General features: G+C 37.8%; 2 protein-coding genes and 1 pseudogene across 7 annotated transcripts; 1 reads left to right on the top strand and 2 right to left on the bottom strand.

Annotated features, from left to right (window-relative positions):
* The first annotated feature begins 4,874 nt into the window (after positions 1-4,874).
* On the top strand, positions 4,875-40,721 carry Nbn (nibrin). 3 transcript variants are annotated; one of them, XM_090339039.1, is made up of 16 exons: positions 4,903-4,986; positions 6,813-6,909; positions 8,508-8,641; positions 10,047-10,195; positions 10,903-11,062; positions 13,756-13,859; positions 18,325-18,442; positions 18,986-19,179; positions 22,298-22,395; positions 25,903-26,041; positions 28,817-29,080; positions 30,288-30,714; positions 33,828-33,983; positions 35,745-35,858; positions 38,191-38,240; positions 39,953-40,720. In XM_090339039.1, exons 4-16 carry the CDS (start codon positions 10,122-10,124, stop codon positions 39,981-39,983), a joined length of 1,929 nt encoding a protein of 642 aa, XP_090195165.1. In that variant the 5' UTR covers positions 4,903-4,986; positions 6,813-6,909; positions 8,508-8,641; positions 10,047-10,121; the 3' UTR covers positions 39,984-40,720. The 3 variants fall into 3 exon arrangements, with proteins under 3 accessions (XP_090195164.1, XP_090195165.1, XP_090195166.1); XM_090339038.1 differs by lacking the exon at positions 6,813-6,909 and having other exon boundaries at positions 4,875-4,986; positions 39,953-40,721; XM_090339040.1 differs by lacking the exons at positions 6,813-6,909; positions 8,508-8,641 and having other exon boundaries at positions 4,931-4,986.
* A 9,244-nt stretch (positions 40,722-49,965) lies between these two features.
* On the bottom strand, positions 49,966-64,832 carry Osgin2 (oxidative stress induced growth inhibitor family member 2). Of its 4 annotated transcripts, none has more exons than XM_090339033.1 (6): positions 64,593-64,832; positions 63,371-63,510; positions 60,135-60,271; positions 58,819-59,010; positions 54,208-54,299; positions 49,966-52,049 (listed from the first exon to the last, which is right to left on the bottom strand). In XM_090339033.1, the coding sequence occupies exons 1-6, from the start codon at positions 64,634-64,636 to the stop codon at positions 51,020-51,022; spliced, it is 1,635 nt and encodes a 544-aa protein (XP_090195159.1). In that variant the 5' UTR covers positions 64,637-64,832; the 3' UTR covers positions 49,966-51,019. The 4 variants fall into 4 exon arrangements, with proteins under 4 accessions (XP_090195159.1, XP_090195160.1, XP_090195162.1 ...); XM_090339034.1 differs by lacking the exon at positions 64,593-64,832 and adding an exon at positions 64,147-64,381; XM_090339036.1 differs by lacking the exon at positions 64,593-64,832 and adding an exon at positions 64,211-64,381.
* A 5,416-nt stretch (positions 64,833-70,248) lies between these two features.
* LOC150058985 (large ribosomal subunit protein uL10 pseudogene) lies at positions 70,249-71,195 on the bottom strand (annotated as a pseudogene).
* Between the last annotated feature and the right edge of the window lie 38,378 nt (positions 71,196-109,573).

Below are 109,573 nucleotides of genomic sequence, written 5' to 3'. Positions count from 1 at the left end.
GCTAGCTCGGATCTAAAACGCGGCCTCGCTTCGCTAGGGGCAGCCGTCCTCCCCACATCCCGAGATTTGGAAGGACGCAACGCCGCCTATTGCTGAGTTGTGGTTCAGACCTTCCATCCTCCGCTTCCCCCCACCCCCAAAAGAATTCGCACTTAAAAAGACCAAGGCAGGCCTGTATACAATGAACCATAGAAGAACAGGGGTTTGAAATGCCTGAGTCCACGTAAAGGCTTTTTCTTTTGAGATCTGGGCAGGGTGGGGGAGAGAGACGGGGACCTGCCTAACCAGAAGAGAAAGAGGAGGAAAGGAAGGAAGGAAGGAAAGAAAGAAAGGAAGGAAAGAAGGAAGAAGGAAGGAAAAAAGGAAGGAGGGGAGGAGGAAGAGAGGAGGGGGAGGGAAGGAAGGAAGGAGGAAGGAAGAGGTATATCTTGAATGTACAATAAAAATATTTTAAAAAATAATTAAAATAAATAAATTCAAATCATATCCTAAAGCTACAAAAAAGAGCAAGGATGAGATATGGGTTTAAATTTTAAAAGAACTTTGTTTTGAAGAATATGATCAGAAACTGTAAGGACATTTTTGGCATCAATTTCTGCGATGTTATGACATGATATTCTTAGCAGGCAGGCAAAGGATAACAAAATTTAAGGAACTGTACAAAGGTGTAAAATACTCACCAGTGTTATGATTTTTTTCTTAAAAGTAGAAAAAAGAACTGATGAATTTGGGTCTGTAACTGATTTTACAGCTTATACGTTTATATTAGCTTCATATTTTCAAAGACAGATTTCAAATGAGAGCCTCTGCAGAATGGTTGTAGGTTTGCTAGGATCTGTAGATAACTGAGCTATAGCTGAGAGTAAGAACTAAAAGATATTAAAGGCAGTTTTATGAACTACATTTAGTGTGAAAATAAGCAGCAGTACATTTTTAAAATCAGTCCATGGATATTGATGTCTGGCCTGGGTAGAAAGGAAAATAGAGACTAGTAAACACTTTGGCATTTTTCTACACTTTAATTAACATAGAACAGACAGTTGAAAACCATCTCTCCTTGGGGAACAAGGACAGGAGATTTGTAAGATTTCTGTTAAATATTGTTCAGGAAATGTTCCTGAAAAGCCTCTAGTGTACCCCTTATACATCTTTTATTTTTCATTTAAGTAGGCTGAGATTTTGCAGATTGGGATGATTTTACTCCTTCGGCAGCTCCTAGACCATTCCATTGGGCCTTTGCTGCCCTGAGCAAAGCACTATCAACAAGCAGTCAGTTTGAACTTGATACTCTGAACGCCTTAGACATCTTGAGGAAACTACGAAAACCAGTTTATTACTATCTACTGAAGTTGCTGCCTTGACATCAGCTTGAATCAGATTTTCTCCCAGCACAAACCTAGATAACCTTGCAACCAACCATTTCCACAAACAACAGAGGAAGAGTGCTTCTCTTTGTGGTCCAGCAGAAGGTCTGTAGTGCAAACACAGATCTTCATTTGAACAAATGGATTTCCATGACTGGTACAGACACCCTTGGCACCCCTACTCTAAGTCTTCTGGGCATCTTTCTGACCCATGTTTCAACAGCAGGTTCAATAAAAGTCTATGGTAAATAGCCAGTCACCAGTGATCCATGTCTATAATCCTGTCTACTCAGGAGGCTGAAATCTAAGGACCAAAATTCAAAACCAGGCCAGGAGGGAAAGTCTATGAGACCCTTATCTCCAGTGAACCACCAAGAAGCCAGAAGGACAACTGTGGCTCAAATGGCAGAGACTTGAGAAGAAGAAAAAAAACTCAGGCCTTTAGTTCAAGCCTTAGGACTGGAACAGAAATAAAACAACAACAACAACAAAACTTTCATCATCTGAGAAGTCTTCTTTTTGTTACATCATTAGTAGAGTGTCTGGGTTGGAAATAATAAGAAATGCCAATTGTGGAGGCAGGCAGGAGCAGCAGCAAAGCAGCAGACACCAATGCAGCAAGTGCTAGTTGACAAGCTCTCTTCCCTGCTATTAGCAAGAGTTATCAGCAGAAGAAGTACTGAAACAGACCATAGCTAGTCAGGGCTGCTTGCTTTAGCAGGAGTATTGATAGCCAACTGGGCATCCCATGGTATCAGGAACTAATTAAAGCAGCAGGCACAGGGCTTGCCTCTGTAACCAATCCATGCCACAGCAGTGGGTGTGACAAAAGATGGTGAAGCAAAAGCAGGAGCAAGAACAAAATTGGTATTTATGGAATATGAAAGCTGTAACTGTTGCCTTCTGTGGGCCAGCAAAATGCCTGGGTCCCCAATGTTGCTGGTCCCCAAACCAATGCTGCTGTTCCAGATGTCAAAAATCCCCCAAGGCCCTGACTTCAAGAGAGGAGGATGGAAGTGACAACACTAGAATGAGGATAGAATCTGTCATTTCTTGGTGTTGTCTATCTATCCCTATAACTCCTTAGGATTACAAAAACCCACTAAAGGCTAAGAAAAACTGGGAGAGTTCACCTATTCACAATTCTATCTGGCAAGAGCAGAAGGACCCTAGTCAACTGTGCCGGGGCCAGCCGGCAGCAAACCAGGGTTCGCAGATTGGGGTTCCTGAAATAGGGGGCAAGGACTAGGAAAAAATAGAAGAGAGACAGACACACCGGGTGCGGGATGTCTGCAGTCCAGGTAAAGACTGCCCCGTTTATTTTCCACTCCTGCTTCTTCCCTTCTTGAGACCCAGGGAACTTCCAGGTGTTACATTCATATGGTAAATCTCAGGTCATTTAAACAGAATAAGGCCAGAAAACAATAAGACAATAAAGCCATTGTCTGATGCAAATCAAGGTACAGTTTGATTCCACTCTGGCTCCCAACACAACTGGTTTGTGATAACAGGTCTGTTATTGTCAGGGAAAAAGGAGAAGGCACAGGACTTCAATTTTTCTTTATCATTCATCACTGCTCGCTCGCTCTCTCTCTCTCTCTCTCTCTCTCTCTCTCTCTCTCTCTCTCTCTCTCTCTCTCTCTCTCTCTCTGCCTCATAACCAGAGAATAAACAGGGATAAGTTAAAATATAACCCAGTGGGAAAAGCCTGGGCCTGCTTATGTAAGGTAGTGAGTGACCTTTTCCCTCAAAAAAGTACAGGACCTAGCCAACATGAACTGGCAGGAACAAGGACAATACATAAGGGACGAGGCCTGGGGACACAGGGCAAGAGGTGAAAGGAAAATAAATTTGGATGGGGGAAGAATTTAGTGAATTGAAAACATTTTCCAGGGCTTGAGGATTTAACATCCTGGCAAGGGACCCTGAGAAACATTGCTGTCATTCTTCTATGATGATTTTTAGATACTAAAAAAAAAAAGTGTCAAAGCCACACTAAAAGAAGATACGACAATCGCACATGGTAGTTGTAGGAAATGCACACGGAAGTGGGTGTACTAGAGTTTTCTACCATGTACAGCTGCAAACTCTAAAGTTCTCATTTGAATCCTCCTGAATCTTTTTTTTTTTTTGCCAGTCCTGGGCTTGAGCTCAGGGGCTGAGCACTGTCCTTGGACTTTCTCAAGGCTAGAGCTCTACCACCTGAGCCTCAGCACCACTTCCGCCTTTTTCGTATGTATGTGGTACCAAGGACTCGAACCCGGGTCTTCGTGTATGCCAGGGATGCACCTTAACCACTCGGCCAAACTCCGGGCCCCCTTCCTGAATCTTAAAATGACATTAATTTCCACATGAGAAGGGCAACACTATCACTGAAGAGGAAAGAGCTCTTTTCATAGATCATAACTGATGATAAAAGTATTAAGTAGATTAAGTAGTAGCTGCTTAACCACCAGAAAGGCACAATTATCCTAGTGAATGGCAAGATTTGAGTGACAGCCAGAGTTACAAACCAGAGAAGTTTTAAAGGCACTTAAAACAGCCCTAAGTGAAAAAATAAAACATAGTCAATGGGATATATTCCATCTACAGAATGAAAAGGCATCATGGTATCAGGAACATCAGGCAGAAGGCAGTAATCAAAATAAAAATTCGATATGAGAAGTGCGCAGCGATGTCTTTGGGATTGCTGGATTATTGAGGGGACAGGTGAATACGAAAAGAGACTGTTCAGTACTTAGCGTGTAGTTAGAAGAAAATGGAACCTGACAACACAGGCCAGAAGTTGATTCAAACTTGGAAAAAGAGATGGCTTGGGGGGTGAAATGCTTTATCTTCACTGTTAACTACACTGTAAACAATTATGATTGTCTTCACTGTTGCTACCAAGAAATGACTGCCCTTTAAGTCACTGTAAATTCATGCAACTATATAACTGACCAGATTTCAATGTGTTTAATTTGAAACTTACATTGCTTTGGAGTTGTCAACTACCTTCGAGTCACAATTACAGAAAATGGTTGATGTACTGGTGTTTCAGGTGCCTTACTATTTGAACCCAGCATTTTTTTTCTTCTTCTTCTTGGTTTATTTTATGTTTCAGGTAGGGTCGGGTCTGGCCTTTTTTTTTTTTTTTGCTTGGGGCCAAGTGGGGTTCAATCCTACCTATGACCTCCAGTATAGCTGGGATGAACAGCCCCAGATCTCCACACTCCGTTATACGGATTGGGAGAGCGGACGCTCCGTAATTATTTGTCAGGCTGGCCTGAAACTTAAGATCCTTTCCGGGCTCTGCTTACTACGCGCCGGCGGGACGGCAGGCGGTGGCCATGGAGCCTGGCTGGCAGAAGGTGATCGCGCATCCCTGGAATCTCTAACGCATCCTCCCTATCCTTTGGGCGCCGCACACGGAGGGGCGAGCTGCGCGAGCTCCTTCCCTTCCGCCAGGTGGCGCTCCGCTCACGGCCCAGTTGACTAGGGACTCGCCCGCTGTCCGGAGCGCGCATGTCCCGGAGCTGGGCGTTGTGGGACCGCGCCCGGCCGACAGCCGGAATCCCGCGGCTGCGTCCCCAAGGCGCCGGAACCATGTGGAAGCTGCTCCGGGCCGCGGACCCGGCCCCGGGTAAGGGAGGAAAGGAGCGGGGATGGGGAGGAGGGGGTTGAGAGCCGCTAAGTGCGACAAAGCTCGCCCGTCGGGCGACGCTTCCGGTCCGTTCCCGCCGCGTTCCGACGCCGCCTCGGTTCCCGCCGGGAGCGTCTGGAGAGCGGGACGCCGAAGCTGCCGACCTGGGGTCGGAGGGCCCCGTGATGGCGGGTCGGCGTGAAGCCGGGCTGCCCCAGCGGGGCGCGTGAGCACGGGGTCCCCTCAGGGTGGACCCTCTCGGGCTCCGGCGGCGGCGGCGGCGGCGTCCCCTTTGGTGGGAGGTTTCCGCCGCGGTCGGCCTGGTGACGTTCTGAGCCCCGCGGCCGGTCAGGTGACTTCCGGAGCCCGGCACGCGCGGCCCCGGTGACTTCCGGAGCCGCCGGCCGGTGGTTCACCTCGCCGCGCCGCGGGTCGGCGGACGCTCGCCTCGGCCCCTCCACCTGGTTCTCAGAAAAGCGGAAAGAGTTGATTCCCCCCCCCACCCCCCTTTTCGTGCAATTCTAGCAGTGGAAGATGGTTCTCAGTTGAATGCCTCCTGGTGTGATCAGTAGATCAAAGTTAAACCTGGAATTAATGGCAGAGGGGGCAAAAAAAGAAGAAGAAAAAGCCAAGAAAAGTTCACATTGACTGGCAGTCAGCTGAACTGGCCGTAAAGAAATACAAAGATGTTAAAAATCTATATTCAAAAAAAAAAGACCCTTATTTCTCATCTCTTTTGTTGTCCCTTGGTTATTTTCATATTGTTACAGTATCTTACCTTGTTATCTGGTATATTGTATATACGTTTGATTATTTGAAATAGGAAAGGGAAGGGGGGAAGGGAAATGGGGACAAAAACAGGAGAAGGGGTATCAATGTGTGTGAAGTAATGCTCATTCTGTCTGGTGAATATAACTGTCACCCTTCGGTTACAATTTAAAAAGTAATAAAAAATAAATAAAAATACAGACATCGCTGTGGCCTGAGCACTGCAAATTGGGTGGGCAAGCAGAATTGAGTTCAAGGAAGGATGCAGAGGGTGAATCTCTTCCCGAAGGTTTCTCTAGGTACATTAAAACCTCCTTGGCCAGGCTTTTACCAGCTAATCAGATCATCTAATAAAAAGTATACCTAGCTAGTGTTGTGGTGTACACGTGTAATCATAGCCCTTTGGAGTCTAAAGCAGGAAGATTCAGAGTTCTAGTCCAGCTTGGGGTACATAAGGAGACATTGTCTCAAACAAAACCAAACAAAACAAAATTGGGGTGGGAAGGAAGAGAGGAGACAGCCTTCAAAACAAATATAGCAGAGTTTGAAGGAAATGACTCATCGTTTGAGTATCACTAAACTAGTAGAAGTTCAGCAAGCTCCCCTGATTACCCCGGCCTGAGAGTATTGATAGTATTTCTAGAAAGAAAAAGGAGGTGACATTCTGAAATAATTTGATTGGCTTGTAACAAGCTGAGGACCCCCAGGGAACAGACCAGGGACTCAAAATCGAATCTTGATTGTGAGATAATTCATTAGTAGCATAAAGGAATTTATCAATAAACTGTCCAGGAGTACTCCAAGGCATTGGAAACCCAGAAGCAGCCAGAATAACAACACATGGGGGATGCTGGGGAGAGGAGGCCATACATTTAATGGAATCTTTACAACTTTCCTATATTATGCAAGCTAAGCAGAATGTACAAGCATAATACAAAATAAAATATCTGATTGTCAGCAAGGTGCCAGGCTCATTTCTCAAAACTGGCTGCTCACAAACTATATCCAGTACTTGTTTTTCTTAGTTTTTTTTTTTTTTTCTCATGTTTGCCTGGCAGTTTCTTACCATGGCTTCCCAGCACTGTCATGGCTCCTCCCCTGCTGAGTGTTTCATTTCAGTTCCATTTCAGCAGTTGCTCTGTGCATGAATTTAAGGTCAGTTTGGGGAACATAGTAAGACTTTATCTCATAAACAAAACAAAAGTAATCTGACAGATTGTACTTTGAACTGTTTAGAAAGATCTCAGGAGTCCATTCCTTTGCTGCTGGTCAAGTTTATTTGCCCTGTTCATCCTGTTCTAGTAATAGCGCCCCAGGCCTCTAGAACAAGCTCTGCAAGTTGCCATGTACATGATGCTTTTCCAACAATTCATGACTTCCAACTTTAAGAAAAATGGATAGCCAATCCAAGATTTTAAAACTAACTCTTAAGATTACAGTTCCCCCAAATATATTCTGGCATCTGAACTGAATTTATCTGTGTTTAATTTTGGTCCACTATCATCCCTTTTTTCTGTAGGTCTGTGAATGCACCTACCCTCCTTTCATCATTGGCTGAAACTCTAACAACTGAGCCACATCTCCCACCCCTATCTTTCACTGAAGTTTTATTGCATATTTTGCTATTAGGGCAAGTTCTTATAATTGTTGAATACAATCAGTCTTGAGTACCTCTACAGATTTTCTCAATGATGATTTTCCCCCTTGGTGCTTCTTGGGTTTGAAGGCCAGTCTTGAAACTTGCTAGGCAGGTGCTGTTACTACAGAGTCATACCATCATACCTGAGCCCTAATACTCACTGCTTATTTTTGAGATAGAGTCTTGTTTCCTGCCTGGGCACAAGCTGTCTACATTAGACTTCTTTTTTTTTTTCCTTTGGCTAGTCCTGGGGCTTGAACTCAGGCCCTGAGCACTGTTCTTGGGCTTTCTCAAGGCTAACACTTGAGCCACAGCGACACTTCTGGCTTTTCCTATCAAGGAATCAAACGCTGGTCTTCGTGCATGCCAAGCAAGCACTCTACCATTAGGCCAGACTCCCGGCCCCTAGACTTTTTTTGTGGATAGGAAAACAGAAACATCCTCTATGTCCAACTCTTTGTTGAAAGGCCTCTCCAACCCAGAACAGACTGGCCTTGAACTTTAGTGTTCGCAATTTCTACCCCCCCAAGTAGTTGTGATTACAGACATGACTATCTGGCACCCAGCTTCCAACAAACCTTTAATCCACTAATCATGTTCCAAAATAGTATTATAATTTTGTTTAGTAATACATTAAATGTATAAGGTAATTTGGGAGAGAACTGGCTCCCTTTATTTTTTCCCCTTAGAAAAAGGATTTTTTTGGGGGGGCGGGTGATTGGGTCATGGGGCTTGAACTGTCCCTGAGCTCTTCAGCTCAAGACTACTGCCCTACCCATGAGCCACAGCCCCACTTCCTGTTTTCTAGTGATTAATTGGAGATAAAAGTCTCATGTTCTTTGGTACTCAGGCTGGCTTTAAATCTTGATCCTCAGTCTCAGCCTCCTGAGTAGCTAGGATTACAGGAGTGAGCCACCCGGCAAAAAGAATCTTTTTAATCTCTTTAATCTTTTTTATACTTCAATGAGGCATTAGTAAATAATACCTTAGTACACATATAGTTGCTTAATGTTTACACAGCTAAATATTTTTGAAAAAAAGTCATACATATTCTGTACATATACATGCATGTGTTTGTTTTGTACTTATTTTTTTATATTTTGCTTTCTCTTAGGAGAACCATACAGACTTTTGACTGGTGTTGAGTACATTGTTGGAAGGAAAAACTGTTCTATTCTAATTGAAGATGATCAGTCAATCAGTCGAAATCATGCTGTGTTAACAGCTAACTTTGCTGTAACTAACTTGGTATGTACTGACTATTAGCCTGTAGTGAGGGGGATTGAAATCAAATAAGTTCATTTTCATATTTGAGAAAATTCATAGGATCTTTTATTTTATAAAGCTGCTTAGTTTCTTTTTTTAATGTTAACAAAATTAAATCCCCATAATTGGTACTGGGAGTGTGGCCCAGTGGTAGACCACTTGCTTATTGCAAAACAAAAAAGAGTAACAACAAAACTCATACATAATTGGCAGTTGATTAGTGGTTACCTATTTTAAATTTAAGGTTTGTTTCAATATTTTACACTTTTTTTTTTTTTTTAGCAATTTAGATACTCAGGAATGGGCATGTGTGTATTTACTTAAAACAAACATTTTGTGTTCACTCTGTGTACCTACAATGGAATACCTAAGATAAACAGCATAATGGAGGAAAGATTTGTTTTAGTTCATGGTTTCCATCCATGATTACTTTGCTGCATTAAGTTTGGCCTGTGGTAGCACAGTATATCACGCAGGAACACTTTGAAGAGGAGGCTGCTCACGTCAAGGCAGAGAAAGGAAAGGGACCCAGATCTCAGAATCAAGGGCACAACCCCAGTGACCTAACTTCCTTCCCCTAGTCCCTACCACTTAGACTTCATGACTTCCCATAGCACACCTGCTAACCACTCAACCTTTAAAATATGGATGTTTGAGGGAAACCAGATCCATGCTGCAGCACAGTTGTTGTATGTCATTTCATTGTGCGAGGTCTGGAAAAGGTGTAGTGACTGGAATTACATGACTCCTGCTCTAAAGAGTTACTTGACTATTACCCCTACAATAAAATACAAAAAAAATTTTTTTAAATAGTTATGTGCCTGTGTGGTCATAGGCATTTCCCATATAAGTTTTACAATGAGAATTACTATGTTTTATTAAGAAAAAATTACTTATACCATTATCATATGTACTATATAATGTAATAAAAGTGATAGAACATGTATTTGTGCTCTTGCTTTGTGCATTGTTAGCTTTGTTATGCATTGTTTACTGAAATTCCTTCCCAAAAAAGTAAGACTGTTAGTTACTGTAACCTGGAAGCCCTAGCCTTTAATTCTATACTTTCATTGCACCAATTTTTACTATTTGATTTGGGTAATGTAAATTTTTCCAGGGGATGAAACTGATATATTTATGTATGAAGCTGTACCAAACCCCATCATACCTGAAGAAAACCCCCACTAGCTTAGAAAATGTGTGTTCTGAAAAATGTAATCCTCACTAGTAAGGAAATTACCTTTAGGTACTATTAATTGCGAGTTAAATGTTCTTTATCTGAAAGCAACAAAAGCAAGGACAATCCTATAGTTCTCTTTTGCCTGTTCAGAAAGTTGTTCATTTGAAATGTTTTCCTCTGTAAATAATTTGTTAATCTTTTTTTCAGAGTCAAACAGATGAAATTCCTGTATTAACAATAAAAGATAATTCCAAGTATGGTACATTTGTTAATGAGGAAAAAATGCAGAATGGTCTTTCCCAAACGTTAAAGACAGGAGATAGAGTTACCTTTGGAGTGTTTGAAAGTAAATTCAGGTAAGAAGAGTTTTTTTCATCTATACGTTTTTTATTTTTTAATAAATAATATTGCAGAGTACACCCAAGGTTTTGTACTTGCTAGGGTATGAAGTTATTAAATCTGTATTAAAATGAACAGCTTTATTTCACAGCAGTCACATTTTCCAGGGAAATAATATATATGAACAGTGAGCTGAAAGCAATATAATTTATTTCCTTCTTAGCACAGGATGGAATCTAGTGTCCATATGTATCTAATACATTGGTGACTTATAAGGAAAGAGAAAAGTTTGTATGGACCCTGTTTTTTCTTGTTCTTGGTTTTTTATTTTGTTTGTTTGTCCTGGGGCTTGAACTCAAGGCCTGGGCACTCGCCTTGAGCACTTTTACTCAAGGCTAGAGTTCTGCCACTTGAGCCACAACATCACTTCTGGCTTTTTCTGTGTATGTGGTATCGAGGAATCAAATGCAGGGCTTCATGTATGCTGGGCAAAAGTCTACCACTAGGCTATACTCACAGCCTAGACCCTCAGTTTCAAGAGAGTTCAATTGCTTGTTAACATTTGTCAATCCTTGTTCTTCATTGTATCTAAAGACTTGGGAAATGATCATTTCGTGGATTAAAAAGTACATATAATTTAAGATCCACTGTGTGTTATGAACATAATGTTTCAAAGTATAGATACAACAATATAACCATATATATAACTTATTTTCATTTACAGAGTAGAATATGAGCCTTTGGTTGTGTGCTCTTCTTGTTTAGATATCTCTGGGAAGACTGCTTTAAATCGAGCTACATTGCAACTTGGAGGTCTTACTGTAAACAACTGGACAGAAGAATGCACTCACCTTGTCATGGTATCAGTTAAAGTCACCATTAAAGTAAGTGGATCTTTATATGTGAAAAGAAGTTCTGTAAACTTAAGCATGCTTACCCACTATACAACCTGAAAATTTTTGTTGTGAAGCTATGAGAATTACTAGTTATAGATTATATGTATCTCTTGCTTTTATTTTATACTCAAATGACTTCTCTGATAATCTGTTGATTATGTGTGACAAGCAGATTAGATTTCAGGTTTTGATTAGACATTTTCCAAAAAGGCATATTCTTTTTACCATGATGTTTATTACAGTGTATAATTCATGTTTCTTTCCAAAAACAAGGGGACTAGTGATTAACTGCCTGTTAATCTTCAAAGTTAACCTCTCATGTCTTTTCTAGTCTTCCTCTAGTTACTGATACTATCTCATAATTCCACCATGTTCTCTTATTTAGTACTTACTTGGTTTAAGCCCCAATCTTAAAATTCTTACAGTTTAATATTACCTTAGTGAATCTTCACAACTTAGATATGTATAGATTTGCCCCTATACATGATGCTGATTATACATTAAAAACAGTGGTACAGCCAATGTGCCAGTGGCTCACACCTCTAATCCTAGCTATTTAGGGGTCTGAGATCCACAGATGATCAAAGTTTGAAGCCAGCCCGGGCAGAAAAGTTTGCAACACTCCAACTTCAAAATCAATAACAAAAATCTAGTATGGTTCTGTGGCTCAAGTGGCAGAATCCCACATAAAGCAAGGGCTAGGCTAAGAGTTAAAACCCTAGTACTAGCAAAACAACAACAACAAAAATGAGTGCTATATTTTGGTGGTATGTATTTAATCAGCAGTTTATAGGTATATGGGATTGTTTTATGTTAACGGTTGTATAGCAATGATTCAAACATCCTTCAGCATTTAATATAATTAATTAAATTCAAATGTATGTCTTCTCAGGAGGCATATAAAGGCTTACTGCTTGAATAGAAGCTCAAGTTAAATTTGTATCACACTGGAGTAATTTTTGATCAAGATTGTTTCCATCTTTGCAAGTTTATGATACTGGTTTTTATATATTCTGAATAATTTAGCCTCCATACACTAGATGCTGACAGACTCACAGCTAGAAAATTCACACATCTAAATGTGAAAAATATCAGTATTTTTCAGGCTTTTTCAATATTTTTTAATATTTTCTAACTTTTTCAATATTATCAATCACGTGCTCCAAAAGAAATCCTTCTTCTTATATTTTTATTAATTTTCCAGAATTATCAGATAACTTATGATTTTAAAATATTTGAATGTTAGAGCTTATAGGGACAAAATGAGACATGGGAAGGTGAAGTCATTTTCAGTCACATATATTCTGGCTAATGCTATCTACTAAAGTATTACACATTATTGCTTTATGCTTCAAATTAAGCCATTCACACCTGCTCTTTAGGTACACCCTAAATTTGCTTTCCACATTAAGATAGTAGTTATTGGGGACAGGAGTTTGGTCTTGTGGTAGAGTGCTTGCCTAATATGCACGAAGACCCGGGTTGATTCCTCCCTACCACATACATAGAAAAAAGCAGGAAGTGTTGCTGCGGCTCAAGTGGTAGAGCTCTAGCCTTGAGAAAGTCTAAGGATAGCAGTCAGGCCCCGAGCTCAAACTCAGGACTGGCAAAAATAAATAAATAAATAACAATAGTAGTTATTATTAAAAACATACTTATAAACTCTAGGTGGATGTTTCCAAGAATTTTTCCAAGTCTTTGTTCCCATTTTTGTTACATTTTCTAATCTTTTCGATTTTCTCATTTGAAGTTTATAGATTGTTTAAATATTAGTCTTAGCCGGGGCAGTAGCAGTGGCTCACGCCTGTAATCCTAGCTACCCAGGAGGCTGAGATCTGAGGATCAAGGTTCAAAGCCAGCCCAGGCACAAAAGAACCTGAGACTCTTATTTCCAATTAACTTCTAGAAAATGAGAAGTGGGGCTTGGCTCAAGGGTAGGGAAGTAGTCTTGAGTAGTACAGCTCAGGAACAATGCCCAGGCACAGGGGTAGGGCAGTAGCCTTAAGCTAAAGAGCTCAGGAACAGTGCCCAGGCCAAGTTCAAGTCCCATAACCAAAAAATAAAAAAGTAATCTTTTTTCTCCTTTATCTACATTACTCATATTGAGCATTTTTTAAAATCCAACCCTAGTTATTTTATTTAACTGAAGGAGCTTTTTATTCCATAGTCATAATCTTTTTGAAAGAAAATTAGGCTAAAAAGATTTCTTGTGTGTATTACTTAATATAATCTTCTCTAGAGCAGATATATTTCAGATTATGTTCCTCACTGCCATGACAAAATTTAAATATTTTAATGTTGCTACATTTGAAATGTAGTTTTAAATTAATTTATGTTTTTAGAAATTTATATTCTATAAAACGAAGTTTTTACATTGGCAGCATGATGGTGACTTCTTTAATTTGTGTTCATATAGTGATTTGTGTTTTACAATTAAGCAATGACCAAGTGTTCACTAGTATCTTATAGATTATACTTAGAGCTATGAAAAGAAAAATAGTATAGACTAGCATTTTTGTAGTTGGTTCTTTGGAGATCATGAAATTTGAACTTGGCATTTTGTCTGTTACCTAGGTACTATGTCACTTACTCATGTCCTTAGCCTTTTTCTAGTTTATACTTAAAATTTCCTTTAAAACTTTATAATGTATATGTATTAACATATGCTTTCTTCTTTTTAGACTATATGTGCACTTATTTGTGGATGTCCAATTGTGAAGCCAGAATATTTTACTGAATTTATCAAAGCAGTTCAGTCCAAGAAACAGCCTCCACAAATTGAAAGGTATATTAGGTGTTTCAAATATGATGTAACAAGAGAAGATATATAAAATCAGTAGTATTGGTTTTATTTAGATTAGTTACTCATTTATGGCTTTTTAAGGTCCAATTATACTATTCTAGTTCCTTATCATTAATGGCAGATTTTGTTAGCATGTATAAGAAAAGATTTTCTAAATTGTTGTTGAGTATTTTAGTCCATCAAACAATGTTAAATAATTGCTCATATTTAATGATTGCTGATATTTGATGTAAAACCTTGAAGGACAAAAAAGTGACATTGATGTATAGTCCAAATAATGCATATTCCATTGCCAGACCTCATTCAAGAGGATCTCCTAAAAATGTGTGGCAGATCAACACTGTAGAAGCCAAGGCTCACCTATTACAGCATTGTAGCTTAGGGTATAGAGCTTGTTTCTTCTAAGTTTCAATTATCTCATTTCAAAAATGAGACTTAAGTTGTTTGTGGTGGCTACACCTATAATCTCAGCACTTGGGAAGCTAATGTAAAAGCATCTGGAGTTCAAGGCCAGCTTGGGCTAAATGTGAGACTCTGTCTTAAAAAAAAAAAAAAAATGACTATCCAGGCACTAGTGGCTCACACTTGCAATCCTAGCTGCTCAGGAGGCTGAGATCTAAGGATTGTAGTTCAAAGCCAGCCATGGCAAGAAAGTGTGAGATCTTATCTTCAGTTAACCACCAGAAAGCCAGAAGTGGAGCTATGGCTCAAGTGGTAGAGCCCTAGACTAGCCTTGAGCTGGATTGCTCAGGGACAGTGCTCAGGCTGAGTTCAGAAGCCCCACAACTGACAAAAGACAAATGACTAATGAACTCATTACCAGCCTTATGTAACTGACGCCCCTCCATATATCACTTTTATAACAGCAATTTAAAATTGAAAAAAAGAACCTAAGGCTAATAACTGTTATAATATGTAATTCACAGTAGTTGTGCTTCCTTTATATTTAGTAAGACATTTAGATTTAGAAGCACTATATTTATATTCTGTTGGTGATAATTTGCCCTAGTATAAATGGTTGAGGAAGAAGATATCTGACTTTTTTTCCCCCAAATTGGTAAAGATTCTAAGGGGTTAATGGTGATTAGTTTTCATTAATTAGAGAAGAACTTCCTTACTTAAATATATGACAGAAGCCAAGCGCAGTAGCTCACATCCTAGCTACTGAGGGTGCTGAGATCTGAGAATCATGGTTCAAAGCCCGCCTGTGCACTAAAGAACAGGAGACTCTTATCTCCAATTTACTTCTAGAAAATAGGATGTAGGGCTGTGGTTCCAAGGGTAGGGTAGTAGCCTTGAGCTGAATAGCTCAGGGACAGCGCCCAGGCCCAGAGTTCAAGCTCCATGACCCCCCCACACACACACAGAAAAAAATACATGGCTGTGCACAAAGGAATAGGAAGGAATGGAAGGAGGAACAAAAATGGCATTGCCAGGCGCTCATACCTATAATCCCTGTTTGAAGCCAGATTAGGCAAAGAGACCATGAGACTCTTCTGTAAGTAATGACAATAAAATCAGGAGTGAAGCTCAAGTAGTCGAGTACTAGTCTCGACCAAAATAGCTCAAAGACAGAGCCCTGGCTCCAAGTTCAAACCCCAGGAGTAGCACAAAATTAAAACCAAAAAAGAAAAAAGCATGGCAGTGGATTATATTTTATGTTGTGTGACAGCTGACTTGTATTTGTCTACCGGACAATTTTGTGAGGAGGTTTGAAAAATTAAAATGTTTTAATTTTTAATCTCTTGTTAGCAGGCAGAAGCCATTTTGCTCAGTGTATCAATTTTGTTTTAAGAATATTTTATAATAAATGTCTGCTTTTAATATTAGCCAAAGGGTAGATTTTTCTTTTTGTAATTTCCATGTAGAAACTTTCTTGTGTTCACTTACCTAGTCAACAGATAATGGACTCTGATAAAAATACTCATATTTTAAAATGAAGTCGTAGACTCTTACAAGATTAGAAAAAGCATTGGTATCTCCCCAGGAAACCTCACTAAAATACTTCAGAATTTCTTAGTATATCAACAGAATCATTCTTCCTAGAGTCCTATTCATCCTCCTCACTGAGGATATCCATAAATCCAGTACATGACAACACTGGCTACAGATAATAAGGATCTGAAAAGTTTCTAACTACTGGTGATATATTTTTTTTAAGTTAGCTGCTGATTCCTCCTCTTTGTCAGGCCTTTAGGTCTGTTTAACTTGAGTTGACTTCTGATTTCTGACTATTAATATACATGACTGGGCACAGGTAGCTTATGCTTATAATTTTAGTTGCTCAGGAGACCGAGATCTAGATGATCAGAGTTTCCAGCCCATGCAGAAAAGTCTGCGAAACTTAGTCTCATGATGAGCAAAATGACCAGCAAAAATCAAGACGGGAGATATGGCTCAAGTACTAGAGCACCAGTTGAACAAGTAAACTAAGGGAAAACATGAGGTCCTAAATTCACACTCTGCCACTGCCAAAAATTCATGAGTGAAATGAAACATCTCTAGTAATGTTGAACGCTATTAGCCAGAAGTGTGTATTTCCTTGTCTCATATTTGATGGTGGCAATGGATAGTCCATTTTTATTATTGTAAGAGCCAGGTGTGGTGATATTCACCTGTAATACCAGCAGTTGGGAGGCTGAGATAAGAGGCTCACAAGTTGGAGGTTAAACTGACATGTATAATCCTATCTAATTAGGAGACTGTAAACAGGATTGAAGTTTGAAACCAGTCTGAGCAGAGAAGTTTGAGTCTATCTCCAGAAAGGATACTGGGTGATGCTGATCCTGTCATCTCAGAAATATAGAAAGTCTAAAATTAGGCCACACCTCATGTGAGAAACAAGATCCTATCCTAAAAATAACCAGGGGAAACAGGGCTCAACAACATTGTCCTAAAAGGCATATATCCTGAGTTCATGTCTTAGTATTGCCTTTAAAAATCAACTAGTAGTTGGAGTGAGGTACAAAACACAGACTAATTTTTACTGACTTGATTACTTCATTACCTCTTTTTTTAGTTATAAACAAGCATACTCGCTAGTCCTGGATTTAAATTAGGAAACTAGTATACAGTTTTTATCTAGTAAACTGTTAATCCTACTTACTTCATCTTTGCATTGTTATCACAAAATAGGATGAGAATTACAGTTGTGTAGACCTGACATATATGGTAGCTTTTATTAACTATCCTCAAAGTGAAGTCATTTTTTTATACTTCGTTTTAAGCGTGTTTAATCTTCTGTACTCTTAATAATAGAGGAAGTTTATTGTATAAAATATAAGGAAATGTTCTCTTCAAGAAAGGAAGGAGTTGTTTTTAGTGCTTACAAGTTTTGCATATTCTGAGGTGTTCTGTTACTTTTATAATTTTTCATTAGCATACATTTTAATATGAGGGGGTTCCAACATATTTTCTTAATATTATACTTTAACAGGGTCATCACCTTGATTATTTCGAACAACTGTTTTTTAGGAAGATGCGTTAGGAGAGTTCTCCATAGGTCTCATGCATTCACACCTATCTTGAAGATTATAAGAACCTTCAATGCAGTCCATTTCTCTGAGCTATATTTGCAGGGAGAAGTCTTTTTTTTTAAAATAGGGCTTGAACTCTGGGCCTGAGTGCTGTCCCTGAGCTCTTCAGTTCAAGGCTAGGAGTTCTACCACTTAGAGCCACAGCATCATTTCTGGTTTTCTGGTGGTTAATTGAAGATAAGAGTCTCATGGACTTTTGTGTCTGGGCTAACTTGGAACCTCGATCCTCTAATCTTAGCCTCCTCCTGAAAAGCTAGGATGACAGCCATTGGCACAAGGAAAAAGTCTTGAGAGGTGAAGTAGGTTCTCTCTCTAGGGGTCTCCCTTCTGGGACCAAGAGCAGGCTTATAGTATATACAGCTGGATACCATTGACAAGATTAGTGCTTCTTACTCCTGTTACGTGGACCATCATGCTCTTCTCTGTTGTCCCCATGGAACCTGGTAACAGACCAGCCACAAACAACTTTCCAATTTTAGATTTAATTTGTATATTATTTTAAGAAAATAAAGACCTGTTCTGCTATAAGATGCACCACCCATTACCATATTTCTAGAAAAAGTTATTTATATGCTTTGTTATTTTTTTCCCAATAAAGCCCTGACTCAAATGGTTTTATAAAAACAGGGGCCGTTTTATGAAAACAGGGCCTAGTGGTAGAGTGCTTGCGTAGCATGCATAAAGATCCGGGTTTGATTCCTCGGTATCACATACATAGAAAAAAGCCGGAAGTGGTGCTAAGGCTCAGGTGGTAGAACCCTAGCCTTGTGAAAGTCCAAAGACAGTGCTCAGGCCCTGAGATCAAGGACTGGCACACACGCAAAAAATGGTTTTATGAAAACAGTTTTTCTAGTATCAGATTAAAAAACATACAGAATAGAATATAATTAGACTATGCTTATTTTTTGCAGCTTTTATCCACATATTGATGAACCATCTATTGGAAGTAAGAATTTTGATCTGTCAAGACGACAGGAAAGAAAACATATATTCCAAGGGAAAACATTTGTATTTTTAGATGCCAAACAGGTAATGTATAAGCTTAAATTTTCTGGAGGAAAACATAATAACATATACACTATTAGTCTTACTGATACTTTTGCCATTTTATTTAGGGAATTTGTGTATCTAAGTTCAGAAGAAGAAAAATGTATACCAGTACCAGAACCCGACTAATAATTATGTATATGATTGTAGTTTTTCCTAATATAATTGGTCTAATAATTAAATTTATATCAGTAAAGAATGGGGGGAAGGGCTGAGAAAAGCCTGTAAGTCTAAACTTGTTCAGTCAGCAGACCTCTGTCAAATGTCATTGGTGTGCCTAGATTGTGAGGAGTCCATGAGTTTATGTTACCATGGAGAAATTCTGTGGGTTAGCCCATTAGAGGACCTGGAGGTGAGGTGGGATTGAGAACGTAGGGACTTCCTCAAAGTGTTCACTCAAAATGTAAAATCTATATCTATTGTAATTCTTACATTGAATTCCCATGTAGTGCATATGTATACAGAAAATCTATTATCCATTATGGATGTTCCATTTACGTTTCTAAATATTTCTTTTATTTTCAGCATAAGAAATTAAGTTCAGCAGTTGTTTTTGGTGGGGGAGAAACAAGGTTGGTCACAGAAGAAAATGAAGAAAAAGATAGTTTCTTTTCAGCTCCTGGAACTTGTGTTGTTGATATTGGAGTAACGAATACACAGATCTTAATTCCTGATTCGCAGAAAACATGGATTCATTCAATCATGAACATGCTCCAAAGGTACAAAATGATAGTTCAGAAGTAAAATATAACACAAATAGATTTTTATGTGCAACTTCTTAGGTTGTACTTCACTTGGTATACAGGTAGATAAAAGAATTATTAAAGGTTCTATCCTGTGAACTGATTGTAACTTGGTATGGTATATAATGAACTATCTTTAATCTTAACAGTTTCTTCTTTTTTGTTGCTTTAATTGAATTTATAGAATTTACCTGTCTAAATTAGTGAAAAAGCATGAAGTTTTTCTGCAGAGAATATTGTAGTTGAGGTTAAAATTTAATACCTAAAACATTTACTGAAATTGCCCAGAGCTGAAATTATTTGTTTGCCCTTTATTATTATTCACTAAAAATGCATGCATGCATGCATGCATGCAAAAAAGAAAATCTGTCCCTGTTACATGGACTGCTCTAAGAAAGTTGAAAAATAGTGTTTGGGGGTCAGGGGAAGACTATAGGGTTTGTTTGTTTTTAAGTTTCTTTACTGATGTTAATCGTAGTATCGGTAAAGTCAAATTCCAGAAGTAGCTGGGCATGGTAGCTCACACCTGTAATCCTAGCTACTCAGGAGGCTGAGATCTGAGGATCGCAGTTCAAAGCCAGCCTGGGGACTAAAGTCCATAATACTTATTTCCAATTAACTACTAGAAAACTGGAAGTGGTGCTGTGGCTCCAGGGATAGGACAGTAGTCTTGAGCTGAAGAGCTCAGGGACAATACCCAGGTCCAGAGTTCAAGCTCCACGACCAACACACATATACACACACACACAAAAAAAATCTTTAGTTGCAGAAATACTACCTTATAACTATGACAAAAAAAAATCCCCCCCAACTTTAAGGATTCTTAATATTAAACTTAGTTATCATTTCTTTATTATCTCCTCACCTTACCCTTTTCCATGCCAGCTTGCATGGTTTATGATATAGTGTCATCATTGAATGATGCACGCATTTGTTTTGTTTACAGGCGAATTAGGGTTTTCTTGTGGTATTAGAATTTGAACATAAAACTTTGTACTTTAAGCAGGCACTTCTATCACTTGAGCAGTCTCTAGGATTTCTTGCTCTGTTTTTGAGAAAGGATCTTGCTTTTGGGGCAGCCAGCCTAGACTCTAATAGCTGTTTCTCTTTAGCATATTTCTAGGAATAGAACTACAGGATCATAGGTTATATGCAGTATCAGTCTACTTACTATTTTACATTCCAGTCATCATAGGTTATATGCAGTATCAGTCTACTTACTGTTTTACATTCCAGTCAGTATGCATGAACTAAGTAGATGGGCAGTATTTTCTTGGTGTGGTCACACATTTTTTTTTTTTTTTGACATCTGCTGCTTACGCATACTTACTGTATCTCATTGCAGATATCTGTTTTCCTGATCACCAGAGATACTAAACACTTCATCACATGTTGGTTGAATATTCTTTTGTGAAATACCTGCCATATGTCCTGCCTAGGTTTCTATTGAGATGATTGTGTCTAGGAGAAAAAAATTAAAGTTCTTAGTAGTTAATAGGGCTTCATCTTTACTGTCAGATGCTCTACTGCAAAGCTTTACTCAGAGCCCCAATTTTCCCCCCACAGATTTCCTTGGTATTATATCCATTTGTATTTTTACTTCTTCTTTTGTTTTTCTCAGTTCATATGTCAACATGTTTTTCCATTGCTTCAGGATAAATACCCAGGGGTAACATTGCTGGGCAATTACATACTATATATTCATTTCGATTCATAGTGGTTTTCTGTATTTTCTTCATGTTAATCTTGTTTTATTTCACTTACACACATTGCAAAATCTATTACGTTATAACTTACCTTAGCAGTATGTTAAAAAGTGAAAGCCCTTAATTTTAATGTAGTAAACATTAATATCCTTTAAATTAATATTATTATTATTGTCAGTCATAGGGCTTGAACTCTAGGCCTAGGCGCTGTGCTCTACTATTTTGAGCCATTGTGCCACTTCTCATTTTCTGGTGGTTAATTTGAGAGAAGAATTTCATGGACTTTAGTGCCTAGGCCAGCTTTGAACTACGATCCTCATATCTCAGCCTCTTGAGTAGCTAGGATTACAGGCATGAAGTTTACTTTTAATATATCTGAGTCTGACTATATCATGCGAAGGTTCACACATGTATGCCTTGTTTTAGCATTTTTCTATTCCATAAATCAGTCTGTCTCGTGGCTCCAGCATATTTACTACATTCTCTTAATTACCCTCTCATTTTAAGTCCTCAACTGGTAGGATAGGGCTCTTCCTGTGTACCTAAGAAGAATCCTGGGAATTTTTTGAAAATAATCATCTTTTCAGAAATTTGTTGGATTTTGTACTAAGAATTCCATTGAATCTGCAAGTCAGCTTTAAGAAAATTGATTTACATAATTTTAACAGTTTCTATTTATCAGTGTAGAATCTTTCAACTTATATATAGATCTGTTGTCTTGGTTAGTTTTGCTGTCTTACCAAGCTATTAGTGTTTTTTTTTTTTTTTAAACATTTTTTGCCAGTCCTGGGCCTTGAGCTCAAGGCCTGAGCATTGTCCTTGGGCTTTCTCAAGGCTAGAACTCTACCACTTGTGCCATAGCACCACTTCTGGCTTTTTTCTATGTATGTGGTACCAAAGAATTGAACCCAGGCCTTCGTGCATGGTAGGCAAGCACTCTACCAGTAAGCCAAACTCCCGGCCCAGTGTTACCTTTTTAAAATGATAGAATGGGGGCCAGGAGTTTGGCCTCCTGATAAAGGGCTTGCCTAGCATGCATGAAGCCCTGAGTTCAATTCCTCCATACACATACACAGAAAAAGCCACAAGTGGTGCTGTGGCTCAAGTGGTCAAGCACTAGCCTTGAGAAAGCCCAAAGACAGTGCTCAGGTCTTGAGTTCAAGCCCCAGGACTGGCAAAAAAAAAAAAATCTATACCTTTAATTTTAGCTCCTTATGATACAGATAAAGTTAACTGAGTTACTTGTACTGTCTATTTCAAATTCTGCCCATATTATAAAATACATAACTATATAATTTTGGAGGAAAAAAATAGGTTGATTCAATTTGATCATTTTCAGGAAAGTTGTTTTAGTATATTACCATATTTAAACTGTTTTATTCTAATAGGCAGGGTCTAAGACCCATTCCTGAAGCAGAAATTGGATTGGCAGTTATTTTCATGACTACCAAGAGTTACTGTAATCCTCAGGGCCAACCCAGCACAGGTAAGGAAACAGTATTTATTTATTTTGTTTTTGCCATTTATTTTTTTATTTTTTTCCATCTATTTTTTATTGTAATTACTAGAAGGGTTACATTATATTCACCAGATAGAAGGTGCATTACTTCACATGCATTGATACTCTTTCTCATGTCTTAGTCCCCATTCCCTCACCCCACCCCTACCCCTCATCTTGTTTTCCCTCCTTCCCTATCCAATTTCAAATAACTAAATACACATATATACAGTATATCAGATAATACTTCTTGCCTTATTGCTCTGGCTAGGAATTCTAATATCTCATATGAGATAACCAAGGGACAGCAAAAGAGATGAGAGATAACATTCCTCAGTATAATAAAGGCTGTATATGACAAATCCACAGCTAGCATTATACTTAATGGCAAAAAAAAAACTAAAGCCATTCCCTCTAAAATCAGGAACGAGACAAGGATCCCACTCTCTCCACTCCTCTTTAGCATAGTATTAGAATTCCTAGCCAGAGCAATAAGGCAAGAAGCAAGCATAAAGGGGATCCAAATAGGGAAAGAGGAAGTGAAACTTTCCCTCTTTGCAGATGACATGATTCTATATTTAAAGAACCCTATAGATTCCACTCCCAAGCTACTTGAGCTGATTCAAAACTTTGGCAAGGTAGTAGGGTATAAAACTAACCCTCAAAAATCAACTGCCTTCCTATATGCCAACAAGGAGAAGAACGAGGCAACAATCAGGAAAGCAACTCCTTTTGCAATAGCCTCAAAGAAAATAAAGTACCTAGGAATTAACTTAAGATTGTAAAGGAACTTTTTGATGAAAACTTTAAAACCCTGAAAAAGGAAACTAAAGCAGAACTGAGGAAATGGAAAAACCTCCCATGCTCCTGGATTGGAAGAATTAACATCGTGAAGATGGCAATATTGCCAAGGGCTATCTACAAATTCAACGCAATACCCATCAATATCCCAGTGTCATTCTTTAAAGAAATAGAAGAGGCAATCCAAAATTTCATATGGAATAATAAAAGACCCCGTATAGCAAAAGCAATTCTTAGCAGAAAGAACAGCGCAGGAGGAATTTAAATACCAAACTTTAGACTCTATTACAGAGCTATAATTATCAAAACAGCTTGGTACTGGCACAAAAACAGGTCTGAAGACCAATGGAACAGAACTGAGGACCGAGATATTAACCCACAGGAAACAGTATTTATATTGATTCTCTAGCATCTTTATTTATTTGCACTGATGATAGATTGTATGTACTGTACTATTACATTTGCCAGGACTGACCATAACTGTTTTCCTTTAAAACTCAGCTATTTATTCATTCACTCATTTAATAAACATTTTTACCATGTATGGAGCACTGTAGTAGGTATTGAAGATTCAATAATGAATAAACAGGATCCTTATTTTTATACACTTTGTATTCTAAAAGTCAAGATGAAGACAGTGAATGAACAGATTAATATGCATAAGTTCATTTAGGGCCATACAAAAAGGCTAATCAAGATGATGAGCTGACAACTGTAGATAAACTTTCCACTGCAATTCATAGTACAACTTCTTATACATATTTAGGTGAATTATATGGGTCCCAAGTCATGGAACTTAGTTTTATGACAATTAGTTTCATGAAAACAGTGAATATACGTCTCTTTCTCTTCTTCCCTGCCCCTCTTTCATTGCTCTTTTCATGTTCAGGCATTTGTGAATTTTTTTATTCAATAAATATTTGTTGAGCATTTGTTAAATACTTGTAATCATGCTAAACAACTAGGAGTAATGAGATGAGCAGATAATACTGAATTCCTGTACTCACTACTGTCCTGTAGTAAGGAGAACATTATTGTCAGCAAACCATTATTCTGGATCATTGGGTTGATAAATGCTTTTTTTCCCATGATTATATAGTGTTATGTCTGCTAACTTTTGTGCTAGCTAAAATGAATTCTAGAGATATTTAAGGAAATACCAGTGTACCTTTGAGGAAATCATGTAGGACTGTAACAAAGACAATGAAGCAAAAGATAAATATTTGAGTTTGGAGTTAGTAATATTTACTGAGGACCTTTTGTATTATTAGGATATAACAAATTAAGTTATAGATGCTTAGTAAGTATCAACATTTACAATTTTTTTTAGCTGAGAATTAGCCCTGGCTCTCTATTTTTTATTATTATAAAATAATGCTTTTTGCAGTGGCAATATAGAAATAAAGAAGGCTTATTCTCTAGATTCTAATCTACTAAAGAAAGGTAGCAAGGAAATGATGAATGTAAACTGGAAACACTGACACAGTGCTTACTGCACCGCAAGTAGTTTTTCTAAATATTATCCATGTATCAGTTTATTTTGTCTACAAAATGCCTTTATGAGAATGGTGTTACAATAATCCTCACTTTGTATGTGGCAAAATTAAGACATGGCCGAGCAACGCCATGTCTAATAACTTTCTGTTGAGGCTTGTAGTAGGGATAAAACACGTGGACCTCTTTGTCTTGTCCATCTTGTATACTGATAGGCTCCCTCACCCAATATAAGGAGGAAGGATTTAGGGAATAGGGAGAGAGAGATCTTCCTGCCTTGTTGAAGCTGCGTGGTGTCTCTGTGCTCCGGGGTAAGAAGGCTGAGTGCGGGAGGACAGTGGGCCCCTTCCTCTCGAGGCTTGGCCCAGTCGGGGTGTGTTTTTCCCCATCCCTCCTACTAGTAGAGAGGGACCGGGGACGAAGGACCCTGACAATGAAGAAGTTAAATCTCTCATGCCACACACATAGTGACAAATGAGTCATTTGTCATGTGATGTGCAGGATAGTGTGAGAGAAGAAACAAGGAGCACTTAATTCATCAGGGAAGGCTCAAAAACAAGTATTCCCAGTTAGTTGTCTTTGAACAAATTGCTATTTTAGTAAACAAATAGACATGTCTTTACAGAAAACATAAAATAGTATTTTATGGGCCAGGAGCGTGGGCCAGGAGTGCTTGCCTAGCATGCACAAAGACCCGGGTTCAATTCCTTGGTACCACATACATAGTAAAAGCCAGAAGTGGTGCTGTGACTGAAGTGGTAAAGCTCTAGCCTTGAGAAAGCCCAAGGACAGTGCTCAGGTCCTGAGTTCAGTTCCAGGACTGACTAAAAAAAAAAAAAAATAGCATCTTATATCTCCCAGACAATGGGTTAAAAATCTCACATTGGCTTTTTTATTATAGATGTAAGCTAGATATACTTCCCATTTGGAAAATAAGTATTTTTTAGTCTGACAGACAACATCACTTTAGTCATAATTTAAGTTGGACCTATTGTTATTTAAGTTGCTAATTCGTAGAAAGAATTTGGCTTAACTTTAAAATCATATGGTTTAGGTTGAATTCATCATCGATGACAACAGATTGGTGGTATAGATGATTTCCTTAAGTGTGTGCTATGTTGTCTAAATACCTCATTTTGAGTGATAAAGTCTTGTATGTTATGGTTATGATTTTTTTCTTTTCATTTGTATGATTTACAGAATTAAAGATGACTCCAGGGCCAAGCCTTTCTCAAGACTTGTCAGCCTGTGAAAAAATAATTCCAGGTGTTCCTGTGAATGGTACAGTGATGATGTATGGCTCAGAATCAGAGCAAGTTGATGCAAGAAGTCAGAGCAAGTATGTTCAAGAAGTAAAGTTGGTGCTTTGATAAAATTGTCTCTTAGGGAAAATGAACCTTAAGACTGAGATCAGAATTTTTTTTTAATGAAAGATCAGCAAATAAATATATAGAATTATGAGCACCATTACTTTATCATTGTAGCATGAAAGTGCACGTGGATAAATCACATGCAACTCAATGAGTATGATTTGCTTCCAGTAAAACTTTATTTACTAAAACATACAGACCTGATTTAGACAGTGGTCTATAGTTTAGTGTCTTGAGATTTTTCATACCTTGCAAAGATACATGGAAACTTTTTTAAAAGAATTCTAGTATTTCAGTGTGCTTATTGAGATAAAGTTGGAAATACAATTGTACCTATTTATCAATAGCTTTGCTTTATGCAGTTTTTTTTTTTTTTTTTTGGGTGGTGGCAGTCCTGAGCTCAGGGCCTGAGCACTCTCCTTGGACTTTCTCAAGGCTAGAGCTCTATCTCTTGAACCTCAGCACCACTTCCGGCTTTTCTCTATGTATGTGGTACTGAGGAATTGAACCCCAGGTCTTTGTGCATGCTGGGCAAGTACTTCTACTCCTAGACCAAACTCCCGGCCCTGCTTTACGCAGTTTTAATTACCTGTAAACCATACTCCAACTCTACTAATGGGAAAATTCCTGAAAGAAAGCGATTTCTAAGTTCTAAATTGTGCTTAGTGTGATGAAATCTCTTAATATCCAGCCTAAGATGAAAATCATCCCTTTGTTCTGTGTGTCTGCTATAGCATGCTACTTGCAGCATCATTAGTTGCCTTGGGGAATATGAGATGATTGTAAGAGTACTTGTGTCTAAGTGATCTTTACATAGCAACCCATCAGCATATAGATTGTTGCACCTCATTTTATTAAAAAAAAAAAAGGATGACTACAACCATTTTGAAAGACTATATAATTTCACTATAGTCTTTGTTATGAATGCTTTATTACTAGTTATTATTGTTAACTCCCTACTGTACCTAATTTGGAAATTATACTATCATAACTATGTGCAGTAAAAATGTAGTATATATGGTGTTCAGTGTGTCTATTGGGGACATCTTAGAATAGTCCCTGACAGATTATTACAAAGACATGTGTCTTATATAGTGTTGTCTATATAAATATGCATTAGTGTTTTGGAGAAACTTTATAGGGTAAAGGTAGCTACTAGTTCATATTTATTCATAAAGATAGGTTTTTACTGGTTCTCTATTTGAAGAATGATTCTGGGTTGTTTTGTTTCTTGTTTCTTGATTCTTCTGTATTGTTGGTTTCTTTTTTCATTTAAAACACTTAAGTATTTAAGAATTCAGATAATTATATCACTATATTATGCTATTTTAATTATTATCTACATATTTTATATTATAATCACATTTGGCTTCTCTCTGGGATTCTCTGTCTCCTTTTCTTTCATAGTTCTGTGTAGTCCAGGTTAGTCTCAACCTGGATACCCTCCTGCTGCCTCTGTGTCCTCAGTGCTCAGATTATAGTCACGTGCCATAGTTAATGTTTAGATCTATTTTTTTGCTAATGCTGAGGTTTGGGCTCAAGGCAAGTATACCACCTCTTGAGCCACACCCCAGATTTGTTTTTTCTTCTTTAGCTATTTTTTTCCCCATAGGTGTTTGTGTCTGTGCTGGTCTAGATCATGATTCTCCTTCCATCTCCTGAATAGGTGGGATTAATTCCTGTTCCACCATACCTAGTTTGTTTTGTTACAATAAAAATCTGATTAACCTTTGTACAGGCTAGCCTTGAATTGCAGTCTTCTCAATCTCTGCCTCTTAAAAGTTGAGACTGGTCTAAATTGAACTTTTTATGTTATATGAATGTTTTGGCAGTCAGTAAGACTACAGCTTTTTGTTTTTGTTGTTTTGTAAAAGAATAGCAAAGGAAATGCTTATTTACCTACACATTAGAAAATAGTTGTGTGTGTTTAAAATACTTTCTGGTAGTTATGTTGCTGGGAGTTTGGCATACTGAAGAGTGTTTGCTTAGCATGCACAAAAACCTGGCTTTGATTCCATAGTACCACATACTATGGAATTGGTACTGTGGCTCAAGCGGTAGAGCCTTAGCCTTGAGAAAGCTCAAGGACAGTACTGAGGCCGAGTTCAAGCCCAAGACTAGTAGAGTGTGTGTGTGTGTGTGTGTGTGTGTGTGTGTTTAATTTTCTGATAGAGTTGTATATTGGCTGAGTGTTATTGTGTCAATCAAAAATCAATCAAAGTAATGTCCCATTGTATGTAATTCCAAAATAAAGGAGGGTGCTCGTTCTGATTTTCCTTTTTGGGGCCCAGATTAGCCCCAAACTTGCTGTGTAACCCAAGCTAGCTTTAAACTTGGCAATCCTAAGTGCTGAGATTCCAATATGCATCACTATTCCTGGCCCTGATATTTCATTTTCTACTATAATTCATATTGAAATGATGTGAAATTTTTAAGAAAACAAAAATGACATAGAATTATCACCTGGTTTAATCTGTATACAATACTAGGTTGCTATTTCATGTATGCTTACCCATTCTTCATATATATATATTCTTCATATATACCAGAGAGTATATATTGTAAGGTCTTTAAATGACAGGGAACTACTTGCTTGAAATACCAAAATGTGTCCACTGAATCATTATTAGAAGAAAATCCAGTGTTATCTTCATTGTAACTATTTAATAGTCTCAGTCTCAAGAAAAAGATCTATATAAATGTCTCTACCTTGTTCTTGTTGTTGACGTTTTCTTTTGCCACAGTAAATATTTGAGTGAAATTTCAAAAGAAATAACATCTTCTGGAATGGAACAGAAACTCAGAATGCTTTCGCAGGAAACATGTACTACAAAGGAGCCCTCCCCAAATAATCATAATACATTACCAAATACCTCAGTTAAGATGAAATTTCCAAACTGCCAGCTTTCACCAACTAAAGTCCCACCTGTAAATAAAAGTAGAGATCGGGCTTCTCAACAGCAACTGAACTCAATCAAAAACTACTTTAAACCATCTTCCAAAAAAAGGTATATTTTTTTACAACTTCTTTCCTGGGTCATTGAAAAAATACTTTTAATAATATTGGAGAGTATTATTTTCCTTTGTTGTTCGCTATTATAAGCTCTGTAGAAAGCTTCAGCCCTTTGAGCTGTTCTGCCTCAGAAACATCATGATGTTCTTTCACCAAAGTATTGCATAGAACTTCATCTCCACCTGTGTTGTAGTAGAGCTATTATTTTGTTTGCTGTCTTCTAAACCCCCTTTTCCCTATTGCCCCTATAACTTCTCTGACAAGTAAAAGGAATTGGCCTTATTGTCTGTGTCTGTGTGTCTTTGTGTCTGTGTGTCTGTGTTTGTGTTCATCTGTGAGTCTTAAATCCCAGGGTTTTGTCACTATCCCTGAGTTTTTATGCTCAAAGCTAATGCTCTACAACTTGAGCCATAGCTTCACTTCTAGCTTTTGATGTTTAGTTGGAAATGAATCTCTCAGGGACTTTCCTACCTAGACTGGGTTCAAATTCAGCCTCTTGAATAGCTAGGCTTACAGGCATGAGCCACTGTCAACTATTTTCATTATCTTTTTGTCCTTCCCCTTGTTGTCTGTTTCTGTTTCCTACTCCTCATTTCAAACTACAACCCCACTGTTGGGCTTTCCTTCTAGTACTCTGACAGTAAAATAGTGTTAGTAGCCTTTACTATTCTAGTTCATTATAAATCCAGCAAACATGTAGAGAGCAAAGCTCTAAGTCAGTGTGTCCTCTGTGGACCTTAATATAGTTTGCTAGAAGAAGGTACTTATAGTTAGTGATACAGTATTGTATTGAATGCCTGACTTTCACATAGTATTTGCAGCATGTATTTGGTGCCATGTTCTTCATTTGCAACTGTTTATTACTTTAGATCCAGTTCTCAATCCATCATATTTCCCTACTTTATAATATAGGCTGTTTTCTTCTGACAAGAATTCCTTTGTATTTAGATATTTTTTTCCTTTTTCTTCCACATTTATTAACTCATCTTCACCAGAGGAGATGGAGCTCTCTGTTGCATTTGTCTTAATAGTAGAATCTACATAAATTGTGGACTGTTGTCAAATGTTTGTTGATCTCCAGTAATACTGTTAGTAAAATCAGGAGTGCATTGTAAATTAAATGAAAGAATGGTAAATATTGCCACATTAAAGTATTACTATTATTTTTATTTACGGTTTTCTTTTTCTTTTTCTAATCAAAGGGAAAGGGATGAAGAAAATCAAGAACTGTCTTCATCCAAATCAGCAAGAATAGAAATGTCTTGTTCTCTTTTAGAGCACACACAACCTACTATACCCTCATTGTGGAAAAATGAGGAGGAGCATTTATCTCAAGATGAGCCTGTTGACAAAGAATCAGATAATTTATTTTTGGATGATGTAGATTTAAAATCTAATGTGAAAAATTCTGCCAATAAATCTCTTCCTTCAGAAAAAAGAAAATTTGATATCGTGACCATAGAAGATGAAATAATAGAAAATATTCTAAAGGACACAAAGTCAGAGTTAGAAATTAATGTGAAAGTTGAAAAGCGAGAGGAAGATGAAAATATTAGAAAAAAGCCAAAGATGGATATAGAATCAAACAACTCTAATGATGAAACAATACCAAAAAGGAGCAACATATCTGTAAGTGATTTTTTTTTTTTTTAGTTGATTATGGGGCTTGAACTCTGGCCCCTGAGCTCTTCGGCTCACAGCAACCGTCCTACCCCTTGAGCCACAGTGCTACTTCTGCTTTTCTGGTGGTTAATTGGAGATAAGAGTCTCATGGACTTTAGTGCCCCAGCTAGCTCTGAACCGTGATCCTCAGATCTCAGCCTCCAGAGTAATCAGGATTACAGGTGTGAACCACTGCACGTAGCTTTTTTATAACTGGAATTTTTAATGAAAAGTATATAAACTTAAAAAGTACCTTAGATCTTGTATTTACGAAAAAAATACCAACACCCAGTACACAAAGTCTATGAATTCGTTGGCCCATGTGTAAATGTTAAAATTACAGTGATTTTTCAATGATATAAAATAAATTACGAAAACAAAAACTCCTGTTGTCATGGTTGTTTTCATAGGCTTCCAGATAAGGCTGTACTGTTATAAAAGTCATTTGGCTAAGATGGTAAATATAGGTAATATAGTAAACAGCCACAGAAAGATGAAAGAAGTTAATAAAACAAAATCGAAATTCAGGACTATTCAGGAGGATAGGATAAGATCCAAGAATTATGGTTTGAAGCTAGCCTTGGCAGGAAATCCTATGAGAGACTTATCACCAATTAACCACCCAAAAAGATGGACGTAGAGCTGTGACTCAAGTGGTAGAATATTAGCCTTGAGCAAAATAGCTCAGGAACAGTGCCCAAGCACTGAGATCACACCCTAGGACCAATACACACACACACACACACACACACACACACACACACACAGCCAACAATTTAAGCATTTCTTTTACAGAATAATTGAACTAAGTCGTTTTTATATCTTATAACTTTGTAACAATTCTGTTATTGCCAAGAGTTACATTTAATGTGGAATTCAATGAAATCCAAGGATTGTTATTAGTTTTTAAAATTTATTTTTATTTTATTTTTATTGTCGGGGTAGTGCATAGTGGGATTACAGTTACATTCTCCAGATTGTAGGTACATTACTTGTCACACATTGATACCCCTTCTCATGTTTTTATCCCCATTTCTCTCCCCACCCCCTCCCAGTCGTCTTGTATTTCCCCTTCCCTTTTCTATTCCAAATAAACAAATAAATATATATACAATATACCAGGTAACAGAGTCAGATACAGTAAGGATTGTTATTATTAGTATTGATAAATTTACATCTATTTGTAAAGTTATACTCTTCTTATATTATGATTTTCTTTGCTATTTTATCTGGAGATAGTTCCACATTCACTACCAGACTTCTTAAATGTTTAGTATTTAGAAAGATAGGCCTTTATTTATATTCCATTGTTTTGACCACCTCTTTGGAAACTAATTTTTTAAGGTACTTAACTACACTTGTTTATTTCTAATTATCTTTAATTTTTTTTCTTCTTCTATTGCATATCTTAAAACACATAACCTCTCTGTTTTTCTCTCTCTTCTCTGTGTGTGTGTGTGTGTGTGTGTGTGTGTGTGTGTGTGTCTCTCTCTCTCTCTCTGCTTTTATCTCTATCTCTTCACTAGGGTTTGAACTCAAAGCCTTACACTTGCTAGGCCAGCACTCTGCTAGCACTTTTTTTTTCTTTTTCTTTTGCCAGTCCTAGAGCTTGAACTCAGGGCCTGAGCACTGTCATTGGGCTTTCTCAAGGCTAGAATTCTGCCACTTGAGCCATAGCACCACTTCCAGCTTTTTCTGTGTATGTGGTACTGAGGAATCAAATTCAGGTTTTCATGTATGCTAGGCAAGCACTCTAACACTAGGCCAACTCCAGCCCCTCCCCCCCTTTTTTTGTGTGTCATGGATATTGAACTCTGGGCTTGGGCACTGTCCAAGCCCAAGAAAAAATAGCTGTGATCAACTGAAGAAGATATATCTGTGAGGAAATTCTTATTTGTTCAATTTGGTTTGTATAAAGAGCTGCTTCTAAGGATCTAATTTTGTCTTCTCTGCAAATTACAAGATTCCTTATACAGGAAAAAGAATATATAGAGACCCCTGGCTCTGTTAGTTCCTCCTCTCTACTGCGGATAAAAGGCATTGAACATGGTCTTCACACTTATGAACCTTAAGTCCTTTGTGTATGCATGTGTGTGTGTGTGTAGATATATATATGTTATATTCTATATATATGATCAGATGATTTTAACGGGATTATTTTTTATATCAGATATGGTAATGGATGTGAAATATCTGTAACTTCCTAAAGAATTAGATATTTGTGTTTGTGGTCCTGATTACATTTCATGACCATCTAATGAAACTTGCTTCGGCCTTTTTCTCTTGTTTTCCTGCCCTACATTTGTCTTAGACCTATTACAATGTTCATATGGCCTAGCTAAAAGAATTAAGATGTGTAAGCTTGAACTGCTATTAGGTTTATATAGAACTATGAAAGTAGTAAATGACCTAAAGCAAAAAAAAAATCCCATTTTACGGAATTGCTTGTTAATGAGATTTTGAAGGAGACAGAATACTAAAAAGTGAAAGTATTGAATTCATGGAAGCTTCAATAAGGACCTATAGATGGAGTTTGTAATAACATTGGTGTAAAATGTTATTGAATAGTTAGACACTATGAAACTGTACAATATGTTGGAAATGAACTTTACAACTTGGAAAGAGGTGAAGGGAGGAAGTGGGAGAAAAACATGGGAAGGGGTAATATACTCACTACCTCATGAATATAGCTGTAACCCCTCTGTACATTACCCTTGTAATGAAATTTAGAAAGAAAAAAAAAAAGACTCAGACAATGCTGAGGTTTCATATCAAGAGAATATTTACAAGAATATATATTATTCATTAAGATAGTATTTCATGGACTAAGCTACTAAAGTAAAAATTACTCTGTGGCTTTAATCTTCCAGTACACATGATTATGTTGTGTTTTCAGAGTTGTAGAGCATATGAGTAATTTAATTGTCTGACTTAAAATAGATATGATTTGCTTACAAGTAAAAGTTCAAACACCAGAAACAACCCTTTTTGCTATTTTCTTCAGGTATTTGAACTTCTTTGTAGGACATGACAAGTCATTTCCCTTCTTCCTTTTATCTATCCATTTTACTCCATTTAAGGTTATTGATGAACTTCAGGACAGTAGTGAAATGCTTCCAAGAAAGTTATTGCTGACTGAATTTCGATCACTAGTGGTTAATAATACCACTTCCAGAAATCTGTGTGGGGTAAATAATAATTATGGTGAACTCAAAAATTTCAAGAAGTTTAAAAAGGTAGGTAATTTTTAAACTGTATCATAGGTGGGCAGTATTTTTAAAAAATATTCTTGGTATTAATCAGTCATAAAAGCAGATTGTCTAAAAAAAAACCCACTATGTTATTTCTTCTGCTTAGAGAGCACAATTCCACAGTGGACACCATGTTGAAAATGAACTTTGTAACTTGTGGATGGGGATGGGAAGGAGGGATAACCTGGAAGGGCATGAGGGAAGGGATAACACTGTCCAAAATGAAATGTACTCTTCCAGTTATGTAACTGTAACCATAATTTTTTTTTTAAAGCACAGTTCTAGCTGGGCAATTTTCTTACCTGTAATTGTAGCTATATAAGAAGGCTGAGATCCAGAGGCTTGTGATTTGAAGCTAGCCCAGGCAAAAAGTTCACTGACTGCTTATCAACCAATGCATGGTGGTATACTCTTCTCATTCCACTTAAAGCTGGAAGTGTAAGAAATAGGATTGTGTACTGGCCTGCGCCATGGCAAAAAGAAAAAGGTGATTCTGGGTCAAAAATAATGAGTGCAAAGAAGTCTTAGAGGTAGATCAGCTGTTGGGCACCCACCTAATAAATGGAAGGTGCTGACTTCAAATCCTGGTACTTGCCAAAATAATTCAGACATACTATATTTTTATTGGCTATCAAAAAAGAAGCAAAAGGTGCCGGGAGTTTGTCCTAGTGGTAGAGTGCTTGCACAGCATGCACGAAGACCCAGGTTCGATTCTTTGGTACCACATACATAGAAAAAAGCCAGAAGTGATATCAAGGCTCAAGTGGTAGAGCTCTAGTCTTGAGAAAGTCCGAGGAGAGTGCTCAGGCCCCTGAGCTCAAGCCTAGGACTGGCAAAAAAAAAAAAAAAAAGAAAGAAAGAAAGAAAAAAGAGAAGAAGCCAAAGAAGTCTATTAATAGCAAGTATAAGAGTTCAGAGTTATTATAAAATTTGTTAGAAAGATATAAAATGCCTAATAATGCTGATACCCTTAACGAAACAAAATTGTTTTCTAAGTGGAAGAAATTCAGTCTAGAATTTGTATATCTAGATGTTAAATAGATTTTTCTCAAAGGAATTTGTCTGGAAACTTAAGTTTCTATTCTAAATCAATCTCATGGCTGTTTGTGCTCTTTAAGTACTACTTAGCAATGAAAAAATAATTTAAAATTTTCTTTGAAATTCACATGTTAAAATTTCAGAGTCTTGTCCAGAAACATTAAGAATTTATTACTTAAATATTATCCGTGTTTTTGATATAACCCTTTCATAAAACTTTTTATTGTACTCCTTTATTTGTAAACAGTCAACTTAAAACGTCAATTACCATCTCCAGTATTTTCTGGTAGGGATCTACAAACTGCAGATATCCTCCTTAGTACTGCAAATGGGACATTTAAATCTTTAGAACAAAAGAGAGTATTTTATTTTAAATTGCAATATGTATGTTCATATACTGAGTTGCTTTACTCGCAACATAAGGCCAAGGCCCATTTTTAAATAAAAACTACAATTCTAAACTTTTAAATTCTTCTTAGCTGGTAAGTCCTAGGAACACATCTAAATCTCAATGTTGTAATAGCTAGAGAACAAAAGGTTAAAACAGGATGAGTCTAGCACAAAATTGTGTCTCTCACATTCAATTACAGGTTCTAAACATCCTTGACACCCACATTAGGCATTATTTACAGTTTGCTTTCAAATCTTTTTTAAAAATTTATCATCTTTGTTAATATATGTAATCTCTCAACTTCTACTGTTTAACAGGTCTCATATCCTGGAGCGGGAAAACTTCCACGCATCATTGGAGGATCAGATCTAATAGCCCACCATGCTCGAAAGAATGCAGAATTAGAAGATTGGTTGAGGCAGGAAATGGAGGTTAGTAGGAAACTAGGCCCTCAGACTTTTTTGTTTTCCATTTTGGTCCTTTGTTTTATCATTATGTTCTTCTCAAAAACCAAAATTAAGACACTGATCTGGGGTCATTAGCTTAGAAAAGGTACTAAATTACCGAGCAGTAAGATAAAACTGTACCTTTCCATAACATTTCTGTATAAATTTTTAGATTTTTTTGTTAGCTATAAAGAAAATGATGAGATCTAAAGGTGGGCTCTAGTGTTTCATGCCTTTAATCCTCCCTACTTAAAATGCTGAGATATAAGGATTACAATTCAAAGCCAGCCCCAGGAAGAAAAACCATTAGACTCTTATCTTAAATTAACTACCAAAAATCCAGAAATGGAGCTGTGACTCTAGTGACAGAATGCTAGCCTTGAGCAAAGGAAGCTGAGGAACAGCACCCAGACTATGAGTTCAACTATTCCAAGATGGGCTAAGAGAAATATTAAAACTTAGAAGCATAGGCAGGAATGGAACCCGGGTCTTTGTGCATGCTGTGCAAGCACTCTACCACTAGGCCAAACTCCCAGCCTGACAGGATTTTTCTGAAAAGATTTCCAGGGGCACAGCAAATAGGAGAGAGACTTGAACAATAGAAAGAATGATATGGATTATATTCAAAAAAAGCTTCCAACAAAGGACATAGTTACTGAACTAGAAAGACAGCTAACAGACTGAGAGATCTTTACCAGCAGTGCATCTAACAAGGGCTTCAATCCAAAATATACAAGGAACTAAAAAAAAAAAAAAAAAAAAAAAAAAAACCTCTAAAACTAACCAATCAACAAATGGGCAATATTGCTTATTGCTTAATAGAGTCTTCTCCAAAGAAGAAGTAAGAGTGGCAGATGAACACAGGAAATGCTCAACAGCCCTAGCCATAAAAGAAGTACAACTTTTAGATTCCATCTTTCTCCAGTTACATTGGCCACCATCAAGCATTCAGATAACAAATGCCTGCAGAGAGGAGATGTCGGGGTGGGGGAAGGACCTTAGTGCACTGTTGGGAATGTTAACTAGTACAACTCCAAGAAACTGGATTGTTGAGTGAATGCATTTTTCTTATGGTTGTTACTAGTGGTGGTGGTATGTATTTGTAACTTTTTTCTTTTTCTACTTCTTAAAGAGTATACAGAAAGGGATAGAGAGGGAGCAAATGCAGTCATGCGTTCATTATACACTATATGGAAAATGAACCATGCAACTTGTGGGCAGGGACAGAAGGGATAAAGAGGGGAAGTGAAGAAAAGGGAGTGTCTCCCTTTTCTGTGCATACACAGAAATGTATGCACTACCTGAATTGTGACATGGTAGCCCCTCTTTACAATACCTTAATAACAATACAATTAAAATGTGAAGGCATTACTCATTTTTTACTAACATACTTTGCATATTAATGACATTTGGCATAATATTTGTACATATGCATACAATCATAATATACCTACTCAACATGATTACAAGTTTAAGCCACATTGTGAAATGGAAGTTGTAGGCAACCAAAATTACTCCTAATTCTCTTAGTACTTGCATTTATGAAACTGTGGTATATGTTTTACTGAGAATAGGATACCTACATAAACAAAAGGTAGAAGTTGATTAGCATCCTAGGAACTCTGTAGATAAAGTTTTAGTTTTGGGTAGTTCTTCATAGCAGAACATTTCAATGAAGGTGGCCTACGGTCTTCTTCTTAAAGAAGTACAGAAATGTTCCATGACATAATAGGCAGGAGGTAATTATGAAGGAATGCATCTTGAAAGTGGTAAGATAGAGAAGTTTCTGGGTAGAGTTTGAATCATGGAAAAGCAGAATCATGAGATCTTAGAAGCAGGATTCTGATTTTTTTTGTTTTTGTTTGTGATTAACAAAATACAGTATCTGTGATCTGTGCAGAAGAGGTGAGAAGTGATTTGGGAAAATCATATAAAAGCTAGATTATATGTGTCTCTCTGTTAGTCAAAAATAGTTAACTGCCATAATTATATTGTCCAATATTACATCATTAGTGGTCTGGCTGACCCCATAGCAGTGTTTTGTTTCATTTAATGAAAGGATTCTTCCAAAAGAAATGTTTGAAATCCTTACAAGCTGTCAATATGTGTTCACTGGAGAAAGCTTTTCATTGAGAGCACTTTTTGCAGTAATCATAACAGGAAAAGATGTGTTAAATGGGAAATTATAGAGGCAAAATCTTACAGGGTTGGTAACAACCTGACATGGAAATCTCAAGATGACTGTATAGCCTTCTCAATGTTCATTACCTATTTCTCAAACTATTGAGAAAATATTTGACTTTGTTAATGCTTACAGGTACAAAAACAACATGCAAAAGAGGAGTCTCTTGCTGATGACCTCTTTAGGTAAGGTGTGATTTCAACTTTCTCATGTACTTCTAATCTTCTCGTACAAAATGAATATTGTACATGCAGATTATGTAATTGTTCTCCTATCCATATAGACTAGTCCTTTCATCTAAAGAATGTTTTGCTTTTAACCTATATATTTCCTTTTATTGCCTGACCACCTGTTTCTTTGAGCTTCAAGACTTGAGGTTGAATTTTACCATTAAAATTTACCATTTGAATGGAGGAACAAAGGGTAATAAACAAATGCAGCAATGGTACTTACTATATACTATGCTGAAAAGTGAACTACAAAAGCAGGTTGCAGTGGCTCAGGCCGATAATCCGAGCTACTCAGGAGGCTGCTGAGGATCGCAGTTCAAAGTTAGCCCAGGCACTAAAGTCTGTGAGACTTTTTATCTCTAATTAACCACCAGAAAACCAGAAGTGGTGCTGTGGCCCTAGTGGTAAGGGGATAGCCTTGAGCTGAAGAGCTCAGGGACATCACCCAGGCCCAGAGTTTTCAAGTCCCACAACTGAACAACAACAACAAAAAAGAAAAATGAACTATACAATTTTTAGGTGAGGATGAAAGGGAAAAACTATGGGAAAGGTAGGGAAGAGTGATATTGTCCAAAAAGAAATGTACTCTTTACCTGACTTATGCCACTGTAACCCCTCTGTGTATCACCTTTAAGATAACAAAAGGCTAGGTGCCAGTGGCTCACTACTGTAATCTTAGCAGTCAGGAGGCTGAAATCTAAGCTTTAAAGCCAGCCCTGGCAGAAAAGTCCCAGTGAGATTCTTATCTCCAGTTAGCCTGTCAAAAACTAGAAGTGGAGCTGTGGTTCAAGTGGTAGAGTGCTAGCTTTGAGCAAAAGAACTAAGTGCTGAGTTCAGCACTTAGGCCCAAGCCCACAACCGGCCAAAATAAATAAATAAATAAAATCTGTAGAGTCATTCAGGTCAAAGGAAGTTCAAAATATGAATATTCACTTATCTGGTAGTAGCTTAATAAATTAGTAGTTTCTTTAATAGTATTATGAGTAAATTTTAATCATGAATAAAAACAAAAAAAACTAGATTAGAGTTTCAAAGTAGGTTTTTGAGGAGCTAAATGAGTAATAATTATGATTGAACACATTTTCAGTCTCCTTAAGACTCAACAAACCTTGTATTTACCTCTCAAATACTAAAAATATCTTAGAAGTAGATACTAGTGAAGAGACTAACATTTTTCAAAAGATACTATTATTTCTGAATCTTTTGCAATCGTGTTCATGATTCCCTATTTTTATAAGTAACATTGTACTGAAAATATTGACAGTGCCAGTTTGTTATAAGTAATCAAGTGACATCTAGACCAGCTGTATTTAATTGCTATAAGAGGTTTTGTAAAGTAATTATATTTTAGCTCATTTGTGCAAATAGTATATTCTGTTGGAAGGATAAGAGATATTTAAAGTCATACTAGGTTTTTAAAATATTTTCATTAATTGTTTTCATGTCTTACATGACATTTTGTTGATTTTTTTTCACCAAATATTCATCATAGTACTGTTAAAGGGATAAAAGAAAATAAAAATGTATTTATTATCTGAGTACAGCATTGACATTCTTATCCTGCTTGCCAAAGTATGACTGTAGCTTGACAGCCTTTGGAACATTAGAAGTTAAAAATATAAAATCTTTTATCTAAATGTCATCAAACATCACTTCTTTTTCTGCAGATACAATCCTAATGTCAAAAGGAGAAGATAACTGAGAACTTCAAATGGAATTTATGAAAACATATTTCCTGAAGTTACTTCAAATTAACAGATAAATGAATAGACTGTATAAAAAAGTTTAAGTTACAAATACTTTGTCTTAAATTTGTTACATAAAATATATACAAACTCCATTTCTTCTGTGTGTGGTAGTAAATGTTGTTTGTTTTGCTTTCAGGCATTATCACCTCACCTCATGATAATATTTCCATTTTAAAATTTTTGAATTGGGCCGTGAATTTGGCCTAGTGGTAGAGTGCTTGCCTAGCATGCCTGAAACATGGGTTTGGTTCCTTAATACCACTATATAGAAAAAAAGCCCGAAGTGGTGCTCAAGTGTCAAAGCACTAGGCCTTGAGGAAGCCCAAGGACAGTGCTTAGGCACTGAGTTCAAACCCCAGGACTGGCAAAAAGCAAACAACAACAACAAAAAAAACCTTGTAGTAAATAACTAAAAGTAATCACAGTCCAAAATCCTACAGTCTCTTCAACCACTCTCCTTACTCTTTGGTTCTCCAAGAGAAATAACCCGTGATACTTATTTCTTTGTGTACATTTAAATTCCTATGAATATAATGTTCAGTAATTCCTTACATCTATAATATCAAACATATATAGTATTTTGCATCTTTTTAATAGATAGGTACATTTTAGGCATATCAACATAATTTTTATTTGAATTTTTTCTTTATATTATAGCCTTTCCTACCAATATCACCTAAATAAAGTAGCTGTCATTGTTGTGTCAACCGTCTATTATATCTAGTAAACAAAATATTATGAATGTTCCATCAAGCTTGTGGGTAGACTTAATTAGGATCGATTATACCTCTTACTGAGCTATTTGTGCCTATGCTTTGACCTTAAAAGTTATAGCTTTCCCACCTGTAAAATGGAAGTAATGATCGTGTCTCTACCCTTTTTTTTTTTTTTTTGCCAATCCTGGGCTTGAGCACTGTCTTTGGACTTTCTCAAGTCTAGAGCTCTACCACTTGAGCCTCAGCGCCACTTCCAGGTTTTTTCTATGTATGTGGTACCAAGGAATCGAACCCTGGTTCTTGAACACGATAGGCAAGCACTCTACCAGTAAGCCTGTATCTACTCTTAAAGGGAAATGGCAAGAGAAGATGAATATCAACTCTTGTGATGTGTTAGAATTATTGTAAAATCTTACCTTTAAACATATATTACATTCTAAGGCCAGGAGCATAGCCTAGTGGTAGAGTGCTTGCTTAGTATGCACAAAGACCTGGGTTTGATTCCTCAGTACCACATACATATACAGAAAAAGCTGGAAGTGGCAGAGTAGTAGCCTTGAGCAAAAAGTGTCCAAGGACAGTGCCCAGGCCCCGAGTCAAGCCCCAGGACTGGCAAAAAAACAAGCATTTTACATTCTAACATATATCTTTTATATGAACTAAAAAAGCTTCCTAGTTGTGTAAATTCTACCCCTCCTAATAATCTTAACTTTTTTAGATTATTAGTGGGGAGCATAAAAAATGTATAGCACAAATTAGTACATTGTTACTAGATCTTTATGGAACATTGTGTTTTCCCCAACCCTCATATATATTCAAAAGAAGCCCCCATCCTGAATGTCCTGAAGATAATACCTGCCTTATATTTGCCCTCAGAATATACTTTTTTTTTAATGGCAATAGTTTGTAAATGTTACAGACCTTGATGGGGGTAGTAGTAGTGGTAGTTTGTTTGGACAGTAGTGACTCTCACTTGATCTTGCTACCAGCCCTCTTTTATCTTCACTTCACATACTTTCAGACCTTTTATGGACTGTAAGTCATACAGAAACACTACCTTCTACTATGGAGTGAAGGAATCCAAAGATTAAAAGAGTATTTTAAGACTCTCTTCCCAGAATTAATGACAGATGTCAAAATTTCCTCTTTGGTTTTACTTAGAAGAGAAGTAATTTTAAATAAGTGAAAGACATTTCCCTAGATGCTTAAATGCTTTCTTAGATGCTTTTGTTCAATCTTCCTAAGGTTCTTAGCTATGACCTGAACAGACTCACTTGAGGTAGGGTATTTTTCTACTAGATTTGTTTGTTGGGAACTCTTAAGCCTTACGTTTTTGGCAAAAGAGATAAGTGCCTCTTCCCCTTCTTCAGTAGGTGAGTGGAAACTGTGTCCCCATTTCTACCATAGAGCTTGAGGAGCTGTGTGTCAGGTCAGCTAGCTGATGGCTTGGAGGAAATGGCCATAATCTTGTTATTTTTAACCAAGAAAACTTTACTTTATGAAATGGCATACTTTTTCTTTTTTTCTCCCAGGTCTCAGCATCCTTATTTTTCAGGAGTATCTCCAAGATTTTTTCCTAATTTGTTAACTGAAGCTTTGTGGTTGGTCACAGTAAGTCTCTCTCTGGCTATTGGAATTAAGGTGACAAACTAAATGCCTTCTTAAAAAATCTCCAGCACTACTTTTTCTGCCCAGGATCACTCTAATAAGACGTTTTTCCCCTTTTGCTTACTCATTTCAAATGCTTGTGAAACATCTCAAGCAAATTTGAGAACATTTATAGTAATTGTAGCTTTTAAATCAATTGTTCCGTAATAACAGTGATACTCAAGATAAAAAAAAATATATAACCTAGTCTGTCACAATCTCTTGTTACCATGAAATTTCTTGGTAACACTCTTAAAACCATGTATTGAAAGCCAGGGGTGGTGGCTCATGTCTGTAATCCTAGCTACTCAGGAAGCTGAGATTTGAGGATCATGGTTCAAAGCCAGCCAGAGCAGTAAAGACTGAGCCTCTTATCTCCAATTAATCACTAGAAAACAGGAAGTGGAGCTGTGGCTCAAAGGGTAGGGCAATAGCCTTGAGCTAAAGAGTTCGGGCACGGCACCCAGGCCCAGGGTTCAAGTCCTATGACCGACAATAAAATAAAATAATCTTGTATTGATATGTCCTGAGATGGGAAGATTGCTATCAATCAGGATCAGCTTTTTGAAACTAGGTAACAGGAAGTGCCTCCAGAGAAAAAGCTGCATTTTCTACCTATCACATCCACAAGCCTTGCCCAAGAGGGCTTTCCACTGAGTCTCACCTGCTTGTCCATTTGAGAATGGATTCTGAGAATACTGCTTGTGTCATAAAAATGCATGGCATCACAACTGAACATGTCATGTGATTGACATCCCACACCAGAACCAATCTGTTTAGTAAATGTGTTTCTTTTGTCAATGTTGCTAGGTTGCTTTTGTTTTTGGCAGTACTGGGAATTGAGTCTGTCAGTTATTTCCTAGCAGGTGCTTTTTGGCAGGGACTCTCCATTTGACCCACACCTCTAGCCCCTTTTTGTGTTGTTTATTTTGAGGTCTCATTTTATGCCTCACTTGAAGCTAAGAGTAGGGTATAGATTCACAATCTGACTACTGGATTTCACATTAAAAAAATCACCATCACTGGAATATTATGACCAGTTCATATTCTGGTTATGCTTTCCTCCAGCCTCAAGAAGCCTAGGCTCTTGACGTTTCAGACACATTCCTAACATGCATATTTTCTCCTGACCTAGTAGCTCTCCTGTCCACTCCTTGACCTCCTTACCTGCTTCCTGCTAGGCCCCATTTTGAGTGTTATGCATTCCTTTGTTCCAGATGCTCTTTCTTCAAGCCTTTCAGGCACCCTAAAATACCTATGCTTATAGAAAAATGGATCAGATGCACTGGTATCACAACACAGCAACTGTGCAATGTGACAACCAATGACTGGGTAATGGAAAAAACGGGGTGGGGGGAGTGAAAACTCCAGATTGACTGATGTTTCAGGGCTGGTTCTTGTATATAGTTCAGTTGTTTTTTCCTGTGAATATGAGAAAGAACTGTGTAATCCTGAGAGACAAACTAGCTAAAAAATTGTCATTGTCCCTTTGTCCTTTTATAAATGTGATGAATAGTACCAAAAAAGAGATTGCATCCTTAATATGCGGTTATTAAATCCAAAGTGTACAAGAGCGAGGACTCAATAACTGCATACCCAAAGCAATGGACATGGTAATGGAAATACAAACATAACTATATAGACAAAAAAACCTATAATCATAATGTTTTATTTCATAAACTGATATGTTTCTATGACATACAAACCGTTAGCCTAATTTTGATTAAGTTCTAAAGACTAAGTCCCTGAGAATGTAATTAGAGATTCCCTCCTTGAACAACTGTTTGTTAAACTTGTCATTTAAAATATGATGTAAACATAAGCCATATAATTAATGATTGTTGTTCTTAAGGTACTATGTTATCTCTCATCACTTCTACTGTCCCTTGGTTATCTCATATTGTTACACTATCTCACTTTGTTACCTGATATATCGGATATATTTGTATTTGGTTATCTGAAATTGGATAGGGAACGGGGAAAACAAGATGAGGGTGGGGGAGGGGGGAAGGGAAATGGGGACCATGACATGTGAAAGGGTATCAATGTGTGGGAATTAATGCACCATTTATCTGGCAAATATCATGTAACCCTTCTATTAATTACAATAAAAATATATTAAAAAAAGAGATTGCAGCAAATTAAGATCAGTGAATGAATCTCACTCAACAAGTCTATATATAACTTGATTTTTAAGTGTGTTCCCCCCCACCTTGCAGGGTTGTCAGACAACTGATCCTGAATTAGTAAACATAGAATCAGTTTGTTTCCTATTATAAGTTTATGATGTGGAGTGGGCAAACTCAGCTATTCTAATACTCTGAATTGTAAAGTTGAATCCTTCTAATGTACTCCTCTACCTGCTAATGCCTATGACAAGGGAAACAGCACTTCTTTAAAATGGAACATCAGATTTGTTAGCAACATGAAAGTCCTTAAACAGGCTTACACCTATATTTCTTAGACAATTGAGGGAATCGATACATTTCAAAATCAATATTAATTCTGCATAAGGTATATGAGGAGGCCAAAGACATTTCTACACAAAATGGCAGAAACCATTGTAAGTATTTTAAGCAGGAAAGTATTGACTACAGATATTAGATGCTTATGATAGGAGGTTCTAGTCTGGTTTGTCAGGAAAAGTGCCCTGAACAATTTAGAACATTCTCAACTCTTACTTCTGAGGTCTTGGAGCCATGTGTTTAAGAATAAATACATCTATGTGCCTGTGACTTAGAGAAAAGGAAGCTCTAATAAAGAATCATTACAGTAATCAATCATGTGGAAGATGAGAAATGAAATAATATAATTTCTATGATTTATAAGCCAAAATAGTAAATGGTACAGGATGCTGGCTTCTTCCTCAATTACATCTTCCATTCACTTTCTGGAACATAATTAATCTAGCTGCAAGTTTGTAGGTTTAACTGTAGCTGCAAGGAAATCAAGGAAATAAAATTTACACTTCCTCAGCCATCATTGAAAATAGGACGAGGGTGAGCCCATCTTATTTCCTACTTCACATCAAAGTCACTTCAGAGTATCCAAACAGTACAGGAAGTTGTACAAAAGAAATTATGATCATGGAGAGAACTGTCAGGGCTTTTTGATTTAAACTAAAATTCAGTAATTATCTGCATACATTTAGGATAAAAAGTTGTAATTAGTTGGGCACAGTGGCTCCTAGCTACTAAAGAGGATGAGATCTGAGGATAGCAGTTCAAAACCAGCCCAGGCACTGAAGTCTGTGAGACTCATCTCCAATTAACAACTAGAAAACCAGGTGGTAGCTTTGAGCTGAAGAGCTCAGGGACAGCACTCAGGCCCAGAGTTCCCACAACCAACAAAAAACAAAACTTTATCAGATACTTTCTTGAAACCTGCTTTGTGTTGGCACAGTAAGTTATTTCAGTCCTTTTACCTCCCAACTATTGGTGTCTTTTATAGTTACGAGTCCCATTAATGTTATTGAAGCTTGGCTTTATATGTTCTTTTCCTTTAAATTATTTGTGCCTTATATGGTATGTTTGGAGTTCTACTATCAAATTTGTTTTCTCTTCAACACATTGTTTTATCATCCTTTTAAGGAGCTTTTCTGAAAGATTTTTTAAATTGTTATTATAGAAATGATGTACAGGAGGGTTAATTACGTAAGTCATTTGTGGACAATGTCACCCCTTCTTTTGCTCAGGCTTTTTTGTATTCCATTTTACTTCCTTTGGTTTTTAGCTATGTTTCTCTTAACTTCCACAAGGATACATATTCTTATCAGTTTATCACATACTGCTTCATACACACTGTATATAGCTTATTAGAGTATATTCCGCTTGTTTTTCCTATTGGTGCTGTTTCCTGTAATCCTTTATTTCGACCTGTAATCATTTATTTCTACATATGCTAAATCATGATCTAGATTAAAAAAAAAATCTTTTAAACAATTTCAATTAAATTTTACTTAAGGAATGTGAAAAGTAAGTCTACTACTTTTGTCAGTCTTTTCCAACATTTAGATATATGTTCCTTAGGTATGTATGTCCTTTAAAACATTTTGTCTACTGCATGTTTCTTGGTATGAAGGTTTCTCAACAATTACTTACCCTAAAATAGCTTTGATTTTTCATAGGATTTCACTTTTCATAGGATTTTCATTGCATTAAAATTTTGTCAGTTTTACTTCAGCATTTGAGGAATACTCGATTGTATTTTTCTGGTCATTTGTTAATTTTTATTGTAAGTATTGTTAAATACATTCTTTTCTTCTGACAACTCTTAAAACTGTGCCTCACTTTAACGTAATTCATAGGTGTGGTTTTCTGTGTTACCCTGTTTGTGGTTTGAATATCTTGGACCTGTGGTTTTTACTTTAAATATTTGATAATTTTTGTTTCTCCAACTATCTATTTTTCTATTCTCCAAGAGTACAGCTCTATCTTAGATCACGTTATTTTTCCATGTCATTAAGTCAAATTTCTTTTTAGTACTTTTACTTCAGTTTGGATAGTTATTAATAACCCCTTTCCATTAGTTTGCAGTATTCTTTATGGATTTTTCATCTCAGAATACAGTCTCTACCTTTAGAGTACTTCATTTAAAAATATGGGAAAGGGCCAGGCACGGTGGCTCATGCCTGTATTCCTAGCTACTCAGGAGGCTGAGATCTGAAGATCAAGGTTCAAAGCCAGCCTGGGCACAAAAGAACTTGAGACTCTTTTCTCTAATTAGCCTCCAGAAAAAGGGAAGTGGGGCTTGGCTCAAGGGTAGGGCAGTAGCCTTAAGCTGAAGAGCTCAGGGACAGCGCCCAGGCCAAGTCCAAGGCCCATGACCCACAAAAACAAAAACAACAACAACAAAAAAACCAACTTTGGGAGGGGGTATCAGTGTTTAAGTAATAAATCCACTACTTGATGAACGTGACTGTAACCCCTCTATACATCACCCTGACAATAAAATTCAATAAAAAATTATTTTAATATTCTACTTGTTCACTGTCAGTGTTATTTTGTGGGTCATGGAGCTTGAATTCTCGGCCTGGGCACTGTCCCTGAGCTCTTCAGCTCAGGGCTACCACCCTACCCCTTAAGCCACTGTCCCACTTCCTATTTTTTAGTAATTGGAGATTTTATAGAGTCTCACTAGTGCCTGGGCTGGCTTTGAACTGTGATCTTCAGATCTCAGGCTCCTGAGTAGGATTACAGGTGTGAGCCACCATGCCCGGCCCCTTCCCATGTTTTTAAATCAAGTATTCTAAAGCTAGAGAAAAAGTTTTTTTTCTAACATAATTAACTTTTAACACACTTTCTATTTCCAACATCTTTATCAATCCCTGGTTGTAGCATTTTGTCTGCATACCTAATTATTTTACTATATACTGGATCTCTTTTGAGGCGTGGACTTTTGTCTCATTTGAAAATAAGGGGTGTCCAGCAAGGTCTGGATATACAGGCTGGCTATAACTCTGTTGTATTCCAGATTTATATCTCCTCTGAGCACTTGCTGACTTCTGCCAGGCCCCTCTACTCTGTAAGTATTGAGCCAGTTTTAATTAAGTCATCTTCTTATTTCTAGGGCTTTGTGCAGCTTTCTCCTTTCAGTACCCTGAATTAAAAAACAACCCCCCCCCAAAAAATAACTCTAGCAAGAATCCTGAATTGTGCTATTTTCTCCCATACAGATAATACTTCACTTCCTATTAGTGTTCAAAGTGCTGACAATGAGGGTGATTAGAAAGCTCACCTTTTCTTTGTAAAATGCCTTGAACTGTCATCTAGTGTGTGAAAACATTGTGTACAAGGGCAAGTTCAGTTGCCTAACTCCATCATGACCTGGCTGTGAAGTGGATGTCATCTTAACAGTTAAAATATTAGGGTTTTTCCCCCTAAAATTTTCACAAATCTACTAATACCTTCTTTGCCTATGGTTTTTGCCCTGCTCCTTCCCCAAAGTTCTTAAATAGCCTGGGTGGAGGATGATCCAAGATCTATTTAATTCTTTAAAGTATTCTTTTCAGGTTAGCCTTGGGTATCAGCTTTTTCCTCTAGGAATATACAGTCTAGCTTTTAAAAGACTGTAGTGATTTGATGTGATCAAAACGGCATTATGCAACAAGCAGTCCTGTAACCAAGTTAAGATTTAAAAATAACATTCAAATTAAGTCTAATTTTATTTCACTCCGAGTTTCTCAATATTTCAGAAGATGAGACTTAACTGAACTTGCTTTAACAGCAGGATTTATTTAGAATTTCTACCATTTGTTTTCAGTGAATTCAATTTTTTAAAAATATATTTTAGAGTTTGAAAAAAAATGTTAACTAAACCTTGATGCTATGGGAACATGCTACATGAAAAAACTTCATGTCTTATAAAAAGTAAATTTGAATGAGGTTCAAAACTACAGCCATCACTAGTTATACTTTTTTAAACATTTGACTATATTTTTTGAATTGCTATGCAGTTCAGGCTATCCCTAGATTCAATCTCGTCTGTCTCCTGAGTGCTGGGATTACAAGTATGCACTACATATGCTTTCATTATTTTTTAAATCCCATGGACATTGTGGTTTGTATTATTTGAGCAAGTCTCATGGACTATTTGTGCCATTTACTGACTAAATGTGGGAAGATAAAGACAGGCTCTCAGAGTATATAGTATGATTAGTCAAGGATACTGAAGAGAGTAAAGAAAGATAGAGAATTAGGGTACATCATTAAACAGTACATCCAACAACAAAAAGCTTGAATCACCAATATTAAATACAATAGCTAAAGAAAATATCAGAGGAAATAACCTACCAGGAATCCTGAGAGTACATCAACCAACCTATCTTTCCCAAGAAACCATCTTTGTAATACTGTCACTTTCAATTTAGAAGTGATGGTCAATTGGTGCTCATGGCTCACAGCTGTAATTCTATAAACTCAGACTGAAATCTGAGCTAGCTCTTCTGATTAATTGGAGACTTATTATCTAATAAGCAAAAACTATCTGACACTGGACCTATTGCTCAAGTGGTAGAGAGCCAGCCTTGAGCAAAAAAGCTAAGGGACAGCAATAAGAAAAACGTTTAAGCCACACACCAGTGACTCATACCTGTAATCCTAGCTACTCAGGAGGCTGAGATTTGAAGATTGAGGTTCGAAGCCAGCCTGGGCAGGGAAATCTGTGAGACTATTATCTCTAATAAACTACTGGGGGGGGGAAAGTCAGAAGTGGAACAGTAGCTCAGTGGTAGAGTGCTAGCCCTGGGCAAAAGAAACTCAGGGATAGCACCAAGGCCCTGAATTCAAGCCTCGGGACTGGCAATAAATAAATAAATAAAATAAGACAAACAATGTACCATTTTGAAAATAAGACAAAAAATGTACCATTTTGAAAAGGTATGAAATTAGTTTGAAGAAAAGGTATACAAGACTGCAGTTTATAAAAATCAAATTAAACTTAGCCAAGTGAAAATTATTGAAATATTTAGAATTCCTCTGAAGCAGTAAGTTGTTTGAAAACAAATTTATTCTAAACAATCATATTTAAGATGAATCGTGATACTAGGAAACATAAGCATAATATTGCGATAACATATACAGAAAAACCAAGATAATAAAGCAAATTGAATAACCTTGGTTGTTTAAACACTATTAGAGATCTCAAAGTAATTATCACTTTGGGAAATGGGAAAAGACTTATTTCCTACACTAAGTTTTAATAATCCTGGCAATAATTGGTATTATTTATAAGTACTTATAATGCCCAAATATCTTAGTGCTACAAATAAACTCAATGTTCACACCAAAGATAAGTAGTTCCATCCACAATTTATTCAATTGCAAATCAGATCAGTTAGATGTTATGATAGTTAAGAACAATCGCTGAAAAGTATTTGGGTAGGGGGATTCTTAAATGTCAAAAGTGATATCAACATTATTGGAATGTTTACATTATTAGAATGAAAGACCCATCAAGGTTTCAACAATAAAAATATTTTTAAAAGATCATAATATCTGGTAATAAATTAGATTTATACAACTGATAATTTCAAAATAAATAACGCACCTGAGTTGAAAATGCCTCCTGCATCTGCCTTACCCCATTATGCATATCATACACACATTCTGCATCATTTACCTAGACCAGTCTCAAAAACCTAAAGGAACACATAGCCTTTGGGGATCTTGCAAGAATTCAGTTACTGATTAAGCAGTATGTCATGGGGCTTCAGAACAGATTTCCAACAAGCTACAGGTGAAGCTGTTGATGGAGACCCTTGGCTCAAATTCTGAACAAGAAGGTGACCGATTATGATGAACTGTTTCCGTCCTACTAGGACCATGTAGGTAAAAAGAAGGAACAAAAACTGGTATGAAAAGTAGGTCTTGTGAAAAAATGTTCCAGTCAAATGAAAGCTTAAAAGTGTATTATGTTGGCAGTGTTTCTATTTGTCCAACAGAGACACCTTTGATATATTATATAAACCATGACACCAAGTTCTGGTAACTTTAAAAATGGTTACTACAGCTTGAGGTTCTCCTCCAGCTCATTCAAGTCCAGAAGATTCTAGGCCATACACTGCAAAACCACTATTAAAATCTTTAATGGTGACTTGTCCACTTGAATTACTTGTTAAATTGCTTTAAGCTATCCCATCTCCTCCTCCTCTTTCAACAAACAAATGCTTTTTCTTCTGTCTAACAGCTAAACAGCGGGTAACACCCAATGCCCCTCCCTTCAAAAATCGAACAAAATTATCTCCAACCAAAGGGCCCAATGCAAAAAGGTTGGCTTCTTTAACACATTCATAGGTAAATACATCAATTTCCACAGGATTACTCTTACATGTGATTGGCTGGCTTGAATTATGTCCTAGATAACACCCTTGTTCTTTCAGAAAAGACAGATTAGGATGAGAACCAATCAATACTACTGCTGCAGAAAGCTTAAATATTTTCTTCAATCCAGAGACACTCTGAAGAATGCATTTCATGTCCGGCTTAAAAGAAAGCACACGGTGCTCAGGAAAGCTGGTATAATCAGATAAAAGAGTTGAGTCTGCAGAAAATGACTGAGTACACATCATATGATACACTTTATGATACTCAGGATAAAGCTTTTTCGGAAGCTGTTTGAAGATTAAGCTTGGATCAGTTACTCGTCTGCGAAATACATGGATCACAGGGATATTATTGTTATAAGCACAAAGTACTGCATCAGCTGCAGTGAGCCCAGAACCTACAATTAACACTGGATCCACTTTGCCACGCAGTTTTCCTTTGTTTACAACAGCCCCAAATTCAGGCATTGAATGAAACACAAAAGGAAAATTTTCCCCTTCAATTTCCAGATGGGCAGGAGAATCCAATGTTCCAGTAGCCAGAGCTACGTTCTCAGCAAACAGACAAAAGGGAACGTGAGAACCATCTGCTATTCGCTGGTAACCTCTGACTTCCCAGTTTCTCTTGATCAGTTTTGACTTCTCTATCTGTAAATGCTTCCTTGAAATATCTTTGTCTTGGCTGTCATTATCATCCTGATCTCTGTAAAGTCTAGATACAGAGGTTATATAAGTATTCTCTCTGAAATTCTTCTGAAGACCCATGACTTTTACGTAATGTTTGTAGTAGTGAGCTATTTCCTCTGGCATTACTCGATCGCCTTTTAGATTCCTAAAAGAAGTAAAAGGAAAAACATCGTATATGAAAATAGTATTTTTAGTTTTCATTAGTAGTTTCCATCCAGTTAATTCTTATAAAGTCTTTCAAGTCTTCTGAAAAATATCCTTAACACTATGAAAAAAAAATTTTTAGTTAAAAATGTTAATGAATTAATTGCGTCAACTGCTAAGTCTCATGAGGGCAGAGACTGTATTTAATGTATCAATAGTGTTTAGTGTCAGCTCACATTAGATGGTTGAATAAATGAAGGAACTGAGAAATATAGAAATGTGAAAATTAGACTTTTATATTACAAACTGCATTCTGGAACTGCATCATTTAGGATATATTATTAGGAAATTACAGGTTAACTGTAATACCTGTGCTTCTCAAAGGTTAAATCATGGCCTGATATGGTTTTTAGTGTTATTTTCCTAATGAAAATTACACCTAAAATCATGAGTTATTAATTGTACTCTATAGGTTTCTCTATTAATAAAGAGATCTAAAAATGTAATTTTTTCTTTAAGAAGAGAGTACATTAGTACCTTTTTCATTTTCTGTTGAGTTTCAAAGCAGTGGTTACATAATGTCTCTAAACCCCAGTCTCAAATCAAAGATAGATATTAATAAAAATAAAGACATTTGACAGAGTTCATTAAAACTTCCAATTAGATGGGCTGGGAGTTTGATCTAGTGGTAAGAGTGCTTGCCTAGCATGAAGACCCAGGTTTGATTCCTCAGTACCACAACACAGAAAAAAAGCTGGAAGTAGTGCTGTGGCTCAAGTGGTAGAGCTCTAGCCTTGAGGGAAAAAAAGCCCAAGGACAGTGCTCAGGTCCTGAATTCAAGCCCCGAACTTTAAAACAAACAAAAAACAAAAACAAAAACAAAAAATAAAACCCTTCCAATTAGAAACCCAGACCTGATTATAACATTTAAAATGTATCAACTCTCAGTATTTCCAGAAAACCCATGTTGCAATAATGATTGTCATCTCCATTTTACAGACTAAAATCGAAAACTAGTGTTACTTGTCTAAGGCCACAACACAAGTTAGCTAGAAATCAGATAACAAAGGTCAGACTTCCTACCAATGTCTGAGAGACTTAATAGTCTGTTCTTATCATTATGCAAATACAGTAATAAAACTAACAATAATCTCAGATGCATTTCATGTAATATTTGAAAAAACAATATGCAGAATTTAGAAAAATGTTCTGACACAGAAATGATAAGAAATTCCTTCTTATTCTTTCACCAAGGGGAAAAATATATGCTGAATAGTTTCATGTGCTATTTTTGAATAATGAAGAATTTATGCAACTTGCTTGATTTTGCAACTTTAAATTTCAAAACATAAAATTCCAGAAGACTTCATCTCAACTATTCATCAAGATCTATATTTGATCTCCTGAAATGTCCTCAAATGAAGGAAAGCTGGAGATCAAATCCACTAGTGTGTAATACGCAAGCACTGTGTCACTGAACTATATATCCTAAGCCCCAAATGAATGAAAATTTCAATAGCTTAGCATGGCTGTTAAGTTAGCTGGCAAGTCAAGTCCTCAAACATTACATCACTTTTTAAACACAGGTTATGTAACTTCCAGATTTAACTTGTTTCCATTACTAATAAAAATGATAGATTTTCTGTGCTAATTCCTACCAATATTATTTGTGCTCCATGAAAATGATGCAGCTTGCTTCTCCACAAAACAAATAAAACCTGCATTATTCAAGATGAAATTGCATCTCTTAGGTTTATTCATATTTTAATTAAATATTTAATTTCCACATAGCTACCCAATCCCTAGGTTGTAGTGTATTACATCTTTCTAAACTGTCAAACAATACACACTCCTCACCTTTAAAACATTTTAAGTATGCACACATGTTATACACCCACTTATAAAAATAAGTAAATGTCAAAAATGATACATAGGTAGACAGGAAGTAAGTCATTAATGAGACAAATCAATTCATGATTAACAAAGCCAAAGAAAACCAATCTATAGACCATTTCCTAACCCTGCTTAGTTTTATACCACCTCTAAATGGTATATTCACAAGGAAACATTTTTACTTGGCAGAATTAAAAAAAAAAAGTATTGTGAAATTTCCCAGTTTTGTGTTGTACACCAAAGAATTTTGGTAGTTTGATCTTTACCTTCGTTTGCTCGCTACCCAATCTTTAAATTTAAGTCCAGGTAACTCCATCCAGTTCCCAAAGCTGATGGTCAGCATGGAGCCTTCCATATTCTATTACAGGAAAACAATACAGTTATAAAACACAACTAATGCCAGGAGTGGTGGCTCATGCCTGTAGTCCTAGCTACTCAGGAGGCTGAGTTCTGAGGGCTGAGGTTCAAAGCCAGGCTAGGCTGGGCACTAAAACATGAGACTCCTATCTCCAATTAATCACAAGAAAACGCCCAGGCCCAGAGTTCAACTTCCAAGACTGACAAAAAACAAACAAAAATCATAATTAAGGGGGCCGGGAGTTTGACCTAGTGGTAGAGTGCTTGCCTAGCATGCACAAAGATCCAGGTTCGATTTCTCAGTATCACATACATAGAAAAAGCTGAAGTGGTACTGTGGCTCAAGTGATAGAGCTCTAACTTTGAGAAAGCCCCAAGACAATGCTCAGGCCCTGAGTTTGTGTCCCAGGACTGGCAAATAAATAAATACATATCCCAAAAACATAATTAAGGGCTGGGAATGTGGCTCAAGATGTAGAGTACTAGCCTTGACCAAAAGACACTCAGGCATAGAGATTGTGCCCAGGCCCTAAGTTCAAGCCCCAGGACTTGGGGGAGGAGGGACATAATTAAGCAGCAATATGATTTTTTTTCAAAGACAGACTCACCCTAGTTATAATAATTACCAAGTGTGGATAAGGTATACTCAATGTAAAGCCATACATGCTATATATACAAATTTCCTCAGAAACTTTATTCCACTAATTTTTCTAATACTTTATTCATTTAGTACTACCCATCTATATGTGTTCAGAGTTATATATTTGTAAAAGAAATTTACAGTATTTAGTGCCTACATAAGTTGAGAGCTTTGGCATATGAGTGGCATAGTAACTTGGCCTATGAGCAATATGTTAAAGAATAAATGGTATTTTCATTTTTTAAACAAAACATGAATACCCCAATCTTTTTCTATTGTACTATTACTTACAGATTTTTACAACTTAGAACACTTTTCCTCCTTTTATCAATTATAATTCTGAAGTCTAGGCTGAATTCAGCAGCCTCTCTGCCTAAGAATAGAAAAATAAGCAGTGATTGCCTGAGAAGCGGACCTGCTGTTAAGATCAACACTTTCTTCACACAAGTGAGCTCTTAAACAAGCTTCACTGACCTACTTTTTCTTTGCTCAATACAAAGCAAAGATGGCTAAAGGGGCATAGTACCTATCCCAACGACCAATGACACTCCTCACCAGTTCTTTAGACATTAACTCCTTTTCTTCTAACTCTTACACTATTGTGTTGGAGCCTGGCACCAGTGACTTATGTCTTATAGTCCTAGCTACTCAGGAAGCTGATATCTGAGGGCCAAGAGTTTGGCCTAGTGGTAACAGTGCTTGCCTAGCATGCACGAAGAGCCGGGTTCGATTCCTCGGTACCACATACGTAGAAAAAAGTTGGAAGTGGTGCTGTGACTCAAGTGATAGAGTTCTAGCCTTGAGAAAGTCCAAGGACAGTGCTCAGGTCCTAAGTTCAATCCCCATGACTGGCCAAAAAAAAAAAGCTGGTATCTGAAGATCACACAGTTTGAAGCCAGCCTGAGTCTTTATCTCAATAAACCAGCAAAAAGCCTGAAGTGGAGCTGAGGCTCAAATGGCAAAATACCAAAGAGGTATACAACAGAAGAAAAACAAAGAAAAAACGTATTAAAGATAGTTAAAACTAAACATAAATATAGTAAGTATCCTAAGGAAATTAGTTTCCAAAGAGGTGATCAAAATAATGTAAAATAAATAATAAAGGACAAACTTTCTAAAGACTAAATATGTATTTTATTAAGTAGTCTGGTAGTGCCTCTGGAATTATCTGGAGATAAAGTGGCAAAAAAAAAAAAAAAAAAAAACCTGATAAATCTGGGGCTGGGGGTCTGGCCTAGTGGTAGAGTGCTTGCCCAGCATGCATAAAGACCCAGGTTCGATTCCTCAGTACTGTATATACAGAAAAAGCCAGAAGTGTTGCGGTGGCTCACATAGTAGAGCCCTAGCCTTGAGAAAGCCCAAGGAAAGTGCTCAGTTCCCAAGTTCAAGCCCCACAACTGGGGAAAAAAAAATCTATAAATCTATAATGCAAGAAGAATATACCTAATAATAAAAAATATATTTATTAAAACTAATTATAATATCCCTTGGATTTCACTTAATTCCACATTAAATTCATCTAACACTTGGCCATACCAGAAATTGTTAGTCATAAAATGTACGAACTGCTTATTTCAATAAATTGCTCTGTAACAGAAAATGCATAAATTGTTTTGTTGGCTGTGTGTATGTGTGTGCGCAGGCTTGCACACAAGTGCGTGTACATGTGATGCTTGTGCATGCATGTGTGCTGGCCCAAGAGCTTGAAATCAGGGCCTAGGTGCTGTCCCTGAGCTTTTCTGCTCAAGGCTAACAATCTACCAATTGAGCCACAGCTCTACTTCCAGCTTTTTGAGTGGCTATTAGAGATAAACCTCTCATGGGCATTCCTGCCAAGACTGGCTTCAAACAACAAGTCTTCAGATCTCATCCTCCTGACTACTCAGGAACGTGAGTCACCAGTGCCTGTCCAGATGTCTCATTTCCCTTTCCCACTTCCTTCTTACTGGTCTCATTACACATAATTTATGCTTAAAACTGATAATTTAAAAGTTGTTTTTTTTTGTTTTTGTTTTTGTTTTAAAGCTAGGCACTACTGGCTCACACCTGCAATTCTACTCACTCAGGGGGCTGAGATCTGAGGATCTCAGTTCAAAAGTTAGCCTATGCAGGAAAGTCCAGAAGATTCTTATCTCTAACTAATCACCAAATATCCAGTAGTGGTTGATTACTTGTCTTGAAAACAAAAGCTCAGAGACAGTACCGACCCTAAGTTCAAGCTCTACTACACTGAAAATGAACTATACAATACATGGGTGGAGATGGTAGGGGAAATCTGGGAGAGAGTGAGAGTGAGGAAAGGGGTGACACTGTGGAAAAAAAATGTACTCATTACCTGATTCATAACACCTCTGTACACCATCTTTATAATCACAAAAAACAGTAAAAAAATAAAAAATAAACCCTAAAGCAAAAATCCACATATTATCATTAAAAAAATTAAGATTTTAAAGAGGGATTTAGGCATATATTTAATCTAGAAATATCTCCTGACACTGAAACTGTTATTTGATAAACGCTGATTTTTAGATGAGATAACATTGCACGTAACAGTCAACTGGTACTTGTACTAAAAATCTGGTAATATATTCAAGTTCCCATGATAGCAAACTAAATTATTTAACATTTATTTATAAAATATAAGGACAACCACTATACTGTGGCAATGCTAGAAAACTATGTTAACTTCTAAGGACTCAAGCATAAAAGATAAGCCGGGTTCAGCAAATCACTCCTATAATCCTAAGGTTCAAAGCCAGCCTGGGCACAAAAGAACCTGAGACTCTAATCTCCAATTAACCTCTAGAAAAGAAAGTGGGTCCTGGCTCAAGGGTAGGGGGGTAGCCTTGAGCTGAAGAGCTCAGGGACAGCACCCAGGCCAGGATCAAAAGCCCCATGACCCACACACAAAAAAGAAAAGAATAAAGGTAAGTATTATTTTCTTAAATGGAAAGTACTGTATGAACTTTTTTTTTTCCAGTCCTGGGGCTTGAACTCAGGGCTCCAGCACTGTCCTTGGGCTTTCTAACGGCTAGAGCTCTACAACTTGAGCCACAGCACCACTTCCTGCTTTAACCCTGGTCTTCCTGCAAGCTAGGCAAGCACTCTATTAGGCCTTGTATGAACCTTTTAATGTACTGGTTCTCTGGTTTAACCTATGCTATGGACTAAACTGTGTCCTTTCTTGATTCTTATGGAGAAGTCTTAGGCCTTGACTTGATCTTATCTAGAGCTGACACCTTATAGAGGTAATTACAATTAGATAAGGATGTGAAAGCAAGTCCCTCATAATGGGATTAATGGCTTTATAATCAGGAGAGACTGCTCTTTGTACAAACAGCGGACTCAATGAAAGGACACAATGAAAGGTAGCTGCCTGAAAGGCAAAAAGAGAACCATTACCAGAAACTACACTGTATGCTGCCTTGATCATAAGACTCTGCAATCTACAGAACTCTAAGTAATGCCAGTGGCTTTATCCATACAAGTTATCCTTTTTTGTTACTGTTGCTGAGAAGAATACATTACACCATTCTCTTACAATATTATTTTATTTAAAATCTTGAAAATGCATGAATAGATACTCGTTTTGAAATATATGATATGTAAGCTTTAAAGAATAAATTTCAATTCTTCAATGATGCAAAAATTCCTGAAATCTTTTCTATGTTATCCTTATAAAGAATGGCTTATACAAAAACTGCATCATTAAGAAAACAGCTTAGCAACTGTAATTAGGCTACAATTAATTAAACAGATAAAATGTGGCAAACATCACATACCACAGTAGTATTGATATAATACTAAGACACTAGTTGTTCGTATCATGAGGACATATAATAATTCATGTACATGTAAAGGCTTAGACAAATATACTCACATGCCAAGCTCCACCTGGAGGACCTTTACCAAGAACTAAATGAGGGATATAATGATGTTGTTCTAGTTTCCAGTGCAAAACAGATGGGTAATCATATCCAAAGTCAGCATCTGGATGAAGAAGTGTGTCAAAAAGTACTGCAACTGGATTGGATGATCGGCCTTCAAGACCCTCAGACAAGTATTCTAAGTCCTTAATGAAAAATAAAAAAGGTAGATAAGAGAAAATACAGAAACAAATGTGGTAATTGTGAAAGACATTATTCTTTTTTTCTTCTTTTTCTTTTTTTGCCAGTCCTGGGGCTTATTTTTCTGTGTATGTGGAACCAAGGAATAGAACCCAGGTCTTCATGAGTGCCAGGCAAGCACTCTACCACTAGGCCAAACTCTCAGCCTCTGAAGGACATTATTCTAATCCAGTATTTCCAGGATAGTTTATTATAGAACATACTTCATCTCTGAGACCTTAATAAATTTATTTTGTTCAAGTAAACATAAGGAAATTTTGAATTTCAACAAAGCTAACTATACAGCCATATACTATAAAAGCTAAAGATGGCTTTCATGTGTCATTATCAACTTAAATGCCTAAATAATAAAAACAAATCCAATACTTCCCAAATTGATTTTAGCATAAAACAACCTATTAAATCTCCATCAGAGGCATCGATTATTTGGGAAATTCTGCTCTAATAAAGTCAAGAAAATAAAATAACACAGTTTGAAAAAAAAATTTCAGGGATTGAAAAAAAGATACTGTGATTTAAAGCTTACATAAAACAAATGATCTAGTGTGCCTGCCTAGCATGCAGGAAGCCCTAGGCTCAATTCCCAGGAACCACATACACAGAAAAAGCTGGAAGTGGAAGTGTCCAAGGACAGTGCCCAGGCCTGGAGTTCAAGCCTCAGGACTGCCCCCCACACCCCCCCCAGGGGCAAAAAAAACTTGGTTAGGTCTGCTTGAAAGAAATGACTTCTTCCCTTGGCTCTCTCCCCCTGTACCCTGGAAATCCCTGCCCAGCACCTGTAACCCTGGCAACTGACATGCCTGGGGGCAGTGGGAGGTCCCCCAGTCTGAGGTATTTCCTCATCCTCTGAGATCACATCCACTTCCGCTGTGGCTATACCCCTCCCCCTGTATAATCTCTCACTTCCCACCACAAGCTCTCTTGCTCGCCCGACTCCATCTTGGGCAGCAGGAGTCTGCTCTTTCCTCATACAATAAACACTTCTGAACTGTATGGAGTTTCCTTTCGGAAGACCTTACAATCTTGTTTCAGCATACAAATACTCTGTGAAGTGACACATAAATCCTACCTGATCAACGATGGAAAGATGTCTTGCTTCTTCTAATTTACTATGAAGGATTGTATTTGGGTGTATTGCTTCTGATGATAAATATGGTCTATAACCAGATAACATATAAGACAGGCATATTCCTGAGGGTCCATTTCCTATTTTGAAAAAAGTGAAAGGGTATATTAAAACTCTTGTTTGGCTTATTTTGTATTTTGAAGTTTACTTTTCCTCATGTTTTTTTTTTCCTCTTATCTTATAAAAACCAGATGTTGACTTTTGCCTTTTCTTTTGAAAATCTCATTAACTCAAAGCTTCAACAACTCTATAGTTATAACCAGCATAACATTATTGAATGATAAAAAGTAAGATATCAAGCCAAAGAAGGATAAACAATAAATACACATTAATAGGTGAAAGAAGTCAAACTCAAAAAAATCTGTATGAATCTGAAGTGGTGGATCTATAATGTACATTCAGTTAAACCCACACACAACTATACTCCATACGCAATCTTCAGATTTTATTGAACAATAACATATCAACATTAATTCATCAATGCAACAAATATCCCACACTGATGTAGGAGTTAATCTTCATAGTAGAGAACAAAGAAAGCAAGGACAGCAAAAATATGAGTACGGTTCCATATTTTCTGCTTTTTAAAATAAATTTAAATGATTCTAATAAAGGCTTATGCATGAAAGTCAATCAATCAGTAACTAAATAGGAGTTAGGATTTGAGACAAAGAACTAAGTTCCTTAACCTAGAAAAGATTCTACACTCAAAAGACAATAAGGACCAGGTGTGGTGGTTCCTGCCACCTGTAATCCTAGCTACTCTAGAGGCTGAGATCTGAGGATCACAATTCAAAGCCAGCAGGATAGAAGTCGAGAGATTCTTATCTCCAATTAACCAACAAAGTGGTGCTGTATTTCAAGTGGAAGAGTCGAGTGGTAGCTTTGAGCTAAAGAGCTCAGGGACAATGCCCAGGCCCAGAGCTAAAGCCCCCATAGAGCCAACAACAGCAAAAAAGAATTAAAAAAAAAAATAGTTCATGTAAGAAAAGTTGTTGCAGTTGGTATTCCCCCTTGTTTCTGTGTTAAAAGACACCTTGTGCTAATTCCAGACTTTTCAAAGGATTGCAGATGGGAATACAAGACCCCAAGATGGAGAGTAGCCTGTGTTGTCTAAATGGACACTCTGATCACAGGAGTCTTTAAAAGTAGATAGGCTGGAAGTTTGGCCTAGTGGTACAGTGCTTGTCTTGCATACACAAAGACTCCAATTCAATTCCTTGGTACCACATACATCAAAAAAGGTAGAAGTGGTGCTGTGGCAAGTGGTACAGCTCTAGCCTTGACAAAGCCTAAGCCCAGGACTAGCAATAGATAGATAGATAGATAGATAGATAGATAGATAGATAGATAGATAGATAGATAAGCTCTCCCATCTATGCAGAGCAAAACATGACTGAAAGAAGGTTAAGATAAAAGTGTCACTGGGCCAGGAGCATAGCCTAGTGGTGGAGTGCTCGCCTTGCATAGACAAAGTCCTGGGTTCAATTCCTCAGTAACACATACACAGAAAAAGACCAAAGTGGTGCTGTGGCTCAAGTGATAGAACGTTATCCTTGAATAAAAGGTGTCCAAGGAGAGTGCCCAGACCCAGGACTGTTTTTAAAAAAAAAAAAAAGCACTGGCTTAAAGAAGTAAGAAGTCAGGAGCCAAGAAAACATTAAAAAAAAAAAAAAAACCCAACACTCTTTTGTTAAAACTTGTAAAAAGTGAAAACAGAGTGCTGACACCTTGATTTATGCCCAATCAGGCCAGTATTGAACTTCAGGTCAACTGGACAAGAGGCCACATCTATGTTGTTTAAAGCGTGTTGCTAAAGTTTGATTTCTTCTAACAGCAACAGAAAAAACACATCCACAAAAGAAACTAATTTTTTTCGTATGCTTAGAATGGCAGCACTACTGGCCAACAGTAATGGCCTTCAATACGTAAGTCTGAGCTGTATCTTGGGCCATAGAGAGCAAAATGGTGGTAAATTGGGGAGGAACAGGGTAGGTAGGGGCAGATAAAGAGATGGTGTTTTTCTTTTCAGAATCCAATTCTTAGGAAGCTGATACAATATTATGATCCCTGAGATCTACCTTGGATAGAAACTACTGCAAAACCTTGTCATGTCTAGCACACTTCTAAGAAAGTATAGAACAATCCTGCTCTCTTCCTTCCATCCTTGCCTTCCTTCCTAGTATCTCTCATATGCCAAACAGAGGACATAACTTAAATTCCCTTCTTGCTAATTTTAAAAGAAGCTATCAAAGGAATTTAAGATGTTGTATGCCACCAAAGTGTTCAAGTTCCATTTTCTTTTGGTCTTGCTTCATGCTATATACAGTATTTCTTTGAGTCTGAATAGTATGTAAAAAATATACATGGAAAAATTCATGTAATTATAAAAATCTTCATAGTCTTCTGTGACTATGTGGTTTGGAAGAGATATTTGCCCTGTAAACTGAATGAGCCTCCAGATCGCTGGGATTATAAGCATGAAACACCATGCCTAGCTTTGTAATACAGAATTAAGTTTTATTTATATAGCAATTTCTTCCTTTTTTTTTTTTTGGCCAGTCCCGGGCTTGAACTCAGGGCCTTGAGCTTTCTCAAGGCACAGAGTACTACTTCCAACCTTTTCTGTGTTTATGGTACTGAGGAATCAAACCCTGGGCTTCATGCATGCTAGACAAGCACTCTACCACCAGGTCATACTCTTGGCCCTATAATTTTTTAAATATTGTATATGCATAGAGATGGTACAGGGAGTATATGTTGTTATGGTTAAGATCAAGGCAGTTAACTGAATACTATTTACTAACCTACAAGACATTCAATTTGAGTCTCTTTCCTTGTCTGTTGTGTGTTACCACCAGAGGAGATAATGGGATTGAAAGGTATAATACAATAATATACATACAATGGACCTGTACAGATCTCTGGTCATGTTCATTACCACAATACTGTCCTACAATTTTTAAAAGAACTAAACTGGTACATAGTAATTATAAAGTATGGATATTTCAAGGACACAGAAATGAAATGATACTGAAATCCATCCTTTTAACATTCAACATCCTCTCTACTATTTTGAAATAACAGTACTTTTCAATGCAATCTCCTTAGAGTACTGTCCAATAGTCAGTATGTAAATGAAGGATAGTAATTTTAAAAAACAAAATTCATTAACTTACCTATTATTACCACAGGCAAAGTCACTGCTGAATCTTCAAGTAATGAAGTTTCTTCAACTAATGGCATCGCTTTTTGCCCCAAATTATCACCAAAATATTGCACTAAGGAATTAAAAATCTCTCCTTCTGTTTCAGTTTCACTATAGTTTATTTTAAAATATATGTATAAAAGAGAGAGATAGTCAATATGGGCTTTATAAAAATCAATCTCCACGTATACTTTATTAACATCATAAAATACTCAAGCCCCCAAATTACAGCTTGGCTACAGGCCAAAGTTACATATTCTAAAGGCCAAAAATTTTAAGTAGCTATTTATCTCTCACCAGTACTTTGTAAGCAAATTTCCTAAAAAGGCCTTTTCAAGTACTGCAAAAGGCAATACATTGGCAATTTCATAATTATCTAGGCGATAAGAATGGCTTTCTCCATTAACTTCTTTTTCTGAATTAAAAAATGAACATATGCACCCCAATTAAAGGACTTTCTGATCGGTTTCCTAATTAACTAGAGACAAACATGACATGCAATTGCATTCTGGCACAGTGTCCTCAAGTCAGATCTTGAAATTTTAACTCAACATTTCTTGGCCTCATATTAAAAACTCAGTTTTCAGTGTCTTTAAGCATTCTTTCCTCCCTTAATTCCTGTCAGTAGATCCAGCACAAATTCACTGTTAAAACTTTTTTTATATCACCTCTAAAAACTTTCCCCACCATTTGGGAGAAACACTGTCACTTTCTCTCCTTCACCAAAGAATAATAATAATAATTCACCATTATCCTTGCTGAGATCAGACCCTCCTGCAGCTCGCTCACGGTATAAAAAGAAGTCCCCTACCTCCCCTTCAACCCAGTGATTTATGTCCTTAGATCCTCCTTAATCACAAGATTAAAATAAAAATGTCCTGAGACCGCTCTTGGGACCCCTTTCACTCAAACTTCGTATGGTCGTGAAGACCCAGCTCGCCCGTAACCGACTCCGCACGGGCCCAGCGGGTCGCGCGGTCCCGGGACCCGTGCGATCCCGGGAGAGGGGCGGGGGCAGGGAGCCCAGAGCCCGGCGCCCCGGAGCCAGAGCGGGGGCCCGCCGGGGCGGGGAGCGGCGCGAGCGGGAACCCAGCGGGGAGAGGCCGGGGGCGGGGGCGCCGGGCCTCGGGGATCCCCGCGGTGCAGCTTCACCCCCAGCCCCGCCGCCCTCGCGTCCTCCGCGGCGAAGTCACCTGAAATGACCGGCCAGGGAACAGCGGCAGCACCACACCGGCATGGAGCGGGGCGCCCGGGGCTCGAGGGGCGCTCGAGCGCGGCGGCCGCCGTCGCCACTCTCCCCGGCGGGGCTGCCCGACGCGGGCGCCCGCACGCTCGGGGTCGCGGGATCCGGAAGGCACCCCCTCACCGCGCCTCTCCGTGGTGGCGGATGAGTTGCGCCAGCGTCCGCTCCCGGTAGCGGCTTCCGCTTCTCGCCTGCGGGTAGCCGGGCGCGCCGCCGGGGGTGAACTCCGGGAGCAGCGCGGGGGGGGGGGGGGGGTGAAGGGGCGGAGCACGGGGCGGGGACACGGCGGCGGCGCGCGGGTGGATGGGCGGGCTCTCCCGCGCAGGTGCCCGGCGGCCGTAACGAGCCTCGCGATTGGTGGACTCCCGCTAGGGGCGGGACCTGACGTCGCTGAGCTGCGCGGGCTGGGGGAAGCCCAGAGCATGTAGGGCCCCGCCCTCAGCGGTGGCTCGCGCGCTCGAACCCGCACCTCCGCGGCCTCTGCGCTCCCAGAGCTCCGCTCCAAGGACAAACGGCTCCCAGCCGGATCCGGCGGACTGCCCCGGGGTGGAATGGGGGGTGGAATCCCCGAGACCCGGGCCGAGCCTCCCGGGGAAGTGCCCGAGCTGACCCTCCCTGAGCACTCACCTTAGCGCTTCTCGCTCTGGTCCAGGGACTGCAGGCCCTGGGCCTCGCATCACAGGCTCTGGGGTGGGATCGCCCAGCCTCAAGTGCCAGAGCCCTGCCCCCGGAGGTCTCTCTGTGGCAGTCTTGCTTCCTGGAAGGGCTCCTTTAAGTAAGTGGCTCTCCCGCCCTCCCGGCGTGGGAATCACCTCCGACCTAGCTGCAGGGGGCGGGCTGTCCCTCCAGGTGACTGTGATGCAACCACCCAAACATCCCCATTGCCTTCGCCAGTTTGCTCTTGGTCAAAAATTAAAGAGACCAGGAGATGGGCAAACAGGAGGAGGGACTGGTTGCTTATTGTTCTATAGAGTTAGCTTTTTCTAACTCTCCCAGCAAAGCCCCTGATCATTTAGGGAGAGGCTAAGATACATATGCTTTGTAAGTATAGGGGGTTTTGGGGATTAAAAAACAAACTTATAAAGGTGATGTGCAAAGGGGTTATGGTTACATAAGTCAGGAAGAGAGTACATTTCTCTTTGCAAAATGTCACCCCTTCCTTCACTCTCCCAGTCCCCCCCCCCCCCCCCCCCCGCCCATCCCCACCTGTAAGCAGGATTTTTAAAAGAAGTGCCCTTAAGTTTGGCTGAATGTTGTCATTAAACAGATTTGCAGCTTGTAGGGTCTTATTTAGATGGTGTGGCTCTCAGAACTGTAGGACTCAGCACACTTCCAGGATTGGGAATCTAAGAGTTACTTGCTTTTTCAAAAACTGTTTTTGCTTGGGTCCCCTGGCACAGGCTGTGTAATCTTACTCTGGAGGCTGAGATCTGAGGATCATGATCTAAGGCAGACTGGACAAAAATGTCTCCAATTAACCACTCAAGATCTGGGAGTGGCACTGTGGCTCAAGCACCAGAGCGCTAGCCTTGAGCATAAAGAGGCTCAAGGACAGTGCCCAGACCCTTACCCTTAGTTCAAGCCCACAACCCACCAAAAAATAAAAATAAAAAATTCTAGTAGGGTGCTGTTGGCTCACTCCTGAAATCCTAACTACTGAGGAGGCTGAGATCTGAGGACCGCCCTTAGAAATCAACAGGGCAAGAAAGTGCAAGTGTCTCATCTCCAATTAATCACCAAAAAGCCAGAAGTGGAGCTGTGGCTCAAGTGGTAAACCACCAGCCATGAGTAGAAAAAGCTAAGGGACAGTACCAGGCCCTGACTTCTTCCCAAGTGTACACACACGCATACCTAACATGTTCATTTTACTTTAGTGTTGGTTCTGTGAAAGTTCCTCATTCTTTAATGGTATAAATATTCAAAGGACCTTGAATTCCAGACAAGAGTCACTAAAAAATATTTGCAAATGTTTTGCCCCTAGAACTTTGTTTTCATTTTTAATTTTATCTCATTATTAAAAAAAAAAAAAAAAGCAAGCCAGGTGGGGTGGCTCATACCTGTCATCCTATCTATTCAGGAGGTTGAGATCAGAGGATCACCGTTCAAAGCCAGCCCTGGCACTAAAGACCTGAAGACCCTGAAACTCTTATCTATAATTAACCACTAGAAACCAGAAGTGGGGCTGTGGCTCAAGGGGTAGGGCTGTAGCTTGGAGCTGGAAAGCTCAGAGACAACGCCCAGGCCCTGAATCCAAGCCCCATGACAAAAAAAAAAAATTAGGTTAACATGGTCTATAATTAACCCTGTCAATTTGCTGTTTTGATTTACATTTGATAATGGTTTATACAGATTAGGCCATGACTCCAGGAGCATGGCTTAGTGGTAGAGTGCTCACTTAGTCCTGGCTTTGATTCTTCTATACCACATACAAAAAAAAAGCCAGAAGTGGTGCTGTGGCTCAAGTGGTAGAGCCCTAGCCTTGAGCTGAATTGCTTAGGGAAAGTGCACAGGCCCAGAGTTCAAGTTCCATGACTGACCAAAAAAAAAAAAATAACCACAAACAGTATTTTTTTTAAGTCTCTTACCTCCATTTCTTAGAGTTCACTTTAATAAGCATCATTTTATATGATTATATGCATATAGCTATTGAGCCGTTGAGATCCTCTCCCAAGAATATCCTTCTTTGTTCTCACTGTGAATGTTTAGGCTGCTGTTTGATGTTATTTTTACTGGTAAACAGTCTAGTACTATTTTACATATTATAACATACTGGCCAAGAGGGTTGTTTGTACTGAGTCTTCATTGTAATCTTGGGCAAGTTATTTAGCATCTGAAAGTATTTCTTTCCTATCTCTGTAATGAGGATAATAATATTATTACATTGACAACAAAATATCACAATGCTATATCAGATTAGTTACCAGGTAATTGTTACTTTTTATTTTTATCAATAAAAAGCATTTCAACTTTTCTGATAGCATAATTTTAGGAAGTATGTGCTGTGGATTCAGATGTGTTCCCTTAATGTTTATATACTGATGCCCTAATTTTGTCCAGTGTGGTTATATTTGGAGATAAGGCCTGCAAAGAAGTTAGATAACTACTGATGCCTTATAAGAAGAGAAAGAGGCATTGGTGTTGCCTCTCCTTTGTGTGATCACACATCATAAAGAGACAAGCTGGAAAGAGCCCTCACCAGGCAGGAATCAAATGGGCACTTTCCTCTCCAGCTTCCCCAGCCTCCACAACTGTGAGGAAATAAGGTACCAAACTATAATCTTTTATGTTTCAAGCTATCTAACTATAATGTTTTGTTATAGCAACTGAGTTGATCAATACAATCATTTTGCATACAGCTTTTAGGTTTTCTAGAAACACCAAAAATGTATTCAAAATAAACTGGTGGATTTCATAAACTATAAACAAATCTGTCAAGTGGGCCTTAGAAAAAAAGGTAATAATTTGATAGGTACTGTATTATTAAGTTTGAGAAACTATTCTAGGAGGAAGTTGTTTTTTTATTAGTCCAACACTCTGAGAAGCTTACTTTTCACATTGGTTAGCCTCAGACCCCTTGGTAGTTTTTTTTATGCACTAAACACCGTTTAGAATCAGTTTGAAATTCACATCAGTCCAGTTCTCTGCCTAGATAGTAATTAGTAATGATACTTTGAAGACAGAAAAGATTATCAGGAGCTGCGTTGCATACTTAAGATTTCCTCCTGCAAAGTGAGCTCAGGAGACTACACAAATTAGATAGATGGATGGATAGATAGATAGACAGACAGACAGACAGACATATATAATATATATGTATATATATACATATATATATATATCAAGAAGGCTTCCCACTGAAAAGATTTTGTATTATAAAACTCAGAGGATAAAATGTATAGAAATTCATTCTAATTTATGGATAAAAAGAATTTTGTAAAGGATATTACATGTTGTGATCAGAGGGCACATATATGTGTGTATATATATAGATATACATTTATATATCTACATATCTATATAGATATGTAGATACATGTATATACACATAATATGTATATACATATACACACATAATTTGTATATACATACATATATATGTATATGTGTATGTGTGTATGTACACACATGTAAGACTCAAACAGTTCTGATACAGTACACAAAGTGGATCCATTGGCTGGGAGTTTGGCCTAGTGGTAGAGTGCTTACCTAGCATGCACGAAGATCTAGGTTCAATTCCTTGATACCACATACATTAAAAAAAGCTGTAAGTGGTGCTGTGGCTCTAGTGGTAGAGCACTAGGTTTGAAGAAAGCCCACGGATAGTGTTCAGGCCCTGAGCTCAAGGCCCAGGACTGGCAAAAAAAAAAAAAAAAAAAAAAAAAAAAAAGTGAGTCCAGAGGAACTTCTTATCTGAATGAAAAGCTGCCTGGCAAATGGTGAAACTGTATTTGTAGCTGCTGAGGAGACAAGCACCTGACGTGCAGTGTTTTCATGTCTTCTGCTTCTTTCTACCACCAAGTCCAAGGGCCACACTTTTGTTTCTTTGTTCACCATTGAAAACTTAACTCCTAGAACAGATCTTGAAGGAACAGATCTAGGAAAGAACATAGTGACAGATAAATGTCACCAGTAAACAAAGCAGTGCTAGTACCACATAATCCTTGAAATCAATGAATGGAATAAAAAGTAGTAATTAGTGATTCATTCTGTCTCATTTTTTCCAATATCAGTTTGAGCCTCTTTATTACTACAAACTAAAGAGAAAAGTTTAGAAAAATAATATATGACAAATGATGTTATAAGAATCTAAGTTTATTATCATCAGTTCCAGAAGTGAATGTGTAAATGTGATTGGATGCAACATTTATTAAGAAAAAAAGCACTGCGTAGGAAAAAGAAAAAAATTAGCCAGGTGCCAGTGGCTCACTCCTGCAATCCAAGACATTGAAGAGGCTGAGATAGGAAGAGCATGGTTCAAAGCCAGACTCTGCAGGAAAATCCATGAGCCTTATCTCTGATTAACTAGCTAACGCCAGAAGGAGGTATGACTCAAGTGGTAAAGCAGTAAGCTTGAACAAAAAAGAAACCCCTGAGATCAAGCCCCACTAACAGCACATATACACTTGTACACACACCCACACACACGTGCACATGCGTGAGAGAGATGTCCATGTATCAGTATATCATGCAATTTAAGATTAGCAGAGAATAAAAAAAAATGTAAAGCCTCCAGAAAAATACTCAGGTTCTTTATAAATAAGAAGGAGGCTGCTGGTAGACTTAACAGGACTGGGTATTGGAGGCAGTATATTAAAAGTTTATAGGAAATGGCTTTGCTTTTTGTCTGACCTTGAGCAAAATTTTGAAATAATATCTGAACAAAAACAGCAGAAATGCAGCTATGGGTGTGGTTTCAATGGCAAAGGCCCTGCTGAGCAAAGGTAAGGTCCTGAGTTTAGGCAACAATGGTAATTAAGAGAGACGAAGATGGGGAAAGAGAGAAAACAAGAGAACATCATGAACATATTGTTATTTTTTAAAGACAAGGTACTAAGCCTTTATTTTCCTGTTTTGCAAATAAATCTGAGTCGACCACTCCTAGGAAATTAGTCAAAAAGACCAAATCCCATGTCCTCATCTGATTTCTCCAACTCTTCCTGGACTTCAGCCTTGGCTGGGGCCGCCGCAGCAGCTTGTGCAGCAGTGGTGGCAGCAGCCACAGGAACAGCAGCCACAAAGGCAGATGACTCAGCCAAGAAGGCCAGGACCTTTTCAACAAGTGGGAAAGTGTAGTCAGCCTCCGCAGACAGGGCCAGGACCTGCTTGTACCCTTGCTGATAGAAGGAGGCCCTGAGGCCACCATTGGGTAACCAATCTGCCGACAGACACTGGCAACATTGCTGATGCCCTCCAGGAAGAGAGAATGCAGAGTATCCTCAGAGATGTCATACACTTCCAAGTTGTAGATGCTGCCATGGTCAAACACCTGCTGGATGATCAGCCTGAAGAAGGGGGAGATGTCCAGCATGTTCAGCGTGTGGCTTCGCTGCCTCCCACTTGCTCTCCCGTCTTTATCAGTTGTACATCACTCAGAATTTCAGTGGTGCCCCTGGAGATCTTAGTGGTGATGCCAAGAGCCTGGAAGAAAGAAGTCTTCTCGGGGCCCAGACCAGTGTTCTGGGCTGGCACAGTGACTTCACATGGGGCAATGGCACAGCACAGGCAGCACTTGTACCTTATTGGCCAGCAGCATGTCCCTGATCTCAGTCAGGTCCTCCTTGGTAAACACCAAGCCCACATTACCCTGGGCAGGAGGCAGCAGTTTCTCCAGAGCTGGGCTATTTTCCAGGTGCCCTCGGGTGGCCTGGCACAGCATGGTGTTCTTGCCCATCAGCAGCACAGCCTTGCCTCGGAGCAACAGGCAGATCTGCTGTATCTGCTTGGCCTCCATGTTGTCTGTGCCCACAGTGAAGCATTTTGGATAATCATCCAAACGCTGGATGATCTAAAGGAAGTCGTTGGACTTCCAGGCCGCCCTGCCTATCCTGGCCATCGCGACCTCAGGTCAGGGATTGTCACGTAGGGTTTAAAGGTGAGGTCACTCTCATGAGGACACCTGGAGAAAAAAGATGAACATGGTATTTACATAAGAGAATTGAAAGCACTGAGATGTGTTTGTCTTTGGGAAACATGTTTATAAGGATTTGGGACTGATAGGTCGTGGACCTCTTGCTCTTTGCATTCAGTCTGCTTGGATCCATTCATATTGTATACAAGTACGCCAGATGCACACAAATGATGTACACTTTACTGAAGAGTAGTAGGGATAGTGTTCAATTTGTAATTGAACACGAGAGCATTGTTCTTAAAATTCAGATATCGACCAAGTTGTTCCTTGTTTTTTTTTTTTTTAATTCTCATTCTCTAAACCAAACTTTTCAGTCTTTGACATCCACCCTCCAGTCTTTCTTGAGGGAGAGGGGAACTCAAAAACTGGAGCAATAAAGGAAAAAATGATCTACTCTCCCCCCCATATGGTGGTAAAGGTCCAGGATTTCTTCAGGTTGGTGATTTTCCATTTTCCAGTGGCTCTACAAGAACAGCAAGGGTAAGCACACCAAACAGAGGACTTAGCAGAAATGAAGAAAAAACATTTTTGATTGGTTTTGTTTTGTTTTTAAATGTATTGCAGAGTGGGTCACAGAGGAATTTTTTAGAACCATCGATGATTAGGTGTACCCTTCCTCTACACCACACACTTCCTGGCTACCTCTCCCTACTAGCCATTAGTTAAAACTCAGAGGAAAGCACATCAGGCCATAATCAAAATCATTATGTACAATCTGCATGCCATCCTTGCATGATGAATTGAACTGATGCAGTATCAAATCTGTTTTTCAAACATTTCCATTCTGATATTTGTACTGCAATTAAAATCTGAGAACCAACCACACACCCTTCTTTAACCTTTTAACACATAGTTTCGTAATATATAGGGAAAAGTACAACTTTTTGTTCATTGATAGTTCAGTGATCAAAAAACCCTACATCCTACCCCCACTTTAAAATTTTAATGCAACCTATTATTCTCAATCTTACCCCTTTGCCCACCTCTCTAGTTTTATTAAACATACCAAGAATGCTCTTAGAACTTTGTGTTTGCTATTACCTCTTGATGCCATTTCTGAAGACAAAATGGCTGACCTAGAGATCAGCTTGACCCTATGCAACTATTAAAATGACACTCCCCAGCCAGAAGTTTGGCCTACTGGTAGAGTGCTTGCCTAGCATGCAGGAAGACCTGGGTTCGATTCCTCGGTACCACATACATAGAAAAAAAAAGCTGGAAGTGGTGCAATGGCTCACCTGGTAGAGCTCTAGCCCTGAGAATGTCCAAGGACAGTACTCAGGCCCTGATTTCAAGCCCAGGACTGGCAAAAAAATAAAAATAAAAATAACATTCCTAATTGCACTAACTTTACCAATGTTGTCTTCACATCATCTTCTAATAGAATTTGTCATCATGCTTCTGCCCATTAGATTTTTTTTCCATTTTGTTGGTAAATGACTCAAGTGTTTAAAACAGTATCTAACACTAGTGAGCACTCAATAAATATTTTTGAATTTCAGCAGCCTCTTAAATAACATTTAGTTCATTGTCACCACAGAAGATCTGTTTAGCCATGTTCTATAATTAACGTGCTTGGCATGTGTTAGCATTACCCTATTATATAAAGTCTGTGGAATTATAAATCTCCCTAGGCAAATATTTTGTCTCCCATGGAAGCATCCTGAATATCTGGGCTAGTAGTCAGAAGATCTGGGCTTTAATCTTGTTTGTGAACTAAATACATAATGTAGGGCAAGTTATTTTGCCAGAGAACCTGTTCTAAAAAACAATTGATATAAAAGACTCTTTTCTTTATTACAGAATTTTATGATCATTTATAATATTAAGATAAAATGTCAATTTTGTGTGCTCTATGCAGTTGAAATATACACCTCTGTCTATATTTCAAGTTGAATTGGTTACAGTAGTTAAGGATTTTACATTGTCTCCATTTTAGTCCTTGTTCTGCCTCTTACTTTGAGTGTCAGCAAGGTTTATGTATCTCAGCTTCAGATTCTTTGTCTATAATGAATATAATTCTAGTACTACCTTCAGTGTTTCTATATTTATTATGATGATAAATTAGATAAACCTGCAAAAAATGTATCAGGTGTTAGTAGTTACTACCAGCTTTTGTGAAATGCTAACCTTTAAAGTATTTTCTGTCATAAAGGTGGTAAATCAGTCAAGACATTTCACTAAATGAGGAAAATATTACAAAGGAGTCAACGCCTATTATTTGCATTTTGGTAGAGACTTGAGACAGATAGGAAAACTACAGATGTACCCTGATTAGAGGCTGTTGGAATGGGGAAGCTGTGGACAGGCTAACAAAGCAAGGATTGGTCACTAGGTTTTTCTACCTCTGAGCTAAGGAGGAAGTGGGGAGAAAAGTAAATAGGGAAGTTGTCCCTTACTAGTCTGGCCTTTACTGACTGATTATTAGAAAAGTTAATGTTTAGCTTTGTGGATTGTCACTATCAATAGGAATCTAGCTTTCAGCAAGTCTGATTTATATCAGGCTTACCTTCTGAACTGTGTATTATAAATAAAGGGGTTACTATTCTGGGCACGCTGTTAATTAGGTGGTTAACTAAAGTTCTTTTGTTATTTGAGGTCTAACATTTGTTCATTTGTGCATTCAACTTCTTGATTTCATAGGAATGAATTTTTATGTCTTTTGTAGAATTAGACTTTTTACTATCTCAAAAGAACATGTAGTTTAATTGGTTCAATTAATTAATTTACATGGTTGTGTTCATCTTAGAGTTTAAAACAAATGCTAATTTAGTGCCACAGTAATATTCTTATTTAGATAAAGAAATTTCTCACTAGAGAAAAAGTTAATAGTGTTGGGGTTTAAAATTTTTTTTTTACATATAGCTTTGTTGTTGGTGTTATAAAGCCTATCTAATCAATGTCTAGCAAAGTACATTACTTTTCCTTAATTCCTTTAATCTGCAAAATTAAGTTTAGAATAAGTGCAATTGTAGACACCTTTTCTAGCTAATTCTTTTCCATAATTATTTGTCCATAATCCAGGGAAAATATTAAAATGCATGACAAAGAATTTTTGGTAAGGAACCCATTTCTCACAGTTTAGTCTGAAAGCTTCAGATTTGAGAATTATGTTACCAAATAAAATCATTACATGAATGCAGATATTGTTTTCCTTTTAAGTATATTTTAATTCACTATTCTTAACATTATTTTCTTTTAGTTTTAACACTAATATTCCCAATCAATAAAATAATTTTAAGACAGTAGTCCTTTTGTATTGCTAGCATATTTATTCATTTGTTACTTTGCTTCTTAGTGTTAAGTTTCTATAAGTATTCAACAAGAGGAGACAAATAGGGATATGGTGAAGGGGGTAAATTTCTTCTATGTACACTGTATATTTGTACGGAAGAACTATAATGAAGTTCCTTCATATTGCAAATGTAATTCAAAATTAAGATAATAAGAAGGAGGTGTTCAGGGAATCAGTAACTATTTATTTAGTAGTCTCTTTTTGGACATTCCTGCTATGTTCAATTTCTTTATCTTCCTGTAGAAGATGAAGAAAGCCTTGCAATACTAACTACACCAGAGATAATCATTTGGAAAGAAATTTGAGTTCATAGTTATGTCAATTTCTCCTAATATGTTTCCATGGTGAAAGAATTGTTCACTTGACACTCAGGCCATTTAAAATTACTGTTTTAAAATAAGGCGACTTGTGTGTATGTAATAGTGTTACCAGCTATATAGTATTAGAATAACTATTCGCCTATGTTCTCAATCTGAAGAGATTTTCAAAATAAATTCCAAATATAGTATCTTTAGTCAGAAGTATAAATATTTTCTTTATATATATATATATATATATATATATATATATATTGAGATTGTGTCTTACAAGATAGGCTGCTTCTGATTGGACGTCCTGCTGCTGCAGCACCTCTCCAGTGCTGGCATTACAGGCATGTGCCACAAATGCCCAATTATTTCTTTTTTATTAGCTTCTCAATCATCATCTGGAAAGAAAACATTCTTGAGTAACATCATTAAAAACAGCTCTGATAAAGCCCAGTCAGTACTTTGTATCATATGATTATTTCTTAAATTTTACTTTAGAGTATGTGCTGGCCTTCTCATAGTTGACATAGCTATCTAATTGTCTATAGATCCCTTGCTATAACTGTAATGTTTTGTATGGATATCTATTGCAGGGGTAAGAATTTTCTTTCTGCCAAGGGGCGATTGGGTATCTATAATGCTATTGCAAGCCACACAAAATTATTGATAAAGTCCTATGACAGCCAACAAGAAGAATTACCATATGCCTAGTCTATGCCAAAAGATTTTGTGAAATTTACACAACCCAAGGGCTGGGTATTTCCACCCCTGTTATGATTGTCATGGAATGTGATTATATGCATTTTATATTAACTTATGAACCATAGGAGAAATCAGTGAAAATTTACAATACGTATGTTCGAAATGTGATGTGATAGTAATGGTCAGTTGGTAGAGTGCTAGCTAATGAGTGAAAGCAACAGGTACTGAGTTCTAGTTCCAGGTTCCAATACCCACCCCACAGAAAAGAAAGAGAGAGAGAGAGAGGGAGGGGGGGAGGGAGAGAGGGAGGGAGGAAGGAAGAGGCTGTCTTCCTCCATTCTGTTTTTTGGCTTCCTTATCAAAGATTAGGTGGCCATAGGTCTGCGGATTGATTTCTGGGTCTTCAGTTCTATTCCATTGGTCCTCAGGCGTGTTCTTGTGATAGTACCAAACTGTGTCGATCACTATAGTTCTGTAATAGAGTCTAAAGTTTGGTATTGATATTCCTCCAGAGCTGTTCTTTCTGCTAAGGATTTTTTTTTTGCTATACAGGGTCTTTTAATATTACAGATGAAATTTTGGATTGCTTCTTCTATTTCCTTAAAGAATGACATTGGGCTAGTGATGGGTATTGCACTGAATTTGTAGCCCTTGGTAGGGTTGCCATTTTCACAATGTTAATTCTTCCGATCCAGGGATATGGGAAGTTTTTCCATTTCCTCAGTTCTGCTTTAATTTCCTTTTTCAGGGTTTTAAAGTTTTCATCATAAAGGTCCTTTATATTCTTAGTTAAGTTAATTCCTAGGCACTTTGTTTTCTTTGAGGCTCTTGCCAGATGAGTTGCTTTCCTGATTTCTGCCTCACTTTTCTCATTGTTAGCATACAGGAAAGCAGTTGCCAAAGTTTTGAATCAGCTCATGCAACTTGGGAGTGGAGTCTATAGAGTTCTTTAAATACAGAATCATGTCATCTGCAAAGAGGGAAAGTTTCACTTCCTCTTTCCCTATTTGGATCCCCTTTATGCTTGCTTCTTGCCTTATTGTTCTGGATAGGAATTCTAATACTATATTAAAGAGGAGTGGAGAGAGTGGGCATCTTTGCTTGTTCCTGATTTTAGAGGAAACGGCTTTAGCTTTTGGGCATTAAGTATAATTCTAGCTGTAGGTTTGTCATACCTAGCCTTTATTATACTGAGGAATGTTCCATGGATTCCTATTTTCTCTGGAATTTTTAGCATAAAGGGGTGTTTGATCTTTTCAAATGCCTTGCCTGCATCTATTGAGATAATGATGTGATTCTTGTGTATATTGAACCAGATTCAGAATCCTGTTTGATCATAGTGTATAATTTTTTTGATGAGTTGCTGAAGATGGTTGCCCAGTATTTTGTTGAGAACTTTTGCATCACTATTCATCCTCAACAAAGGGTGCTGGGAGAATTGGTTAAGCACCTGCAGAAAAATAAAGTTGGATCCTACAATGTCACCCTGCACCAGGATTAACTCCAAATGGATCAAAGACCTTGAGGTAAAAGCAGATACACTGAAAACTTTACAAGAAGGAATAAGAGATACACTAGGTCTCCTTGGCACAGGTCAGAACTTTCTTAATGAAGACCTAGAAACACAACAAATTAATGAAAGCTTGGATAAATGGTATTGCATTAAACTGCAGAGCTTTTGTATAGCAAAGGACATAGCTAGCAAGTTAAATAGAAAGCCCACAGAGTGGGAGAAGATCTTCACTAGCTATACAACCAACAAAAGCCTCATATCTAAAATATATCTACAGCTCAAAAAATTGAATCCCTGGACTGCGAGTTTGGCCTAGTGGTAGAGTGCTTGCCGAGCATACATGAAGACCCAGGTTTGATTCCTTGGTACCACATACATAGAAAAAAGCCAAAAGTAGTGCTGAGGCCCAAGTGGCAGAGCTCTAGCCTTGAGAAAGTCCAAGGACAGTGCTCAGGCCCTGAGCCCAACCAGGACTGGCAAAATAGAAAAAAAAATTAAATCCCTCCACAACAAATCTTCAAAGAAACAGCCACCCCCATTAAAAGATGGGCTAAAGACTTAAAGAGAGACTTCTCTCAAGAAGAAATAAGAATGGCCTATAGACACATGAAGAAATGCTTGACACCTTCTGCAAATCAAAACAACTCTTGAGAGTCAACCTCACTCCAGTTAGAATGGCCATGATCAAGAAATCTAATAACAACAGATGCTGGAGGGGATGTGACCAGGAAGGATCACTACTACACTGTTGGTGGGCATGTAAACTTGTTCAACCACTATGGAAAACAGTATGACAGTTCCTCAAAAGACTAAACATAGAGCGCCCCTATGGCCCAGCAATCCCACTCCTTGGCCTTTACCCAAATGTGCCAAAACAAAGACATATTAAAGCCACTAGCACAACAACGTTCACTGCAGCATTTTTTTTTTTGCCATAGCAAAGATACAGAACCAACCCAGAAGCACCACAGTAGATGGTTTGATCAAGAAGATATGATGTTGAAAGGGTATCAATGTATGAGAAGTAATGCATCTTCTATCTGGTGAATATAATGTAACCCTTCTATTAATTACAATAAAATATATGAAAAAAAGATGTGTTTATACACAATGGAATTCTATGCTGCCATCAGAAAGAATGACATTGCCCCATTTGTAAGGAAATGGCAAGACTTGGAAAAACATATTAAGTGAAGTAAGCCAGACTCAAAGGGATATAGGCTCAATGGTTTCCCTCATTTGTAATAATCAGTACACATCTAGGACTCTCTTAGCAGAGGTTTACAATAGCTCAAAACCTACATAAATAAGATCACATAGAATGAGACTAAATGAAAGGATCTCTAGGATATGGAAACAAGAGCTTTATCTTGCATGATTGTTGTTCTTAATATACTGTGTTATTTCTTTTCTCTTTTGTTGTCCTTTGGTTAATCTCATATTGTTACAGTATTTGACTTTGTTACCTGGTATATATTATATATGTTTATTTGTTTACTGGAAATAGGAAAGGGAGGGGGGAAAAGAAGATGATTGGGAGGGGGTGGAGGGAGGGAAATGGGGACAAAAACATGAGAAGGGGTATCAATGTGTGAGAAATAATAAGCTTACTATCTGGTTTTGTAGCTGTAGCCCCTCTATACATTAACCAAACAATAAAAAATAAATTACATTAAGAAAGAAAGGAAGGAAGAAAGAAAGAAAGGAAGAAAGGAAGAAAGAAAGAAAGAAAGAAAAAAAGAAAGAAAGGAAAAGAAAAGAAGCATTCTGGGTACAAATTTGAGAGTTGAGGATAAACTTCCAAAATTCAAGAAAAGCATAGCCAGCTTTCCATGTACAATTTCATGGGTAAATATTAATACTAGTCTTTAAAAAAAAACCTATGTATAGAAGACTTAAATCGTAGAGTTAATACAAAACACCCTAGCTTTAGATAAGCTATTAGAGGTCTGAGCTTTGTCCTATGTCTTTTAATTCATTAGTATATATTTTTCTTTTTTTTTTTTTTTTTGCCAGTCCTGGGCTTGAGCTCAGGGCCTGAGCACTGTCCTTGGGTTTTCTCAAGGCTAGAGCTCGACCACTTGAGCCTCAGCACCACTTCCGGCTTTTTTCTATGTATGTGGTACCGAGGAATCAAACCCAGGTCTTCATGCATGCTAGGCAAGCACTTTAACCACTAGGCCAAACTCCCGGCCCCCAGTATATATTTTTCTTACAAATGTTCACTGGAAGATTTGCAAATCTTCCTGATCTTAAAATACTTGCTTATCTTTTTCATTATGACACATATTTATTTATTATTTATTGAAAAATATCCTTAATACTGTGATGGTCCCTTTTTTCTAGTTCTTGAGATATAAATTCTCCTGTTTGTTGGGTTTGTTAATGCTTTCTTACAGTGACTCATTTCCTCAAAAAAATTATAATCCTTAACTGCAAATTCATCACTAGCAGGAGGTTGGTTTGGAAATGTGTGCTGTGTATTTAGGATTTAAAATCTTAACCAGTTTCACATTTGCTTCTGCCTAGACAATTATTTTGCCATCTCTGGGGAAGTTGTAATGCAAATATCTCAGTTTAGGATCATTTGAGCTATGCAGATAGAATGAATTCTGATTCCATTTCAAGAGCCCAGATAGAAGACAATTATTCTTGTTTCCTAGGCAGAACTTTGTCCATTTCATGGAATGATAAGCCCCCTATTTCACTTGCTCCTTTTTTTAAAAAAAGAATAATTAGGCCCTTTTGCTAGGACATTCTTTGTCCACATTTAGTAGTATCCAGACCTCCTACTACAAAGCATGATATTTGATTTTAAAAGGTCCAGTAATTCGGAGGCTATTATATTGCTATAGTTTATTACCAAAATCAGGGGACTTTGGAAGCTGAAAAGGCAACTTATCATTAATTACTCGGGAGTAGCAAGTTCACTGAAGATCCTATTATGTCAGCGATTTCAACCTTCATCCTTCCTCATTAATTTTTCTGTTCCTTTATTTCTGTGTCTAGAAATTCTATCAGTTTCTACTTTGACGGAAAGGATTTCTCAATATTACACTGTCATGTCAAAAAACAGGGGTCTTTCTCATTATCTCTTGCTGATTTGTTACTTTAAAAGTGTTGAGATTTCTTTAATGTACAAACATCTTTAAGTCATTATTCCAATGCTTCTTTAAGTTCTTAAATTGGGTTTGTTAATTATTTCCTTATCATTATAATTTCACTTATGGCAAATAAAGAATTTTGTATTTCTTTTTACCTTGAGACAATTGACTAAGTGTTGTCTGATATTACGTAGTTTCTAAAGTTTTATCATGCCTGGGCAGTTCCCATGAAGGCAAGTCACAACAATGTAAAATAATTCTTTTCTATTTGAACTTTAATTCACTTCTGATAGGCACAATACATTTTGTTATTGCACGGTGTCTAATTATAGCTATTAAAACTACTTTGGTATATACAACTGATTTTTGTTATTCAAAATCAAGATTTGATTGTATAAAATGTAGAACCAACAGAAGTGTAGAAAATTATTGAGTCTCTAGAAAACTGACTGGAAATGACATTGACACAGAATAAAGTACCTGCTTTTAAATCTGACTTAATTCTTGGTGGGCATTCCAGTTTTGGCCTACAATAGAAACCTACTGCCAGAATTAGAACACAAAGTGGGCAATATGAACAAGTCAGGCAGAATGAATGTGTTAAATATATATATATACATATATATATATATATATATATATATATATATATATATATATATATATATAGCACAGCCACAAATTAACTTAGACCAAGTGGGTTATGATCCTCAGAAAAGGAATTAAAACCTATTGGTGCTAATTCATTGTCTTACACCTTTATTGTCGATTCCTTTATACAAAGACCCTGTCCTTCTATTATGGTTGCTCCTTAGGCTGCCACAGCTAGACATAACACTGAAGAAACAAAAGTCAGTACTAAATTTCTTTACGTGTATCTTGCCTTCATGGGAACTTTCTGGTGACTACCCTTCCTCACTCCTCCACATTTTTTGCTTACAAACTTGTCCTGGTGACCATGTGCCTCTGCCTGTTTTGTATTGCTATCTGGCCTTGTGCAAAGCAAAGCATCTTGATAGGCTTTGTTCAATAAGGAATTTTCCTTTTCCTTTTTTTAAAATATTTTTAGCACTGAAGAATAGTTTATAAACTCCCTGCTTCATTTAAGTGATACATTTCTTGGCTTCTTCTTTGGAGATATACAGTAGAGCAAACACTTGGAGTAAAGTAGAACTAAAATGCATTTATCTTGTTGACAGAAGAAAAAATGTTTGCTCTTTTATCCTTTGATCACTTGAAAAAGTGTCACACTTCTCACAATGTCAAGATAATCACCACTTCTTGGTTTTTGAAAATATGCTCATCTGGAGCTGTAACATTTCATGCAAACACATAGAAATTACTTAGCAACACTCTTGAGCTCCTTGTTTGTCTTAAGCACATCCTCTGAGTAATTCTAATAACTAGAACTGTTCACTTCCCTGTTTTGACCTCCTGCACAGGTTACAATTTCTTGAAAGTACATCGGTTCATCTACTTCTGAACACATATTCCCCATATAGTTTATCTCAGTGCCTGTTGGACTTTCTAGCCTAAATCTAATTGTAGAAAATGTACCCACCAAGGATCTAAATGTTAAGTATACAACTGTTAACAAAAACCATCAGGTTACTCACATTACATACCTCAACTACTAGTAATTAAAACAGTACATCAAGCTATTTCTTTCTTTTTTAAAAATTTTATTTTATTATCAGGTGATTATAGAGGGGTTACAGTTATACTCATAAGGCGCTAACTACATTACTCTGATATTAGAGTTGAGACTACGTGAATAAAAATTTAAAATCTGAATGTACTGGTCTTTGTATAGATATGTTTTATTTTACTTGAGGAAATAGTAATAAAATTGTTGCACCATAAGGCAAGAACAGACTTTCCTTGGTAAGACACATTCAACCTCTTTTTCAAAGTGACATTTTCATTTTGTATCCCAATATGCAATGCATGAGAGTTTTGGTTGCTCATTTTCCTCATCAACACTTAGTGTTGTCAGTCTTTTACATTTTAGACACCTGATACTATGTAGTGTTATATTATTGTGTTTTAAGGCTTTTCATGATACTGTTGAGTGCCATTTTGTCTACTTACAATTATTATCTTCTTTAGTTAAGTACTTCTTCAAATAATCATTGAATTATAAGAGTTATTTCCTTTTAAGTTCTGAATATAACTTTTTATCAGAATGGGTTATCTATATAAAGGTCCATTAAACTCCTTATTATTCGCTGATACAATAAAGATAGAACACATTTGTACAGTCATGATAACAGTTCTTGAAACTAACTCTGAGAACCATACCTCCAAATATAAAAACCATTAATAATTGTGTTCATTCCTTTATATATTAAATTTTACCTATATGAATTCATAAACAGTATGAGCATATATATGTTTATTCTTTAAAATTCTTCTTTCATTAAATATTCCTTTAAAACAATTTTGTTTCCTAATAGTGCACATGAATTTTTTATTTTAACATATGACTACCTTCTTGTTGAACATGAGGTATAAAGCATAGAATTTAGTAACTTAAATATTTAAATAAAATGAAATTCCATTCTACACTTGTGTGAGTTACACTTGTGTGAGTTTAATCAATTTAGAGATTAAAATACATCAGCAATGAAGTCTTTTTGTATCAAAACCTGTTTTCCGTGGAGAAAGCTAGCAGGACTTATTTCTTTGACAGCTTTGTTCTCTCCAAATATGGCCATGGTCTAGCAGAACGTTTTCAGAAAAATGTACTGAATGCCACACATTCACATTTCATTAGACATTAGGTTGGTTACTGTTCTAATCAGGGAGTACATGTAAGGTAAACGGCTTCTTCTTAGAACAACAACTTATCTAGAATCAAGCAACTTGAAATAATTTAAAGAACTTCAGAGTGAAGTGTTACTTTACTTTTTACAGAAGATATATTAAGAAAAGCTGATTTGAAAAATGTGAATTATAGAAACATCAGATGGAAAAAATGAGAAAGTATTAAAGAACCATATTTGCAACTTGTAGGGGTTTTAGAACCGATTTTCCATTACTATGTAGGGCCAAACTATATAGTCCAGAACATAACAGGAGGAAGTAAAGTAATTTACTCAAGATCACATAACTCATAGATGCTTAAATGAAGACACTAACCAAGGTCTTGACACTAAAAGCATTGATTGTTGTTCTACACAGTCATATATGGCAATTTTCTCCTCATGACTCCTATTTTAGAAAGTCGATTATGAGAAATAATAACGTATAAAACAAATCTAGGGTGTTTTAAGTAGCAGGCTTTTCAGTTTTGAGATGACCTTTGAAAAATGACATGTCTGGGCCAAGTGGGTAGCCTAGTGGTAGAGTGCTGCCCTAGCATGCATGAAACCCTGGGTTTGATTCCTCAGTACCTACTACACACAGAGAAAAAGCCAGAAGTGGTGCTGTGGCTCAGGGGGACAGAGGACTAGCCTTGAGCATGAAGTGTCTAAGGACAGTGCCCAGGCCCTGAGTTTAGGCTCTAGGACTGGCCAAAAGCAAAAAAAGAAAGAAAATGCTATGTCAATGTTTTTACTACTAGTGAACTCACTGTGTTGTCTTTTTATTTTTCTGCCTTTTGGAGTGTATATTTTAGGATAAGTCTGGGCAGATGAGCATTGAACTGGACATCTCTTACAAAATGGACATCCCTTACAGTAGAGTTCTGGCCTAAGGTGGACTTCAAAAAATGACTGAGTTGTTGGACTAGACGTTTAGTTATGTTTTTGATTCACAATCTTCCTCTCTGCTTTTGCTTGTTTTTATTTCAGTTGTTTGAAGTCGGTGACTGCTATTACATCTTCCTGGCAATTTCATCTGCACTGTTAGGATAAGGCTTTTGCCATGGATAAGGCTAAATGATGTGGTAGATTGTGAAAGAAAGAAAGGAAGGAGGAATAGAAGAAATACGTCCCCATAAAAAGTAATGTCACACCAGTAAAGATGCAATGAGTATTCCTTTAAATGTTACTGAAAGCAGACCACTGGTGGCTCACACCTGTAATCGTAGCTACTCAGGTTAGGGTCTGAGGATTATGGCTCAAAGCCAGCTGAGACGGAAAAGTCTATGAGATATTTATCTCTAATTAACCACTAAAAAGACAGAAGTGCAGCTGTGGCTCAAGTGGTAGAGCACTACCCTTGATCTTACAAAGCTGGAAGACAGTGTGTAGGCCCCTAGGAAGCATGTGTGCAAATGCACACACACACACACACACACACACACACACACACACACAGCCTGTTTACAGTAATACCGTGTTGGAGATTGGCGATTTATTCTAAGAGGCTATGCTGGAGTAGAAAACGCAAATACCAATGAAGTATGCAAAGCTAACTACTGTAGAACTGCACCAAGGCAACACAACAAACAAAAAAGAGAGTTAAAGATTTAACTAAGATTAAAGGGAGCCAAGTGAGTTATTAAGCAGAGGTTACTGAAACCAAGACACTGGAGCACAGAGACTTGGCAGGCACAATTAAATTGGAATCAGTAGGCAAGAGATGAATGGGATTTCCAGTAAATAATTTATTTTCCAGAATCTAGATACATGTGTAGACTCTGGAAACTGACTCATGGATATTTATCTTTCTTTCATGAGTGACCAGGGGCATAGCACTGGGGAAATTATCTTTATATAAAGTGCTCAGATAGCAGTAGAAATCTAATAAGAAATTTAATTAGATAAGTATTTTATCTTTTATGTATATCACATTTGAACAGATTTCTATTAAAGTATATGCCTAAAAGGCATCTCTGTGATATTTTCTCATATCAACCTGTCTGAGAAATATTATTTTGAAAGCAATAACCATCTGATGTTTATTACTTTTTGGTAAAAATATTTTTTATGTAATCTGGGAGGTGTGTCACCTTTAATTGTAGCAGTCAGAAGGCTGAGACAGGAAGATTTCAAATTCAAGGTCAACTTGATTCTGTAGTGAGTTCCAGATTAGTCTATTTAAAAATAATTCTATTGAAACAGTTGGAAGTTTTCCAGTCCTACTGAATGAAATTCGTGTTTCTTGGCCTACTTTGCACTGAAACTTAACCTTCTTAGATGTTACCATATTGAACAATTTAACCTATCGCACATTTGTATGTACTATAGACATGTTGGTTTAAAAAATATGGCAAAAATATGACATAAAATCTGCAACTTGCTTTTTAAATTTAATGATAGTTATCACAGATATCCTTCTACTACTTATATGTTTACTTCATTATTTTAGAATCTGAATTTTATGCTGTTGAAAGATAATGTACCATAACTTATTTAATCAATCCTCAATTGTTTGTCTGTGAATTTTCTGATTATTGGTGATTTCAAAAATACTCCTAAGAACATTCTGAGCTGGAAATTGAGGAGTGTAGGTGCATGCCAGCTTCTCAGGAGACAAGATAGTAGGGCTGCCAGCTTGACACAATGAATTCAATACCAGAAACAATCAAGGAATAAGCTAACACACTCCTCTTAACAAGAAAACCCATGTTCTTCAGCATATATATCCCTTACCCATTTAGATGACTATTTCTGTTGGAGCGATACTAAGTATATGAAAGGGTATGGGGATTTTTTTAAACTAGATGATACCTTACATATCATTAAATGATATTAAATCAACATTCGTTTCTGCATTGTGATGTTTTCTGCTTTTTTTTCTGTCTGTAAAGTAAAAATGATAGTTTGCTTTAAATTTCAATTTCTCATTCATAAATAAGGTTATGTACTCTTTTTTTTTTTGCCGGTCCAGAGCACATCCTTGCACTTTCTCATGGCACAGCCATGAGCCACAGCATGATTTCCCACTTTTTCTGTGCATGTGGTACCAAGGAATTTAACCTAGGCCTTTGTGCATGCTAGGAAAGCATGCATCCACTAGGCAATACTCTCTGCCTGGTTATGGACTTTTAAATATGTTTATTGGACATAGAAACTTATGTTCTCAGAATTGCTTAGACATATATATGGCTATAGATTAAGCTTCCAGCAAATGCAAATTTTTGTATGACTTTTGTCTGTTACATTGGAGATAAAACTAGGGCCTCATGCTGGAGATAAAACTAGGGCCTCATGCAGTTACTCTACTAATGAGCTAAGTATGTTCCCAAAAGTTATTCTGTATCACCATTTATCATGTTCTCCAGAACTTCCAAGTTCTGTTACTGTTACTGTTTTTCATTGTTGTTTGAGATAATGTCTTGCTATAACCTAAGGTAGCCTCCAACCCACAACCCTTTGATTTCCTTCCATCATGTGTGGTGGTATTAGAGGCATGTTTTATTATGCCTGGTTCTGGCTTCATTGCCAGGCACTGGTGGCTCACAACTGTAATCCTAGCTACTAAGGAGGATAAGATCTGAGTATCACAGTTCAAAGACAGCCCAGGAAGAAAAGGTCCATGAGGCTTTTTGTTGGTGGTGGTGATGGTCATGGAACTTGAACTCTGGGCCTGAGCTTTGTCTTTGAGCTCTTCAGCTCAAGGTTACTGACCTACTCTTTGAGCCACAGCTCCACTTCCAGTTTTCTGGTGATTAATTGGAGATAAGAGTCTCACAGACATTTGTGCCCAAGCTGGTTTTGAACCACCATCCTCCGATCTCAGCCTCCTGAGTAGCTAGGATTATAGGTGAGAGCCACCTTACTTGGCTTCCATGAGTCTCTTACTTTCAATTAACCACCAGACAATCAGAAGTGGTGCTGTGGCTCAAGTGCTATAGCTCTAGCCTTGAGCTGAAGGGCTTGGAGACAACACCCAGGCCCAGAGTACAAGTCCCATGACTGACAAAATAATAATAATAATAATAATAATAATAATAATAATAATAATAATAATAAAGGTAAGTCTATTTGATGCTCTTCTTTAAATAACTATTAAAAAGACTATTATAAATGTTAAAATAGCTAAAATGTTAAATATTAGTATAGTAGTATTATATTCTAAATTACTGTCACAGCAATAAGAAGTATATTATTATCAACAGATATTTATTGAATACTTTTTTGGACAAGGTGAAAGGTCTGTGAACATTAGCCCTTAAATACTTTTTCATAAATGTTAATGTTTTTATAACACTTATATTGTAACTGCTCAGTATTTTGCTTCTTCTTTTCTTTTTTTTTTGTTCTTTGTGACAAATTTTACTATTGAGTTTAAGTTTCAAATTCACCATCCTCCTGCCTCAGCCTTCTGTCTACTGAGATTACAGGCATATAAGCCCTACATTCCTCTGACTATCATCTTTAAGATATTCTGTACTTAGTGTGAGAAGTAATGCACCTACTACCTGACGAATGTAACTGTAACCTCTCTATACATTATCCAGACAATTAAAAAATGATATTTTGTACTTAACACAAATTTAATAGATTTGTTATAAGATTTTAACTGGATACCATCTCACATTGCTGGCTTGTAAACTGATATAATATCTTTAAAAAATAAATTAGTGGGGCTGGGAGTTTGACCTAGTGGTAGAGTGTTTGTCTAGCATGCACAAAGAGCAGGGTTCGATTCCTTGCTACCACATACACAGAAAAATCTGGAAGTGATGCTGTGGCTCAAGTGGCAGAGCTCTAGCCTTGAGAAAACCCAAATTATCAAGCTGGGTACTGGTGGCTCATGGCTGTCATCCTAGCTATTCAAGCTGAGATCTAAGTATCACTGTTTGAATCCAGCCCATACAGGATAGTTCATGAGACTCTCATCTCTAATCAACCAGAAAAGAAAAACTAATTTTAAAAGCCAGAAGTGGAGCTGTGGCTTAGGTAGGAGAGTGCCACGTCTTGAACAAAAAAGAGAAGGGATAGTACCTAGGCCCTGAGTTTAAGCTTCAGTGCCAACATAAACAAATTTTAAAAAATAGAATATGATAAGCTTTTGTAACTTAAAAAATCTGTGCAGGTTACAAGACTACTATCTCTGTCACTATAAAATGAGTGGAAAGAAGATCAAAAGAAGATTATATAAATGTACTTAATACAAGTTTCCTGTGGCAATGAAATCTTCATAAAGAAAGGAAGTCCCAAGGATGCAGATAGAGTCAGTTACTTTTATACCAAGTTGGGCAAAGAAAAGTAAGTTGTAAAGACGAGCAACTCAATTATGTGCAGAGGTTTAAAGATAGGGGTAATTTTGTGGAATGATTTCAGAATAAAATCCTCTTGGCCTTGACTTGTCCTTGAAGATAAGGATGTTGTGTCTTTCACATGAGAATCCATATTTTTCCTTTGAAGCAGCATCAAGAAGGTCAGGGTGAACTTTTGCACCTGTGGTTTTTCAAGTGCCTTATGCAATAGGCAGATTACTGTATTTTTTAATCTTTCAACCTTCAGAAGTAACTTCATTTTATTTGTCACTAAGGAAGAAAGGAAACTACCACAATGATTACTGACCATTTAAAACAATTTCTAGTACTTTTTTGAATTTGAATTAGTATAGATTTTCTTCAGATAGGGATTTTTATTCTTTGTACTTCCAGTGGATATATGAAAAGCAAAATACAAACATTTTTATACTGAGAATCCAACTCTGTAGCTTTTACTTTTCATGATGGTCATGTTTTCCTTTTTAAAATTTTTTTGTCAGTCATGGGGCTTCAGCTCATGGCCTTGGGTGCTGTTTTCAGATCTCAGTGTCCTGAGTAGCGAAGAGTACAGGCATAAGCCACCAGTGCTTGACCCATGTTTTTCTTTTTGTTTTTCTCGGTCCTAGGGCTTGAACACAGGCCCTGAACACTGTCCTTGGGCTTTTGCAATGCAAGAGCTCTACCACTTGAGCCATAGGACCATTTCCAGCTTTTTTCTATGTATGTGGTACCGAGGAATTGAACCCAGGTCTTCGTGCATGCTAGGCAAGCACTCTACCACTAGGCCAAACTCCAGGCCCCCATTTTTTTTTCTTTGCTTTTTTTTTTAAAACAATTCAGTTTCTTTTATTGTGTTATTTTCTTCACCTAAAGACTGCTTTAAACCCATTATACTTACACAAGTTTTTAAAAGGTGAAAAATTGCCCTTTGGTTAATCTCATATTGTTACAGTATCTGACTTTGTTACCTGGGATGTATTGTTTATACGTTTATTTGAAATAGGAAAGGGACGGGGGGATGATTGGGAGGGGTGGGGAAGAAAAATGGGGACAAAAACTTGAGAAGGGGCATCAATGTGTGAGAAGTAATGCACCTACTATCTGTTGAATATAACTGTAACTCATTTATACATTACAATTAAAAAGAAAACTGTGAAAAAAAAATCATTACAGGCCAGGAGTGTGGCCTAGTGGTAGAACGCTTGCTTAGCATGCATAAAGCCCTGTCTTCGAATCCTCGGTACCACATCCACAGAAAACACTGGCAGTGAAGCTGTGGCTCAAGTGGCAAAGTGCTATCCCTGAGCAAAAAGTGTCCAAGGACAGTGGCCAAGCCCTGAGTTCAAGCCCCAGGACTGGCAAAAAAAAAAAAAGCATTCCATGTGCGGGGAGTTTGGCCTAGTGGTAGAATGCTTGCCTAGCATGCACGAAGACCGGGGTTTGATTCCTCCATCCCTCATACATAGGAAAAAAAAAAAAAGCTGGAAGTGGTGCTGAGGCTCAAGTGGTAGAGCTCTCGCCTTGAGAAAGTCCAAGGACAGTGCTTAGGCCCTGAGCTCAAGCCCAGAACTGGCAAAAAAAAAAAAAAAGAATCATTCCAACAGGTATCAGTGGAAAATTTTCACAATACAATAAAGATATTTCTTCTTCAAGTGACTGAGATTTGGAGGTTACAGTACTTGCCTTGCTGTGACCAGGTGAACCTTGAGTTCACATAGTTACTTCTTGAGAGATAGTTGTTTCTGAGTCCCTGAATTATCTGTCATGGATTCTAGGTTGTGTTCCAATTCCAGAGATTTTAAAATATTTCTAAAAATGTGTATCATAGAAGATGAACTGAGGCTTACAATAATGAGAAAAGTTAAATGACACATACTGTGTGTTTGTGTGTGTGTGTGTGTGTGTGTGTGTGTGTGTGTGTGTGTACTGGGGTTTTTAATTGAGGGACAGGATTCTGTCTCTTACCTTTTATTCTCAGGCTTGGTGTTCTGCTACTCATGGCCCAGTGCCACTTCTGACTTTTTAGTGGCTAATTGGGGATAAAAGTCTTATGAACTTGCCTGCCTGAAATGTCTTTGAACCAGGACTCTCAAATCTCAAGCCTACTGAGGAGCTAGGATTACAGCCATCAAGGTCTGCTTCATGTATAAGCTTTTGGTCTTCTTGTTAGTACTAAGCCAGTACCTAGAAATCATCCCTGAATAAATAGCAATAAATGTAAAAAATTCCATAAACAAAAAGCTTCACAACATGTATTTTAATCATAAAAATTAAAATATGATCTCCTGTCTACAAAGCATCATAAACTCTCACCCAATGCAAACAGGTATAAGGTAGGATTTCAGTTATATGAAGATAAAATGGTAAATACGTTTGGAAATATGATATGATATGAATAAAATGCAAACAATTATACAAATGTCATTGTTAGTGCTGGGAGTGTTTGGGGGTTTAATTTTGCTGTTTCCTTTTAGTAAAGAGCAAAAATAAATCGAATTTGAATTTTGTTTAAATTTTTTTGTGTTTTCTACATGTGTGTGTTGCTTTATTGTTGATTCAACATTTTATTGCCTTATTAATGAAAACCACATGTTGAACAAAATAGTTTTGATTATTCAGCTTTTCCACTATTATCACATGCTGTGACCATTTTAGTGATTTTGAAACCCAGCAGATAGAAAATATTTGTCAGAATGTTAAATATGTTTATTCTTGACTCTGGAGTATAAATTCTGGGTTTTTTTTTCAGCTACAAAATTTCAGTAGCCTTCTTTCATTCCTTCTTATCTCACTCCATCCTTCCTCTCTCCCCTTTCCTCATTCCCTTGTCTCCTTCCCCTTGCCCCTCTCCTTTCCTTGCTTCCCTCTTTGCAATGTCTTTTTAAATAACATATATTTCTTGGAACTGAACTTTTCAAGAAGAAATGTAGCCCTCTCTTTGGGTCTCTGTGGTAGTTGTGAATTAAATCTCTCCTATATTACCTTGATGCCTGTTGAAATAGTCTTGAGTAAAGACTTGTCTGTTAACTTCATCCAGTATAATTTTTCTTTGACTCTGTTAGTATAGTCAATTCTATGTCACTTTAAAGCCATATAAATTTGTTAATACTTCAAAAAAATATGTTTATTCTATTCCAAGATCACTATCTGACTACAATGAATATAACATTTCAGGCTGAAAACATTACTGGAAATTAATTCAGCTGCCGTTTTAGTTCTAAGCATTTTTTCCTCCATCTCCTCAGTGATCTAGAATTAGCAGGGCATGTTATCACTAAAATGCCACCTGCTTGCTTTTAGAAATGCATGAAGGATACAGACTTATCCAAAATAGATTTTGCCTTTAATTTTCCCCGAAATTTTCAATTGCTAAGTTCTAGTCATTTCTCTGGAGTCATTAGCTTTCCTATGTATACCCCCAAATGACATTTTGTAGATAAAGTATGTTTCTGACAACTCTGATTTTAAATCTGTTCTTTTATTCACATAAATGTATTCATTTTATTTTGTGCTTTGGAAATTCCAAGCACCAAAGACATTAAAAGGAAAGAGAGGCATTGATAGCTCACACTTACAATCCTACTTGAACAGGAGCCTGAGATCTGAGGATCCTGGTTCACAGCCAGCCAGGACAGAAAGTCTCAGACTTTGTATCTCCAAATAACCACCAGAAAACCAAAAGTGGAGCTGTGGCTCAAAGTGGTAGGCGTGTAAGACAATGCTCAGGACTTGAGTTCAAGGCCCATGACTGACAATGTGGCGGTGGTGTGTGTGTGTGTGTGTGTGTGTGTGTGTGTGTGTGTGTGTGTGTGTGTGTGTGTCAGGGAAGGCAAATAGGAAATTTGCTTCAAGATGAAGATATCTAATTACTTTGGGCTTTAGCAGACAAGGTTATATTATGAATTTTCAGAATATTAACCCATGTCAAAAAGTAGATATAGAAACACCCAAAGTTTTTTTTTAAAAAAAACATTCTTCTGTTTTTACTGTTTTGTGTACAATAATGTTGATGCCACACTCTGAAAATAGTATTTTTCACATATATTCAAGTTAGAGTGAGTGTGATGATGAGTTGCATGTGTTTATTAAGATATGGAGTCATCTGACTAAGGTTACCACTTTGGGTTAGCTGATTTCAGGGAGATACTTAAATACTCCCAGTGTTTGATTTCCTCATTCTATAAAGGTCAAAAAGCTGCTTAATGATACATATCTTTCTAGCTTTATCAGTTCATATTCTTTGTTATTCTACCTCTGACCTAGAAATATAATACGGTATAATCTTTCTTGTCTGGCAGATTATCACAATACGCATGCAGTGTTGCTAAAGAAAAACATGCCTCCTGAGTGAGACAAAGGCTTCCACAGTTGTCTTTCGAAGCCATTGGGGATGCTTGGTGTGTTAATTGTGCTTTTCAGGTCTTGCAAAATGAAAACACAAATGGTGACCTGGGCATTGCCTTGACTCCGAGAGCGGCTGTGGGAAGATTTTCATTATTATTTCAAAGCCTGCCACACTGTGTTGCCTTTAAATGTATATAAAGAGGTTATAATCTGCTGGCAACTAAACCTTCTGTATTGAACTTCAAGTGTGAAACCTGTACAGCTTGTCAAGCTTGATCAGTGGAAATATAATTATATTGTCATATTTCCTTTGTAGTAGGTACTGTCTGTATTTATGCATCTGCTCATTTTAGCTTGTCTTTACCTTTGGTACATTTTTTTCAAATGTACCAATGTCAATAGTTTAAATAAGTTAGTGTTGCATAACTTGTGTCTATGGTCAGAGTATCTGAAACACTCTCTTTGTTCCTTAGATAACCCACCTGAAAGTGATATTTTTTCCTATTTCTCTTCCCAGTAGAAAGTATTTTAGGTGGAGGGCAGAGAAAACATTTGGCTTTGCAGTTTTCAAAACTTATTTTAGTTATCTACCCACAGTGGCTTCCTGGTTCACCTGAATCTTCTTTTATTTCAGTCTTATGTACACAGCGGCACCTCCCTAACACATATAACCGAAAAGAAGAGGAAAAAGAAAAGTGAAGGAATACCAGTCGAGAGTGAATAGAGGGCCTGTTTGACTCTGGGTGTTGGCCTTCCAAATCAGCAGAGCCAAGGTTAATTATCTGGAAACGGTGCTGCCAGTATTGGCAGCCTGAATGGAGAGGCCTGGACAAACTTCAGACTGATTATATCAAACACAAAGCCTATTTGGCATTGTCAAATCCCTGAGCAAGCAACAAGTGGGCATTCCATTCCAGGGCGGAACTCGGTGACCTCATAAGCCCTTCCTCAACTGTGAGAAAGTTACATTTAGCTCAGCTGTTAGGAAACAAAGATTTCTACTGTGTGTGAAGTGGAAGTTGGCAAAGATTCCTCTCTTTTGAGGCCTTCTGTTGACTGAGAAAAGCTAAGCATGTTTTAAAAATATGCTTTGTCTGAAATTACATATTTCTATGTACTCAATACACTGAAAATAATTCTTTCATTAAACATTTAATGAGGTCTATGTCAGGAGTTTTGTCTGGCATGAAAGTTCCAATAGTGAATAATCCTAGCTGTCTTCAAGATTACCATTTCAGGGGCCGGGAGTTTGGCCTAGTGATTAAAGTGCTTGCCTAGCATGCACGAAGACCCGGGTTCGATTCCTCGGTACCACATATAGGAAAAAAAGCCAGAAGTGGTGCTGAGCTCAAGTGGTAGAGCTCTAGCCTTGAGAAAGTCCAAGGACAGTGCTCAGGCCCTGAGCTCAAGCCCAGGACTGGCAAAAAAAAAAAAAAAAAAGATTACCATTTCATGGATGTGCACATATGTATTGTAGGTATGGGAGATATTTAGTCTCATCAGTTTAGTAGTGATATCTAGATCCAGTATGCTAAGTGATACAGAGGAAATTTTGCAGGCTGTGATAGTGGATTATGTAGACTTAAGTTATTGAGTCTAAGTTTCTCGTGTATAAAATAAGGATCCAACTGTGTAAACTTAATCTTGCATTAAAATTTGGCTTAGGAAGCGAGGTTCAGTGGCTCACACCTGTAATCTTAGCTACTCAAGAGGCTGAGATCGGAGGATTGCGATTCAAGGCCAGCCTGGGCACTAAAGAACATGAAACTCTTATCTGTAGTTAATCACCAGAAAATGGGAAGTGGGCTGTGGCTCAAGGGATAGGATGGTAGCCTGGAGTTGAAGAACTCAGAGACAATGCTGGGGTCCCGGGGTAGGGTGGTAGCCTTGAGCTGAAATGCTGAGGGACAGCACCCAGAGTTCAAGTCCCATAACGCCCCCCCCATACACACACACACTCTGACTTAGAAGCCTGGTGCCAGTGGCTCATGTTTATAATTTTAGCAACTTGGGGGCTGGGGGACTGAGATCTGAGGATCTTGGTTGAAAGCCAGCCTGGACAGTAAAGTCTGTAAGACCCTTTAAAAAAATTTTAATGTATAGAGGGGTTACAGTTATATTCGCCAGAGAGTAAGTACATTACTTAACACACATTGATATCCCTTCTCATGTTTTTGTCCCCATTTCCCTCCCCCCCCACCCCTTCGCAATCATAAACCTAAATATAATATGCCAGGTAACAAAGTCAGATTCAGTAACAATATTATATTAACCAAAGGGCAACAAAAGAGAAGAGAAATAACATAGTACATTAAGAACAACAATCACAAGATAAAGCTCTTGTTTCTATATCCTGGAGATCCTTTCATTTAGCCTCATCACATATGACCTTATGTATCTAGGTTTTGTGCTTTTGAAATCCTCTGCTAGGAAAGTTGTAGGTGTGTACTAATTATGACAAATGAGGGAAACCATTGAGCCTATGTTCCTTTGGGTCTGGCTTACTTAATAAGATTTTTTTTTCAAGTGTAAGACTCTTATCTTCAATTAAATACCAGAAAGACAAAAGTGGAGTTGTGGCTCAAGTGGTAGAATGCTAGTTAGCATTGAGCAGAAAAGCTCTGGAACAGTGCCAAGGATCTGAGTTCAAAACTCTGGACTGGCGTGCGTGTTCACACACACACACACACACACACACACACACACACACACACAGAAGCTTACAAAAGCATAGCTTAAAACTAATAAAATAGTATTAATTAATGATTCCTACTGTGGGTAAAGTAGAGGTCTAGAATAAAAAGTTCCTTAACACTTGATTAAATACCTTATTTTTTAAGAATGCACTACTTTCTTGATTTGGTAAGGGCATAGTATTCCTTGAAAAAATGTCAATTCAGAGACCAAACTTACTATCAGTAGGATGCATTAATGGTCAGAGTAGTGGGCCAGGAGTCTGGCCCTGCCTAGAATTCAGAAGCTGGTGACTAAGAGAAGCTGAGCAGGTCCCGTTATGGACTACAGTAAAGGAGTAAACATCTTGATAATGGACTGAGCAGTCTCAAACCACATTGAGTCTAAGTAAAATCAATGATATCTAAAAAGTACTCTTGCTATCTAGTCAAATCACTATCTCAAGGCTCCGCCCATGGAGACAATCAGCAAATGCTCCTGCAGATCTTACTTTTACAGTATATTATCTTCATTTTACTTTTTTTTTTTTTTTGCTGGTCCTGGGATTGAACTCAGAACCTGCACACTGTTCTTGAGCTTTCACAAGGGTAGTGCTCTATCACTTGACCCACAGCACCACTTCTGGCTTTTTCTGTGTATGTAGTACACAGGAATCTAACCCAGGGGTTTGTGCATGCTAGGCAAGCATTCTACCACTAGGCCACACTCCTGGCCCCTTCACTTTATTTTAAAGTAACCAGTTGGACTTGTTTTCAGAAGACATACAATTCTTCCTTTGCAGCTATGTATATAAAGAGCACCCTTTACTCATGGTTCTTACTTCCTGACCTACCTGGATCTATATTGGTGAACAGATGCCTGTAAGAGGAGATTTCTGGACCTCACTCTAGACCTGCTATCTTAAAATATCTGAGAATGAGGCCTGGCTTCAAGTGATTTTTGTGTGTGTGGGGTGGGGGGGGTGGGTCATGGGGTTTGAACTCTGGGCCTGGGCAGTGTCCCTGAGCTCAACCACTCCAGGCTACTGCCCTACCCCTGAGCCACAGTCCCACTTCCCATTTTCTAGTGATTACTTGAAGTTAAGCATGTCCAGGTTCGCCGAGGATCCTCAGCTCTTAGCCTCCTAACTTGCTAAGGATTATAAGGGTGAGCCACCACACCTGGCTTCAAGTGATTTTCATTCCCATTGACCTGGAGAAATTCTTCTTTATTCCAGTGTTGTATAGTTATTACTGAACTACTGGATTACTCATTTGTCAGGGAATATTTTCAGATCATAACTTTGTAAACTGTGAATGATCTTCCCAAGATGATGTACCATCTGGTGGGTATAGAGTTCCAATAAATTGAACTTCCTTCCCAAATCAAGTTGTTTCTTGTGATAGAATTATATGAATGAGAAGCTTATTTTCTTTTTCTTAGTGCGAAATACTATGTCAAAAAATCAACATTCTGGGGCGGGGAGTTTAGCCTAGTGGTAAGAGTGCTTGCCTTGGGGCTGGGAGTTTGTCCTAGTGGTAGAGTGCTTGCCCAGCATGCACGAAGACCCAGGTTCAATTCCTTGGTACCACATACTTAGAAAAAGCCAGAAGTGGTGCTGAGGCTCAAGTGGTAGAGCTCTAGCCTTGAGAAAAATCCAAGGACAGTGCTCAGGCCCTGAGCTTAAGCCCAGGACTGGCAAAAAAAAAAAAAAGTGCTTGCCTTGATTCCTTGGTACCACATACATAGAAAAAGCCAGAAGAGGTACTGTGGCTCAAGTGGTAGAGCTCTAGCCTTGAGAAAGCCCAAGGACAGTGTTCAGACCCTGAATTCAAGCCCCACAACCGTCCAAAAAAAACCCCAGAACAAGTCAACATTCTGGGTAGAGGGTAGTATTTTTGTTCCAAGAGGTCAGTTGGGAAGATTCTAGGAAATTGTGGATTTTCTAAAGTTTTGGCCAAGAGAATAGCAGAGATGAATCTTAGCATCTGGCTGCCATTCCTGTTCTCAACCAAAGGCAGAACAGGTTTTCCTTAGAGGAAACTAGGAAGGAACATCAAGGTGACTTAACTCTCTGACAGTTAAAATTCTGGGCAAGAAAGGGATGATCTTATTGAAACTTTTAAGTTTCCTTCAAGTCTACTCAGAAGAAAGGTCTTCATTTCTTCAATCCATGGAGGTAGCAGCCAAGAAATTGATGACTCAACATTCAAGGTCATGGCCATGACAGAACTAGACAAGGGCACAAAATAGAAGTATTTCTTGTGTTATTTAAAAATGTTATCCATCACAACAAGAAGTGCATTTATGAATGACTCATATCAAATATGAATGTGGATAAGAAGATAGACATTTTTTGAGGCCAGATCCTGTCCCTGTGGTTACTGTGTTGCTGGGGCAGGATCATGTCAGATCTTTCTCTCTACTTTCCATTTTGGACTATAGAGCCTGAGACATTTTGTAACTTCCATCAAAGAAGCATTATGTGTTATTTTGCAAGTGGCGCCACAGAGACCAAGACGCTTATACTTGCCCCCAAGTACCATGAAAAGCATGAAAGTCTGGTTCATTCAATCTCTTTTATTTTGTGGAAAAAATAATGGTGTCAGTTTTAGTTGACACCCCTGGCACACAATGAAATGTGGTGTAAACTGCTTTGTGGATTGCCAGTGCTTTGGACTGATTCAGAATGCAAATTAAATGTTGAGCTCCCCCTAGCGACCATAGTATAGATTTTTAAAAACTATATATAATTTTGTACCATATTTATTGAGAATATATCATTTAAGAATTATTCTTCTGCACATAGGCTGAATGTGAAATCACCCTTTTCAATGAAGAGAGAAAAGACAAATGTAAAGCTTGTATACTATTTGTAAATTTCTATTACTTCATGCTATCGCTAACTGTGACAAGTGCTCTAAAACTGTGCTACATCCCTACCCCCAATAGTTAAATATCTTAAATGGTTTTATTCATGTTTACTATTCACATTTCTTTTTTCTTTTCATTTTTACTTATTTGTTATTGGTCCTGGGGCTTGAACTCAGGGCCTGAACACTGTCCCTGAACTTTTGTGTGCAAAGCTAGCACTGTGCCACAGCTCTGCCTCCAACTTTTTCATGGTTAATTGGGAGGTAAGAGTCTCATGGAATTTACTTCCCAGGCTGGCTTTGAACCACAAACCTCAGCTCTCAGCTTCCAGAGTAGCTAGGAATACATACATGAGTCACCTGGCACCAAGACATGTTTCATTTTTGATCATTTCAGAACTCTTTCTAGAATCTCTATTTGTGAATTAATTTGTGTATTTATCATGTTTAAATTCTACTTTTTGTTGTTGCTTTTGTGCTTCTTCTTTTCCTGTATAGGTTTGTTGATGGCTCTTGATTGGTCATATTTGTAGACAAGATACTAATTTAAGAATTATTATTTTTGAGTCCTTTTGGTCCTGACACATGCTGTTTTCTGTTTCTCTCTACTTTATCCAATTTTGCTAAGTAAATCTTACTGAACTTCCTTTTGTGAGTTCCCTTTTTTGTAAAGCCTCTCAAAATGCTTTTGTTGTGGGTTTCAAGATCTTGTGATTTATGTGGAAACTAGGAATGTGAGTTGAGATATTACTTCTCTCCTATCAGAGATTTTCCTCTGTTGACATCTTCACCCATACAATTGTCAAGACAGAGACAGAAAGAGAGAGAGAGAGAGAGAGAGAGAGAGAGAGAGAGAGAGAGAGAGAGAGAGAGAGAGAGGGAGAGTTTTGTGTTTCTATTCTTAAAGGAGGAGTGAATCATCAGTGATGAAATACAGGCATCTGCTACAGATTCTGAAGAATTTTCCGGTGAAACGTCTCCACATAGGAGCTCCTCCTTCTGAGGTCATCACTAGCAGTGGTGGTGTTGTAACTCTTCATTAGCGAAAACACGCCTCAAGAGAATTTCCTACTTGTTTCTATCACATAAATAGTGTTTTACGGATCCCAAAGCTCCTTCAGATATGCTACTACACTTATATTGCCTTCTCTCAGTCAGCATTTTTTTGAAGACACAGAAAGTTAAGCAAGGAGAAATAACTGTTTTCAGACAAAGAGGAAGTATCTAGGAGAGCCAGAGAAATCATTGGGTGGGAACATACAGCCAAAACCCTTTTATTTATTCCATTTCTACTGTATTTATTTATAAATATTTTTCCATTTATATTCCAGTAGGACTATGTGAGATTTGCTACACAATGATGGTGACCAAGGACTGAGAGACAGAAGAATAGAGAGCATTTGCTTAATGGATAAAACGCTTATTTTGGGGGTGAGGAAGATGTTTCGGAACCAAACAAGGATGAGGACTTATGCAACACCGTGAATGTGGTAGAAACCACTGAATTGATTTCTTTATAATAATTAAACAAGTATTTAAAAGTTGTTGTTGTTGAAAGTCCTATGCCTTAATTGAGCCCAAGTGTTAACTAAAAGCATGTAAGAGGAAAGGCCTCTGCGTGTGTGGATGTATGTGTGTGTGTGTGTGTGTGTTGGTCCTGGGGCTTGAACTCAGAGTCTACCTGAAGCCCATGAGCTTCATTTAGCTCAAGGTTAGCACTCCAGAACTTGAGCCACAGTGCTACTTCCAGCTTTTTGGGTAGGTTAGTGGGGAGAAGAATGTCCTGGACTTTCCTGCCTGGCCTGGCTCTAACCACAAACCTCAGATCTCAACCTCCTGACTACCTAGGACTACACATGTGAGTTGCCAGAGAAATTGCTGGCTAGTATGAAAAACACAGTGCTAATATTCATCACCTTAAAACAGGATTAAATAAAAATAGTGCATAAATACAGACATTTTTTATTAACGAATTTGTTAAAATTGATTTTTACATATTCAAATGACATGTTTAACAAGTATTCAGGAAGGGAATCTTTTTTTTTAATTGTAATTAGTAAAAGGGTTACATGATATTTGCCAGATAGAAGGTGCATTAATTCACATACATTGATACCCTTTCACATGTCTTGGTACCCGTTTCCCTCCCCTCCCACACCCCCCACCCGTCTTGGTTTTCCCCCCTTCCCTATCAAATTTCAAATATCCAAATACAAATAAATCAGGAAGGGAATCTTTATATACAATCACTGGCACTTAGATTTTAGAACATAATTAAAATTAGGCTGAGGGTTTGTATGTCATAGATACATATTAATCTCTGTAATAAAACATTATGTCTATTGAGTAATAAATTTTTATGTCTATGTAGTTGTGTTTTGTATTTAAAATTTACTTTTTCATAAGAAGGTAGTGATCTAACTATTTTGCAATTGAAATTGAGTCTTTACCCCCCATGTCAAATCTAGAAGTCTCAATTTAGGTGCAGCCATTTATTTTCATATGCCAAATAAAGAGATTTGACAGAGAGCAGAGAAAGGAGGATTATTACATGACAATCATAAGAAGACAATACTTCGGTACATCTTTAGTTGTTTTCCAGGGTACATATAAATAGGTTAAATAGGAAGACTGGAGGCAGAGAATGAGAAATAAAGGCATAATTGAAACAGTCCCAAATCATAGGTGTGTGTAATTGACCAAAAGGTGGTTGCCATAGATCTTGAAAAGTATAATACAATTTTTACTAAACCTAAAAACGAATGGAAAATTTGAATGAGACTTCCTAAAATAAATATTTGTGTATGATTTACATATAAAGAACTTGTAATATAAAGCAAAGAAACGTTACTGGTAACTATTTTTGTGCTCAACTCTTGTGTGCCTATGTTGTGATCATCTAAAGCTTTCAACTTTTCTTTTTTTTTTTTCTTTTGGCCAGTCTTGGGGCTGGAACTCAGTGCCTGGGCACTGTCCTTGAGCTTTCTTGAGGCTAGTGCTCTAGCACTTGAGCCACAGCATTACTTTTGGATTTTTCTGTGTACATGGTACCTTAGAATTGTGCATTCCAGGCAAGCACTCTACCACAAGGCCACACTTTCCGTCCTTCAATTTTACTTGTATTTACTTGGTAAATTGTATTTACTTGCATTTACTTGGAAAATATCCAGCTGTCCATGATTCTAACCCTCTTCTAGGTCATAGTCATCACAGTGAAACTTTATTGAAGATATCAGGGCAAGGACTTCCTATTAGCTTCATGGTGGGTCCTTATCTGCCTTTCATTAATTCAGTAATGTGTAGACATTTTAGCAACCTGTGTTTGCTCTTGGAGAAAAGAGTAACAGTACAAGGACTCCAGGCCAGCCTAGCCCACCTCTGTTCTTCCTTCATTAACAGATACTTTTTGTTTCTACTTTGTTTTGTTGGTTGTGGAGCTTGAACTCTGAGCCTGGGTGCTATCCCTGAGCTCAGCTCAACATTAGAACTCTCCCATTTGAGTTCTCCTTAGCTTTTTTTTTTTTTTGGTGATTAATTGAACAAAAGCATCATATAGACCTTCCTACTCCACTGGCTTTGAACTGCTTCCTCAGATCTCAGCCTCCCGAGTAGCTAGGATTACAGGCATGAGCCACCAGTGCCAAGATTTGTTTCTACTTTTGCACAGAGAAGCTTTCTGCATCTTCCTGACCCCAGCAAGTCTAACCAATGTCTTCTTATGAAGGTCCAGACTGGCATGCTTTGTTTCTTTCTTTTTGGGGGGAGATCATGGGGCTTGTACTAAGCCTGGATGCTGTCCCTGAGCTCTTCAGCTCAAGGCTACCACCCTATCCTTGAGCCAAGCCCCATTTCCCATTTTCTAGAAGTTAATTGGAGATAAGAGTCTCAGGTCCTTTTGTGCCTGGGCTGGCTTTGAACCTTAATCCTCAGACCTCAGCCTCCTGAGTAGCTAGGATTACAGGAGTGAGCCACCATGCCCGGCTTGCTTTCTAAAGAAATTATTTGGTCTTAAGATGTTCAATTTAATACTCCTTAATCTCTGAAGGTAGAAATTCGGGGCAGTTTCAGAGTCAGAACAACTTCTGAATTAAGAAAAATTGTTCAATGTCACATTATTGAACAAAGGTGACATCGGAATCCAGATTTAAATTCTGGTGTTTATATTTCTGAATCACAATGTAATGCATATGAAGCCAAATGAAGGAACCATCTTAATGCCATACCCTTGATTTGGTGAGAGAAGTAAGAAAACATGACAAGCAAATGACATCTGTTCTATTTTGATGTGCCAAGTTCCTCCTTTTAAAGGAATTACTGAATGACAGCTAACAGTCAGGCTGTATGAATCACAAGATGGTTTATAATGTTTTTACTGGGGATTTTTAATAGAATTTCCCACTTTTCCTGAAAGCCTTTTATTTCATCATCTTTATGCTAAAATACACGTTCAAGTCTCTTGAGAGAGGAAAGACTTCAACTCTCCTTAAAGGCATTTGTTTAGAAGTTAAGCATTTTTTATTTTAACTGTATTTTTAAAATATTTTATTATCTTTAAGTAGTTGTACAAAGGAGTTTTCATTCTATAAAGCACTTTATGAATATAATACATTCCAATCAATGTTATCACTTTCTTCATTCTTTCCATCCTTCCCAATTCACCTTTCCCTCACTTTTCTTAATTTTTTAGGTTATGCATTGAATTTCTTTTACTGTGTCCTCCTCTCCTTCTCTCTTCATCCTTAGGCATTTACGAAACTTTTTAGTGTACATTTTCATAGTAGGTCTTGAGAACAAGCATCTTTTGATGTTCACTTTTCCTTCATATAAACTAAGTGGTTAGGGACCTGGTTGAATTGACTTCTGTACCGACAGCTGCCTGCTTGAACCTGGAGATGCAAAGCAAAGCAGCCCTTCTGGTGGCTAGTTGGATTTGTCGTTACAGCAGTTTGGCAATTTGGAATACTTTACAGATGACTAGAGACTGTAAGGGGTACTTCAACTTGGCTGCTGAGACCCAAATCATCAGCTACAGGAGAATTTGCTTCAGTCACCATCATTCCACACAACCCCCAAGAGCCCTGGGAGATCACATCCCAAGAGAAGCATGGGGACCTCTCTGTGACTGCTCACCCTGTAACTATTTATTATCCCTCAGGCCAGGTGAGGAAGCATGGCTTCACAAAAAAGCTTGCCAGTACTGTAGGGAGAGTCCTATAGGTTGGTCCTTAGACCAGGCTAGTGACTGGTAGAACTGGGAGCTGTGAGGTGACCGATGGGAATTTCAGGCCTATCACAGGCATGCTATGCACATTTTCTATCTATATAAGCATCTCACTTACCATTTTTTGGGTTAGTATAGAAGATCTCTCTCCCATGCAATACTCTGCACACCCCTGTGTTGCAACAATTAGGTCTAAACATAGGTTTTGTCTAAGTGGGATGTGTGTGTGTGTGTGTGTGTGTGTGTGTGTGTGTGTGTGTGTTGCATTCTGGTCTTATTGTGCAAAGAATTAGCAAGACCTTGGGGCTTTTAACCCTGGAAGCCGTAACAATAGTAACTAAGAATCCTAATGAGTCCCAGATCATCAGAAGCAACAGTGGCCAAAGTTTCTTAAGAATCACAGTTGGATCTGGTCTCCAGTACTCAGAACTGAAGAACTTCTCACCGAAAAGGTGGTTAAAGAGTTCCAAAGAAGAGCCACCCAGATCTAAGCACCCTGCTACTCAAGGAGCAGGGCTGTAGCAACAGGAGGCAGAGAGCTAGGGCCCTGACATCTGAAGCTCTGAGTTGTAACTCTAAGGGGTAGATGAAGAGTTCTGGAGACACTCTGAAGTCAGAAGCTACGTACATTAAGATAGTAGACAGCAGAAACACTTAGATGAAGAGGTACTGGAGAAGCCGAAGCTACAAAAGATGAGAGAGACTCTGAGGAGTGAAAGGCAGGAACCAAGACTGTAAATGTCCTAGCCATTGGTGGCTTCAAGAGCCCAAGAGAGACATCAAGGGTTTAGACAGTAAAGACATTTGAATACCTAGGACTGAGATGCTATACCGCTGGCTGTTGGGTAACAACACTCCATATCTAGAGAAACAAGCGGCTCCCTTGAACACTTGGAGCAATAAGCCTCTCAAATCTTGGTGGCATATGCCTCTAATTCTCAAGGATTAGGCTTGTAACTCAAGCCTGTGAGTTTGGAAACTTGGCCTGTGAGCCTCGGTTACATAGGATTGTCAATACTAAGAGAGCTGCCCCTTGCTTGTCCATGACTTTTATCGGGATAAAATCAATATAAACCCTCAAAGCCTGGCCCAGTTTTACCTTCTTTCAGAACATGAGCAGGGCATGCTGAAGACAATTGATGCAAAGCATCATATGAAGAAACTAGGTTATAAAGAACTTTGAACATTTTAGAATGTGGCAAATAACTACAACTCTAATGAATTCTACTTAGAATATTCTTGTGTTGTTTTGTCGCTAACCATCCAAACAATTCAGGCAAGCCTGTCAGAGCAACTGACTGCTGTGTTAGTGAAGCTATGGCATAGAAACATGGAGAGTTACCTGACTAAAACATTCTAAGTGCTGTGAACTATGACATTTAAACGGACATTTTCCACATCATTGTTACAAATGTCCTTTAATTGGCAGCTTCCATGACTGGGCACTGACAGCTCATGCCTATAATCCTAGCTGCTGAGAAGGTTGGCTCTATCCTGATCCTCTCTGTGCTCAAAGCTAGTGCTCTGCCACACACTTTGGTAGTTTTGATGTGGTACTGAGGAACTGAACCAAGGGCTTCATGCATGCTAGGAAAAGCACTTTACTACTAAGCCACATTCCCAGCTCCTCAGCGCTCTCTCTCTCTCTCTCTCTCTCTCTCTCTCTCTCTCTCTCTCTCTCTCTCTCTCTCTCTCTCTCTCTTTTGCCAGTCCTGGGCTTGAACTCAGGGCCTGAGCACTGTCCTTGGACTTTCTCAAGGCTAGAGCTCTACCACCTCGGCCTCAGCACCACTTCTGGCTTTTTATCTATGCATGTGGTACCAAGGAATTGAACCCAGGTCTTCTGCATGCTAGGCAAGCACTCTACCACGAGGCCAAACTCCCAGTCCCAGCTTTCAGTATTTTTTTTAAATTTTCTCTATTATCCAAAAGAATGACACTGCCCCATTTGTAAGGAAATGGAAAGACTTGGAAAAGGTCATATTAGTGAAGTAAGCCAGACCCAAAGAAACACAGGCTCCATGCTTTCCCTCATTTGTAACAATTAGTATACTTTTAGGATTCTCCTAACAGAGGATCATAATAGCTCAAAAGCTATGTACATATATGTCCATATAGGATGAAGCTAAGCAAAATGAACTCCAGGATATGAAAACAAGAGTTTTATCTTTGTAATTGTTGTTCTTAATATACTATGTGAAGCTATTTCTTTTTTTTTTTTTTGCCAGTCCTGGGCTTGAGCTCAGGGCTTGAGCACTGTCCTTGGACTTTCTCAAGGCTAGAGCTCTACCACTTGAGCCTCAGCACCACTTCTAGCTTTTTGCTATGTATGTGGGGTACCGAGGAATTGAACCCAGGTCTTCATGCATGCTAGGCAAGCACTTTAACCACTAGGCCAAACTCCCGGCCCCTATGTGAAGCTATTTCTTTTCTTTTCCCCTTAAGGTTTATCTCATGTTGTTACAGTAACTGATTTTTGTATTATTGTATGTACATTTACTTATGTATTTGAAAATGGGAAGGGAAGGGAAAAACAAGATGAGTGGGAAGGGATGAGGGGAAGGAAAGTGGGAGAAAAACATGGGAAAGGGTAACAATGTTCAAGAAGTAATGTATTCACTATTGGATGAATGTAATTGCAACCCTCTGTATATCACCCCAGCAAAAAAAATAAAATTTAACAAATGAAAAAATGTGATGAATGGGCCGGGAGTTTGGCCTAGTGGTTAAAGTGCTTGCCTAGCATGCATGAAGACCCGGGTTCGATTCCTCGGCACCACACACATACAAAAAAAAAAAGCCGGAAGTGGTGCTGAGGCTCAAGTGGTAGAGCTCTAGCCTTGAGAAAGTCCAAGGACAGTGCTCAGGCCCTGAGCTCAAGCCCAGGACTGGAAAAAAAAAAAAAAAAAAAAAGAAAGAAAAAATGTGATGAAACATAATAAAATGTGCAGTTACCCATTCTAAGTGTAAAATTAGTAGTGTTAACTTTATGCCCTGTGTTGTGCAGTTACTAGAACTAATTCATATTGCAAAATTGAAGCTCTTTACCCATCAATCAATAATTTTTCAGTTTACCCTTCCCCAAACCACTAGGAAAACACTGTTCTGCTTTCAGTTTTCATAATTCTGACAACTCTGTTTCATATATGTAGAAATCAAATGATGCTTTTCCTTCTGTGACTAATTAAGCAAAGTAACTTCTAGGTTCATGTTACAGCACGTGACAGATTGCCTACTATTTTGAAGGGCTAAATATTCTATCATATGTGTACGTCATATTCCCCTTTACTCATTTTTCTGTCAGTGGGCCTTTGGGTTACATCCTGGTTATTGTGAATAAATCTGCAGTGATCAACAATACATAATTAATCTCTTTGAGATCTTGTTATATTCTTTTCAATGCTGAGTCATCTAGAGACACCATTTCTAGTCTTTGTGCTATCTTCATTCTGTTTTCTGTCACAAGGCCCCTTGGCCTCCTCCTCCCCTACCTTGAAAACATAGGTTCTAGCTTCCTGGCATTCATTTTGCTTAATTGTTCAAAGGAATTACACCATTCAAATCTGGGTCCCCCCCACATACCTCTCTCTTACTCACCCCAAGTTTGTTAGGGAGATTTCATTTCACTCTTAAGAAAAAATGAATTATATTGGTAAGCAATGAATTCAAGACAAGCAAACAGAATGAGAACCCTAGCTTTACTAAAGATCAACACTTAATTTTTAATTATAGAGTCTGAATTCTGAATTATTGTTCAATGGAGAGAATGTACAATTGTCCAACCCTTTGAAACACATAACATGGAAGTGGGTTTAACAGTTACTTAAATCACGATATAGAAAAATTAAATATAAATTTTAAAGTGTATTGCAAAGAAAGTGACAGATTTTTATTATTCAATGTATTTTTATTATCTTTAAATAGTTGTATGAAGGAGTTTCTGTTCTACATGTCTACGAGTATAATGCATTTTGAACTCTAAAGGTGAGAGTTTTGACATTAATTAATTTCACATGATTGTTAAGCTTCCTTTGGTTGTCTTAAATTTTCAGTAGCTTTTCAAATTAGGGTTTTTATTCAAGTCAGATTAGAAGTACAATGTATCTTGGTCATTGTCACCCTTTCATCACATGGTTGATTTAATGGGAACATTCCAGTAAATTCCTACAGCAAATGAATTTCTAGTAAATTATGTGAAATAGAATACATGAGATTAAGTTTCTCTAGTTTCCCTGCCCAAGATCTAACAGTTCAGAAGTAACTAAGTGTGACTTGGATAAAGACTATTATATTCCAATGTATTTGTTTTGTTTTGTGTTTCTGCTGGTCCTGGAGCTTGACCTCAGGGCCTGGGAGTTGTCCCTAAGCTTCTTTTGCTCAAGGCTAGTGCTGTACCACTTAAGCTACAGCACTAATATTGTCTTTTTCTGAGTAGTTTATTGGAGATAAGAGTCTTATGAACTTTTCTGCCCATGTTGGCTTTGAACTGTAATCCTCAGATCTCTGCCACCTGAGTAGCTAAGATTTTAGATCCAAAGTCAGTTTTTAACCTGACATAGCATCATACAGTAATCTTCTCCAGAGTTTTTTAAGGCATCAATTGCCAGAGCTCTGAAACTATTAAATAAAAAATTCCAGACTGCAGAATTCCTAAGTTTTAAACTGTGTACTCTTCTGAGTAGCATCCTCTGAAAAGTTTCCCCCCATCACCTTTTAACACTCTTTCCCTCCTTCCTCACCCACATTAAAAAAAATAATGTCATCCGGATATAAAAACAACTGCTGTGGTTAAGCATAATTATAGCTACAGAAGAGTCACTGAACTTCCTGTTTCAGGGCAGGTATTTTCTGATCCTTGTTTGTGAGAAAGGAAGGAATTTTGAGGTCTTGATATTGCAACAGGCAGGATTTAGCCTGCAGGATGTACCATATTTTTGTATTCACAAATATGTCCATTATCGTGTGTCCTTAAATGCATGAAACTAAGGTTGCAGAGATTACGATGGTTGCTTATCAGCTGATTTGGAAATAATTTGATCATCTAAAAGGAAGAAGCAAAAGGGATGGAAAGTGTGCAAGGAATTCTCTGCACACTGGTTTGGAAGCTAGCGGTCTAAGGCTAGATGACAGTAATGTGTGCAGACTTTACAAGTGGGGAGCACCCCTTTGCGGGCAGGGGAGCCCTACAACCATGACTACTGCAAGGAATAGAATCTTGGTAATAGCCAGAAGGACCACTGAGAAGGGTTCTCTGCTTGAGCTTCTGGGAAGCCTTGTAGCAGGCTTGTGTCAGACTTGTGACCTGGAGAAATGGGAGGTCACAAGTGTGTTGTTTGAAGCTCTGTGACACGCTGTTAATTTGGCACAGAAGCAAAAGATAGCTAGTCCCCACAGGCCACTTCTACCAATGGATTCCAGGTCCTCTCACTACATGTATCTTGGCAGAGGCATCAATGCATGCCTTCACCCTGAAAAGTCCCAGTCATGTGCTCTCATCAAACCTGCACTGAAGTCTTTCAGAAAATACTGAGTGAGGACTTTGTCCAGTGTGTCTGTGTTCTCTGGACAATGAGTCAGAGATAATTGGGGTTAAATGAACCTTGATTCAACAGCACAGACACTTTATGATAGAGGAGAGGTAATGCCCAGTTCAACCAGGAGCATAGAGGAGCAGTTTGGATTGCTTTAACATGTGGCCCAAGAAATACTCTGTGGATTAAGTAAACACTTGAGCAATGATTCAGAACGTTAGCCACAGGCAGTGGGCCAGGTGGGTGCAGACAGCGGACATAGTGTGAGTACAAGAGGCATAGGGTATCTTTAGCTTCTCCCTGCTCCTCAGACACCTAAAGCTCATCATTTCCCACTAAAATTTATCCCATGACTCCCATGACTCATGGCATAAAAGTCTGTCTCTACTATTTGATTCTGGCCTCTGTGTAATCTTCTGGCTTTTGTTCTTAGCCCCCACTCACTACCTTCAATAACACCCATTTCCTTTGTGCTTGTAAATATAGAGCACTCATTTCCTCTTTAGGTAATTGGCTTTTCCTTCCTTGCCAGCCTTCAGCTCTTTAGCCAAAAAATCTCTTTGTAGAAAAGGACATTTCCCTAACTATTTCCTAATCTTTCTTTAGTCCCTCTAAAGTGTGTTATT

Source organism: Megascapheus bottae, chromosome 9, assembly GCF_031878675.1.
Source record: "Megascapheus bottae isolate mThoBot1 chromosome 9, mThoBot2.hap1, whole genome shotgun sequence".
Taxonomy (NCBI): Eukaryota; Metazoa; Chordata; class Mammalia; order Rodentia; family Geomyidae; genus Megascapheus; species Megascapheus bottae.
Note: the sequence above shows the minus strand (reverse complement) of the source record. Positions and strands in the feature narration are given on the sequence as shown.

What these genes read in the sequence shown, in the direction of transcription:
- Nbn (XM_090339038.1), top strand. Translation starts at nt 4,950, where the DNA reads ATGTGGAAGCTGCTCCGGGCCGCGGACCCGGCCCCGG. An exon ending in ACTTTGCTGTAACTAACTTG is followed by an intron (nt 8,642 to 10,046) that starts GTATGTACTGAC and finishes TCTTTTTTTCAG; the next exon opens with AGTCAAACAGATGAAATTCC. An exon ending in CAAAAAGGAGCAACATATCT is followed by an intron (nt 30,715 to 33,827) that starts GTAAGTGATTTT and finishes ACTCCATTTAAG; the next exon opens with GTTATTGATGAACTTCAGGA.
- Osgin2 (XM_090339033.1), bottom strand. Translation starts at nt 64,636, where the DNA reads ATGCCGGTGTGGTGCTGCCGCTGTTCCCTGGCCGGTCATTTCAG. An exon ending in TCCCTGGCCGGTCATTTCAG is followed by an intron (nt 63,511 to 64,592) that starts GTGACTTCGCCG and finishes AATAAACTATAG; the next exon opens with TGAAACTGAAACAGAAGGAG. An exon ending in CTCCAGGTGGAGCTTGGCAT is followed by an intron (nt 54,300 to 58,818) that starts GTGAGTATATTT and finishes TTCCTGTAATAG; the next exon opens with AATATGGAAGGCTCCATGCT.